This window comes from Muscardinus avellanarius (genome assembly GCF_963383645.1).
Source record: "Muscardinus avellanarius genome assembly, chromosome: 4".
NCBI classification, from domain to species: Eukaryota; Metazoa; Chordata; class Mammalia; order Rodentia; family Gliridae; genus Muscardinus; species Muscardinus avellanarius.
Genome location: NC_137789.1, coordinates 39,355,607 through 39,499,785, shown reverse-complemented (window position 1 = coordinate 39,499,785; position 144,179 = coordinate 39,355,607). Strand labels below are relative to the sequence as shown.

Sequence of the window (144,179 nt, the reverse complement as noted above, 5' to 3'; positions counted from 1 at the left end):
TAATGGGGAATAAATCTGGCAGATACCATCTTGGCCTAACAGTCATGTTGCTATCACCTGCCTCTTGATGTCATCTAATGAGAAGAAACCTTCCCTTCGTCCCCCAAACTCATAACACCAGTTGAATCCTAAGAAAACATTAGACCTAAACTGAGAGACATTCTACCAAATACTGACTGCTACTCTTCACAACTGTCAAGGTCATGAAAAACAGAAGACTGAGAAATGGTCACAGAGTGAGAAGACAGAGACATAGTGACAAAATGCTTTGTGAAGTCCTGAAAGAGGACATTAGCGAGGAGATTGGAAAACTCCGGTTAGAGGCTATAGCTGGGCATTCGTATTGGATTGATCTCTTTGTTTTGGCAATGTTCCATGGAGAGGAAAATCTGGGCAAAGGGTAAACTGGAGCTTTTGGTACTGTCTTTTCAACCTTTCTATGACTCTAAAGCTACTTCAAAAAAAAAAAAGTTGGTAAAAAAATTAATAACAAGCCAGATGTGGTGGCGCACACTTGTAATCCCAGCATTCGGGAGGCTGAGACCTGGAGGATCATGGTTCGCGGACAGCCTCAGCTACTTAGTGAGGTCCTCTGCAACTCAGAGAGACCCGGTTTCAAAATAAAGAATAAAAAATAGGGCAGGGGGTGCAGCTCGGAGGTAGAATACCCCTGGGTTCCATCCCCAGACCTGGGAAAAAAAAAAAGTCCATCTGCATCACCTTCTGTGAGGTGGGGAGGTGAGCAGAGAGGTGAGAGACCAGTGGGCGCCAGAGATCAGAGTCCAACAGCCACAGGTAACATAAAAATAAGGGGCAGAATTGTGTAAACGCCACTGATTTCCCAAAACCCAGTTCTGACCAATTATATAAGAACAGATGGGAAACATCAGGAAGGTTTAAAAGCACACTTCCCAAGAGCTTTGGTGGCTACTCTCTGTCCAGAAGCACCCCACCCCCCAACACACACACACCATGTCAGGGTGTGGGGGCAGCTGCTCTTGTCTTCTATCTTTCCCTGGCTTAAAATAAACTTTCATATTTCTATACCCTTCGCTACTCCTTGGACTCCATTTTTGAAATCCACTGGATAAGAACCCTTATTAGAAGAAATACCCCCATTTCATTAGAATGATACTATTTTGGATATATTGGGTTAAATAAAACATTACTAAAATTAGCCTGGGAGAGTGGCACAAGCCTGTGATCCCAGTATTTGGGAGGCTGAGACAGGAGGATCAAAGATTTGTAGCCAATCTCAGCAACCTCGCGAAGCCCTCCGCAACTTAGTGAGACCCTGAGGCTGAGACAGGAGGATCACGGGTTCTCCGCCAGCCTCAGCTACTTAGTGAGGTTCTCTGCAATTTAGTGAGAGCTTGTTTCAAAATAAAGAATAAAAAAATAGGGCTGGGGGTGGAGCTTGGAGTTAGAATGCCCAAGTTCAATCCCCAGTACCAAAAAAAAAAAAAAAAAAAAAAAAAAGGCCTGAGGGTGTAGCTCTTCAAAGCTATAATGCTCCTTGGTTCAATCCCCAGTGCCATAAACAAAACAAAGCACTACTAAAATTAAGTATAGAAGACCAGTAAGGGGCCAGAGGTCAGACCTGTAGGATGGTTGCAGGTAAACTGTGGGGTACGCTGTAAGAGAAGCCCCATATGCAAAGGGCTTCAGCCAGCACCCCAGTGCTGCAGGATTATTTTGGGTGGAAGACATTTGTCAATCATTTGAAAATCGATAGCTGTGGAAAAGAGAGTTTTTCTAAACTTCTCTTATCTTCTTACAAGCAAAACCTCCTCAAAGAATGTGGCTATCATAAATCCCTTCCCAACCAGAGTGGGGAATCTCACAACCAGACATTGACAGCTTATCACTGAAGTAAACACTTGTGACATCAACTAGATAAGAAATCATCAGAAAGTGGCAGCTGAGCTCTTGCCTAGCACAAGTGAGGCCCTGGGTTCCATCTGCAGCACACACACACACACACACACACACACACACACACAACCCCACAAAACTAAACTAAAAAGAAATCACCTAAACAGACAGTCCCGTAAAACTATCATATTTCCTGGTTATTCTCCTAAGGGCCCATTTATTTTTCCTAAGTCATTTGTCTTCTCAGAAATGTCCCTCTGCCTCTTCCTCCCCTTTGTTAGGATAACATATAAGGCCCAGGTTCTATCTACCTCTTTGAGTCACATTTTTGTGTGTGTGTGTGTGAACTCTTACAAATATACCTATGGGAATAAAACTACTTTTTCTTTTGCCTCTTAAATTTATAAACTCCTAATGACTGAACCTAAGAGGGTGGAGGAAAAGTTCCCTCCTCAATAATAGTCAGGCATGGATGTTGCACATGGGCGGATCTTGTAGGCCCAGCAGAAGGGGCTTGGTGTTCTCAGGACCAAACACAGGGGATTCCAGGAACTGGTGTGGGGTGGGAATAAAAAGCTTTGGGAGTTTCAGGAAAGACCAGCTCTGAGGGCCCAGGGAAAAGGGAGCTGTGACTTCCTGGAGGTGAGGTCCAGGGGCGAGCGACTACCTTCGTCAGAGCCACAAGGTGACAGGGTAGACTAAAGGACAGGGGCTGGGGACCTACCAGGGGCTGGGGACCTACCCGGACTTGGCGCCTGGAAGACACGATGGAAAAGGGTTGGGTTAGGGAGACTTTATCCTATTTACCAAAATTCTGTCATCTTACCATATCTTTTTAAAATGTTATTAAACCCAACATCTTTTGAAGAGCTGCCCCTGGGTCTCAGCCCTCTGCCTTCCCTAGTCTTTCTGGGAGGAGATTGTCCCTTCCTGACTCAGGCCTGAAGATATGGGCTGGGCATTACAGTGGGGACTTCTCATTGAAAACATAATAAACTTAACCACAGTTTCTGCCTTTCTCTCTCACTGTGTTGACAGTTGGGAGAAAACAAAAAGCATTCACAGGAGATTAAAGGCTGTAAGAAATGAACAGGACAAAACAAAAATGTTACTTTGAATTTGTTTTAGCAGCAACTCAGAAATGCAGGCCAACCATTTCAGAGGAAAGTAGGCGTGGCTGTGCTGGTGGCTCCAGGGATAGATTCTGGGCTGGGGACACTTAGGATGAAAAACAGGGAAAACAGTGAGCAAGGAGGCCAGCTCACTGCCTGGCCAAGGAGAGGCCGCTCTAGGAGGAAGGAACGCTCCCCATCTTGCTAGAGCTAGGCACACACACAGCTGCTGGGAGAGGCAGGCAGCTCTGCCTGGCGGTGGGTGCAGTGTTGGGCCCAGCCTGGGGTGGGAGGGCTCTTCCTCCACCCCGAAGCCATTGTCCACCCCAGTGAGCTTTCATCAGCTACAAACTGTATTTATGGCTTTGCGGAATTTTCCGAATGAAGTAACCTCTTTCCCCAGACCATTTTCTTCACAACTGAAATCGGATCCCCACTGTCCTTGGAGACAAACAAAACAACATGACATCACCCGCCTGGGAGCTGTCATTTCAGACACATTGCAGCTTTTTGTTTCAGATCGAGGGGATGTGATTTGCCTGGTGGAGATGGCATCCTGCCCGGGGAAGAGGAGGAACTGGGAAGGGAGCAGGTGGCAGGTGCCAGGCCACCTGCAAGGCAGGACTGCACAGGAAGGTCCGTCTGCTTCCTCTCTAACTGCGGAGCTCTGGGACGACACCTCCTGACCCAAGTGGTGACGGTGACAGCCTTGCCCCCTGCAGGACACTGACGTCTGTGTCCCTCTCCTGGCCTTGAGGCTCAGGTGAGAGCAGCCAGGTGCAGAGAGCACTGACCTGGAGTTTGGACGGCCTGATTCAGCTTCTGTCAGGTCTTGCTAAACTTCCAAGCCTCAGTTTTCTTCTCTGTAAAGACGGGGAAGAAATCACAGATCTGCTCTTCTGCAGAGATGTGCCAGGACCAGAAAAGAAGACAAATAAACAGAACTAGAAAGCACAGGCTTGCTGATCTTCTTACCCTCGGCTCTCTCTGGATGCCCATCAGGGAAGGGTTCTGGAACTCCTCACATGTCTTTGGCTTCCTGAAAACAAAATTCAGGAAGATTGGCAGGAACTGTGTTCAGTGTCCTCTAAGAATTATGATGTTATTTAATAGAAACTCCAAGAAGAGCTAAAGCCATCTGGGAGCCCAATCAGCCAGGATCTCTGGGGCTGACCAATTATAGGAGAACAGAATTTATCTAGTCCTTCTGCAAATAAATGTTTCTTAATGTAGCACGGGGCCCAGCAGAGTTCTAGGTAGCAGTTGTTCAAAAGGGGAAGCGATCAGATAATTACATAAATAATTGAGGGTTACTGCATACCAAGCCCTGCGTTGAACACTTTACAAACTGTATCACACTTGATACTCTGGTTGGAACTGCTATTTCCATTAGTCAGATAATGAATCTGAGGTCAGGGGAGAAGACAGTGGCCACCTGCCCAAGGCCACTCCATTATACTTGGAGGCTTGGGGCCCAAGTCCAGGCCTGTCTGGCCTCAAGGCCAGCGCTCAGTCACCGAGCTCTTCTGTCTCCCAGACACAGCAGTAGAGTGCGTGACAAGGTATGCCTTGTGCACTTTGTTTTCACATGAATCCTGTATAGTAAGGACGAGAGATCGAGGTGTGTGTGTGTGTGTGTGTGTGTGTGTGTGTGTGTGTGTGTGTTGTGGGGAGCTGAAGGTTAGCATCTTATCGCATTCTTTTCTATTCTTGTAACTCAGAGCACTATGTGGACCCTCTGTTACAACTAATTTTATCCAAATTCAATGATCAAGAAAAACCACATACATTTTAAAAGGCTAACAGTGAAACTGACTGTGAATTTATTCCACAGCTGGGAGTGACGTTTGAGCAGTTGTAAGCCAAAGAACTAAAGTTAGGCTGTCTGAGTCATTAGGACTCCACTACAGACAGTGAAAAATTTTAATCAGCAGGAGAAATTTTAATCAGCTACATAACCCGGCAGTGGAATTACCTCTTTCTTATAAGCATATGCCTTTTAATGGAAGCTGCATTCTGTGACAGGTCAGGTAATTTAGTCTGTAAAAGGGTATGATAATTTCCAGGAATAGGGAGCTCCAGGGCCCTTCTGTTTATCGCATTCTCTGAGACAGGGGCAGGGACTAAGGTAGCTGCTCACCTTCCAAGTCTCTTCTAACTCTAACTCAAGGACAGGGCAGGGCAGGCCTTGGAAAAGGGTAGACAAAAATAAGATAGGAGTTCCTGAGAAGTGGGGCCTGAGGCTGCCACTTACCAGGATGGGGAATTCCAGAATGGTGTCCTGACAATGGCTTTCAGCCGGTTGATTGAGATGGAGTCAATTTCACATGACCAACACCTACTTCTTGAAGATCACGAGATGTATGGCGGGCGTCTAAGCTCATTTACTAAAACATTCTTGTAATTAGGTAAGATGATGTCATCACAGCTCTGGGATCTTATGGTGCAACATTATCCAAATAGAAAACTCATGAGCCAATAGCTGCATGCTTCCTAAACAGAAAAGCTCAAAAACAAAGAAAATACATGTCCCTAAAAGTAGTCCCATTATCTTTGTAGCAAACTTGGCTACCAATATCTGAATATTTTCTTATAGAACTCAATCAAAATCATCCTCTTGAGTGTTATGGGGTACACATTTAGCATTTGGAAGCTTCAAACTGATTAAAAACAAACAAACAAACAAACACGGATATGCTTCCTCACTCAATGTTAACCTGAGATCACCCAGTCCTGGGCACTTTCCTTCTCCTGACACTGGGGGGACCTCTAAGCTTCATTCACGATTAAGAGGTTCCTTTATGGAGGAGAGGATGAGAGAGTTAATAAAATGATGCCTGGAAGGTTCTGTGGGCTCTTATAAAGCCATTGCTATGAAAAACCATGGACAGGGTTTACAAATAATAAAGCAGTTAAGTTATTCAAACTTCTTCAAAAAATTGGAAATTTTGTGATACTATGTGAATCTATTAAGCATAAAATGCTTGACTTCACTCAATAAGAAACCTAATCTGTTCTGCCAAGGCAGGGAGAAATTCACACATTTCATCTCTATAAAGTGCCAGGTACCTTTAGATGTGATGTCTGACACAACAGAAGTAGGATGGATGGTGTAAGAGTTAAGCACAAAAGCACCAGTAAGTTGAAAAATGACTATTCTGTGACTTTAGAAGACATAGTGCTTTGTGTGTATGTGGTACTCAAGATTGAAGCTGGGAAGTTCAACCTCCAAGCTACACCCCTAGCCTTTTCTTAATTTTTATTTCGAAACAGGGTCTTATGAGGTTGCTGAGAGTCTCACTACATCCCTGAGGCTGTCTTTGAACTTGTGATCCTCTGTCTCTGTCTCTGCCTCCAAGTACTGGAATTACAGGCATGTACCACCACACCTGGCCATCTGGCCATACTTAAACTTTTTAAGCCTCATTTTTTCTTTTCTTTCTTTCTTTCTTTCTTTCTTTCTTTCTTTCTTTCTTTCTTTCTTTCTTTCTTTTTTTTGGTGGTACTGGGAGTGGAACCCAGGGGCTTTTCTATATCAGGGCTACACTCCCAGACCTATTTTATACTTTATTTGGAAACAGGGTCTCACTAAGTTGCTGAGAGCCTCACTAAGTAGCTGAGGCTGGCTTTGAACCTGTGCTATCCTCCTGTCTCAGCCTCTCACACGCAGGGATTACAAGCTTGTGCCACCACGCCCGGCAAGCCTCATTTTCTTGATGGGCATAATAGCAGTCTCAATCTTTCAAAGAGCCTGGTACACACATCAACACTGAAAATGAGGTAGCTATTATTTTATTAATTATAATTAAACTGTGAGATCACTATTACTTGTTGTACACAGAAAAACACATGTTCAAAAACTTAAAATATTAGATCAAGGACAGTTCATATTAGGTAGAGCTGGGAACTGTCAGCACCAAATCTACATGCTTTCCAGCATAGCCGCAGCCTCTACTGGTTGATCCAAAATCAGAACTTACTTAAAATAGCAAATAAGAATGGCTTTTTCAAGAAGGTGAAATATAGAACTGGTATCTGGCTAAATATGCCTCTTCTCTCAACTCAGGAGAGCTACTAAAATAAAGGAGAATCATCTAAGCCTAAGCTTACAGAGTGAGGATGCAAAACGGCTTTTGGGATAAGGTGACACTTGGGGATCCCTTCATTTTATTTTCTCTTAAACTTGAAACACAGTCTGAAAGAACAGCCTGAGCTTGTGGAATTGTACTAAGTCGGGCTATCCAAAATTAAGTTATAGTTGTTGTTTTTTTTTTGCCAGTTTTCTGTGCCAGTGACCTAGAAACTCAAAACTTATTTTATTTTGAGGGGCTGAAATTTCAGTAAAACACAGTTCAAACAACACTGACCCAGAGTCTCCAAATTCAGAAATTAATCTACACCCCCAGAAAAGAATGATTTTTGCATCAGAGAATAGCCTTCTCATAGACCATTTATAGGAGAGAATAAGTAATGTTGCAATGCCATAAATACCTGCAATTTCAAGTACAAAGATATGAGAAAATTAGGTCAGCAATTATTCTTGAATCTCCAAAAAGGAATTCAGCCTATGGACTACACACAAACACTATGTGTGCTATAGAGTTAATGTTACATATCATGAAATTTTAAGCATACATAGCCAGGTATGGTGGTACACACCTACAGTCCCCATACTTGGGAGGCAGTGACAGAAGGATTGCAGATTTGATGTTAGTACCTGGTAACTTAACGAGACCCTGGTTTTAAAATAATGAAAAAATGTACTAGTATTAGGAAGAGGTTTTAAATGTATTAATGTATTGTAATTAATGTAATGTAATGTATTGGGAAATATTTCCAATTTTAAAAATATATCGTTTGTACTAGAAAAACCAGGACGGGCAGAAAGGAGGGACTTGTAATTTACATTTCTAAAGAGAAGGAAAGAAAGCTGGAGCTAGGGATGGGAGGAAATCCCAGATCCTGGAGAAACAATTTCACACATCTTAGGGGATGGAACAAGAGGTGTAGAGGGCTGCTGTGTTTGGAGGCAGGACAGCCCCGCCTTCCGAGAAAAATCCAGCTGGAGACAGCAGAGACTGGGCTAGAGGTAGGGCTAGAGATATTTACAGATCAAAGGACCTGCCGCAGAATTGGTCTGGATAAAAACACTCAGTATACTGGAGTTCTTCGGTATTTTCATTCGAATTGCCCCCCTGTGCGTCTCTCTTGGGCACAGGGCTGTAACTATCTCCTGTATTTCTATCTGTTAGGTTCTGACGCAGTAACAGGTGTTCATTTGACCAGACAAACCTATACCCACTCAGGGAGTTGCTGCTATTTGTAACTCTGGTCAAATAGAAGCTGCTGAAGGGGCAGAAGACGTTCTCCTCAGGAAAACGCTGCTATTTAAAATAATAGATCTAGTGACAATCTACCTCATAGTTAAAAGGGCTCCCAGGATCTGCTCTCACAATTTTTCTTTCTTTCTTTAATAGCACCTTGCCTGTTAACCAAGGTAACCTCCAGCTCTCGCTGCGGCCACACCCACCTGCCCCCGCCCCTCCGGGGGATTGGATCCTGACTCCCGGCCTGGGGCCCCTGACTACGCCCCCTCTGACAGCAGGAAGTAGTTCGAATAGAGTCATCGCCCCTATGACCAAAAAGGCTGGGATGTTAGGTTCTGGATCCCCCCATACGGGGCAGGGGCGGGGCTGACCCGCCTCCTTACCCTGCAAGGTCCAGGATTTTCCCACGTAAAGCCACTCCCCTTTGAAAAAAAGGGGGACAGAGCGATCTAGAAGAGGAAGAAGCTTGCGAGACAGAGAGATTCCTACACTCGTGGAAGGCTCTCTTCCACACATCTCCCCCACCCCCACCCCGCACCCGTGACACGGGGGTGGGGGAGGGAGCTGCCCAATAAAGACTTATGGCACCTGCATGGATGATCTCGCATGTCTGTGGAACTTGCAAACCTTATACTATCTTTTTAATAAACTTCTTTAAATCTTCAGCCACTGTCCAAGCTATGCATATTTATTCTTACTTAGGACAAAAATCCACGGTTTTTCTGTTTTTCTGTTTGTGTGGTTGTGGTGGGGGAATTACTTCTCCCCTCACACACTGAACACATTTCACCAAAACATAAAATAGGGCTGGGATTGTAGCTTGTCCCTGGACTTAATCCCCAACATCAGAAAAAAAAGAAAAGAAATTTTACATACTACATTTTCTAAAATATATCTATAAAACAGTACATGCACACATTAATTTGTAATTATTCTAGTAAATGATCTATCTTTAAAACATCTCAGGGGACATATATCATTGTGTATTTCAAGTCAGAATTTCCCTAGGTCGGGGCTTATTTTTAAATCCATATTAAAAAAAGAAAAAGCCGGGTGTGGTGGCACACGCTTGTAATCCCCACCCTTGGGAGGCTGAGACAGGATCGTGCAGGTTTGAAGACAGCCTCAGCTGGTTTAAGAGACCCTGCTTCCAAATAAAATATAAAATAGGTCTGGGAATATACCCCAGAGGTAGAAGGCCCCTGGGTTCCATCCCCAGTACCACCAAAATAATAATAATAATAATAATAATAATAATAATAATAATAATAATATTTAAAAGAAAAAGACTAGTTTAACAACAAAAATATAAAATATTTACTAAAAAAGGATAAGAACTTATTGAATACCCCCGAATAAGTGATTTCTAAGCAGATACAAAGAGTTTTAACCTAAATGTGGGTGGTTCACCTATCTCACCTTGTATCTGTGCTTTTTTCAGAGATACTTGCAAAGATATGAGGAAGAACACAAAGAAAAACATAAGGAAGGGCTCAGTTAATACCTGCAGGGCATCTCTGGTCTGCTGGAGGTACAGACAATGAATGGTATTTTTTTTTTTTTTTTTTTTTTTTTTTGCGGTTCTGGGGATGGAACCCAGGGGCATTTGACCTCCGGGCTACACCCCCTGCCCTATTTTTTATTCTTTATTTTGAAACTGGGTCTCACTGAGTTGCAGAGGGCCTCACTAAGTAGCTGAGGCTGTCCGCGAACCGCGATCCTCCAGGTCTCAGCCTCCCGAATGCTGGGATTACAAGCGTGCGCCACCACGCCCGGCAATGAATGGTATTTTTTTTTTTTTTTTCATATTTATTTTTAATTGGTGCACTGTATTCATACATCATAGTGGGATACATACTTTTGTAGACATATATGCACACATTGCCCAGTCAGCCCCCACCCGATCCCCACCCCGTTCTCTCCTTATCCCCCCCTCCTATGCTTGGCTTAGTAGTTGACATCTAGTATTATAGCAATTTATCCAAAATTAAAAATGATAATTTCTCATAACAGTTTCATTTGTCTGATACCAAGCTTTTGATGACTTAAAGATAACATTTCAATATTTCTTTTTGCTTTCTTTCTTACCAGAGAATCTATTTTTTTCTATTTTTTAGGTGAAACTATCATATATTTATATATTTATTTTTCAGAAAAAAAAATCTATCCTAATATGGAATATGGACTCTAGGTACCCACATCGATCTTGAAAAAGAACAAAGCTAGAAGATATATATTTTCTGATTTCAAACCATATAAAGCTACAATAATTGAAACAGTGTAGTACTATTCTAAAGGCAGATATATAAACCATTGGAGTTAAATAAAAGCCTAGAGCTAAATTCTTCCCTATATTGTCAAGTTATTTTTGACAAGGTTTCCACGAACATTTGGTGGTGGAAATAATAATCTTTTAACTAAATATTGTTGAAACATAGTAATTACATGGAAAAGAATAAAATTGGACCCTTACCTAATCCCATATACAAGTATTAACTCAAAATAGATAAAAGACCTAAATATAAATCTTAAGACTATAAACTTTTAGGAGAAAATCTGGGTCATAAAACCTCACAACATTGAAATTGGCAGTGATTTCTTGGTTATGATTTCAATGGCACAGGCAACAGAAGAGTATACAAACTCCCTAAAAAATAAAAAACATATTGTATATCCAAAGACAATGTAAACAGAGTTAAGAGTTACTAATAGAATGGGATAAAATATTTCCAAATGCTATATCTGAAGGTATATTAATATTCCAACTAGAAATCCTAAAAATTAACAACAATAAAGGCAAACAATACCCTTTAGAGATAGGTAACAGACTAACATAAATAATGAATCTCCACAGATAACCAGTCTTAGTTGTCTGTTGGATGGGAAATCTTGTTTCTCTGGTTCTGGTGTGTGTTACCTATTTCTTCTTTGTAGTTAATCTCTTTGAGTATTTTCTCTAGTGCTGGTTTTGAAGACATAAATTCCTTCAGTTTCTGTTTGTCATGGAAGCTTCTTATTTCTCCATCTAATTTGATAGAAAGTTTTGCTGGGTAGGAAATTTTTGGCTGGAAGTTGTTTTCTTTCAAAATTGGGAATATGTTACTCCAAGCCCTTCTGGCTCTCATGACTTGGTTTGGGAAGTCTGGAGTGATTCTAATTGGTTTGCCTCTGAATGTCACTTGGCCCTTTGCTTTTGTTGCCTTTAAGATTCTCTGCTTGGCTTCCACATTGGTCATTTTGACAATTATGTGGTGTGGGGATCCTCTTCTCCGATCCTGTCTAAAGGGAGTTCTATAAGTTTCCTGGACCTGCGTATCGACCTCTTGCTCTATGTCTGGAAAATTTTCTGCTATTACTTCCTTGAAGAGATTGTTGATCCCTTTAGTTTCACTTTCTTTTCCCTCCTCTATTCCAATTATTCTTAGGTTAGCTCTCTTAAAATGGGCCCATATTTCTTCAATATCAGATTCCTGCTGTCGGATATTTTTTCCTAGATTAGAAACTATGCGTTCATTTTTGAAATGATCATCTTCTAAGAGCGAGATTCTGTTCTCCATGTGTTCTAATCGGTTGTTTGTGCTTTGAATTGAGGCCTTTACTTCATTAATTGCATCCTTTATCTCTTTTTGGCTCTCTCTGAGTTCTTTTCGAAGCACCTCTATTATTTCTACAGTTATTTTCCTGATTTGATCTTCTAGAAATCTCTGATTTTCTGTTTTATCGGGTTCTGATGTTGTGGAGTTGTGAGCATTAATTGCTCCAGTATTATTCCTCTTTCCCATGATTTCGGAAGTTTGTGCCTTCTCTGGGTTCTTCCCTTGGGTCACTATGACTTCACTTAAGGTGCTCTGGATCTCGAGTCAGTAGTATCTCAGACCCCACTACTCCTTTACTGGGTTTTATCACAGAGTCTCCGACCCAGAGAGTCGATAGAGGCTGCTTTAGACCGTGGGGGGTGCCAGGTTGCACGTTCTCCTATGGTGTGATATCACTGCCACCGCCCCTCTCCCACTGGGTCAAGTCCCAGTGAGTACAGTACTGGGATTTCTCCGCTGTGGCCCGCAATTTGACTCACTGTTCTTGAGTACGCAGATGTAGCTGTAGTGAGTTCCGTGCTGCTGCCGCCGGTGGCAATATGGCGCCGCTGCTACGCCCTCGGCTGTTGGGCTGGCTTTTTTTTTTTTTTTTTTCCTGGTTTTGATTTCCACTCTGAATCCCTGCAGCGTGTGCTGAGCTCAGATACTGGGAGCTTTAGATGTCCTCTGCGCCGAGAAATCCCGCCTGGCTGTTCCGCAGCGGCTCCCCTCGGCTTGCTGTGGCCGTCCCGTGAATTCGCCGGCAGTATGGCGCTGCTGCCGCGTCTGCCGCGTCCTCTGGCGTGAGGATCTCCTCTGTGGCTCTGTTCTCAGTCCGCTTCCTCTCTGGAGCCTGGTGATTTTTTGTTTCTCTGGTGATGTTGTTTTCTGGCTTTGAAAGGCGCTGATTTTGTGGTAATGGATATTTGTTGTTAGCGGGGCTCTTAAGCCCCGCTTTTCTCGGTCGCCATCTTCCCGGAAGTCCAATGAATGGTATTTTTAAGCACCATCAAACAAGACATTTTATAATCCTAGGTTTTAAGTTTACACATGTCCCTGAAACCAGTGATCTCCAGAGTCAAATCAAAAGTATGCTGCCCACAATGAGCTTGAGGAAATAGTTGCTCTTATAATAAAAAAGTATGGTTCCCCGGGAAAGTTCGGGCCACGTCACAGGGCCCTGGGCCCCCGAGCGGGGGTCGAGGGGGCAAACCTGGCCCCCGGAAGGACCCGGCCAGGCCGCAGGGCCCATGGGCCTCCCGGGCAGGGGTCCACTGGGGCACGCCTGGCCCCTGGAAGGACCAGACCAGCCGCAGGGCCCTGAGCCCCGGGGCGGGGGTCAAGCAGGGCACGCCTGCCCCCCCCCAAGGCCCTGGGCCCCAGGTGGGGTCCAGTGGGGCATGCCTGCCCCTGTAAGGTCCAGAGGTTCAGGCCGCAAGGCCCTGGGACCCGGGCGGGGGACGGGCGGCCCGGCCTACCCCCAAGAAGGCATGGTGTTGGGCAGGAGGCCAAGCCCAAGTTCCGGGAGGCCCGGTACCAAACAGGAGACCTAACCGCGGGTACAGAGGAATCCAGCTCTGCTGTGCTACACCAGGCCGTGGTGCACTTAGAACAGCAGAATCTGCTCTGCACGGTGAGACTGTTGAACTCCGCTTTTGGAAGCGAGGAAAGAAAAAAAATTCATTGCTACCTAGTGCCTGATAGCCACAACTTCCTCAAACCACACATACTGTCTTCTCTTATTTAAAAAAAAAAAAGGAAAGAAAAAAGAAAAGAAAAATATTGGAGAGGGGTCAAGATGGCCGCGACGGCAGCCAGGATACTGGAAATGCAGATGAAGTATATCCAACTGACTAGAACTTTTGGAAAAAATCCCCACGAAAGAGGACTGTGTCTCCTTTACATCCTTAAGAATCCTGGACATCACCTGTAAGGAGAGAGTTTAGCTGAGACCTAGGAGGAAGGCAGTGTGGGCAGCAGTGGCCGCAATGGCGGTGGAGGCTTGAATTTGGGAGAGGCAGAGATCGGATCCAACCCACCCTGATCTTCTGAAGAAATTACCCCAAAGGGGGAATGCTACCATCGCACATGCTTAGGAACACTGGACAACATGCAGTGTGGGAAAATAGCTTGGGAAAGATTTGAAATGGTGGAGGCAGCACCAATAGCAGCGGACAGTACTTAGGGGAGGCAGAGTTCTGATGCAATACACCTGAAACTTTTGAAGAAACAACCTCAGAGGCAGAATGCCACTACCACGCACCCTCGGGAAAGTGGGACAACTTGCTGAGCAAAGAGGGTGCTCGGATCGGAGCCTGCCAAGGGGTGAGGCCGGTGATGGGGACAGCAAAGCCAGGATTGAAGCCTGCCATGAGGCAAGGCTGGTGCTGGGGCCTCTGAGACCTGGATTGGAGCCTCCCGATGGGTTAGGTTGGTTCTGGAGCCAGTGAGGCCGGGATTGGAGCCTGCCATGAGGCAAGGCCGGTTCTGGGGCCTCCAAGGCTGGGATCGGAGCCTGCCATGAGGAAAGGCTGGTACTGGAGCTTCTGAGGCCTGGATTGGAGCCTCCCGATGGGTTAGGTCGGTTCTGGAGCCAGTGAGGCCGGGATTGGAGCCTGCCACAAGGCAAGGCCAGTGCTGGGGTCTCAGAGGCTGGGATTGGAGTCTACCGAGGAGAAAGGCCGGTGCCGGGGCCAGTGAGCCCGGGATCGTAGCCTGCCGAGGGGTTAGGCCAGTGCCAGAGTCAGCAAGGCTGGGATCGGAGCCTGCCGTGAGGCAAGGCCACTACTGAGGCCTCCGAGGCTGGGATTGGAGCCTGCCAAAAGTTTAGGCTGGTGCTGGGGCCAGTGAGGCCGGGATTGGAGCCTGCCATGAGGCAAGGCCAGTGCTGGGGCCTTCGAGGTCTGGATTGGAGCCTGCTAATGGGTTAGGCCTGTTCTGGGGCTAGCGAGGCTGGGATCGGAGCCTACCGAGGGGAAAGGCCGGTGCTAGGGCAGCGAGCCCGGGAGCGGAGCCTGCCGTGAGGAAAGGCCGGTACTGGGGCCTCCGAGGCCAGGATAGGAGCCTGCTGAGGGTTTAGGCCAGTGCCAGAGTCAGCGAGGCAGGGATCAGAGCCTGCTGTGAGGCAAGGCCACTACTGAGGCCTCTGAGGCCAGGATTGGAGCCTGCCGAGGGGTTAGGCCAGTGCTGGGGCCAGCGAGGCCGGGATCGGAGCCTGCCACGAGGCAAGGCTGGTGCTGGGGCCTCCGAGGCCTGTATCGGAGCCTGCTGAGGCGTTAGGCCGGTGTTGTGACCAGTGAGGCCGGGACCAGGGCCTACCATGAGGCAAGGCTGGTGCTGGGGCCTCCGAGGCCGGAATCAGAGCCTGCTAAGGGGTGAGGCTAGTGCTGGGGCCAGCCTGGTCGGGACTGGGGCCTGCCAGCACAAGGGGCAAGGCTGGTGCTGGGGCCTCCAAGGCCGCAGTTTCTGGGGCCTCCGAGGCTGGGACTGGAGCCTGCCGAGGGGTGAGGCTGGTGCCAGGGCCAGAGAGGCCAGGATTGGAGTCTGCCGTGAGGCAAGGCCAGTGCTGGGGCCTTCGAGGTCTGGATTGGAGCCTGCCGATGGGTTAGGCCTGTGTCGGGGCCAGTGAGGCCAGGATCGGAGCCTGCCATGAGGCAAGGCTGGTGCTGGGGCCTCCGAGGCCTGGATTCGAGCCTGCCAAGGGGTTAGGCTGGTGCCGGGGTCAGTGAGGCCGAGATCGGAGCAAGCCGTGAGGCAAGGCCAGTGCTGGGCCTCCGAGGCCGGGATCAGAGCCAGCCAAGGGGTTAAACTGGTGTGGGGGCCAGGATTGGGACCTCCCATGAGGCAAGGCCGGTGCTGGAGCCAGCAAGGTTGGGATCAGAGTCCTCCGGGTGGCCAGGCCACTACTAGGGATGTCAAGAGTGGAATTGGAACTTGAAATGCAGCATGCACAGAGAAATATCACAGAAAGTAAAAACCAGATGCTTCCCCTAACTAGCAAAATCTAGGAGGAAAGGGTGAACAGGAGGAGGTCGAGTTACAGAAAGGGCCCTATAGAGAAGCAATTAAGGTGACCAATCAGAGGGGATGGGATGGGGGAGGATAGAACCTTTTTAAAACTCAGGAGGTACGTAAACAAATGTATCAAAAATAATCACCAATAAAACATGGGATCGAAGGAAGGGGAGGGAATGGGATGGGGATTGGATGAAGGCAAATTGGATGATGTGTGCTTCTATATCCTCTCAAATCTTGTATTCCAATGTCATGTATGATTACAATGCACCAATAAAAAAAAATTTTTTTTTAAAAGAAGGGAAAAAGAACAAAAATCCAGCACTACAACTACTTCTCAAGTGTGCCCTGGCACAGGGCTACACCAATCTGGAAGGAGGGAAGGCTATTTCTAATACTGATAGGCATTAAATGGACCATGAGAGGTTCTAGAGAGCAGCATGTCATGTCAACCCCGAGCATGAGCTGTGTTACTTCCCAAAATAACACAGCTTGCCTGCTCTGCCCAACACTGGAGGGACTCGCCTTGCTCCATTTACAATGGCTGGATTGAAGAGCCTGGAACTGCCGTAATGTTTCATAAATGGCTCTGAAAGGAAGTCCACCCTCAATTGAGTGAGTGACTTGGAGTGAGTACAGTACACATTGTACCAATGATTGGGTCCCTCTAATTTCAATATCTAAAAGGGTATCAGTCAGGCTTTTTAACTGCAAGCACCAAAGACCAACTCTGACAGATTTAGCAGAAAGGAATATAGCAAGTAGCTCACAGAATCACTGGGCAGGCTGGAAAAAGTACACTCAAAATACAGGCAAGGAAAGTGCAGGTTCTGCACTACCCAGAATCAGAACCAAAAGCACACAAAGAACCAACCCGGTAAAGACACACTGGGGCATCCACGGCACACTGCACACGGCAATTGCCATGACCTGCCCTGCCATGATTTCTCCACTATTGAGTGCAAACCCTGGGCAGATTGAGGAAAGGTACCCTCATTGTCAGCACCTTACTGGGAGGTGGGCACTGTTTCCCACCTCGCCTGAAAGATGGGAGGTTCCTCAAGCTCACACATGGGATTCAAGTTTGGATAGTCAAAAAAAAAATGTTCATTCTGTGATAAAAAATAAGAAAAGTATTGTGATTAACCAGTGGAAACCAGCTATTAAGACTCTGCAGTCACCTGGGTAGCATCCTCAAATCATTTCCATGATGGCAGGTGCCTTAAGAGAAAGGGACACGGTGGATAAAGGAATGGAGACTGGATTACAAAAATCACATCCTTGGCTTACAGGTTATCAGCTTGACCAAAAGGTCATCAAGGCTATTAAAGTACAGAGAACACCGTGGCAAGAAAGTCTGTCTTTATTAGCTACTGGGGATTCTAAGCAGGAGGATCACAAGTTCAAGGCTGGCCTGGGCTACATGGTAAGACCCTTTTTCAAAAAACAAAACATAGCCAGGCATGGTGGCACACACTTGGATTACAGGAGAATTGTCAGGCTGGGACAGGAGAATTGTAGGTTCAAGGTCAGACTCAGCAATTTGGTGAGGTCTTCTGCAACTGAGACCCTGTTTCAAAATAAAAAATAAATTAAGGCTGGTGGTGTAGTTTAGAGGCAGAATGCCCTTAGGTTCAATCCCAGTACCACAGGCAAATTAACCAACTAAAAAAGCCTATCTTTACATATCTAACAGCAGATATTGTATTTTAAGATAATATTTAGAACAGCATATTGGAGCAGGTGATGATGGAGACACGGAAGGGGCAGGATGGAAGTGTGTGAGCAATGAGCGCATCCGGAGTCCAGTGAGGTTTCTGCTCCTCTCCTAACCGTGGGATCAGCCATCCTTCCTTCTTGGGTCCCCCACCCTCGAATGCATGACTTCTAATTTCCCTCTAGCTCTAAAATTCCATGTTTACGGTAACTTTTTAATGTCCATTTTCCAGCCTTTACTCAAATGACTCATTAGAAGGCTAGAATACAACAACCTAGGGCATTTGATTCCTATGGTTTAAAATACCTGCTTATTCAGCTGAACCTAAATCCCTTTTTGGAACAAAGAAAGACACATAAATAAGGTTAACTGACACTTGCAGGTATGCCAGGAACCATAAGTGCATTCTGAATAGGAGGCAACAAAGCACTGTTTCCAACTGCAAAAGGTCAATATGTTTTCTCTTGTTAGGTTCCAGAAAAAAGCTGGCAGTTTTGTGGTAATCCTATTCATTTATACTAAAAAGAATACACACCTATTATCTATTCCCATCATGATCTAAAAATGATTTAAGGGGGGGGGGGTTTACAAAGAATAGCATGTAACCTGTAACCAATGATCTCCTAACTCAAATCAAAAGTATGCTGACCACAATGAGGTTGAGGAAACAGTTGTTCTTTTAAAAGAAAAGTACTGTGATTAACCAGTGGAAGCCATAAATTGTTATAATCAGATGTAGAATGTCCTTTCAAGAGCTCATGTTATTAATGTTCAGAGTTGTTATAATTAAAACATGAGGGTTGTGATCTCATCAGTGGAAAAATTCATTGTAATGGACTTACTAAGTAGAAACCAGGCAGGTGGTTGTGGCTGGAGAAGTTGGGTCCCTGGGGTACGGCCTACAAGACTGTGCTCTTTGAATCCCATTGTTTGCATGCGCTCTGTTGCTTTCAGCCTCATGATGTGAGAGCAGAGCCCTTGCTCTCACGCTCTCTCTGCTTCCTGCCCCCAGGTCCTGAGCTCTGCAGACCCTGGCCTCACATGGACTGAAACACTAAGATCTCCAAAAAAACTACGAGCAAAGAAATCTTCCTTTTTCTAAGCTGTTTTGTATTACAGCAGTGAAAATATTGAAAAACATAAATATATTACCATAATGACCTATTGCTTCTGAGGGAACCTGTTGCTTTTGCAGAAGTTAAAATTTGGCATTAAGCTTTGAGGCATCCAGTGTGAAAAAGGAATCACACAGTTTTTAGAGAATATCAGGTGAAAGCAAAGCAACCACTCAGCATAAATACAGTTGCCTGTGGATGTAAGAAGCCAAAGCTCCTTCTCAGGGATCTGCAGGGTTGTACCAATAGTGACATTCCTTAGAATAGATTCAGTGGTGACATTCCTTAGAATAGATTCAGCGGTTAGGTCCACAGGCTCAGAGACAATTTTCACTTCAGGATGATGACATCTCAACTAAGAAGCATCATCACAGCACAGCAGTGAAGAGACCCCATCACAGACGGCCTGAGCGCAAATCCCTGCTCTGATACTCACTGGCTGTGTGACCTTGGATGATATTTAAACCTGCCTCCAGCCCTTGGTTTCCCTGTGATAGAAGGACAATAATTGAGCATAGGCCCTCTACAGCTTATCACTTATTAATGAAGAGCTCTGGAAACGCAATCGGGGTGGACATGGCCATTGTGCAGTTCAAGCACTAGCGCTACACTGATCAGCTACTTAGTGAGGCCCTTTGTAACTCAGTGAGATGCTGTTTCAAAATAAAGAATAAAAAAAAATAGGGCTGGGGATGTAGCTTGGAGGTAGAATGCCCCTGGGTTCCATCCCCAGTACCGCAAAAAAAAAAAAAAAAAAGAACTTTATACAAACATATAAATGCTATTTGTGCTGTCCAATACAATGGCTAATGTAACTAATGACCATGAGAAATGTGGCTATTATTAATAAAAACCTGAATTTCTAATTTAATTTAAATGGCAAAAGGTGGCAAGTAACACTGACAGTTGACTGCTGCAGAGATACAGAAAATTACTATCATGCAATTTGGTCATTGCTAATCCAAAACATTTTCTAAGTAACATCTCTAAATACCGTTACTGAAGAGAATTAGGTACCGAGGAGCTCCAGACTGTAGTTCTTGACATGTACCTCAAGTATAGCCAAATTTCTGTTCCCAGATGAACGTCCACCCTGATGCCTGGGGCTGTAGAGTAGCCTGGTTGTGATGTGAAAAGTCCAAGGGTGACCAACTCAACAGCCTGCCACCGACATGCTTTAGGGAAGCCAGGAGGGTACCCACAGCAAGGCAAGATCCTCTCTAGAAAATTGTCTGAATTCCACTTGTGAGTACAAAGAAATATGCATCACCCTAAACAATTTTAAAAGGTGGTTTAATCAGCTACTGGCAAGATAAAGGGAAAATAATTAATAATAAAATGTGTATTTCAGCCTGGGCCCCCGACCCTGGGCGGGTGGGCAGGCGCTGGCGGGGTGCCCCGAGGCGACCCCCTCTCCACCTGGAAGGACCCCGTGGTCCGGGCCCCTGGCCGGGTGGGCAGGCGCTGGCGGGGCGCCCCTAGGTGAACCCCCTCTCCACCCGGAAGGACCCCATGGTCCGGGCCCCTGGGCCCCCGACCCTGGGCAGGTGGGCAGGCGCTGGCGGGGCGCCCCTAGGTGACCTTCCTCTCCACCCAGAAGGACCCTGTAAAAAAGGAAAATATAAAAGGAAAATATCGGAGAGGAGTCAAGGAGGTGGTGGATGCTAGGATACTGGAGATGCAGACAAAACTTATCCAAATGAACTGGAATTATTGGAAAAATTCCCCGCCAAGGAGGACTGCTTCTTCTCTACATTGTTAAGAATCTTGGACATCACCTGCAAGGAGAGAGACTTTAGCGGAGACCAAGGAGAAAGGCGGTGCTAAAAGCGGTATCCGCGTTGGTGGCAGAGAATTGTATTCAGGAGAAGCAGAAATCGGAGCCTACCAACCTTTTTTTTTTTTTTGGAGAAATTACACCAAAGGTTGAATGCTACCGTCGCGCATGCTTAGGAAGACTGGACAACATTCAGAGTGGAAAAAGAGCTTGGGAAAGATTTGAAATGGTGGAGGCAGTGGCAATGGCAGTGGCCAGTACTCAGGGGAGGCAGAGATCTGATACATTATACCTGGAACCTTTGAAGTAATGACCCCAGAGGCAGAATGCTACCACCACCACCCACCCTCAAGAACGTGGGACAAATAGTTGGGAGAAGAGGGTGCTCAGATTAGAGCCTACCGAGGGGTGAGGCCGGCGATGGACACAGCAAAGCTGGGATCGGAGCCTTCCGTGAGGCAAGGCCGCTATTGAGGCCTCTAAGGCCGGGATTGGATCCTGCCGAGGGGTTAGGCTGATGCTGGGGCCAGCGAGGCCGGGATCGGAGCCTGCCGCAAGGCAAGGCCGGTGCTGGGGCCTCCGAGGCCAGGATCAGAGCCTGCCAAGGGGTTAGGCCGGTGCCGGGGCCACTGGCCGGCATCGGAGCCTTCTGTGAGGCAAGGCCGCTACTGAGGCCTTCGAGGCCTGGATCGGAGCCTGCCGAGGGGTTAGGCCGATGCCGGGGCCATCGGCTAACATTGGAGCCTGCCGTGAGGAAGGCCGGTGCTGGGGCCTCCGAGGCTGGGATCGGAGCCAGCTGAGGGGTTGGGCCAGCGAGGCCAGAACCGAGGCCTCCCATGAGGCAACGCCACTGCTTGAGCCAGCGAGGTCTGGATCAGTCCTCTGGGTAGCCAGGCCACAACTGGGGCCGTCAAGAGTGGGATCGGTATTTGCAACGCGGCATGCACAGAGAAATATCGCAGAAAATTAAAACCAGATGCTTCCCCTAATCAGCAATAACTAGGAGGAAAGGAGCAACAGGAAGTGGTAGAGCTATAGAAAGGGCCCTATAGTGAAGCAATTAAGGTGACCAATCAGAGGGTATGGAATAGGGGAGGATGGAGCCTCTTTAAAAAGCAGGAGGTACATAAACAAATGTATCAAAGTTAATCACCAAACAAGCATGGGATGGAGGGAGGGGGAGGGAATGGGATGGGGACTGGATGAGGGCTAATTGGATGATGTGTGCTTTTATATCCTCTCAAGTCTTAAATTCCAATGTGATGTATGATTACAATGCACCAATAAAAATAAATTTAAAAAATGTGTATTTCAATATGTAAATGATCAGGCAAACTACATTAGAAGAAACAATCAATACCTGTAATATGGTTATGTTAGCACTGTGTTGAATAAAATGAAGTGGAATCTTCCCTTAATTTTATGGTGGTTGTATTCTTGGAAAATTCACGGTACATTAAAACTATATAAAAAATAACTTGTTTTAAAAGTAAAATGGAGATGGGGTTTAGTCTCAGGTAACTCTAGTAGGTTTTATTTTTGTTTTAACACATGAATGTTCTGAAGAACACTCAAGAATCATGTGGTACGTAGAACAATTCTTTGTTGTGTCAAACTGTACTTTGTACTATGTGATATAAAACATTTATGAACCCTGCCCACTAATTGCCAACAGTGGCCCCAATCATTTCTAAAGTCATATAACTGGTCTAAGCCAATTACATGAATTCTACCAACCCTATGACTATAAATGACTAGTTCACAATCCAGGCCTAGGTCAACCAAAGGTTGGTTGGTGTAGGAATAGGGCACCTAATGTAATGTCAGCTATGAAACAGAGGAAGTTTATTAGGGGCTTTGCAGCAAAGTCTCCTAGGAGAAAGTACAGGAAAAATGGTTTCTTCTCCACATGGCTATCAATGCATGATGCCTAAAAATTCTGTCCACAGCTCACACCAACTGGGGGATGTAGCCAACAGGAAGGTAGGGCCCAAAGCACAAGGGCACTATGCTAAGACTCCAGATATGTCACCCTGTGGTGTACCCGACTGCTGGACTTCCCATGACATAAACCAACACAATTCATACATACAACTCGTTAAGGAAAACATGTGAAAGCAAAAACTAATCAAAAGCAAAATAAATAGTGACATACAAAAAAGTAATGCTATCAGTAATTGTGTACAAAGAGCTCTACAGGATGCACCATGGACAGGCAGGGATATAAAAATAGATAAAAGCCCTATCTAAAAGCATCTTTTATGAAACACACACACACACACACACACACACACACACACCCCACACATATACATTTACAGAGGAATAGACCAAAAAAAAAGCAAAATAAACATAATCACATGGAATGGGGTAAATGGTGAGAACTGACAGATGGAAGAGGAGGCAGTCCATGGTTAACTATGGGAGGTTTTCTGAAAATGCCCGGTGTGAGCTTGAGTTTTAAGATTATAACATTGGGAGGATGCATAAAAACAGTGCATCATAAGGGGAACAGAAATGGAAACTTAGTAATGCCCTGTGGAGAGGGCAGCAGGAGAGGCTCTGGATAAACACGGTACTGTTGCCAGTTTCGTGACAAGACAGCGGGCTGAGAGGAAAGAGCCAACTTTTAATGGGGGAAGAGAGCCTCAATCTGGAGTCCTAGCTCCACCCCGGCCTGGCTGAATGACCTTGGGCGACGGGAGTTACTGAACTTTCTCCTATGTCAGTTTTCTCATCTTTTAAAATAGGGACATGTTGGGCCCAGAGGGAGTAGGGATGAATAAGATGAGGCATGCTTAACCATAGTGGTCACTAGCACTCTTAAATCCACAGATAATTTACACTGATTAGTTTCAGAGCATTAATAAGGCAAACATATATAAAAGTCTATGGATCTACTGCATAAGATTTGAAAAAAGCTTTGTTTTTTAAATAGCTAGTTATCCATTACAAAATTCTGAAATTAAAAAAACAAACGTGATATACTAAGAAACCAGATCATAATTAAGCATACATTTATTGATGATATTACTGAATAATGAATGCAGAGAACAAAACGTCAAAAAATCAACATTTAAAATGAAACATTAATCTTTAAAAATGCAATATATTTACATATATTGACCAGTTTTACATATCTGGTTAGATTTACAAGCACATGTAGAGTTAATTCCAAAGCTTTTGTTCTAAATTTACTCTGATTTCAAGTTCTAATATTCTCCATCCTAAAACTAGCTGTTTTTTGCTATAGTTATATAATGTGATTAATTCTGTTTGTATCTAATCTAAAAGCAAGACTCTGCAAGCTGATCCTGAAGCAGCCAGTTAATTAGGAATTTAAAAACAGCTCTTTAAGAAGAGTATAAATCACATGAAAGAAAAGTGCCTCAATGCCAGACACATAAAAAAGAGAGAATATCAAGAAGCAAAGGAATCACAGAAGTACCAGTTCTATTCTAACAGTAATTTCTAATTCTAGCAACAATTCAATTAGCAGTTGCTTACATGCCACTGGAATAGAAAATAAAACCATTAGGTCTTTCATTACAATTTTCAGACTTCACTCAATGCACAATTAAGCCTTCATATTCTTTTGTAATAACCTAAGAAATGATTTATATATTACAGAATCATTAACAAAAGAGGCCTTCAAGTGCACTGCTAAAAGCTGTAATATAGTTTGGGGGTCATATTTCAATTTACATAATGCTACCAGTCATAAAGAGCTCATGACATCCGATACAGTAAGGATGAGGACCCTTAACTCAGGAGCACTCCATTCCTTCCTGCAGTAGTTACTCGTGTGGATGGGGATTGTTACAAACAGTCTGATAGGCCTCTAAACAGGGCTGCTGCCCATTAAATAATTATGATACAACTGTGATAACACGTCTAGCTTACAGAACTGAGTTTTCACCGTATTAGCACTACAGAATTCTAGTGAAAGTTAACTCTCAGGATTATGTTTCCTTAACTTTTCAATAGAAAAAGGGTTTTCTGACTGCATTTTTAATAGGATATCTCTAAAATAAACACAGAGAAGCTGAGCGTGGTGGCACACCCCTGTTGTCCCAGTACTTGGGAGGCTGAGACAGGATGACTGCAAGTTCACAGCAAGCCTCAGCTACTTTGTGAGGCCCTTCACAAATTAGTGAGACCCTGTTTCAAAATAAAGAATAAAACTGGGCTGGGGGTGTAGCCTAGAGGTAAAATGTCCCTGGGTTCCATCCTAGTTCTAAAAAAATAAAAATAAAAAACTCACAAAGGAAACTTGGGAAGTAAATGAAGTGAACTCAAGATAATTTTTTTTTCCTTCAGTACTGGGGATGAAATGCACAGGCATTCTACCTCTGAGCTACACCTCCAGCCCTATTTTTTATTCTTTATTTTGAAACAGGGTCCCACTAAGTTGCAAAGGGCCTCACTAAGTAGCTGAAGCTGGCCACGAACCGTGATCCTCTAGTCTCAGCCTCCAGAACGCTGGGCTGACAAGCATGAGCCATGAAGCCTGGCTTTCAAGATGATTTTTCACAGATACAAACAAAAAAAGCAGTTTGCAATAAATCAGAATTACCCTAAAACAAATATAACATTAAAATCAATCAGTTTTGAAGAAAATGGCTCACTTTCAAAAGTTCTGTTTGGCTTGTGACTAGACTTGAAAATGTTAAGATAAGCCAAACGATCCTAACAACCATACTGGATTTGAAAAAAAACAACCAAAAACCAAAAAAAAAAAAAAAACCACTTTAAGTTTCAAGCTGAAAGGTTTCACTCTTTCCCCCAGAGTATGTTAAATAATAAAGGGGCTCTTGCAAAAAATAAAAACAAAACTACCACCAAAACCAAAACGTCTAAGTTACATTCTTTTTTCTTTTGGGGTACTTCAATTGGTCCTACATGACAGAAAGATTTTCCTTTTCTTTCTTTCTTTTCTTTTCTTTTTTTTTTTTTTTTTTTTTTTTGGTGGTACTGGAGATGGAACCCTTCTACCTCCAGGCTACACTCCCAGACCTATTTTTTTTATTTGGAAACAGGGTCTCTTAAGCCAGCAAGGCTGGCTTTGAACCTGCGCGATCCTCCTATCTCGGCCTCCCAAGTACGGGGATTACAAGCGTGCACCACCACGCCCGGCCAAGGAAAGGTTTTTATCTCACAGACTTCCCAGACTCTTCCTTTAGTTTCCATTTGCTAGTTGTTTCCATGTTTTTATCAACCAAGGCCATGCGTAGGTTTTCTTAAGAAGTCAGGCTGAGTCAGAGGTAGTGTTAGGGTGCACTGTACTTGACTATAGTATGAAGTTCAACTGAAAACACCACTGTAAAAGGATTACAGTAAGTAAAAGTGCATGAAGACAAATGTACACTCCTCACTGCCTTGCGCCAAGAAACATTCTGAGAGACCGAGAACCAATACTGGGAGCCAAGACATAGGCGTTCGCCTCATCGCCCACGAGCTCCTTAGTGCACCAGTTCGGGCTGGTTTTCCACGAAGGGCAGCACCCCACTCACGTAGTAGGCAATGCCAAGAGACAGCAGAGCAATGACAAAGAGCAAGAGCAAGACCCTCCAGAAGCCCAGGTCCTCCACGAACTCCTGCCACGTGGTGCGAAAGCTGGAAAGGACTCCTTCGCCTTGCTGAAGGTTGGGATTGAGGAGAGAATGGCTTTCCATGGCGCTGTGAAAGAGAGGGGGGCATGAAACAATACACTTCAAAAACAAAATAAGAGGAGCTATATTAATTAGAAAATATAACAAAAGAAAACAAGAAAAAATTGACTTATATATACATGCTCTATGTGCTGAATTACATCTCCATAGATACCTGGACAATCTACCTTAAAGTATAAATTGGTAAACTGTAATGATTATGTTTCTTGATTTAGTATCTAGCAGAGTCAAATAAAAAATCTGAATTAAGAAGTCCCAAGCAGAAGTCTTAAAACAGAGTAAATGGGTTTTTCCCATCAAGATATAAACCAAAGCATAATTTTAGTGGTACTGGGGATGGAACCCTTCTACCTCCAGGCTACACTCCCAGACCTATTTTTATTTTTTTTTTTATTTGGAAACAGTGCCTCTTAAGCCAGCACGGCTGGCTTAGAACCTGCGCGATCCTCCTGTCTCCACCTCCCAAGCGCGGGGATTACAAGCGTCCACCACCACGCCCAGCCAAAACATAATTTTAAATTTAGAAGATTAAAGATGAAAATTCAGGTTGGGTGTGGTGGTACACACTTGTTAATCCCAGCATTTGGGAGGCTGAGACAGGAGGATTGTGATTCATGGACAGCCTCAGCTACTTAGTGAGGCCCTTTGCACCTCAGTGAGATTCTGTTTCAGAATACAGAATAAAAAATAGGACTGGGGGTATAGCTCGGAGATAGAATGCTACTGGGTTCCATCCCCAGTACCGCAAAACAAAACAAAACAAAACAAAGAAAATTAAGTTTGAGAATTCATGTTACCAAGAACAAACAAAAATAGGTAAATTTGCCAGGTATGGTGGTTTATGCTTGTACTCCCAGCATTTGGGAGGCTGAGACAGGAGGATTGTGGTTCGCGGCCAGCCTCAGCTACTTAGTGAGGCCCTTTGCAACTCAGTGAGATCCTGTTTCAAAATAAATAATAAAAAATAGGTTTAGGGCTGTAACTCAGAGGTAGAATGCTCCTGGGATCCATCCCCAGTACTGCAAAAAATAAATAAGTAAAATTAAAAAATAGGTAAATTATAAAAAAATATATGTAGTATGTGAATGTTAAAAGGGAATTTTAATTTAGTTCACAATCTGACTAATGATGGAATTCCTTTTTCAAAGGCAAACTTCTAATAATGCAAACTTATTTCTCCGTCTGTTATACATACAGACTGGTCTGTTCGTTAGGAATTTGTATAAAGTTTCTTCAGCTGGGTGTGGTGGCACATGTCTGTAATCCCAGTATTTGGGAGGCTGAGATAAGAAGATAACGGGGTTCGAAGTCAGCCCTGGCAACTTAGTGATTCCTTCAGCAATTTAGTGAGACCCTTTTTCAAAATAAAAAATAAAATAGGGCTGGGAGTGTAGCTTAGAGATAAAATGTCTCTGGTTCTAATCTCCAGTGTATAAAAAAATAAAAAAATAGTTTCTATTGGGTTTATCCTGCACAATAATACAGAATAAATTTATTTCTCTTTTGCAAAAAGGCTGAGTCTACATGAAAATAAGGCACAGCAAATACTATAATAAAAACATTCTCAACTGTAGAACATTCTTAATGAGAAGCATGATTACCACAGAAAGAAAACAGGATCTCTACCTTCTGTATTCGGAAGGATGCACCATGAGAAACTGAAAGCTTTAAGGGATTAGCGCTCAGAGTTATGTCACAACATAAAGGCCCAGTGACAGGGTGTCATTTAGATTAAAGCCATAAACACCTTATCAAGTACCTACTGGTTACAAAATTTAATATCCTTCCTAGGCCTTCTTTTTAATATTCTTTTAATCATGTTAGCACAAAACAATGAAAACAGCATGAAACAATGTCCTAAGAGTTTGTTAACACGAACTATTAATAAGCACATGAAAAACTGGCAGTTTTTTTAATCCTAAAACTTTATTTGCTTCTTGGCACTGACAACCAGACAACTTTAGCCTTTACCAGTATTAGGTATTTTCTAGTCACACCATCTAACTTCCTAATGGGCCAGTCTGTTCACATTCAAGCTCTGTTTCTTTTAATAGTGTTTATTCTCTGAACAAAAGAAGTCATTTTCGGTAGCAATCTACACCAATACAGAAATTTATGAAATCTCAGAGTTCCAAAAGAAGATTAGAATGCTGAGAGGGCCTAAACAAGTATAATCATAAAGTCAAAACAGGGTTAGTTTGACCTGTGTAAAATGTATTGACTATGTGTGAACTGGATACATTCTCATACTCAAAGATATTGGGTATCAAATGAGAATTCAATCAGTACTTTCTAGGTGCTCATGAAGTCCTGCCAATCAGATTTTTCTTTTTCTTTTTTTTTTTTGGGGGGGTGGTATTGGGGTTCCTGGAAGCCCTTCTACCTCCAGGCTACACTCACAGACCTATTTTTATATTTTATTTGGAAACAGGGTCTCTTAAGCCAGTGCGGCTGGCTTCGAACCTGCGCGATCCTCCTGTCTCCGCCTCCCAAGTGCGGGGATTACAAGCATGCGCCACCACGCCTGGCCCCAATCAGAATTTTTGATAGAGACTGTCCAATGAAATGCTTTCTACTGTCCAGGAAGCACCTAACTCTGGCATAATGGTGTGTGTATGTGTGTGCACTTCCTCTTCAGACACATGCTATCTACATTGTCTTTGTCATCTCATATCTACATAATGCAAAGGAACTAAACTCTTAATACTTAAGAGTTGAGAAGTATTTTCAACTTCATTTATAGGCCTTTACCCAGAAGTTATAATTCTGAGAACCCTAAGGTGTTAAATCCATTTAAAATCTTATTTTATCTTCTCTGCTAGAAAAAGTTATCATATAGCTAAGTCTTAAATAATGTCTTATATAATACTTTTTAATTAAGATATGATTCATATCTTTTTAAACTTTGCAGTCCAGTGGCTTTAGTTATTCAGAAAGCTGTAAACCACCTGCACTATCTTATTCCAATGCACTTTCTTCCCCTGTTTAAGAAACTGTGCCCATCAGTCAGTTTCACTGCTCTTTCCCTAGCTCCTTGTAATCACAAGTTTACTTTCTGTTTCAGAGTAGGATTCACCTACTCTGGACATAAGTAGAACTGTAACATGTAGTCTTCTGTGCCTGGTTTCTCCTATATAGCATGTTTTCAACATTTCCCCATGTTGTAGCATGTACCAATATTTTATTACTTTTTATGGTGGAATAATATTCCAGAATATTATTATTATATAAAGATGATATTTATTTGCTCTTTCATCAGTTGGTAGAATTTAGGGTGGTTTTCTTGCTTTGGCTATTATGAATAATGCTGCTATGAACATTCCTACTAGGCTTTTTTGTGTGGACATATGATTTTAAATTTCTTTGGTATGCACCTAGCAGTGGAATTCCTGGGTCATATGGCAACTCTATGTGTTATGTTTTGAGGAACTGCCAGGCTGTTTTGCAAAGTGGTGCAATCGTTTACATTCCTTCCAGCAATGTATAAGGGTTCCAATTTCTCCATATCCTCCATAACATACTATCTGTCTTTTGGATATGGTCATCCTAGTAGCTGTGAAGTAGTATTCCACTGTGGTTCTGATTTGCATCTTCCTAATGACAATGCCCTAAACTTAATTTAATCCTCAACCATAACACTTCTACCATGATACTAAGGGGCAATAAGAAAAACTAGATAATAAAAGTATTCGTAATTAATTTTTTTGTGTGGTACTGGGGATGGAACCCAGGGTCATTCTACCTCTGAGTGACACCCCCAGCCCTATTTTTTAGTCTTTTATTTTTATTTTATTTTTTGCGGTACTAGGGATGGAACCCAGGGGCATTCTACCTCCAAACTACACACTCAGCCCTATTTTTTATCCTTTATTTGGAAACAGGTCTCACTGATTAATAGAGGGCCTCACTAAGTAGCTGAGGCTGAGAACCCATGATCTTCCCATTTCTGGCTCCCAAATGCTGGGATTACAAGCATGTGCCACTACGCTGCCCGGCTTAGTCTTTTATTTTTGGTACAGAGTCTCACTAAGTTGCAGAGGGCCTCACTAAGTACCTGAGGCTGTCCGCGAACTGTGATCCTCTGGTCTCCACCTCCCGAATGCTAGGATTACAAACATGGGCCACCACGCCTGGCTCATAATTTAATTTTTTTTTTTTTTTTTTTTGGTGGTACTGGGGTTCCTGGAAGCCCTTCTACCCCTGGGCTACACTCCTAGACCTTTTTTTTTTTTTTACTTTTTTAAATTTGGAAACAGGGTCTCTTAAGCCAGCGCGGCTGGCTTCGAACCTACGCGATCCTCCTGTCTCTGCCTCCCAAGCGTAGGGATTACAAGCGTGTGCCACCACGCTCGGCTCGTAATTTAATTTTTGAAAATTGTTTTATATAGAGCTGTAAATAAGACAAATTCTTGTGCTGAAGTAAATGACAGGTATGTGAAAAAAAGCAGAAGTAAATATTTGATACTAAGGCTGCTCAAACAACTAATCACTTCTTAGTTAATAAATAATCACAACCGAGCCAAATTAAAGCTAAAAGTGTATTTCTGATCAGTAGGGGTCTAGAAACTGGCTATTAGCAAAATAAAGGAACCCAAAATACAGCAAGCGAAAACATTCTTGGACATTTTTCAAATTAAAGAAGCTTAAAATAATTTAAGATTACCATACAGAAAGATGAAAATAATTTAAAGTTGTTTTGAAAGAACACTAACAAAGAATAGTCAACTGGGCACCTTTAAAGTGCTAATGACATTCTGACTGTTGATTCATAGTGTACAGATAAGAAAAAAGGGCTTGTAAATGTATTTTCAATTTTTTATTTGTCAGATTTTGGTAGTAACCTTAGAAGCATGCACCCTTTTGTAAATCTAACTCTTAATTTCTTCAGGATAATAAGTGCTTAAAAGTATCTAAATGAAATAGACCTAAGCTTGAGAAGAACATTTAATAGTCTTCAGGAATAGGTCAGCCATCACATGAAGGAGGAAGGCAACTGTGGGTATAAAGGAATCAGATGAAGGGTGATCTATGAAGAGTATTTCATTTAGAACTTACAGAAACAGTGATCCCAGTGACCTAAGTGTCTGTGTGATCCTAAATCCTATCCTGGTCATAAATACTATGTCTACAGCTGACATGGGTTCTTTTGTTCCATCTATATTCTATTGCAAAATTTGGGAACAGGCTATGGTAAGCTCTTCATCCTTCTCATCTCACTGTTTAATCTAGAGGCTAAAACTCCATGGCAGTCCACCAACCTAGATGTTACTAAAGACTAGATCGGGCCTACTGACTTTACCTGTTGAGCCAGTAGGGCCAGCAGAAAAGACGGTTTGCCACCTTTTCAGAACACACTGAACTATGTTCTCCACTGCCTCTAGATGAAAAGGGCAGAGATATTAGGACTGTGTCAGTCACTACCTCTTAGCTTCAGTTACTTAGAGGAGTCCAATTTCATTAGTTCCAACTTATGTGCAAGGCCAGTTTCAATGACTGAATTGTGAATGTGTTAAATCTTGTCTTACTTTCCTTATTTATTTCCCAGCATTCCACTTCCATATCCTTGAAACTACTGTTTAGATCTTTCTAACACTGTCCAAGTGTTCAGGCTTATGTTCTCCTGCTTTTCTGAAATGTCTTCTGTTTTTCTGATCTATACTTAAACATTTAAAACTCCTGTTTCCTCCCCTCAGATTCAGCTCTTCACTACCTCTTTCCCCAGTGCTGCCAACGCAGCAGGTGGCTCACTGAACATTACGTGCATGTGGGCACATAGTTCCTTCTGTTAATAACTTCTCAACTGAAACCTGAAATCATAAAGACCTACATATAGTTCAAAGGCAATATCAAAATTCTGCACTTGAGAGCAAAGGAATATAAAGTCACAAATAACATTATCACAAAAGATCCAGGTGATAAGTTAAATGCCCCTTAAAAACTGTATCTCAAGTACCTTTCACTCTCAGCTGTCTGCATTGTCTCCAGTTTCGAGTGGGTTCCTCTGTTAAATCCTTTTACCTCCTGCTCTTCCAAAGATTCCAGCAATCGGATGACATCTTTATTCACTCCCCTGCGCTTTGCGAGAACTAAAGGCGTAGCACCTTGATGATTGCTTAAAAAAAAGTTTGTAAAAATAGAAGCCATTAAACAGTTATAGTATCTTGTTAGTAGTATCTTGTGTAGCTCTCAGTGAAAAAAAAAGATGAGACCAATTAACTCAAAATTCAAACCTGGAGCAGAGTCAAAGTTCAAGCCAAAAGCTGATGTTCGAATTAACCTTTTTTCCTTCTAGGAAAAAGAGGTAATACAAGCCAAGGGTGGGGGTGTCACAGTAAGTAAAAGAAAAAAAGAAAACAACTTCTTGGAGATTAATTATAAAGTCTAGTTCTAGACTCACTTTTACTGGACGCTTGAAGATTTTATGCGAAGAGTATATATTTAAAAAGTATTAATTTTTTTAAAAGCTACTTTGGTTCACTCAGCTATTTAACAGTAATATCAGGATAGAACCCAAATCACAATGGACCCCACAGTCATAACATTCTGGCCTACAGCAATGCAACCATTCACTGTCTTGCTCAGATTTAAGTTTATTACAAAACCAATTATCTAGGGCAGCAAATAAGTATAATTTAACGCTCAAGGTCAGTTTCAGAGGTGATCTTACATCTTTCCCATTCAAGACACAGGGTATCACTAATTCAAAACATGACTAATCAAACCACGATTGCCTCAAACCATTCAGTCTAAAAAGGACTTTGAGCCCCAAAGATTATGACGCTGGTACATTGTGTGACAGAAGGCAAACGAGCTTTGGAGTTAGTGGAATGAAGTTCAAATTCCAGCTATGTCTCTTGTAAGCTGTGCGACCTTTTGTCTCAACTATCTCATATGCAAAATGAAGGTAACAGACTACTGAAGAGCGATTCATTTTGAGGATGAAACGAGCCAATGTAAGTAAACACAGCTCAACTCACAGTAGATTTCAACAAATGTTAGTTCTTTCCTCCTTTACCCTTTGTCTTACACTACACAATTACCTAGTAGAAATAGGCCAATATATTCGTAGAAAAAATAAATCTAGAAGTTAACCTCATTGCCTCACTCACCTAACAAAATTTCACTGCTTTCGATTCTTTTCTGAACTTATCATTACAAGTGATCAGTGAAGAAACATAGTCAATAGACTCTGAGATTAGACCCCTGGTTTAAAGACTGGTGGAAAATGGCTAACCTTCAAAAACCACAAAGAACTTACCAAATATCAATTTTGAGTCCATTGGAAACTAAGAATTGGATGGTATCCACATGGCCACAGAGGTGAAGAGCTGTGTTTCCTTGATAATCTGTGGCCAGCAGATCAGCACCGAATTTATGCAACAGCTGGCAGATGTCTACATTCCCTCGGGCTGCTGCAAGATGAAGGCCTGTCCTGCCCCTGCTGTCACGGATATTTGGGTCAAAGCCACTTTCCAAAAGCCGTTTGGAATAGTTAAAGTCTCCATCAATACAGGCTTGTAGCAAAGGCACATTAGTCTGAGAAGAATCATTTACAAAAACGTAGGACATTGCTCTGATGTGGTGGATGGAATATGCCTGTAATAAAATAAGAAGTGGGTGAGATTTGATAAAGTCAAACTAAATCAAGAGAATGAAGTCAGCCAGGCGTGGTGGCACACGCTTGTAATCCCCGCGCTTGGGAGGCGGAGACAGACAGGAGGATCGCACAGGTTCGAAGCCAGCCGTGCTGGCTTAAGAGACCCTGTTTCCAAATAAAATATAAAATAGGTTTGGGAGTGTAGCCGGAGGTAGAAGGGTTCCATCCCCAGTACCACCAAAAAAAAAAAAAAAAAGATAATGAAGTCAATCAGAAAAAGCACTATTTCTTATCCTTTCTGGCCTCTTGGCTTTAATAAATTACCTTACCAAACAGAAATAATAGCAAGGTTATCAACTACATTATTTTCTATTAAATATTTTATTTTCTTCACATCTGCTGGATAAAAGTTACAATTAAATTACTATAAACCCCAGTTTTGCTTTTCACCATGTAAAAAGTTAATGAGATAATTTTAGCCAGGCATGGTGGCACACGGTTGTAATCCCAGCATGTAGGAGGCTGAGACAGGAGGATCATAGTTCGAGGACAACCTCAGCTACTTAGTGAGGCTCTTCTCTGCAATTCAGTGAGACCCTGTTTCAAAATAAAGAATAAAAAATAGGGCTGGGGGTGTAGCTCAGAGGCACATGCCCCTGGGTTCCATCTCCAGTACTGAAAAAAAAAGACATAGTTTTAAAATTAAGAGAGATATAATTGCTTAGATTTATGTTTTGTTACACTGTCAGAAGACATAGATAATGTGATCTTTAAACTTCAAAAACCTACATTATCTATATATATGCTACTGCAGGTAGACATTCTGATTTTACTACAAAGTAACTCATATTTGCTTTATATATAAGATGTCCTTTATATATAAGATGTAAAACAACAACAATGCAATTCTATGCACTCAATAAGGATCTGCTAGAAGGCTGTGCTCATGGCACAAACTTCAAGTTTTCACAGAAAACAAAAGCTAAGAAAAGCCAGGCATGGTGACGCATGCCTGCAATCCCAGTACTTAGGAGGCTGAGACAAGAGGATTGCAGGTTCGAGGATAGTCTCAGCAAGTAGGGAGACTCTCATAACCCTGTGAGACCCTCTTCCCAAATAAGAAATAAAATGAGGCTGGGGGTATAGCTTGAAGTACCAAAAATTTGTAAATTTCTTTGGTACCCATTACCAAAAATTACATAAATGAATAATGATGATGATGATGATAACAACAATAAAAGGAAAGTGGCAAACTGGATTTTAAAAGTATCATGAAATCAAAATATTCTCCTTCTTTTTTAGTATCAACCCTATTCTGCTATGTTCTGTGATCATCTCGATATAAGTTTTTGCCAAACTCACAATGTATAGAAAAGATGGGGAAAGTAGGTCTTCTAGGAATAGAGGTAGGAAAACATCAGAAAACAGCAGCAGTCCCCACCACGTGCACTGTAATAGTCCACCTCGCCGACTAAGCCAGCTCACCTGCTCACCCACACCGCTTTCACTGATATGCTCCTGCCCGCTGGTGTGCCTGAGCCTCAGGAATTCTCCTTACCAGAGTGCAAGCAAGATCTAATCAATCTCAATCTCAATCTCCCTCTCCATGCCCACCTTGGTTCATTTAAAGGAAAAGTTAAACACCTGTCAAAAGAAACTTTACTAGGAAACTGAAAAGAAAAAAAAAAAAAAAAAAAAAAAAACAAAGCAAGAAAATAGGAAAGCAGAGACCAAGGCATTCAGAGAGAAATCTCTCTTACTCTGAGGTTACTAAAGGTTGGTCACAGATGGGCTCCGCTTGTACAGTTCTTGAGGTGAAGTCTTTCTTTTTTGAAACACTAAAGGACTTGGGTGTGAGACCACTGACCCTTGTGCACTCAGAAGACAGAAGGCATGCTGCACAGCCCGCGGAATTGTTGGCTCCTCCTCCTTTCAGTGCAGTTTGCGGCAGAGCCACCATCCCTCCAGTCCCGGCTGCCTACTCCAGAGCTCTGTTGCCAGGCTTCCCTTCGTGGAGGCAGTAACAATGTGCTGAGGAGCCGCTCGAGATAGGTCTCAACAAGGGGTTTCAATGATGTTTACCCATCTTCCTGACACTCCATGGTAAGGTTTATTAACCTTGAGTTTCAGGGAGAGCCACTGTAAGATTTTAAGCCAAGGAAATGGCACGGTCTTATTCTTTCAGAAAGATGACTTGGATGGCAACACGGAGGAGTTGGATTGGAGAGAAAAAGACCAAAGGCAGGGAGATTGCCCAGTAGGTCAGTACAGCAACCTGAGTGGGAAATGAGGAGAGCCTGGCCTGAGGCAGTGGCAGAGAGGCAGGGGCATCCCGGAGAGGAATGGAGAGCTCAATGCCAGGGCTCAGTGGGCGTGAAGGGAAAGTAGGAGCTGGTGAGGACAATTCCAAAACAGGGACATCTGCTGATGACTAAGGATGACAGGGGTCGACGTAAAATATGCTTGAGGCTACAATACTAAATAATAACTTCATTCATTTGGTTTATTTAACCCTTTATGTTATTTACTTTTAAATAATTATTTAATTTTGTAAGAATAGATACTCAAATGAATCTATCTGGTGTTTTGATTCAAACATAATAAGAATTCTTGTGGTCTGCAGACTGGGATTCTTCTGTTGGCTCAGTAAGAATATAAGCCTTTCTTGTCTATTCTTTGGGTAAGAATAAGTAAAGTGAGTTTGCCAGTTTCTTTGTCCTTGAGAAACTTGCTAACCTCACGCCCACATTTAATAGGCTCGATGACAGGTGAACAATGCTCTTCATCTTGTACACAGAACTGAATCTGCCCTAACACAAGGTTGCAGACCACTAAGGTTTCATATACTGCAAAGGAGTCCACAGCAGAAAGTACTCACGTTAGCTCTAAGACTTCTTCCAGTGGTCACTCAGCAGTTTCTCTGAATTCTTAACAAGGTTCAACAAAAATATCCAGTAATGTGCCAGCAAGGTTCTACAATTAAAAAAAAATTAAGTTACAACAAGGTGTGCTGTGAAAAAGAAAAGTGCTTTTCTATTCCATACAGAAAGACTGGTGGGGGCTGGAGAAGTTCTCCAGAAAACCTGTGGTGAGGCAGTGACTCGTCAGGCTAGTGAAGTAACTGACCAGTAATAAAGCTGTGAAGAGAAAGCAAGGGCTCACGTGGAGCTGCATTGTTGCCCATAAACAAGAAAGCAGGGACAGGAAGAAGAAAAAGAATCAAGATACATATACACACACACCAGCGGTAGAGAAGATAGGCTCTCAAAATTCATTCTCAGTCACTGTTTGGAATTCAGAATGCGTATTTCCACTGTGTAAATGGAGCCTATCTCCCAAATTAGTCCACAAAAGCATTATTTCATTTTTTAAATTCCTTTTAAGGTGCTGGAGATCAAATCCATTGCCTTGCACATAGTAGGTAAGCATCTACCACTGAGCTACATCACACACCCTTACAAAGGCATTTTTAGAAATAAAATACTGCTCATAATGGGAGAAAAAAAGATTAAAAGTAGCCAATATTTATATATAAACCAACAGGGTACATTTAAGAAAAATACACCTAATCTAATCTGCCTTGAATGCTAATAAACTTAAGTTGCTTCCTGGGATTGTCCTTCCTCTTCTTTTCAGTGTGAAAGAGAATCTGGTCCACACCCAGCTGCAGCCTTCTCAGCACTGCTGGGCCTTGCTCTCACTCTGTGTGGCACCCTGCCTCATGCTTCCACTGGGGCTGGCCTCAGATCCCCTCTGTCCACTGAGAGACTCTGAGAGGACCCTGTCTGCCCAATCAACTCTTCTCTGGAGGAATCATGGAAGCAGGGTCATGAACGGGCAGAATGAACCATAAAAAAAAAAAAAAGAAGCAGTATTAATCCATTATATAGACATGTACTAGCCACAGGCATGGTACACCCTTATAATCCCAGCATTTGGGAGACTGAGATATGAGGAACACGGTTCGCGGACAGCCTTAGCTACTACTTAGTGAGGTCCTTTACAACTCAGTGAGACCTTGTTTCAAAAATAAAAAAATAAGCTGGGCGTGGTGGCGCACGCTGGTAATCCCAGCATTCATTCATTCGGGAGGCTGAGACAGGAGGATCACAGTTCGAGGACAGCCTCAGCTACTTAGTGAGGCCCTCTGCAACTCAGTGAGACCGTTTCAAAATAAAGAATAAAAAATTGGGCAGGGGGAGTACCTCAGAGGTCAAATGCCTCTGGGTTCCATCCCCAAATCCGCAAAAAAAAAAAAAAGAAAGAAAATATAGGGTTGGGGTGTAGCTCGGAGGGAGAATGCCCCAGGGTTCTATCCCTAGTACCCGCCCCCCAAAGACATTTACTATGTGCTGAAATGTGTCATGCTAAGCAGTGGGATATAAAGCCTAAATCTTAAATTCAAGTTCAGGCTGAAACTTATGTTATCTTTTTACTGATTATTCACGCTCACTGTTACCAAATATCTTCAAATAAACTTATATAGGGAATAATAAATGGTGTTTTATGAAGCTCCGTTTACAATAGTATATCAGGTTGTAACATACATTTAAAGGCTATTAGAGCCAAGCTGGACCTGGTGACAATGGCTGACAAAGTGGTTGTGAGAAGCGCTCCCAGAACAGTGGCACCAATATCATAAAGAAAATAATCGTGGCCACGCTTGGAATTCCAGTACTTGGGAGGATGAGACAGGAGGATCGCGGCTGGAGGCTGGCCTCAGCTACTTAGTGGAGCCTTCCTCAATTTAGTAGGACCCTGTTTCAAAATAAAGAATAAAAGATCGGTCTGGGGGTGTAGCTTGAAGGTAGAATGCCCCTGGGTTCAATCCCAGCACCACAAAAAAAAAAAAAAAAAAGAAGAAGAAAAAGAAAAGATGAGGCTGGAGGTATAACTCTGAGGTAGAATGCCCCTGGGTTCAATCTCTAGTACCACAAAAAATAAAAAGAAATTAAAAAAAAATAGTATCTACCTTTAATTGTTGCCTAGTTTTTGGTGATACGGATTCATAATATCAATTCAGACCAAATTCATACTCCTGAACCACTTAATTTAGTTTTCTTGAAGAAGTATCCTGAATTCATCCAAAGCCTAGAACTTTCCCTCTCATCCTGGCCCCTGGAGTAGAGCCTTCACAACCTTTCTCTAACAGAGGACTAATGTTAAAATGGTGCAAGGTCTTTCTGAATGTAACTGAGTCCACAATAGACAACGTTTTGCTTTTCACTGGAAGGTAAATCTGTAGACCATATAATTATACCCCCAAATAATCCTAATACTTCCTTAATCCACAAGAAAGGTGATGCTTCTGGTACTTTCCTTTGATATGCCAAGGCCTGATAATACATTTGATCCAATTACGTTTATGTGATTCTATTTTTAATACTAGACAAATACATTAGACTAAATTACTAGAAACCAGACAAGAAAACTCTGACACCCTCAGTTAGATCTTAATCACTAGAATCTATGAACGGCTTTCCATAAGAAGTCATAAAGTGAATTAAAATCAGAACATGTGTTCACTATTATCCAAGAGCTGAAGAAGGACTAAAGATTTTTTAATTAAACTTTTTGAAATAATTGTAGATTCACATGTAGGAAACAACGGAAAGGTCCTGTGCACTCTTTACCCAGTTTCCCCAAGTGGTAACATCTTGCAAATTTATAGTACACCACGAGGACCAAGATATTGACACTAATGTAATCAGGATACAGACCATTTCCATCATCACAGGATTCCTCAAGTTGCCCTTGTATAGTTAAGCCCTTTCCCTCCCACTCCTACCTCTCCATAACTCCTGGAAACCACTGCTCAGTCTTCCATTTCCAAGATGCTTTCATTTCAAGAATGCTGTATAAATGGAACCACACAATACCATGCTCAGAACCTTCTGGGATTGGCTTTTTTTACTCAGCACAAATCTCTGGAGACTCATCAACGTTGCGTGTATCAACAGTGTGTTCCTGTTTTGTTGCTGAATAGTGTTCCATGGTAAGGATGAGTCACCACTGGTTCAACAGTTCACCTACTGGAGGATATCTGGTTGTCTCCAGTTTTTGGCTATTATGCCAAAGCTTCTACCAACATTTGTACACTGGATTTTATGGTTTAATGTGAACCTAAGTCTTCATTTCTCTGGGAAGCAGTTAGGAGTATGACTGCTGGGTTGTATGAAGGTCTAAAGATTTTGAGTAGGACTATTGAGCCTGAAGGTACCTACCTTCTCCGATGCAACAAAGAATGTAAGGACATCCTTGGGGTCATCTGTCTGGGCACAGATGGGCGCCCTAGAATTCACCAAAGGGAGTGTTTAATGAGAACCACCCATTAAGTAAAATTAGGGGCACTAGTAAGAGTGTGAACAGTAAACTAGTATCATTAAAAATTCACTGAGAACTGATCAGTTTCCCTGTGAGTAGGTAAAAAGCCTAAGCATAATGAAGGCTCCTTTTAGAGGTGGGAAAGAAGTAGGGACAGAGATGTGATAGAGTCTGTATTTCCTGACTCCTCATAGGACCGTACAAGAGAGAGGCAGTGTTCCTGCTGATGGAGGCTGGTGAGAGCTTGCCTAGAATCAAGGACTCTGGTTCCTAAGGCATGAGGTCCATACGGGGTAGTGTCCAAGAACTAGTTCAGAGGCAGACACACTGGGATTAAACAGTACTGGGGTGGGGTAGGTCTGATTCGCTTCTGAGGCAGGGCTGATACACTAGATTCTGACGCTCCTCAGTGCACGCTCTGTGGTACTGCCTGTCGGCCTTCATCAAGTCCGTCACCCTTGGGAATGAAGGGGCCCCAGACCTTAGCACAGGTGCTCCTAATGCCAAGCAACCTTGTCGGAACCCAAATAAACCAACAAGGATGTCTGGGTGGAAGCCTGGGAGTCACTGACTTAAAAGATTTATTTAGCATTTTTTTCTTTTATATCTCAAATTCTGGATCCACAATCTTAGGTCAATCTATAAAACTTTAAGATCATATTCTTGATGGCTCAGAGCTAACAAAGAGAAGATACTATCAAATTACTTCATAACTAAAACTTCATTAACTGTAAAGGAGGTTAATTTGAGATGTATAAATTACTGAGTGGTGTGTGTGTGTGTGTGTGTGTGTGTGTGTGTGTGTGTGTGTGTTACTAGGGATTAGACCTAGGAGCATCCTATCTCTGAGCTACACCCTTAGCCCTTTAAAAAAAAATCTTGTCTCACTAGGTTGTTGAGAGTCTTGCTACATTGCTGAAGCTGTCCTAGAACCTGCAATCCTCCTCTCTCAGCCTCCCAAGTACTAGGAGACATCACATTCAGATCTACGTGATACTTTTTCAAAGGCAGTAAACTAGGTTCATATGCTAATCAAAACTAGGTTAATCAGGAATTACTAAGTAGATGTTCTTAAGGAACTAAGCTTAAAAACAAGAGAAATATTTTTTGTTTGTATGTCTGCTATTACTATGTGAACATTTGCTTATAACATTTGTGATACACAGTATTTGAGATTTATTAAATTATTTTATTCCAGGCACTTTTTCTCCTGTAATAAATGATTTAATCCTTACAGAAAGACCTAAAAAGTATGTACTGTCATCATCTTCATTGTATGAGTGAAAAAAAACAAGTTATAATGTTTGTTATATGAGATCTTTAATATAATGAATTAGTTTAGCACACCTTTTTGTCAGATTACATAAGAGGAAACATTAGCCTAGCAGACACATTTTAAATTAACTCCTTACAATCACTTCATTCAAAGTGAACTTCTTTTGAAACTATAGGAAAACTGGAATGCTTCTTACTTTACAGGACAACCTAGCATACATTTTAAAGTAACTATTTGTAATAATTTCATATAAAGTAGGCTTTTTAAAGTGTGGAAAAACAACTATAAAATATTTGGAAATCTCTTCTACTTTACAGGAAGTGATTCATTATTCTCATATATTTCTTACTGGTTGGGATAACAAGAAAAGCCTTACATAATTTTTTTCTTTCTCCATCAGAAAAATCAAACACCACCAACCAAGGATTTCTGATATATTTCTGGCAATATTTATATTGCTTAACTATTATTTACTTGAATTACTAAAATTAGTTACTATTCAATTTTTAGAGACAATATTAGCTTAAAATTAAAAAAAAAACTGGTTGTTCCAAGTGAAACTGATTACTTTGGCTATTTTGTTTTCTTCTAATACTTTTCAGTATTTTCCAGGACTTCTACTATGTAATTTTCCCATGGAATTGCAAGGAATTTCCTCCCTAGAAAGTTTAAGCACTGGGAGATCCACCTGCATATGTATTACTGCTGCATGAAGTTATTTGATTTTTAAAATCTTTTAAGATTAAAAAAAAGTTACTGGCACATAATTCTACTTAAAGTGGACTTCACCGTTATCATTTGCACATGCACATACGTAACCTGGTCAACTGCATTCCCCAGTGACCCCTTTCACTTCCTTCCTCCCCCTGGTCCCCTTTTCCTACTTTACTGGTTTCCCTTCTGACTTCATGAGATCCCTCCCCCCTTTCCCTCTTCTGTCGAGCTTCCACATTTGAGAAAATATACACAACCCTTAACTTTTTGAGTCTGGCTTATTTTGCTTAACATAACACTTAAGTTCTACCCATTTTCCTGCAAATTACGTAATTTCAAATTTTTTCATGGCTGAGTATAACTCCACCGAGTGTGTGTATTGTTTGACTCTCTATTGTAAATTGCACTACTATAAACATGTTTTTTTGTTGTGCTGCTGTCTTTTTGGCAGTACTGGGGATTGAATACAGGGGTGCTCTACCACTGAGCTACATCCCTAGCCCTTTCCTTAAATTTTACATTTTGAAACAGGGTCTCACTAAGCTGCAAGGCTGGCTGTGAGGGTCTGGGTCTGCAAGGTCCCCCCAAAGCGCATGTGTAGAGAGCGCAGTCCTCGGTGCAGCAAGGTTGTGCAGTAGGGCACATGGAAGAGGAGGGTCTCTGGGGCGTGGCCTTAAGGACCACACCTGCCCCAGGCCTTCCTCCTCTCTCCCTCTGCTTCCTGGCTGCCATTAGCTGCGCAGTTCCTCTGCCAGGTGCCAGTGCCTTGTTTTGCCTTGGAGCCAGCCAGACTACACCAGACCGTGAGCCTGGTTTCCTTTTCCAAGCTGTTCTTGTCAGGTACTCTGGTCAGAGGCAAAAGAGCGAACACACTGGCCTCAGGCTTGCAATCCTCCTGCCTCAGTCTCCCAAATCGCGGGATTACAAATGTGTGCCGCCACACCCAGCAGTTATTTGGGTTTTTGTGTTTTGTTTTGTTGTTTTTATTTTATTTACTTACTTATTTATTTTTGTGGTGCTGGGGATTTGTTGTGTTTTAAATCCGTTTTTTTCTACTTACGCTTTATTAAATGGCCTAACAGTGCCACCTTGTGGCCTATCCAGTCTTCAACTTCAGCATCTGGTACCAGAATAAAGGCGTGGGGAGCGTCCCTGTAGTTTTTGTTTCATTCTAATTCTCGCTATTTGTAAATTTGTAAAAATTCAGATTTGAAATGAAGTCCAATTTTCCTTTTAAAAATGTTTACCAAGAAAATTAATAGCTATTGTGATTCTATGACTATTCTGAAATCCAAACTTCATTAAGCACACTTTATCTATTTAATGTATACCAAGTACTTGCTAATGACATTCTTACTCATTTACTCAGAGTTGTTCCAAAATATAGAAAGTGTTCTAAATAGTTCACAAAATTTAAAGCAGCCTTCATTCATCTTCAACAGTTTGAAGGCATGACATTGTGTTCTTACAAGAAACCTAACTCTATTTCTAAGATATCTGTCACACCTGGGTCACCCAGGATCATCTAACGCAATCTCTTCATTTTACAAATAAAGATACTGAGAACCAGTGAGCCAAAATCGTATGTGCTACTGTACCCGCTATTCCTCACCCTCAAGGTCCTAACTCTGCTTGATTCGTAGTAGAAATATACCACCTTCAATGCGACTTTTCACTTAATTGTAGTCTGTCTCCTTCCACACCCTAAAGCCGTGGTACATGGTCCTGTGTCCCGCGTGTGCACTGTATCCTGAGTGCAGCGTTCTAGCAACATAGGATGAGCTGGGCCCTCCTTCCAGCTGTACACCCGAGGATCCAGTGCGCTTCTCTGATGTGTGGTCTGACTGTGTGCAGAGTTACACCCATCACTCTAGTCTTCACTGCATTTATGGCCTAGGCAGACCAGTAAAGTTTAGGAACTCCTATATTCTTACCACATCTATATCCTACCTTATCCTGTAGGGGTCCTTGTAAATATGCAGGACAAAACAACAGCTACTACACCTAAGAGTGGGCTAAGGAACCAACTTAGCCAAATGGCCTTTAAAAATAGCATGTAATGCCCAAATGACCAAAATGACCAAGGACTCGTAGACTGACTCACTCTCTGGGATATTAGTATTTCCTCTCTCTCCACTATAGAAGGTACACTTTATTTTATTTTAGTGTGTGGTACCAGGGATCGAACCCAGGAAAGTTCTGCCTCTGAGTCATACCCCCAGCCCTATTTTATTTTTTAGTTTGGAACAGGGTCTTGCTACATTGTTGAGGCTGTCCTCTAACCTGCAATCCTCCTGCCTCAGCCTCCCAAGGCCTGGGATTACAAGCATGCGCCACAACCACTCCTGCTAAGGGTATAGTTTAAAATCAGAACTTTGGCAGGAAGGGAATAAATTGTTTAATACTTAAGACTTGAAGAATGCCTGAGGCTTTAAAGAGAACCTCTGGTTCTTTTGGCTAGGGGCATTCTATTTTGGGAAGGCATCCTTAGGTGCCCAGAAAAAAATTAGCAGGAATATCTGCTTAGAGATTGCTCTAGGTTCAAAAAAGAAAATAGACAATCTCCCACCCAGGTTTCCTAGCTCAGATTATGGGGGAAAAATAAGTAAAAGATTACAGGCAAAAAGTATATCTTTTGGCTAGAGTTATTCTCGTGCTGTCAGTTAGGAACCTAAGTGGTGGGGCAAAAAGTAGGAAATTCAGATATTCCAAGAGAGAGCTGAATTAGTAGCTCCAATAGCTTCTTTAATACTTTTTCATTTTTATTTTTTATTTTTTGTGGTACTAGGGATGGAGCCCAAGGTCCTTCTACCTCTGGGCTACACTCCCAGACCTATTTTATATTTTATTCGAAAACAAGGTCTCTGAAGCCAGCTGAGGCTGGCTTCGAACTTGTGCGATCCTCCTGTCTCAGCCTCCCAAGTGCAGGGGGGCGGTTTACAAGCACGCACCACCACGCCTGGCTCTTTAATGCTTTTTAAAATAACACTTTAATACTTTTTTAATAATACTTTAAAAAAATAATACTAATAATGCTTTTTTTCTTGTGGTACTAGGAGTGGAACCCAGGGGCTTTTTTACCTCGAGGCTATATTCCAAGACCTATTTTATACTTTATTTGGAAACAGGGTCTCACTAAGTTGCTGAGAGCCTCACTAAGTAGCTGAGGCTGGCTTCGAACCTGCACGATCCTCCTGTCTCAGCCTCCCAAGCGCTGGGATGACAAGTGTGCCCCACCATGCCTGGCCTGCAATAGTACTTTTGAGCGAAAGAGCAATGAATTACAGCAGTTTGATTGAGCCTCCCTCCCAAACCCCGTAGCCTCTCCTGTTTAATGGCAGATCTCCGAGTTGGCTTAGTTTACATCCATATACCCAAGAGTTCTGGGGAATCTTTCAGAGATGGGAAAAAGGCTGACAAATCCCTCCATCAGTTTCTCATGGAACTATTTTTACCAACTGGCTCAGAGACTCCACTGTGCCAATGTGGGAAAGAAAGAGTGGTCAATGGCTAAGCATCTTGGTTTTAACAGCTACATGACTCTTCCAGGCTTGCTGTTTTTCAGGAAATGTCTTTTCAATAAACAGTGTCCTGTGTTTTTGAATACTGTCAATAAACATTGCTTGCTAGATTCGACAAATATAACCTCTTTCCTTTAGTTCTTTTTACTTTTTCAAAACTAACATTTTTGCCATTTGCTCTTTGATAAATACTAAGAATAGGCTGGGAATAATATGGTAAATGTCATCTTCTTTTTTTTAATGTTCTATATGACCTGCAGTTAAAGGCATGAAAAACTAAAACTTGAGTATTATTTTTAAGTTGGATGATTGCTACTTTCAATTTTTGTTCTGACAGTCAAGAGAACTGCATTGTTAAAATAATTATGATAGGAAACTGTTCTTTAAGATGCTTTAAAAAGACTTTTTGGTCTTCAAAAATAGACAGTAGAATAAGTTTTTAATTTTTAAATAAATGGACAAACTGTATTCTCAGAATTAACAAGTTTTGGATAAGGAATAATCTGTAATGATCAAAATGATCTATAATATGAAAGGTTTAGTACCTTAAACCTAAGTTCTGAAGAAGTATAAGAACGAGCAGTCAAAAAAACAAAGAAAAACTTAAAGGTTCAAAGTAACTGTTAAATTTATCACTGACTTTTTAGCATGTCTCCTTCAAGCAATAATCCAAACCGATCTAAAATATTATAATATGTTAATTTTTAATTATACTGTTGGATGATTTTAGGTATGTAACTTATCAATTTATTCAGATAAACCGAGAGTTCCTCAAACTACTTATCGACAAACACTTTTACCCCTATTTCACTTCAGTTGACCTTGGATTTTGTATACTTGGAAATTAGTCTCACCGCCCACATCTTGGTCAACAACTACCTCAGGATCTTCCAGGGGAGCTTCATGTATGAAGGGGAGCTGTCTTGCTCTTTGGTCTTCCTTTGGACAATCTTTTCTTTGACGATTATTGAGAGTTGGCTTAATAAGCCTACATAATTATTACTCTTTTCTACTTATTGCCCTTTTCTTTGTTCCTATTTTTATCTTCCACTTTTTATACCTTTTGTGGTTTTGAGAATTTTTAAATTTTCATTTTCTTTCCTTTCTTAGCATATGAGTTATTTAAAAAAAAAAACTTTTGTGAGCATGATTTTGTACAAATTTTTTTCAGTTGCTTGAAAAAAAAAACTCTCAATATTAACTGGAGGCAACATACTGGTGTTTTAATCCACATCTTCTGGGTCCTTCAGAACTTCAAATGTTCTATCTTTTCTTTGAGACTTCCCGCTCATTACTTTTTCACAGAAACTGAAACCTTGTTGGTATTGAACTTTAGCTTTTGCGTCAAAGAAAAAAATACCCAACTTTTTTTTTTTTTTTTTTTTTTTTTTTTGCGGGTCTGGGGATGGAACCCAGGGGCATTCAACCTCCAAGCTACACCCCCTGCCCCATTTTTTATTCTTTATTTTGAAACAGAGTCTCACTGAGTTGCAAAGGGCTTCACTAAGTAGCTGAGGCTGGCCGCAAAGCACGATCCTCCTGTCTCAGCCTCCCGAATGCTGGGATTACAAGTGTGCACCACCACGCCCGACTATAAATTTTATTCTAAAATAAACTATTGCTTTTATTTCTGCTATGATTGTCTTATAATCTTCACTTGGCTATCACTAATACTAGGAATGAAATGAATGCAAGTATGTAATTGCACATCAGCAACCTGTTGAACTCTCATGAGCTCTATAGCTTCTCTTGAATTTCCCATGAAATAATATCATTACATTAAGTATATACGGGGCTTTAAAATATGCCCATAAATTCTTTAATACATCTCCATTGAAGAGGTAGAACTTAAATCTCCTTCCTGTTTGTAATGAATGGGTTTACGAACTCACATCTACCAAACAGAATATGGCGAGAATAGCTTCCAATCTTTGTTGGTCACTTTTACATGCCTAGTGTTTAGAACTGTACCTGTTCATGGAAGGTTGTGGGTATTTACTTGTGAGAATGCTGAATAGCTGAATATGCAAACTTCTTTTTGTGTGTGTGGTACTGGGGATTGAGCCCATTGGCATTCTACCTCCAAACTACATCCCCAGCCCTATTTTTTTATTCTTTATTTTGAAACGGCCTAAGTTGCAGAGAGCCTTACTAAGTAGCTGAGGCTGTATGCTAACCTGGGATCCTCCAGTTTCAGCCTCGCCAGCTTGAATATGCAAACTCTTAAATCCCAGAAGGCTGAGAGAGACTTGAGACACTCTAATGTCCCACCCACCTCTTTCCACAATGGAAAATACAATTTCCATCCTAACAATGATAGGAACTGTGAAAATCCCTCCATAGTAAGTAATCCAATTTTCTTTATTTGACATGCCCCAAATCTACATCCTATAAAACATTAACTTGCTGACATTAAAAAAATCTTAGATTTTTTTCTGATATTGCTAACATAATATTGCAAAGACAAAATGAAGTCACTAAAACTGGTATGAAAATACAAATAATAAAGCCTGTTTACAGAAAATAGACTCGTGTCTATGTCAAGTCAAATTGTACTGAAGTAGTGAGGAATCCAACATGATTACCTTTATTATCACTATGATCCTAAATTAGCAAACATTTCTCTCTCTTTTTTTTTTATTTTTTATTTTTTTGTGTGTGGGTCTGGGGATGGAACCCAGGGGCATTCAACCTCCGAGCTACACCCCTGCCCTATTTTTTATTCTTTATTTTGAAACAGGGTCTCACTAAGTTGCAAAGGGCCTCACTAAGTAGCTGAGGCTGTCCACAAACAAGCGTGCGCCACTATGCCCGGCAACATTTTTCTCTTTAAAGAGTTGGTACAAGCCGGACGTGGTGGCGCATGCTTGTAATCCCCGTGCTTGGGAGGCGAGGCAGGAGGATCGCACAGGTTCAAAGCCAGCCGCGCTGGCTTAAGAGACCCTGTTTAGGAAGATGGCGACCGAGAAAAGCGGGGCTTAAGAGCCCCGCTAACAACCAATCTCCATTACAACAAAATCAGCGCCTTTCATAGCCAGAAAACACCATCACCAGAGAAACAAAAAAATCACCAGGCTCCAGAGAGAAAGCGGACTGAGAACAGAGCTCAGAGCCACAGAGGAGATACACCGGCCTCACACCCGAGGACGCAGCAGCAGCGCCATACTGCCGGTGGCGGTGGTGAGTTCACCGAACGGCTACAGCAAGCCGAGGTGAGCCGCTGCGGAACAGCCAGGCGGGATCTTTCAGCGCAGGGAGCATCTAAAGCTCCCAGTGGCTGAGCTCAGCACACGCTGCAGGGACTGAGTGGAACTCAAAACAAGAGAAGAAAAAATACGCCAGCCTCACGGCCGAGGGCGTGGCAACAGCGCCATATTGCCACCAGAGGCAGCAGCAGTGAATTCACTGAGTCCAGTACAGCTACAACTGCGTACTCAAGAACAGTGAGTCAAATTGCGGGCCACAGAGGAGAAATCCCAGTACTGTACTCCCTGGGACTTGACCCAGTGGGGGAGTGGCGGTGGCAGAGATATCACACCATAGGAGAACATGCAACCTGGAACCCCCCATAGTTTAAAGCAGCCTCTATCGACTCCCTGGGTCGGAGACTCTGTGATACAACCCAGTAAAGGAGTAGTGGGGTCTGAGATACTACTGACTCGAGATCCAGAGCACCTTAAGTGAAGTCATAGTGACCCAAGGGAAGAACCTAGAGAAGGCACAAACTTCCTAAATCATGGGAAAGAGGAATAACACTGGAGCAATGAATGCCCACAACCCCACAACATCAGAACCCGATAAAACAGAAAATCAGAGATTGCTAGAAGATCAAATCAAGAAAATAACTGTAGAAATAATAGAGGTGCTTCGAAAAGAAATCAGAGAGAGCCAAAAAGAGATAAAGGATGCAATTAATGAAGTAAAGGCCTCAATTCAAAGCATGAACAACCGATTAGAACACATGGAGAACAGAATCTCGCTCTTAGAAGATGATCATTCTAAAAATGAACGCATAGTTTCTAATCTAGAAAAAAATATCCAACAGCAGGAATCTGACATTGAAGAAATATGGGCCCATTTTAAGAGAGCTAACCTAAGAATAATTGGAATAGAGGAGGGAAAAGAAAGTGAAACCAAAGGGATCAACAATCTCTTCAAGGAAGTAATAGCAGAAAATTTTCCAAACTTAGAGCAAGAGGTCGATACACAGGTCCAGGAAACTTATAGAACTCCCTTTAGACAGGATCGGACAAGAGGATCCCCACACAACATAATTGTCAAAATGACCAATGTGGAAGCCAAGCAGAGAATCTTAAAGGCAACAAAAACAAAGGGCCAAGTGACATTCAGAGGCAAACCAATTAGAATCACTCCAGACTTCCCAAACCAAGTCATGAGAGCCAGAAGGGCTTGGAGTAACATATTCCAAACTCTGAAAGAAAACAACTTTCAGCCAAAACTTTCCTACCCAGAAAAACTTTCTATCAAATTAGATGGAGAAATAAGAAGCTTCCATGACAAACAGAAACTGAAGGAATTTATGTCTTCAAAACCAGCGCTAGAGAAAATACTCAAAGAGATTAACTACAAAGAAGAAATAGGTAACACACACCAGAACCAGAGAAACAAGATTTTCCATCCAACAGACAACTAAGATTGGTTATCTGTGGAGATTCATTATTTATGTTAGTTTTTTACCTATCTCTAAATCGTATTGTTTGCTTTTATTGTTGTTAATTTTTAGTATTTCTAGTTGGAATATTAATATACCTTCAGATATAGCATTTGGAAATATTTTATCCCATTCTATCAGTAACTTTTAACTCTGTTTACATTGTCTTTGGATATACAATTTTTTTTTTTTAGGGAGTTTGTATACTCTTCTGTTGCCTGTGCCATTGAAATCATATCCAAGAAATCACTGCCAATTTCAATGTTGTGAGGTTTTATGACCCAGATTTTCTTCTAAAAGTTTATAGTCTTAAGATTTATATTTAGGTCTTTTATCTATTTTGAGCTAATATTTGTATATGGGATTAGGTAAGGGTCCAATTTCATTCTTTTCCATGTAAGTATTATTTTTCAACAATATTTAGTTAAAAGATTATTATTTCCACCACCAAATGTTCGCGGAAACCTTGTCAAAAATAACTTGACAATATAGGGAAGAATTTAGCTCTAGGCTTTTATTTAACTCCAGTGGTTTATATATCTGCCTTTAGAACAGTACTACACTGTTTCAATTATTGTAGCTTTAAATGGTCTGAAATAAGAAAATATATATCTTCTAGCTTTGTTCTTTTTCAAAATCGTTTTGGGTATCTAGAGTCCATATTCCATATTAGGATAGATTTTTTTTCTGAAAAATAAATATATAAATATATGATAGTTTCACCTAAAAAAAATAGAAAAAAAATATTCTCTGGTAAGAAAGAAAGCAAAAAGAAATATTGAAATGTTATCTTTAAGTCATCAAAAGCTTGGTTATCAGACAAATGAAACTGTTATGTGAGATTATCATTTTTAATTTTGGATAAATTGCTATAATACTAGATGTCAACCACTAAGCCAAGCATGGGAAGGAGGGATGGGGAGAGAATGGGGTGGGGATCAGGTGGGGGCTGACTGGGTGATGTGTGCATGTATGTCTACAAAAGTTTGTATCCCACTATAATGTATGAATACAGTGCACCAATAAAAAAAAAAATCATGTCAAAAAAAAAAAAAAAAGAGACCCTGTTTAAAAAAAACAAAAAAGTATAAAATAGGTCTGGGAGTATAGCCCGTAGTTAGAAGGGCTTCCAGGAACCACAGTATATCACACACACACACACACACACACACACACACACACAAAGAGTTGGTACAAGATTATTGCTTATAGCCATGAACATTAAGCCTGAGAGATATCTGTTTGGCCTACAAATAAAACTGGTTAAAAAACAACAACAACAAAATTTTTCTGAGACATTACCATGTTTGGATAGCTAACAGAGAAGCCAATACACGAATGAGAGAAGACTCCAGGGGAGTGACTGAGGGGGTCCAGGGATGGGAGATGAAGTCATAAAATACAATTGTAGTAGAAAAAAAAAATGCTATGAATGTATACAAAGCTACCAATTCCAATTTCAAAGACATGCGTGGGGGGGGGGGTTGGTTCTGGTGGGGAGGAGACCAAGAGCTCCGCACAGGCATCTGCCTGACACTCTATATCCCAGTATGATGTAAAGTTTACCAAAAAAGCATAAAGGAGATGAAGGTCAACCCTGCTTATCTTTTGCCAGCTAACTTTTGACAAGAGATTCTCTGTGCTTCCTTATCTGCAATTTGGAAATAGTACCTGATATGGTAGCTATAAACATTAAACACAGTAGTATTTAAAGCACCTGGCACAATGTCCACACAAAATAAGCACAGTTATTACTGTAAAATAAAAACCATCCCCACAACACTGATAGTGCAGCTCTTCAAATCAAGAACCTCCTAGATATCCGTTATTTTTTGAGAAGTGTTACTAACCAATGCTATATTTTTACATCATTACGTCCGGCTGCCAATTCTGAACCCCGTGAAACATTCTAAAGAATAAATGCCTTTTTCTCGAGGCAGTGTTGAAAAACAGGGATAAAAAGATCTGCTTCTTAGCATTGCATGTTAATTATGAGCAGAAGTTTGTGATTCCCCTGAGGCCTAAATGGAAGGTGTGGGGATCGTGTCTGTGGTGTGTGTGTGTGTGTGTGTGTGTGTGTGTGTGTGTGCGCGCGCTGCTGGGGATCATGTGTGTGTGTGTTGCTGGTGATCCTCTGTGTGTGTGTGTGTGTGTGTGTGTGTTTTGTTGGGGATCCTGTGTGTGTGTGTGTATGTGTGTGTGTGTTGCTGGGGATCCTGTGTGTGTATGTGTGTTGCTGGGGATCGTGTGTGTGTGTGTGTGTGTGTGTGTGTGTGTGTGTGTGTTTTGCTGGGGAGCCTGTGTGTGTGTGTGTGTTTTGCTGGGGATCGTGTGTGTGTGTGTGTGTGTGTGTGTATGTGTGTTTTGCTGGAGAGCCTGTGTGTGTGTGTGTGTTTTGCTGGGGATCCTGTGTGTGTGTGTGTGTGTGTGTGTGTGTATGTGTGTTTTGCTGGGGAGCGTGTGTGTGTGTGTGTGTGTGTTTTGCTGGGGATCCTGTGTGTGTATGTGTGTTGCTGGGGATCCTGTGTGTCTGTGTGTGTGTGTTGCTGGAGACAGAACCCAAGGGCCCGGTACCTCCGAGCTACACCCCCAGTCCAATGTATCTATCTGATTTATTTATTCTGAAACAAGGTCCGGGCAGGCTGCTGGCGTCTCGGGATCTCGGGGCCGGCTCGCAGTACTGGGACCACACGCGAGTCCCGTCTCAGCGGGGCGCCCGGCGTCACTCCCCCTGCCCCGCGGGCCGCGGCCTGGCCCCCGCCGCCTCGCCTCCGCCCTCGGCCCCCGGCCCCGACCCGCTCTGCGGGCCAGCGGGGAGGCTCAGGGACCCCGTCCCGGTGCTGCCCGAGGCCCCGGCCCAGGTACCTGCGAGTCGCACAGCTGCAGAGGCCGCAGGACTCCCGGCGGCGGCGGCGGCGGGCGGAGGGCTCCCAGCCACAGAGGCGGGCGGAGTCCGCGCTGGCCCAGAGCGGCCCGGCGCTGCGGCGGCACGAGCGCCCCCTGCAGCCCGGAGTCCGCGCAGCCGCTCGGCGCGCTCTCAATTAGCAAAGGACCTGCGGAGAAGAGAAAGACCATCTAACAGGTTTAACTGATGGGTTGGTGCCTGAGAGCATTTTGCCCTTTCACCTCCTCTTCTGTATAAGCGTCTCACCCCCTCCGCTAAATGGCGATTTCAAAGGCAAGGACGGTTTATTGGGTGGCATAAGCATCAATGAATAATTGCTGGCTCCTAGGCAGATTTTATAGAGCCCAGAAAGACATGTTAGCAATAGCAGCAAATGACTAAGTGCTTTTATTCTAAACTATGACTCTGGTGGTGGTGGGTTTTTTTTTGTTTTCCAAAAAAGGATTAAATGTTTTCACCCCACTTTGTAGGATTCCTCAATTTACTGCAACATGTATACAGCCTAAACTAATAGTGTGGCAGGAAGTTCATTCACTGAAACATTCTTTCATGCAAAACTATTTTTTCTGTCTTTTTTAGTTTACCAATTCTAGTCTTACAGCCAAGATGGCTTTCCCATACAGTGACTGCTTCTCCTTTGAATTCTGACACCACTCGCACAGCCAAGCCACCCTGTAGAATGTCTCAGGTCCGTGTATTCAAGGACCTTGGACACAAGTCTAAGTTTGTTCTTAAAACATCATGTAAATGTTAAGGATTATTGTCAAATTTCAGAAGACTGCTATCAAATTCCTTTCATACAAGAATTTTAAGATTTCAGAGCATTTCATGTTTTCTTATGAGATGACTCATAATAGATATTGCTCTTCGAATTGAGGGCACAGTTACTGCTGTCCTCCTTGTAGTCAGGTCTTGAGTCTATATTCATTGATGTGTCAGATCAACAAAGTAATTTAAGCCTTTCTGCAATGTGTTCATATAATTCCCTCGGCTTCATTAATTGTTTAATCAGTCTGAGAGCCTAGCCATTACTTATATTCAATTTTATCTCTTCCTTTTCATGAATTACAGCTTTGATTCAATCATAAAACATATAGAGATTGTGACGATAGCTTATTTTTCCTCTGATGAGATTAAGGAAATGAGCTGCAAGCTGCACATACTTTATGTCACTGCCCCAGGGGACTTAACACAGTGGGTACTAAGAGTGTCCTTGGAAGCTATTCTTACACTCTGGCAATAACTTACTGCTGCATGGAAGTGACCACGAACCAGAAGACTATCCCACTGGATCAAAGCGTCCCTAACTGCTTTTCTGCTGAGCCACAGCCCCCACCTGTCTGCAGTTGCCCAGTGGTGCTCAGCCAGAGGAGAGGAACGGCTTGGGAAGTCTGAGTGCAAAGAGACAGCAGCCCTGATCAAGTGTAGTGACAATACTTTAACTCTGCAAATTTTACAGAACCATAAGGCCATGTGAAGATACTTCCAGAATCCCTTCCAGGGTCTCAGAAAGGTCCTGAACAAGAGAGGATTGTGTATTAGTTTCCTGTTGTCATTGTAACAAATTATCACCAACTGAATGACTTAAAAAAAATCATTATTTATTTTATAGGTCAGTAGATTGGAAGCCCAAAATTAGTTTCTCTGGACTAAAATTTCAGTGAGGGCAGTGCCATACTCCTTTCTTTTTCTAGCTCCTAGGGGCCACCTCCATTCTCCAGCTCCTGGCCCCTTCACTCACACTCAAAGCCAGCAACATAGCCTCTTTTTGTCTCTCTGGATTCTGATTCCATTCCTACATCCTCCCTAACCTTGACTCTCCTTCCTTATAAGGCCCTTTATGCTTACAAAAAGTGCATACATTGGGCACACTGGGATATTTTTTAAAAATCTCTGCATTTTTAAGATTTTAAATCACATCCTCAGAGACTCTTTTAGCATGCAAGGTAACTTTCATAGGTTCTGCAGATCAGGACATGGGCATGAACCTGGCAGGACATTACAGTCACCACAGGTATTTAAAAGTACCAGAGTCCAGCAAAGACCAATTTAGAATTGTTTAGAGACAGGGCCCAGGTGTGCGTGTGTGTGTGTGTGTGTGTGTGTGTGTGTGTGTGTGTGTGTATTTTTGCAGAGCTGAGGATTGAACCCAGAACCTTATGAATGCTAGTGAAGTGCTCTATCTATCAAAGAGCTACATCCCTAGCCCAACCTCTGTGGTTTTATTTATTTATTTATTTACTTATTTATTTATTTTATTTTTGGTGGTACTGGGGTTCCTGGAAACCCTTCTATCTCCAGGTTACACTCCCAGACCTATTTTCATATATATTTTTTATTTGGAAACAGGGTCTCTTAAGCCAGCAAGGCAGACTTCGAACCTGCTCAATCCTCCTGTCCCCGCCTCCCAAGCACGGGGATTACAAGCATGCCCAACCATGCCCGGCAACCTCTGTGGTTTTAAAAGTTGCTCAAGAAATTCTAATGTGAAGCCAGGGCTGGGTTGAGAATCGTTGTATTAGATACAACCAAGTTGAGTAAATGAGCAGAGAAAAATGAAACAATTGCTCAGGACAGAATTTTTATTTGGTAAACTTTCTTCTTTTTTCTTCTTCTTTTTTTTTTTTTTTTTTTTTGGTGGTACTGGGGTTCCTGGAAACCCTTCTAACTCTGGGATACACTCCCAGACCTATTTTATATTTTATTTGGAAACAGGGTCTCTTAAGTCAGCCAGGCAGGCTTCGAACCTGCTCAATCCTCCTGTCTCTGCCTCCCAAGCGCGGGGATTACAAGTGTGCACCACCACGCCCGGCAACTTTCTTCTTCTTAAGGAAAAGAAAGCTTTTGGCTGTACTGAATGTATGCTTCTATACAGTTTGGAAAATGCATACGAATTTCAAAAACATTGCAACTGTACACTTACCAGAAGAGACTGGAAACCATCTATCAACAATCCCAGTGTAACCAGTTGTCTTTGCAGAAAAGAGATGTGTTTTTAAAAAAAGACATATGTTCAGAATGGGAAGGTGTTTTTAAAAATACACTGCACCTGCAAAGTAACATGCATTTCTTGTTTTTGAGCTTTGCTTCCATGTTCTAGAAATGCATTTTGTTTCCTCGTAGTTCTAAGGAGTGGCCATGAGAGGGAGGCATGCTCCTGGGAAGTGTGGCTTTTACAGCTCTCCCTCCTCCAAGCTAGCATGAATCAGGTGTTTAGACAACCCTGAGAGTTTTCAGGGTTAGCCACTGAGCACTGGGTATTGGACTAGTAGCACAAACTTGTCTACTCGAGTTAGATTTAATTCTGTTCTCAGTTTTACATATTTAAACCAGAAGAAAAAAATAAAGCATGTTTGTGTGCCAGACACTGTCTTTGTGAAACTGAGGAAAATTTTGTTTTGCTCTAATGGAGATGGAATGCAGGGACATTCTACCTCTGAGCTACACCCCCAACCCTATTTTTTACTTTTTATTTTGAAACAGGGTCTCACTGAGTTGCAGAGGGCCTAAGTAACTGAGGCTGTCCGCTAACCACGATCCTCCTGTCTCAGCCACTCCAAGGCAGGGATTACAAGCGTGTGCCACCACGCCCGACTTGAGGAAAATTTTGAAGCCCAGAAGAGTAATATTTTCCTCCAGCCACCAGCATGACTAGAAAGGGACCAAATGAAGCTTCCAGAACGGGAGCTCTATGCCTTTGCTAATCGTAAAGTAAGCATCTAAGGTCTTGAATTGCGGGAGCTGCAAAGGTAACAGCTGGAACACTGGAAATAGGAAAGAGCATGGCTCCTTGTTACAGCTCTCATTTGTTGTTCTCCTTTGCCTGTCCACACATGCCAGAAACACCTAGGCCACACCAGGCCGAAACGATACATTCAACAGGAGCATGCACAGTGCCTCGCCCAATTAACCTGCCCTTCCAGGAGGTAAATGACTGATCACTAGAAAGGAATCTCTCTTGTAAATGTTTAAGAAAATGCTGTGCAAATCATATTTATTTACTTATTTATTTATTTATTGGAACTGGGGATTGAACCCAGGGGCATTCTACCTCTGGGTTACATCCCCAGACTGATTTTATTCTTCTTTCTTTTTTTCTCTTCTCCTCTTCCCTCCTCCCCTCCCCCTCCACTTCCTTCCTCCTCCTCTTCCCCCCTCCTCCTCCTCCTCTTCCCCCCTCCTCCCTCCCCCTCCTCCCTCCCCCTCCTCCTTCCCCTTCTCCTCCCTCCCCCTCCTCCTCCCTCCTCCCCCTCCCCCCTCCTCCTCCCTCCTTTTCCTCCTCCCTCCTCCCCCTCCCCCCTCCTCCTCCCTCCTTTTCCTCCTCCCTCCTCCTCTTCCCCTCCCCCCCTCCTCCTCCCCCTCCCTCCTCCTCCTTCTTCTTTGTTTGCAGTACTGGAGATAGAACCCAGGGGCATTCTACCTCTAAGCTACATCCCAGCCTTATTTTTTATTCTTTCTTGAAACAAGGTCTCACTAAGCCGCTGAAAGCCCCACTAAGTAGCTGAGGCTGTCAGTGAACTGAGATCCTCTTGTCTCAGCCTCCCAAGTACTGGGATTACAAGCGTGCATCAACACACCTGGCTGTGTGCTAAGCCTTTAAAGGTGACTGGTGAAATGTTGGGCTCAGTCAAAGGGGCTGAATAATTGTGCTTGTTAAGGGATAACAGATTTGTTAGAAGAATTCTACCTTATGCAATTGTGACAGGAGTTCAGAAAATTAAGGCTTAGAAGCAAGTGTTGGAGGATCAGATAAGAAGTCATGAATAGTCTCTGTGGGAAATTCTGGGAAGCCAAGCATGGCATGGGCCTCACTGCAGTGGGAGCGGTTTCTTCTGTAGCTATCGCTTTGAGAGTCCTCAGCCAAGGGTCTGTGGTGGACCTGGGGCCCTGGTGGCCAGCAGGGCTGGTAGTCAAGAAGAGCTGGATATGAGGTAGAGGGGGTCAAGGACAAGCTGGAAACTGCCTGGCACCTCTGCCTCTGCATACCACTATCTGATTGCGAAAAGACTCTCAGGGAGTAGCGGCCCCTCCCATACTCTGTCTCCCAGCTTTCATGCAAGGTCGTCTTTGGGCCAGTTCTAAACTGGAACCAATCAAGAGAGAGGATTCTGGGGAAACTTGATTCCCAACATAGCCAAGTTGATAGAACGGAGGAGCAGCAAACAATGCAGGACACATACAGGTTCTTACAACTAACTTTGCAGAAGAGAAAAATGAGGCTATTGAAGTCAGGTAAGTTGCCTAAACTCACCTTGACGACTAGAGGCAGAAGGGAGCTCAGGATTCTGGTCAGGAGGAAACAAAGGAAGAGGGATCAACTTCCACCTCACTGCCAGGCCTCTCACCTCTGCAGAACTTGACTCCATTCCAAGCAGAAACTGTAGAAGTGGTCCGTGCATCACTTCTGAGTTCCCTTCCTAGGCCAAGAGCCCGTGAGTAGTCTGAAGATGGTCACTACTCATAATCTAGACCACCTTGATTCTGTAATCTCTGGACCCCTGAATTATGGAGGGTTTTGGTAAGAAACCATGAGCTATGAGCTACTAGGTGTTTGAAAGTAGAATTTTACTTGACATGAAGAATATGTGAGAACTTGGATTCCAAAGCTCCTTAGAAATGATTTCCCAAACAGTACTGTTGCATGAAATAAAAAATGTCAATAGGGCCAGGCGTGGGGGTGCACATTTGTAATCCCAGCATTTGGGAGTCTGAGACAGGAGGATCTCGGTTTGTGGACAGCCTCAGCTACTACTTAGTGAGGCCCTTTGCAACTCAGTGAGACCCTGTTTCAAAATAAAGAATAAAAAATAGGGCTTGGGTGTAGCTGTAGCTTAGAGGTAGAATGCCCTTGGGTTCCATCCCTAATACCACACACACACAAAAAAAAAAGGTCAATAGATACTCTCCTCTCCTAAGTGCACAAGAAATGATAAATGTCAGCCAGGCGTGGTGGCGCATGCTTGTAATCCCAGCATTCAGGAGGCTGAGACAGGAGGATTGCGGTTCGCGGCAATTAGGGTTAGGGTTAGGGGTTAGGGTTAGGGTTAGGGTTAGTGAGGCCCTCTGCAACTTAGTGAGACCCTGTTTCAAAATAAAGAATACAAAAATAGGGCTGGGGGGTTAGCTTGGAGGTTGAATGCCCCTGGGTTCCATCCCCACACCCACACACAAAAAAGAAAGAAATGATGTCCATATGTTTCACCATTTATTTTATACTTCAAAAGATGCCCGAGAAACCCTGGGAGTCAATAGGCTTATATGTTTCCTCAGAAGCAGGCAAGAAATGGCAATAGGAGATAAGATCAGAAAAGCTCCCAGGCCAGGCTACTCTTCTTGTCTTTTCTCTATTTCTCTCTAGCCCCAAATTTCTTCTTTAACCCATAATCCCCTTCCTTTTCCATAATCCCCCTCCTTAGAACTATACTAGTTCAGGGCTCGTTAAGTCTGGGCACAGGAAAAGCTAAGGGTTCCTGCTGGTCCCCAAAAGCCTCAGGATGTCTGCTCTGTCCAGATAATGAGCAGCTTAGAAGATCCCAGTCGTTTGTGTTAAGGGGTTCACTTCAACCCTAGGACCAAAGTTTAGCTCACTCCAGGGACTCAAACTGAACTGAAAATTTAGGCTTAGAGGAATCTTAACCCTCATCGTGACTGCAAAACAAACTCCCAGTGATCACTGAGACGGAAGCCAAAGCACATTTTGTTCCCGAGTGAGACCTTGCCTCAGTTCTGCCCACCCTCTCTCCGAACACTGATCCTGCTTTACAGGTTGGCAGTGCCAATGTTGGGGCACAGCCCTGGGCCATGCTGCTCTGACGGCTGAGGACGAAGCCAACTCTGACCACTATTTTTTGCAACTATTTCTGGATTAATGCATCTTTTGTTCCTGGCCAACAAGAAAGGGAACTTTTGACACCTCTCTCTCTCTCTCTCTCTCTCTCTCTCTCTCTCTCTCTCCCTCCCTCCCTCCCTCCCTCCCTCCCTCCCTCCCTCCCTTCATGTATATATATACATATATATACACATATATATACATATATAAGTATATATATATAAGTATATATATACACATACACATATATGGAGAAGCAATGAAAACTGCTCTTAGCTTGTTTATTTGTTTTAAGGCAAAGAGAGTGAAAAAGATTAACTATAAATACTTTCTATTTTTTTTTTAAAGAACTGAAAAACGAGCCAGGCATGTTGGCAAATGCCTTTAATCCCAGTACATGACAGACCGAGACAATAGGATTGCAGGTTCGAGATCAGCCTCAGTGACACAGCAACACCCTGTTTCAAAATAAAATAGGGCTGTGGGTGCAATTTGGAGGTAGAATGCCCCTGGGCTCATTCTCCAGTAATGCATGTACATGTATGTGTGCGCGTGCACACACACACACACACACACACACACACACACACACACATGCACACACACTGAATAGAATTCATTGCTGCTATGAGCTTGAGTGTGACCACCAAAATTCATATGTTGGAACTTAATTGCCAGTGTGACAGTATGGAGAGGTGGGACCTTTAGGGAGTGATTCAGTGATGAAGGCAGAGTCCTCCTGGATGGGATTATCACCTTAAGAAGGACGTGAGGAGGTGAATCCATTTCTTGTCTCTTAGGCCATGTGAGGATGCAGCAAGAGCGCACCCTCTTGGAAGCAGAAAGAGTCCTCACCAGACACTGAGCCTGCCAGCACCTTGGTCTTGGATTTCTCAGCCTCTAGGACTTTGAAAAACAATTATTCATTTTTGTTGTTTATAAATTTCCCAGTCTTGGGGCTTTTATTTGATGCCAAGGATTGAACGTAGGCCTTTGCACATGCTAGGCAAGTGCTCTGCCACTGAGCTTATTTTCAGCCTCCAGTTTCAGGTATTTTGTTATAGTAGCACACACAGGGTGAGACATTTGCCTTTGGTGTTTGTTTTTATTTTGCTAATCATCCAACAGGATTTTTCTTTAAAGTCTCAGATAAGGTAATTTGCAATAGGACAGTAAGGTTTTAGGATTTTCCTATAGTTAATTCACTGCTTAAGATCTATCTGCATTGTGAATCCCAAGATTGCACATCTCTGTTTTAATCTTAATTAACAAAAAGAGAAAAGAGATGAGGGGGAAAAAAAGGAGAAAAAACATTCATAACACAAACAACCCACAGTTAATTGCAAAATAATTTAATTAATAAGTTAATTTAATTAATTTAATTTTAATAAGTTAATTGCAAAATAAATTACAGGACATAATTGACATAAATACAGTTACTTGTAAGAATCTTGCTGGGCATGGTGGCGCACACTTGTAATCCCAGCATTTGGGAGGCTGAGACCGGAAGATTGTGGTTCGCGGACAGCCTCAGCTACTACTTAGTGAGGCCCTCTGCAACTTAGTGAGACCCTGTCTCAAAATAAAGAATAAAAAATAGGGCAGGGGGTGTAGCTCGGAGGTCGAATGCCCCTGGGTTCCATCTCCAGACCCGCAAAATTAAAAAAAATAAGAATCTTATGTTTTACCACTGTGATATATATTCAGTCAATACATTAAAATGAACCTTGATCTACAGTCTTACTATTTTCTTTCTTTCTTTCTTTCTTTCTTTCTTTTTTTTTTTTTTTTTTTTTTTGGTGGTACTGGGGGTGGAACCCAGAGGCTTTCTACCCAGACCTTTTTAATATTTTATTTGGAAACAGGGTCTCACTGAGTTGCTGAGAGCCTCACTAAGTAGCTGAGGCTGGCTTCGAACCCGTTCGATCCTCCTGTCTCAGCCTCCCAAGCGCGAGGATTACAAGCATGCACCACCACGCCCGGCTCTACAGTCTTACTATTTCCTTACCTAACATGTTGCTATACAAACCATGGACGTGTAACCCTTTTCCTTTGTGCACAGTAGGTATACTTGTTGGCATATGTGCCTCTGGAAACTGATGCTCAACAGCAAATGTGAGGCAGTGTCTAGCATCAACCTAATAGTTGACTTTTTAAAAGAACTTGTCTCCAGAAAGTTGACTTTCACAATATATAAAAAAAGTTTAATAATTGCCCTTTGACTTCTTTTACTTGTTTTTGTTCTTTTTTTGTTCTGTCGGAGGTCAAGTTCTAAACTTCCCTTAATTGGAAACAAGATATAGTGGATTTCTAACGTTTCTTCCTCTGTACACTAGACCCCATTACAAAAGGGAGCCTCCCAGAAATTCTACTGGGAGCAGTTTCCAGCAGGAGTAAGAGCAGGCACGTCCATAGCAAAGCTGGCTCACACTTACCTGCTCCAGCTTGCTGCTCCAGAGCCTCCACCCAGACAACTGCTGCAACTCAGAACCCATCAAGTATGTGTTCATGTGGACAGATGAAAAGCCCATTAGGAGGTACAGCCAATTCTGTGTTCCCACATTGCTGGGAAAGAAACCACATTCAGTCAATGCAGAGCAGTACAAAATCACTAGTGTCAGCACCATTATTAATCCAAATGACTAACCTCTTTAAAGATATCACCAAGCAAAGCCATCTGCTTAGCTAAAGACTTAGCCCTACAGCAAAGTACCAAAGATCCAAGCCCACCACCAACATCATGTACTTTCTATAACTCTGATTTTTCTCATCCAGAAAACTGTCATACAAACAACTTCATAGGACTACAACTATTAGCTACTTAAAAAGATACTTATAAGCAAAGTACAAGTAATAACTCCATAAATTAAGGAAAATGACAATGATAAGGCTTAAAAGTGATCTTGTAAGGAATGGTTGGTTAGCCATGCTTTCTCTAAGTTAACTCAGCGTGTCTTATTTTTGTGTGACAGCAAAATGTACCTACCTTTTACGGAAGGGCATTTTTCTCATCACTGATGACAGGACTAAGACCATCCATGCATAAAGGTATTTTCCACTCCATCTCCCACAATTTTGGGTCCCCCACCTCCTGTTTGGTGGACCACTGTTACGCACATCACATGGGAGGAGGAGGAGCTGAAAAGTGGCTGAGGGAGTAGAGATGCCTCTGTATCTGTCTTCTCTTTTGTATTTCTCTTGTTTTGTGTGGTAATTTGGGTCATTGTTTTCCCACCAAAGTTGGAATCTCTTTGGTTTTCCACAAATTTGATCACTCAGCTCTTCTCAGATTTGCTTTGGGAGTGATCCTAAAGTCATTTCTCTCTTTTTCTTCCTCTTCCTCCTCCTCCTCCTCCTCCTCCTCCTCCTCCTCCTCCTCCTCCTCCTCCTCCTCCTCCTCCTCCTCCTCTTCTTCTTCTTCTTCTTCTTCTTCTTCTTCTTCTTCTTCTTCTTCTTCTTCTTCTTCTTCTTCTTCTTCTTCTTCTTCTTTTTACAGTACTTAGGTTGGAACCCAGGGGCATTCTACCTCTGAGCTATACCCCCAGCCCTATTTTTTAATTATTTATTAGTCTCACTTTATTACTCTCTCATTCTTTATTTATTCTCACTGAGTTGCAAAGAGCCTCACTAAGTAGCTGATGCTGTCTATGAACTGTGATCCTCCTGTCTCAGCCTCTCAAATGCAGGGATTATAAGCATGCACCACCATGCCCGGCTCTAAAGTCATTTCTAACTGATATGTGTAACATAAAATTTTCTTAGTTTTTGTTATCATTTGGATCTAGAATGCCCCAAGCTCACATGTTGAAGGCTTGGTCCCCAGTCCAGCACTGTTCAGAGAAGGAGCCCTGGAAATGATAGTATCATGGGGTCCTTTGACCTCATCGATAGATTATCCATTGAAGGATTCATCATTTGATGGTTATGTGGAGGTAGAAGAAAATGCAGGAGGTGGGACCTGGCTGAAGGGAGTGTGTCCTTGAGGACATACCTTGGGGACTATCTCATCCCTGGCAGGCTCCTCCTCTCTCTGTGCTCCCTGGCTGACAGGAGCTGAGCAGCTTTCCCCCAACCCCCTTTAGCAATGATGCTCTTCCTTACCATAAACACAAAGCAACGGAATCAGCTGCCATGGACTGACACCTCAGAAGCTGAGCCCAAGTAAGTGTTTCCTCCTTTAAGTTATTTTTCTCAGGTATTTTGGCACAATGATAAAAAGCTGGCTAACCCAGATGTCCATGCGGGGGTGGGGGGGGACTGTAAACTCACCACTCACTGATACAGACCGAGGCCCAGCCTGGGGAGGCCTGGACTCTGAAAGCAAAGGCTGTACATGCTTCCCTCCATGGGGGCTGCTGCCTCTCTCAACACAATTTAGTCAGCTCTGCCTCTTTTGCTCATTATGATTTTTATGATGTTCTCAAATTCAAATGTGTTTGCCTGCGGACAAATTGCTTATGCTAGTTATTTTGGAATATAAACAGCAGTAAAAACATGCATGTCTAGTTTCTTTCTTTCTTTCTTTCTTTCTTTTTTTTTTTTGTGGTACTGAGGATGGAACCTTTCTACCTCCGGGCTACACTCCCAAACCTATTTTTTTTTTTTTTGAAACAGGGTCTCTTAAGCAAGTGCGGCTGGCTTCGAACCTGCGCGATCCTCCTGTCTCCGCCTCCCAAGCACGGGGATTACAAGTGTGCACCACCACGCCCAGCGATGTCTAGTTTCTTGAAGTGATGTTGGTGAATGTAGGTGTATCAGGAGAAAATACGGCAGACTGGGGACCATTCTTACAGGCCCAGGTGTCCCTTGGAATCTGTTCCAGGATTCCCCGTGGATACTAAAATCCATGGATACCCAAGTCCTTTATATAAAATGGTGTAGTATTTGCAGGTAACCTACACACACACACACACACACACACACACAGGATCTGGCTAAGTTGCTAAGGGTTTGCCTAAGTTGCTCAGACTGGCCTCAAACCTGTGCTCCTCCTGTCTCAGCCTCCTAAATACTGAGATTGCCAGCTTGTGCCACTGTAACCAGCCTAACTACATTTCTGATTCATGGTTGGTTGAATCCACAGGTGCAAAACCCACAGAGAGAAGGCCAGCTGTGTAGGAGGAGTGAAGCTCACAGATGAAAGTATGTCCTGGTCATTTCCAAAGTCACGCCACACCTGGTAAGAGCAAGCAGTTTGAGGCTACTCACAGTGGCCTACCTTACAAAGGCCACCTGCCGGCTGATGTCTTCTCCAGGGCCAGGGTGGCTTGCTGGTGGTGGTTACCTCCAGGATTCTCCCAGGCCTACAGCTGCAGGCCGCTCTGGCAGCTGGAGTTCAGACTTTTACCTGACAACTGAGTGTGTCAATACAGAAGCTATTCAAACTCCTAAACTCCTTCTAGATTAAAACAAAACAAAACAGAAAAACAGGCCCAGAAATCCCAACATGTGCAAATGACACCGTCTTCACTCACATATCTACCAAGAGGTATGTGTGTCATTTTACAAATTGAGCTGTGAATCTGGTTTTCTGCTATCCCAGTTCCTTCATTCTTCCTGGCACACACTGTGGAATGCCTCTCATTACTTACGTTTTCTTCCTCATATTCTGATATAGATGATAATGTCACTGCTCTGAGAAATGCTTCTGCTCTTGCCATCCTCAATCCTCAAAGGGATAAACAGCTCTCTCACATTACTGGGACTCTGCCTTGGGACATGCGTGCATGCTAATCCCTCTTCTCATGGCTCTGACTGCCCCCTGAACCAGAGGCCACCAGCACAGAGCAGGTCCACTCATTCTTTCTAAACACCACTCTTCCTCTCCCACCCAGTCTATCCTTCCATTTTCTAGTCTGTCCCCCACACCACTCACATCTCCCTCTTTCTTCAGTCTCTCTTCCCCTTGGGGCTTTTCCAGTGGTCCCCAACTTCCTTGACACACAGGTCCACACTGTTCTTTTGACACAGACCACACATTGTCTGCGGTTACTCTTCTCATTTGTCAAGTTGAAACATATGAAATGGACATTAAATGATTTTGTTTTTACCTACAAAGATAGCAGTTGCGTACGGTTCAATCTATTATATGTAGTTTTGTTTGTTTGTTTGATTGATTGTTTTGGCACTGCTGGGAATCACACCCAGGGACTCGTGCATGCTAGTGAAGAACTCTACCACTCAACTACATTCTAGCACTATATGCATCTCCTTAACCCACTACAACTTCTCTTCATGTTCCTAGTATCTACAATAGCCCCTTATACTGGGTAGGTGTTTGCTACTAAAAAGTGATACACTTTGACTATACCTTTGGTTTTTTTTCACTGAAAATTGAACCCAGGGGCATTCTACTGCCAAGATACACCCCTAGCCCTTCTTAGTTTTCATTTTGAAACAGTATTTTGCTAAATTTCTGAGGCTGACCTCACCTGAGAACCTCCTGTCTCAGCCTCCTCAGTACTAGATTACATGTGTGAAATCTGACACCTAGCTGACTTTAACTATTCTTTTTTTTTTTTTTTTTTTTTTTTTTGGTGGTACTGGGGTTCCTGGAAGCCCTTCTACCTCTGGGCTATACTCCCAGACCTATTTTATATTTTTATTTGGAAACAGGGTCTCTTAAACCAGCGCACGTGGCTGGCTCCGAACCAGCACGATCCTCCTGTCTCTGCCTCCCAAGCGCAGGGATTACAAGTGTGCACCACCACGCCCGGCTAACTATTCTTAAATTGGCAAAATAGTAGATAAACTTCCAGTTTAATCTGAAAATAATCCTAATCCATTAATACACTCACCATGGTTGATTTGGGATGTGTGTGATTCCCTTTGCAAAAATATCCTACTACAGCCTAAAAGTTTTAAGGTCCTGGAAGCTGTGACTTTAGGCATTGATTTATCATTATAAATACTGCAGAGTTTTAATAGATTTTACATTTCAAAGCCAGGCGTGGTGGGCACGCTTGTAATCCCCACGCTTGGGAGGCGGAGACAGGAGGATCGCGCTGGTTGGAAGCCAGACACGCTGGCTTAAGAGACCCTGTTTCCAAATAAAAATATAAAATAGGTCTGGGAGTGTAGCCCGGAGGTAGAAGGGTTTCTGGGAACCCCAGTACTACCAAAATAAATAAATAAATAAATAAATAAATAAATAAATAAATAGAGTTTACATTTTGAAAGGATTATCCAAAGAATTTTCATCAGTACATTCTGTATTCAATATATTTCATATTTATCATATCAGTATACAGCCCAGTTAGAAAAATACATTAGAATATAGTACTTTTTCTAATTACATTGTATAGATTTCTCTGTTCCTCTTTTTTGTGGTCTTAATTCTATTAATTACAAAAAGATAACTGAAACTGGATAAATAAAAATCTAGTGAGAAAAAATATATAGATATTTTAAAGCTAAGAGACATAGGTATTTGATATCAAGTACAGGACCTTATTGCTGCCCAAAATAAAAGCATTCAGAATAGCAGAATATTTGTTGAACTGAACTCTATATTCTAAGAGCGGCATGCAACTATACCAGTGAGGAAACCAGATTGGCCTATTACTTTGAGGTCATGTATATTGGTAGGCCCGTATATAAGGAACAATTGGCCCTCCACCTCTAGCTATGTGGAGGCCAGAGGCCAGAGGCGTCTGGATTTCTTTTGCAATAATTTCACTTCTCAGAGCCATATTTTCCTCAACTGATTAATCACATTCTCAGAACAATGGCCCCAAATACATGTGTAACATTTTAGAACAAGCCTTTCTGGCGTGTAATATCAGCACATACAGAAGATTTAATGAAACCAGTTAAACATCTATTTTAGGGGGAAAAACAATAAATTTCATATAAGTGGATTTGAACATGCCATTTGTCATCTAGGAGCCTTTCAAAATAAACACTCTAACTGTATTTTCTATATCTTTTTAAATTTGAGATTTGCAGAGTGCTGGAGTAGTCCTGATGAATACAGTCTATCTGAATGTCAGAAAAAGTGGGAAGAAGTCAAGCAATGTCCTGATGCTAGGAAGCCCATTTTCACCCCCAATCTCTTTCATTGTCTTGAGACAGGATTAAAAGACATCTTAAAAGGTCAGATTTCTCTTCAAAGATCTTCTTCTTTTATGGTTCCAAAAACACAGTCACCTTCTGGTCTCTTAATCTTGTTTTTTCTTGGTAAAAAACTAGAATAGTTTCTCTGTTGCAAAGTAAACAGAAAGGGCAGAAATGTAAATGAGAGGAAATAATTTCTATAATAACAGTAACAAAAACTTCAAGGAAGTTAAAACAATATTAAAAGGGGGACAGAAAATTTACATGTGTTTAAGGAATGGTTATTTTAAATGGTTTTGACCTTCAGAAGCTTTATTTGCAGGTAGGGACATCACCCTTGCTAGATGCTGAGATGGCCATGTCCTGAACAGGCCTGTCACCCCGGCAACACTCAACTAGGCCTGTCTTGTCCCTCATCCCTCTTTTAAAGTCTTGTGAGTCAATTATTAACTTCTTTTCAAATCTTTAGTGCATCGCACAAACTTTTGAAAAGCATTATGCTAGCTGGGCGTGGTGATGCATGCCTATAATCCTGGTACTTGAGAGGCTGAGACAGGAGGACTGCAGGTTCAAAGCCAGCCTGAGCAATTTAGTGAGGCTCTTAGCAAATTAGTAAGACCCTGTTTCCAAATAAAAATATATAATTGGGCTGGTGGTATAGATTGGAGGTAGAACTCTCCTGGACTCGTTCCCCAGCAACACACACACACACACACACACACACACACACACACACACACACCATTATGCTTATTTTCAAGTGTTTTAAGTGGTCATGCTCACCATAAACCTTTAGTAAGTGTGTAGTTGGATTTCAGCAAAGGAGAGAGGGCTCTGGTCTTGTGGGAAAAAAATGTGGAATACCCTACCTCATAAAGCAGATGGGCTAATTTATTTTTTCTATGAGAGATTTGCCTGGACAGACAGGCCCTGTGGCAGAGTGATTAAAGGAACAAATTTTATCTGTTAACAAATAAAGACTGCTTGGAATCAAGCAGTCTTAGAACTGGCTCTAGCTTTGTGACCTTGAGAGAGTAACTTAATTTTTCCATGTTTTAATCCCTAGGTGGTAAACCAAAGATAACAACAACAACAAAAAAGTAAAGCCAGGTGTGGTGGCGCACGCTTGTAATCCCCACGCTTGGGAGGCGGAGACAGGAGGATTGCTCAGGTCCGAAGCCAGCCTCGCTGGCTTAAGAGACCCTGTTTCCAAATAAAAATATAAAATAGGTCTGGGAGTGTAGCCCGTAGGTAGAAGGGTTTCCAGGAACCCCAGTACCACACACACAAAAAAAGTACTTGGTTGTTATGAAGATTAAATAAATTTTACAGTCGAATTTCTGTATCCATGTGTTCTGTACCCACGATCCAATCAACTATGAATAGAAAATATTTTCAAAATTTGCATCTGTACTGAACGTGTACAGACTTTCTTCATTTATTTCCTAAACAATTCAATATTAGATAAATCTAGAGATGATTAAAAGTATACAGGGGGATGTATATAGATTATGGGTAAATATATTTTATTTATAGAAGAGACCTGAGCATTAGATTTCAGAATTCCTCTCAGATACCCAGGGACAAATGGATATGGAGATTATAATGGTGCCTGGCTCAGGAGAGACTCTATATGAAGGTTTGCTCAATATTGGAATTCACAGCCGGGCATGGTGGCACACACTTGTAATCCCAGCATTTGGGATGCTGAGACAGGAGGATCCTGGCCTCAGCTACTTAGCTACTTACTCTCTGCAACTCAGTAAGACTGTTTCACAATAAAGAATAAAAAATAGGGCTGGGGGTGTTGCTTAGAGGTAGAATGCCCCTGGGTTTCATCCCCAGTACCACATAAATAAGCAATAAATAAATAAATAACTTGGAATTCACTATATTGGGACACCAGGCCCCCTCTGACCTGCTGACCCTGTTCAGAGCATGACAGCATCTGCCTGTTGCCGCTCACATGAGAGGACAGCTGGGTCAGCATCCCTGTTTCAGCTGTGCTGTGTGCCATGCTGTCTGCTGTTCTGGGGCAGTGGCTCTGGCCTGTGCATCTCCTGAGGGCTTGGCAGACAGTCCCTGGGCTCTTCCTTACTGATCCCAGTCCAGTAGGTATGGGGCCTAAGGATTTGAATTCAGATGATGCTGACGCCGCTGGGCTAGGGACCACACTTTGTGAACCTCTGTTCTAAGACAGTGTTTTTCATCCTGGTTGTTAGAATCCCTTAGAAAACTTTTAAAATTCCATTGTCCAGGCCCTCAGACCAATTAAGTCAGAACCTCTAAGGCCAGAGCCAGCCATCCTCAGGTCATAGAGCTATGCACGTGATTCTGATGTGCAGACACAGCTGAGAACTGCCGTTTGTCCCTAGCTGTTATACTGCTGAGATAGATGAATTTAAGAAACTGGAGCTTGGTGCAGTGTTTCACTGTGGGCTGTTTGTTACAAATGCTGATTTCCAAGGTGCTCTCATCCCCATCTATTGCATCTAGTGCTTAGAATAGTAGCTGTCACCAATGAATGTTTAAAAATGTTATTTGTGATGGTTCTTTCTATTATGGGTTTCTACCCCAAACTAAAGGCTCAAAGAAGTACTTTATAAACTTAAAAATTGTTTTATACAGAGTAAACTGCTAGAAACTAAAACATGCTATGTATACTAAAATATACAAGCTAAAAAGAGGATTTTTAAAAAAAAAAGAAAGAAAGGAAGGAAGAAGAAAGAGGGAAAGAGAGAGAGAGAGAGAGAGAGAGAGAGAGAGAGAGAGAGAGAGAGAGAGAGAGCACATGGGGTATAGGGAAAAAAATTTACTAAGGAATTTTGTGTTCCTCTGGGAACTTTTAATGTGAAAATTCCCTTAGCCCTTCTGGATGCTAAAACAAAATTGGTCCAACCTGCACAGAAGAGGTTCTGAGGAACTTTTGCTTATTCTTGGGAGTAGAATGACTTTGGGTAAAACAGGAGAAGGGGTAGAGTGATCTAAATTATAATATATCAATTAAATAATTTTACTCACAGACCTGGCTTTGTTGAACGTGGCATTTTTTACTCTTGCCTTGTTCCAGAACTTCAATCTGCTAAATAGATTAGTAAAATGTCAGTCAGCACAGCCCAGAGAAGCAAGCACACAAATAATCTATTTAACTAGCACATTTCCCCTTCCACAATAATCCTCTTAATGGTCCCCAAGGCTGCCTGTCACCAGGCACACATGCTTGTCGCTGATGCATTCCCTCCTGTCTGCCAGGGTCTAAATGTTAACAAAAACCAAGGCCCCCAAAGTGAGGCGAAGCCCCGTGTTTAACACCAGTGGCTGTCTCTGGATTTTGTGATTTGACGCAGCGTTTAAAAGAACTTCACACGAAATGAAATGTGCTTCCAAATCCTGAGATAATCCACAGAGCTCCAATCCATATGTTGAATCAAAGCCAAATGGAGCTTTGCTTAATCAAAGGGCACCATTAATCAAATGAAGAATCAAACTTAAGTTCAAAGACACTTCACTGTACCTCCTGTACCTGAGGTAAACTTAATACACCCGTCAGGAAACAGATGGTGCACCCCTGGGGAGACGAGCAGGGTTTTAAGCAGGAGCTACTTAGCATTTAATGGAGGTGTGGGCAGGATTAAAGCGAATCAGTGGGGTGATTCTTACACCTCTGGGCCAGCAGGGGTCAGGGGGACCGACAGCTGTTCCTGGAACCAGAGTGGCTCTGGCTGCAGAGGAGGGCTGCCTGACAGGAGCCTTCCAGAGGAACGTGAAACTGTGGACTCCGGAGGGACAGAGCTGGGGAAATAGCAGCCCACCCTTGGACCTCCTGCTGGGATTCTACTGGGTGGCCCCACAGAAAGCAAGGCCTCCGTACCCCTGGGTCTTGGGCATGGAGCAGGGAGGGGACAGTGAATCTGGAGGGACAGACAAGTGCCTGGCATATGAGTCATGTTCTCGCCAGGGTTGGGGAACCGAGTCCTTAGCCTTTTCCCCGGGGAAGGAAAAGGAATGTTAAACAAAGATATGTTCTCTGAGCCTCTCCCCAGCAAGGCGTGGGTGTGTCCCTCTCTATACTAATGCCTTTCTCTTCTAGCTCGTAATGCCCTTGACACCGGGTCCTTGATATCCAGACATTGCATGGTAAACACAGGTGTAATGACAAAGTCGGAGTAAGTAACTGTTCTTTTTTTTGGGCGGTACTGGGGATGGAACCCAGGGGCATTCTTCCTCCCAACAATGTCCCCAGCCCTATTTTTGATTGGTTGTTTTTTTTTTTTTTTTTTTTTGGGTGGAACCCAGGGGCTTTCTACCTCCGGACTATACTCCCAGACCTATTTTTATATTTTATTTGGAAACAGAGTCTCACTAAATTGCTGAGAATCTCAGTAGCTGAGGCTGGCTCCGAACCTGTGTGATCCTCCTGCCTCAGCCTCCCAAGCGTGGGGATTACAAGTGTGCGCCACCACGCTCGGCTTGACTCAAATTTTAATAGTCTCTTCATAAGCAGTTCAAGTCTTAGTTTTGACCTAAAGGTAACCCAGCCAATTAAGTTAGTACTAAATTTCTTCTTCCCCTCATTCCATCTTAATAGGAAAACCCAGTACTATTTAATCTGCTTTGAGGGACCATCTATGTTACTTATGGGGCTCATTTGGTTATAGTTTCTTCAATGTCTCTCCCACCCCAGATCTTTCAATATTATCAAAATCTTGAATCCAGAGCCTGATTTGTAAAATAGAGACCTCTGCATCCCAGACCTACAGCCTGCTAAATGCATCAGACTGTGTGTTTGCCTAGAAAACAGCTGAACATTCCAGTCTTACAGAGCTACTTTAAACCACAAATGACTTTAGTCCCCTGACCTTGGGGAGGAGGCTTGGCTTAGTGTGTTCAAAGGACCCACTTCTCTATTCTGTCTACCTTCCAGAATATCTCACCAACACCCTCTTGAAACTCCAGTTCTCTAGAGGAAGGGTCCTAACTTTTCTTTCCAAGAATCAAAATGAGTAAAAGAATGAAGAGTTTGTGGAAATAAAGCTTGTGGAATATTTGGATAAAGCTATACAAGAGCACTGAATAATGTGCTTTCGGGGCTCTTAGTTGCAGGGGTAGATTTCAATTCATGTGCAAATGGAAAGCTTGTAATGGGTTGTTTTTACTTAAGAACTTTAAATAGATTATTCTCTATTTTATTGAGTGAACTCTCTAGCTATTCATTGTTCAAGTATTTCCTGCACCGAGTAGTTCACATTGTATTCAACCATATTGAGGGTACTTCTCCCTTCTAACTAGGCTCCTTCAGTTAATTACTTTTCTCTTCCTTCTTTTTTTATATATGTAATAATCAAAGCCTAGGAGGGTCCATCCTGCCTAAGAGGCTGGATTTTTATTACTCTTTTACAAAGAATCTCCTTCATTTACCACTCTTTAGTACATTTTGAATTGTTCAATCAGCAAGAGGCAGTGAATTTCCTTTCCCTAGAAGGTATTTTCAGTTCTAGAAGAGAAATAAGTGTAAAATGCAATTATTTTCTTAGGAAAAAAGCTATAAAGTGAAATAAAGATTAATGTTTAACTAAAGATGTCATCCATTTCTTATAAAGAACTAAATTTCAATAACAACATTAGGGAAAGTTTCTGAACATTTTATGTAGCAAAAGAAGTAGGTTTATAAATGTCAACCAGGCATTAGCATTTGTAATTTTTTTTTTTTTTTTTTTTTTTTTTTTTTTTTTTGGTACTGGGTATTGAACTCAGGGGCATTCTACCTCCAAGCTATACCTCCCAGCCCTTTTTTTAAAAACAGGGTTTCACTAGGTTGCTAAATTGCTGAGGCTGATCTTGGACTTGCAATCCTCCCTGATAGCAAGTGCCATCATACCCAGCTATTTGTAATCATTTTAAAAAAGTAATCTGTTTTTAAAAGTTAAAAAAAAAAATACCCAAATCAGATGGGTTACCATTATGAAGATAATGACAATTTGACAATTTCTTTCTAAATCTAAGTAATTTTTTTTTTACTTTATAGCCACAATCCTTTCAGAGCATTACTAGGCCTTTAACAAATAAATGTGGACTTTTAAATAAAGATAGATTACTTAGTTATTCATTTACTTGTGGTATTGGAGATCAAACCCAGGGTCTTGTGTATGTTAGGCAAGTGCCCTGCCACTGAACTATATCCTCAGTTCTGCTTTATTTTTTTATTTTGAGACAGGATCTCTCTAACTTGCCCAGGTGGGCCTCAAACTTGTGATCCTCTTGCCTTAGCCCCCCCCCCCCGAGTTGCTGGGATTAAAGGTGTACACCATCATAATATATATATATATATATATATATATATATATATATATATATATAATCTTTGAGAGTTTCTTACATAACATGGCTTCTGCCAAAGGTTAAAGGTATTTCCATTCGGCACAATGGAAATATCAAGAGGTTCTGGATTCTTTCTAAAGAAAACTCTGGAGCTTACTTAAGATCAAGCCTGCTCTTTTGGAGATGCCCTCAAGATCCTGACTTTATGGCGTGGCTTGTAGGACAAACCTAAAAGCCTCCTTTTAGGGGAAAGCAGAAATAAAATGACACAGAGTAAATAGTTATAGAGTTCTCAGTAATCCAAAGAGGACTTCTCACTGGGAATACAGTTTGAATTCTAAAGACAGACTTCCTCCCACCCTGCCATCCTTGAGGAAGAAGAAATTAAAAAAAAAAAAAAATAGAAAGGAGACATAAAGGAAGGAAGAGGAAATATAACTTTACTATAAAAGCATTGTGCTAAGGTTCTTCATACCCTCACTCCCAAAGCCAGTTCTCCCTCCCAGGCCTGTCTCTTCCAAATTTCTGGGAAATCAACAAATCTTCATTCACAATCTTAAAGTTACTGAAAATTCACTCACTGATAATTACCTTGTGTGTGGTTAATTATTCTACCAATAATAGTTTAAGTAAGAAAGATCTGATATAGATTAAGAAATCTATAATTTAGGGGACTTTCCAGTTTAACTATTGATCAAACAGTAAAGATCATAATCTGCCTAAGGATGCAGAAAATGACCAGACCACCATGAACTGTCCTGTGATCATGGGCTGATGTCACCTTTATGGACCTTCCCATACCCACCCCTTGCCCAAGTTTCCTTTACAAGAAGAGCTGTAAACCCCCAGAAGGCATTTCTTTCCACAGATGGCCCATATTCCCCTTGAATATGTACCCCTTGCTTTCCTAAATAAACCTCTGGCTATGCCTCTGACTGGCTTGTGCTGAAATTCTTTTCCATCAGGTATGCCAAGGACCCCACTGGGCCTGAGCTGAGTTATGGACTTTCTTAATCTCCCTCTCCCTCTCCCTCTCCCTCTCCCTCTCCCTCTCCCTCTCCCTCTCCCTCTCCCTCTCCCTCTTCCTGTCCCTCCCTCTCTCTCCCTCTCCTTCCCTCTCTCCTCCTCTTCCTCCTCCTCCTCCTCCTCCTTCGTCTTCTTCTTTCTCCCTCCCCTCCCCTCCCCTCCCCTCTCCTCCCCTCCCCTCCCCCCTCCTCCCCTCCCCTCCCTTCCTCCTCCTCCTCCTCCTCCTCCTCCTCCTCCTCCTCCTCCTCCTCCTTCTTCTTCTTCTTCTTCTTCTTTTTCTTCTTTCTCTCTCTCTCTCTCTCTCTCTCTCTCTCTCTCTCTCTCTCTCTTCCACAAATCCTTCTTCTGAGCAGGGATTCCTCCCTGGAAAACCAGACCTGCTACCCTGGGAATTCAGGAGTGTAGTTTATCATCTCTAAGTACTGGCCAACAGTGGGAGCTTTAAGAGGACAACTTACACCGATCAGAGCTCTTACCATTTCTGGGTTCTCAGCAGCTAGCTTCACCATCTTCTCTGATATCATCTTTTTCAAGCAGCTACTCAGCAAAAAAGCCTACAAAATCCAGAAATAAAGAACACTAGATTAAAGAGATTTTTATTTTCTTCCTTCCCTCCTCCTGCCACAGAACAAATTTTGAGTTCTGTTTAAAAAACCATAGCATGCTTTCAAGAATTTAGATTTCTCCTTTAACTTTTAGAATTCTACATAAAATGCAATTAGCAAGAAAACATAAATATTCTCAAATACATGGACATATTTACAGTCAACTTTAAAGACAAGTAAAAAATGGCCAGAATCTCATTACTAATCTTTTTCCTCTTAAAACTTTCCCCTTACATCTCATATTTTCTATTATCTTATAAGCAGTCATATTTATGAGCAATAAATAGCACAAACTATTATTATAATCATGTAAGCTGAGGATAGTGAATCTTGTATTTAATTATTTATATAATTATCAAGAGACCTACTATTAGGCATAAATGATAACCTGTTTGAAAGAATATATTAGCACTTTACTGCTTTTGCTGAGATTATTTTAACTAGTTGTTTTTCTTCTCTTTCTTATTTTCCCAATATCTTTTTTCACTCACTTGCAAGATGGAAAACTTCACCCAGCATCACCTGGAGCCTTGTCCTCATCATCAGGACAATCCCAGCCACACATCCTGCTACACAAAGGCAGGGGCTTTAATTCCCTATGATTTTCCCACTTCTTCCTTTTCCACTAATACTTTTTTTTTCCCCTTACCCTGCTCTTATTTATTGGCTTGCTGGGTTTTTGTTTGTTTGTTTGTTGTTTTTTACTATAATAGGTTTGGACAACTGAAGCTTAAAATGTAAGGTTCTAGGGCTTTAATAGAGGTGTGTTTGGGGATGGTCAACTATGCTGGAGAGGAGAGGACTGGAGAGAAGGAGAGAAATCAGGCAAGTGTGGTAGGTAAAGTGGAAATCTCTTAGAGGGTAGACACACAGATAGCACAACTGAGAGACAATGGTTGACATATACCACACCGTCCCGCAGGGATAGAGAGTATTTTAAGAATGACATTTATTGAAGGGGAAAGGAGGGAAAAGAGAAAAAGTGGTATCGCCAATAGGAAAAGAATATATATATAGTGTATATATCCAAAATTTGATTTGCTAGCTTTGCTAAGAATTAGCACTGTGTGTGTGTGTGTGTGTGTGTGTGTGTGTGTGTGTGTGTATTTGTGTGGGATTATATATATCCCACACAAATCCAGAGCATGAAATAGTTCCACAGTAAAACCCTTAGCTGATGCAGTGAGGAATGATTTTTAATAACATTGTGTAAGATGTGGACCAATTTCATTTTCCCATGCTACATATACATATAAATAGGTTAGGACTCTGCTGTAAGCTCAGATTTTGTTAGGTACTGTGTACACCTCTAGTCCCAGCTACTTGGGGGGAGGTAAGGCAGGAGGATTGAAAGTTCTAGCCAACCTGGGAAACTTGAGATAAATAAAAAGGGCTGGGGATGTAGGTCAGTGGTAGAATGTTTGCCTAGTATGTGCAAAGGAAAAAAGGAAGAGAGGGAGGGAGGGAGGGAAGGAGGGAGGGAAATGTAACTGAGCTTTCATTAAAGAGAAAAGATTTGGGCCCAAGCCTTCATTTGTATTTGCAAGGCACACAAGTAACATTTCTGGCTTTTGCAGAAGTAGCCCTTGGGTACGGATCAATAAAACTCACACTCCAAGGAAATAAGATCTTACTAGGAATCCTTTAAAAGATGTTTATTGCACCTCTCTGTAGTGGCTCAAACTCATTTGCTACTGTTTAGATTAAAAGGCCATAATAAAATTGAGTCGCACTTAGCATTCTGAGGGGGTTAGAGAGAAGGGTGGTCTCACTGCCCAAAATCTCTCTGTCTCTGCATGTGACTGCAAATATTACCTCAGCAACCATCCTACCATTTCCCAAGGGATGTTTCATGTGTAAATGAACCTGAGAACCCATTTCTTTACTAGGACTGTAGTTTAGTACTTCATGTTTTCAAAGGACTTTGATATCATGACCATAACTGTACTGGAAGTAGAACTGAAACGGTGCTTCATTACCTGAAACCAAAATGGTCTATGGAACTTGGTGGGACTTGAGTTGAGTATAATATCAATGCAAATATTACTTTAGTATTTTTACCCCACTTTAGAACACCTGCAGTATTTTATTTCAATTTGAAATAACTTGTTAATTCAGTAAAAATAACTCTTCAATTGGTTTAGGTGTTTAAAAATCTGTGTGTATATGTGTGCTTCTATTCCAATTTTAGTTGTAAGTCTATGGTAGACATAAGATAGTTACCCAAAAGTCACTGCTTTTTATTCTCTCCTGAGAGACTCTGATTTTGTTTGGAATAATAAGTGTTCAGTCCCAGGCAATGATCTATGCTTTTCCTAAGTCTATTGTGAATCCTGTTCCTCTGCCTAGTGGTTGATTTCCAGACTCCCTTGCAGCTAACGGTGGTTGTATGGCCCAGTTCTGACCAAGAAAAGAAATGAAGATTCTACTGAAAGAATGTGGAGCAAAATGTTTGCTTTCCAGATAAAAGAGACAGCTTTTTATCTGCTTAGAGAAGACCAAGGGAATGAAAGCGATGCTAATCATCTATTATTATTAAGAGAGATAATGAAAATCTGTATTGTATAAGCCTGGAGTCAGAAAACAGAATCTAGCCTACCACCTGTGTTTTATAACTAAAGTCCCACTGGAATACAGCCAGGCCCATTTATTTATGTATTGTCTATGGCTCTGTTAACAGAGTTCAGTAGGTGTAACAGAGACTGTGTGGAACTAAAATCATAAAATATTCACCATCTGTGAATATTTTAATAAGAAGTGTGCTGATCTAAGCCAGTTAGTTGAGCTTCTATTAATTGTTATGATTTGGATCTTAAATGTCTCCCAAATGCTCATGTGTTCAGGGCTTGGTCCACAGCTGATGGCCTTATAAGGAGGTGGAAGAAACTTTAGGCAGTAGGTCCTAGCTAAAGGAAATTAGGTCTTTGGGAGTATGCCCTTGCCGAGTATGTTGAGACCCCAGCCTCATCTTCTCTTTCTCATTTTGTTGCTTGGTCACCGTCAGGTGAACAGCTCCACCATGAGCTCCCTGCTATGATCTTCTGCCTCCCTCCAGGCCCAAAGCAACAGAGACAAGAGACCACAGACTAAAACCTCTGTAACAATGAGCCAAAATGAGCCTTTTTTCTTCCTCCTTCTGTGTGTGTGTGTGTGTGTGTGTGTGTGTGTGTGTGTGTGTTGGGGGATGATACTGGTAATAGGGGTTGAACTCAGGGGCATTCTACCTGTTAGCTTCCCCCAGCCCTTTATTTGTTTGTTTGTTTGTTTGTTTGTTTGTTTTGAAACAGGGTCTCACTAGGTTGCTGAGAGTCTTGCTACTTGCTGAAGCTGTCCTCAACCCGACAATCCTCTTGTCTCACCTCTCAAATATTGGGGTCATAGATGTGCAACACCATACCCAGCTGCCTTTCTTACTTTAAGTGGATTTATCCCAAGTATTTTGTCACAGTGATGGAACGCTAACATAGTAATTAAATTCATTTCAAATTGATACGAAGTTCATGTTGACTAGTGAAATACTGCAAAAGTAAAAAAAAGAGAGAAAGAGAAAGAGAGTAAAAGTTATTTTAGTCCCAAAAAAGTATGCATGACACACTCTAGTGCCCTGCTTTAGGGTGGTTAAGGTAATGTGCTCTGTCTACTCTAGCCAGTAAGACAAGCATTTCAGCACAAAGGGTGTCCATGCTCTACCTGGAGAACTCACCTGCTTGGTATAAACAACGAACCATTGCCAGTGACTATCCTCACTGTATTGAAATCTGAGCTCTAAGTTCTGGTTGAGAGTTCGCTGGGGCCCATCTGTATCCAGCAGAGTCCCCTAGGGTGAAAAAGATACTATTTGATATTCAATAAAAATGGAAGTTTCTATTAATTTGCTGGGCAAAATATCAAAATGAGTAAGACTGTTCCTTTACCCATGAGGCTATGAGTTCGGTCCATGAAAAAGTCATGAAAGTAGATCACACTGTGTGATACAATAACTGTTGTAAAGGAAGCAAACATGGGTCTGAAGGAGGAAATACACTGGGCACACAGCCCAGGCTGGGAGGGTAAAGGAAACTTCCGGAGGGAGTGTGTGTGAACAAAGATAGAAGCCATCCAGGTTTGTGGTGGTGGTTTTGTTCTTAGAGAGGAAAGTGAGAGATGACTCCTAGCAAAAGACATAGCAAGTGCAAATCACTGAGACCCGAAAGAGCCTGAAATGTTGGAGACACTGTGAGAGATAAGGCAGCTGCAGCACCGGCTCTGAATCATGGAGCCTACAGAGATAGGGTGGACCAGATCCTGAAAGCCTAGTGGGGAAGGGCTATGACTTTTGCTATACAGCATCTATCCCTCTTTCTCCTAGTAACAGAGTCTCAAATTCCCTTGGGAAAAACCATCCCTCTTCAACTAAAGGATATCTATATAGGAATTTCAGAGAATGAAAAGTCAGAGTGTGCTATAGAATCTATGTGTAGACTGACTGGACAACTATGCTCTGTGCCCCTCATTTGATCTTAAAGTCAAGAGCCCCAAGGAGCAGTTCTTGGTAGAATTCCTGTTTCCTAGAGCTGCTTTGTTTCCTGAATTCCTTGAACCTCTGACTAAGCTTTTTTTTTTTTTTTTTTTTTTTTTAATCTTTAGGTTATTCTAGATCCTTCCAATGAGTCCCTTTTTTCACTGGAGTTCAATCCTTCCCAACAAAAAGATTTATAAGCTAAGTTAGGAACCCTAGACTTTAACTTGAGGGAAATGGACATTCATTAGGAGATTTTAAAAGCTGAAAAATAACATTAGATTTGTTGTTTTAGAAATATTGGTCTGATAGCATCAGCATAAAAAAGAAATTAAGCTACAATTGTTTCAAACATTGAGCAGCAGATAATGCCAGAGAGAAGGAAAGCAAATGGGTGAGCCCCATGATTATCCCAGCTCACTCCTGGAGGTATTTCCAGGACACAGCACAAGGAGAGGGGACCCAAACAAAGCACAGAGGCCTTGCTAAGCCGAGGAGAAAGACAGATGTTTGAAGAAGTTGAGGTTAGAATTTATAGGGCAGAAGACCATGAGCCCCGGAGAGCTTCTCTCAGACTTTCAGCTGAGTAATGATCTGCTGCGTATGTGGAGCAAAACTCTTTGAGGCTAAGGAAAGAACCACTGAAAATCAGTAAGTTGAACAACTCCAGAAGCTTGCAAACAAGAATGCAAAGAGTTTATGTTTCCATCTGCCAGAGCAAGAGGGCAAGCTATTGGGTAGGGTTATAAGCAAGGTAGCCAATGAGTAAAGAGCTCAACTAGCCCTAAGCTAAAATCTGCTCTGGACCTATTCTAAGAAAGCTTAACAGCAAGCCTCCAAAGAGTAAAACCAATACCAAATAACTCAACTGTATGCTAGAACAAAGATTAATACTCTCTAAGGGACTATAATAAAATCCAATAGCAGCCGGGCATGGTGGCACATGCTTGTGGTCTCAGTACTTGGGAGGCTGAGAGAGGAAGATTGTGTAGGTTCAAAGCCAGCCTCAGCTACTTAGTGAGGCTCTCAGCAACTTAGTGAGACTCTGTTTCCAAATAAAATAGAAAATAGGTCTGGGAGTGTAACCTGAAGGTAGAAAAGCCCTGAGTTCCACCCCCAGTACCACACACACACACACACACACACACACACACACACACATACTCCAGCAGCATTCAACAGTGTGAACTTCACAGTGTTTAGCATGCCACAAAATGTTACCTGGCGTACAAGGGAGGAGGAAATATGTTCCAAATAGAAAGGAAAAAAATCAACGATAGAAACAGGCTCAAAAGTGGCACAAATGATGAAATTAGTAGGCAAAAGTATTAAAACAGGTACAGTCAGGTGTTCCTTAATGATGGAACTGTGTTCTAAGCAATGTGTTGTAAGGCAGTTCTATCACTGTAAACGTCATGGAGTGTATGCACACAGACCCAGGTGGTATAGGTAATCACTTGACATGAGGGGTTTTTATAGGAGATGTGCTGGGGATTTAACTCAGGGCCTTGTGTATGCTACGCACATGCTCTATGTGCTGCACCCCTACTTCCCATGTCCATCACTTGCCATGTTCTCTTGTTGCAATCAGGAGATGCAGTAAACAGAAGATGTATGAGGCTGCTGCTGGTGTAACAGGGCACACTGTGTAACAGTAAAGGTTTTTTGTTTGTTTGTTTTGTTTTTTTAATAAAGAGAAGGAATGCCAGGCGTGGTGGCACAAGCTTATAATCCCCGAGCTTTGGAGGCGGAGACAGGAGGATCTCATAGGTTCAAAGCCAGCCTGCTGGCGTAAGAGACCCTGTTTCCAAAAATAAAATAGGTCTGGGAGTATAGCCCAGAGGTAGAAGGGCTTCCAGGAACCCCAGTACCAAAATCAAGAGAGAGAGACAGAGATAGAGATGAGAGAGAGAGAGAGAGAGAGAGAGAGAGAGAGAGAGAAAGAGAGAGAGAGAAGGAATATTCCCTAATAATAAAAAGTATAATATATAAGATGGGCATGGCGGCACATACCTGTAATTCCAGTACTTGGGTCGGGGGAGCTAAGACAGAAGGATTGCAAGTTTGAGGCCAGCCTCAACAACTTAACAAGATCCCATTTCAACATAAAAAATAAAAATAAAAGGGCTGGAGGTATAGCTCAGAGGTTGAATGACCTGATTTAATCTCCAGTAAAAAAACAAGTACAATAAATACAATAAATAAGCCAGTACTATAGTCACTTATTAATATTACTATCAAGTATTATACACTATACATAATTGTATATATTATATTTTTATATACCTGGCAGTACAGCAGGTTTATTTAAACCAACATCACCACAAACATGTGAGTAATGCATTGCACTGTGTTGCTGTGATGGCTACAGCATCACTAGGCAACAGGAATCTTTTAGCTCCACGAGTCATACAGGACCACTACTGTACATGCAATCTGTCATTGACCAAATCGTCATTATAGAGTACATGGATGCATTTAGAATATCTTTCAAACACTAGATAATTTAGAGAAAAACATAAGCATAATGAGGAAAATGTAGACATAAAAAAACAAAATTTCTAGAGATAAAAATATAATATTAAAGGTAAAAACACATTGGATGGGATAAATAGCATGTTAAGACACTACAGAAGAAAAGCCCAATGATCTTGAAACTATAGCAATAGTGAGTACCCAAGATAAAGCACCAAGAGAAAAAAGACTAAAAGGAAAACAGCAATGAAATGCCACTTCGTAACCATTTGGTTGAGGATGACTTTAAAAATAAGATAACGTAATAGCCAAAATATGGAACCAACCCAGATCTCCATCAACAGATGAATGGATAGCAAAACTTTGGGAAATACACACAATGGAATTCTATTCAGCCATAAAGAAGAACAAAATTATATCATTTGCAAGAAGATGGAAAGCCCTGGAGAACATTATGTTAAGTGAGATCAGCCAAGCACAGAAGGAGAAGGTACATATGTTTCCTCTAATATGCCCAGACTAGGAAACACAGAGGATACCAGTGAGACTCCAGATAATGGAGGGGAAATATCAGCAAAGTTTGAATGGAAAGATAGGAGAGGAGGAAGGCTGATCTTGATTAATGAGGGTCTACATCTGAACATGTGTAAAATTATGAATAAGACATGGTTAACCTGGACAACCACTGGTGGGAGGGGGGAAAGGATAATGGGGGCGGGGGGGAGAGGGCACCAAATATAGTTTAAATGTATACCATTTATGTTCAATTAAAAAAATTGTTTAAAAAAATAAGATAATAATAAGTATTGACAATGAATATGGAGAAACTAGAACCCTCAACCACTACTAGTGGAACCTAAAGTGGTATAGCCAATTTAGAAAACAAGCTGGCAGCTCCTCTAAAAGTTAAACACAGAATTACCATTTGATCCAGTCATCCCTCTCCTACGTATATACCCAAGAGAAATGAAAACATTTGCTTACCCAAAGTTTGTACACAAATGTTCATAGCAGCAGAATTCACCATAGTAAAAGGGAAGAAACAACCCAAATGTCCACCAATAGATGGAGGGATAAATAAAATGTGGTATATCCATACAGTAGAATATAATTTGGTCACAAATAAAAGAATAAGGTGCTAATAAATACTATGATGAGGATGAACCTTGGAAACATTATGCTAAATAAGAAGCTTGTCACCACGTATTATGATACCATCAACATGACACGTCCAGAATCAGCAAATATAATCTGTGGAGACAGAATGTAGATTAGGGGTTTCTTAGGGCTGGTTAGGATGAGGGGTAGGGTGCTGGAGAGTCTGAGGTGATGGAAGTGTACTAAAGTTGGTAGTGCTGATGCTGCATAACTCTATGAGTGCACCAACTACCACTGAATTGCCCATTATTTATATGGGTGAATCATAATGATATAAAAATGATCTCTCAAGGAAACTGTCAAAAAGAAAGAAAATGTGTGTTGTAATAGAGGAAATATAACATAGATGTGTTGGTGGAGGAGCAGACACAGACATGGCAAAGTGCAAAAGTGACATGTGCATGTGACAAAGTGCAAAAGCAGCTCAACTGAGAAAAGGCCGCCTCTTCAAGAGGTGGTGCTGGAGCATCTGAACTTCCCGGGTGCAAAAAGAGAATCTGAGCCTTCATTTCATACCCCATGTAAAAATGAACTCATAATGGATCAGAGACTTACATAAAAAAAAAACCTATAACTGTAAAACTTTTAGGAAAAAAATCTTCATGATCTAGAGTTTGGCTAAGAGTTCTGGAACTTAACACCAAAAGCAAAATCCATAAAAGAAAAAAAATCGATGAATTATATTTCACTAAAATTTAAAAAGTTTGTCCTGCCAAAGACCCCATTAAGAAGATGGAAAACTACAGAGAAAAACAATATTTGCAAACCAGATGGCCAAGAGAAGACTAGCATCTAAAATACATAAGAAATTTATAAAACTCCACCGTTAAAAAAAGAAAGAAGGCCGGATGTGGTGGCGCACGCTTGTAATCCCTGCGCTTGGGAGGTGGAGACAGGAGGATCGCGCAGGTTCGAAGCCAGCCGCGCTGGCTTAAGAGACCCTGTTTCCAAATAAAATATAAAATAGGTCTGGGAGTGTAGCCCAGAGGTAGAAGGGCTTCTGGGAAACCCAGTACCACCAAAAAAAGAAGAAGGAAGGAAAGAAAGAAGGAAAGAAAGAAAGAAAGAAAGAAAGAGAGAGAGAAAGAAAGAAAGAAGCAAACAATATTGAACTTGAAATGTAGCCCAGTGGTAGAACACTTGCCTAGCATGTGTGAAGCCCTGAGTTCAATCCCCAGCAGGAGAGGAGACTAACAATCTAATTTTTATTTTTTTAACAATCTAATTTTAAAAATGAACAAAATAAATCAAGAGATATTTCACTAAAGAAGATACACAGATTGCAAATAAGCACAAGAAAAGATGTCCAACATCATTAGCCATGAGGGAAATACAAACTTTTAAAAAAAATGAGATACTATTACACAGCAATCAGAATGACTAAAACAAAAATAATGACAACACAAGATGCTGGTGAGGATGCAAAAAGACCAGATTACTCATACATTGCTGGTGGAAATATAAAATAACATAGCTACTCTCAAAGACATCTGGTAGCTTCATATAAAAAAAAAAAAATCCAAGCCGGGCATGGTGGTGCACACTTGTAATCCCAGCATTTGGGAGGCTGAGACAGGAGGATTGCGGTTTGTGGACAGCCTCAGCTACTTAGTGAGGCCCTTTGCAACTCAGTGAGACCCTGTCTCAAAATAAAGAATAAAAAAAAAAAATAGGGCTGGAGGTGTAGCTCAGAGTTAAAATGTCCCTGGGTTCCATCCCCAGTACTGAGGGAAAAAAACAAAACAAAACAAAACAAAAAAAACACCAAAAACCAAAACCAAAACAAACAAAAAAGAAACATGCAATTACCATACAGGCCAACAATTGCACTCCTGGGCATTTATCCCAGAGGAAGGAAGACTTCTGCTCAGATAAAAGCCAGTGCGTGAATATTTAGAGCAGCTATATTCATAATAGCTAAAAACTGAAAACATCCAGATGTCCTTCAATGAATGAATAGTTAAACTTCAGTATGTCCATACTATGGGTTACTGCTCAGCCATCCCAAGATACAAACTACTGATATCTAAGTAATCCAGAAGAATGTCAAAAGATGTGTGCTGGGTGCCACTTATGAGTATAGAACATGCAACACACCACCCACCAGCAGAACATTTTCTCTTTTAATTTATTCATTTTTTTAGTACTGGGGATTGAATCCAGGCACATTCTACGTCCAAGCTACACCCTCAGTGTGTGTGTGTGTGTGTGTGTGTGTGTGTGTGTGTGTGTGTGTGTGTGTGGTACTGGGGTTCCTGGAAACCCTTCTACCTCCGGGCTACACTCCCAGATGTATTTTTATACTTTTTATTTGGAAACAGGGGCTCTTAAACCAGCGTGGCTGGCTTCAGACCTGCACGATCCTCCTGTTTCTGCCTCCCAAGCACGGGGATTACAAGCGTGTGCCACCATGCCCAGCTACCCTCAGCCTTTTTTATTCCTTATTTTGAAACAGGGTTGAGCTAGCCTTGAATCTGCAATCTTCCTATCTCAGTTTCCCAAGCCTTGGCATTACAGGTGTGTGCCACCATGCCTGGCTAGAAAACACTCTTTTTAAGTGCACGAGGAACATTTACCAAGATAGATCAAATGTGGGGCCACAAAAGCAGTTGCCATTGTTTAAATGGACTGAAATCATACATGCATTTTCTTTGACTCTAAAGGGGAAAGAGAGGGAGCAGGAGAAGGATTGGGAGGCTGTCTGATCTGTCCATGTAGGGGATGTTGAGACCAAGCTGTGAACCTGGAGAGAAAGGGACACCGTTAGGGGCTAGGGAGGTGGTGGCTGATGACAGGCCTCCAGGAGCAATGAAGTATGTCGGTGGGAGAGAAGAGTCAAGGGATTTCAGTATGTCTGACTTGGCAGTCAGGGGTATGTCCACTTGCCAAGACAGAGAAGTCGGGAGGAAGAGGCCCAGGATGGTCCTGAGAGGGAAGGATGAGCCGGCTGGGGGAAAGGCTGCGTTTGCGATGTCCAAGAGGGACCGGGGAAAGTGTTTGGAGGCAACAGGAGACACTGGGCCTTTGAGTGGGAACTGAGGAATTGGTTTTAGTGACTCTGCAAAAGGAAAATGCTAGAAATGCAATCCCAGGAAACATCCGCATTTCAGAAAGGTTCAGAGGAAGCAGGGGCCCCACGGAAACAGAGGAGGAAGGAAAGGGAGTTTTAAAACGGAGGAAATGCTGATGGCATCAAGTGCTCCAGAGAGGGCAAGTGACAGGCTCCTAAACCATCCCCAGGGTCCCATGGATTTAAAATTAGGTATCACCAACGCTCTTGGAGCTTGTCTCTCTCCTGTGTAGAGGAGAGTCATCATTAGCCCACTGACTACTTTCAGAATTTAGTTAAATATCAGAAGTAGCAGTGGCCAGCACGGCACCTGGCACAAAGTAGGCATCAATAAACCTGAATAAAGGTTTGTCTTGCAGCCAGGTATGGTGGTGCATGCTTATAATCCCAGTACTTGGGAGGCTGAAACAGGAGGATTGCCAGTTTGAGACCAGTTTTAGCAACTTAGTGAGGCCCTCTGCAACTCAGTGAGACCCTATTCTACAACAAGTAGCTCAGAGGTAGGCATGCCCCTAGGTTCAATCCCCAATGCCACCAAATAATTTTTTTTTGTGTGGTACTGGGAATAGAACCCAGGGGCATTCTACTTCCACCAAATAATTTTTTTGTGTGTGGTACTGGGAATAGAACCCAGGGGCATTCTACTTCTGAGCTATATCCCCAGCCCTATTTTTTGTTCTTTATTTTGAAACAGGGTCTCACTGAGTTGTAAAGGGCCTCACTAAGTAGCTGAGGCTGTCTGGGAACTGCGATCCTCCTATCTCAGCCTCCCAAATGCTGGGATTGCACACATTTTTAATAAATTTTAAAAAGTGTGTCTTGCAAGGAGATAGCAATGGCATGGTGCCTGGGCTCCTTCAGAGGGGCTCCCTGGTCAGCATCATTTTCTAGTCAGCATAGAGCATACAGTAAGTGCTTAATAAATGGTAGCTTTTATTATTGTTTGCTGTTATTACTTTAGCTTCCCTTCCAGAGGCAGGGAAGCCTGCTGCCTGTTGCCAGAAAGATTGGTGTGTATTACTCTGGATGTGGAAATCTGTACGGGCTATAAACTAGGTAACGCTTAACATGGTTTAGATGCCTTTCCACTCGAAGTATGGATTCAAGTGGCAGGTCTGTCTCCCCAGCACCAACTCCATCATCTCAGACAGAAAGAATTTTAAAAATCGTGGGAAAGCAAGGTGCCCAGATACTCACAAGGAAAGTCACCTGCCAGCACTTCACCCTGTCCATCTGGAATGTGACGTCCTGGGTCTGGCTATCTGGCAGGGTTATGCAGCAGCTGATCTCGTTATTGCCGACAGAAAGAAGAACCCCGCAGCCTGGTTCTGGGTGGTCACAGGTGCAGGGATCCAGCTGCATGCACCCATAGTGCGGCACCTCCCGGCACAGCTCCAAAAACTGCTCCGAGGCCAGGGGTGAAGGGAGGGAGGGAGCAAAAGACCACTTGAAGCAGATGCAAGCCTCGCAGGACACCGTAATTGCCACCCCAGCCATTTCACCCTTGTTCTGGCCCCCAGGAATGCAGTCAGCCAGCCCCCGGGGAAGTGTGTGTCCTGCCAGGGCAGGGGCTGGCCCTGCCTCCCTCCCCAGCTCCCCACGGGGTCCCTGCTCACATAGCAGGCCTTGGTACAGGTTGAGTGTAGAAGCATTGGCTGAGTGAACAAAGGAGACAGCAGAGTGGAGTGAAAGGAAGGGGTAGATATGACTTGACCTCAGTAGATCCTAACAGCTATCCAAAGAGAACAGCATGCCTGTGACATGTTTTTAAACAAGGAAACTGAGATCTAAGTGGGAGGGAAAGGCGCTCAATTTTCCAAGATCCTCTGTGTGATGGCGGTATTGACTGACAGACAGACAGACAGACAGACAGACAGACAGACAGACAGACAGACAGGAGAGAGAGAGAGAGAGAGAGAGAGAGAGAGAGAGAGAGAGAGAGAGAGAGAGAGAAAGAAGAGAAGGGAAGAGAAGAGAAGAGAAGAGAGAGAGATGGGGGGGGCAGGGTTAGACGGGGCAACAGAATGAGACAAGAGTGGGTCTGTGTCCTAAGCAGAGTCGCAGACAGCTCCCAAACATAAGCATTTGCTACTTGTAACATTACGTTTTTCCTTCTGCTTAAGAACTGAGGCTCAAGCTTAAGGTCCTGGCTTCCTGTCCCATTAACGTCTATCCAGGATTTGTGTATGTGGGGGCAAAGAGAGTACTGAGGATTGAACCCAGGGATGTTCTACCTGTCAGCTACACATACCCTCAGCCATTTATTTTTTATTTTTTGGTACTGGGATGGAACCCAGGGGCTTTCTACCTCTGGGATATACTCCCAGATCTATTTTACATTTTATTTGGAAACAGGGTCTCACTAAATTGCTGAGAGCCTCACTAAGTAGCGGAGGCTGGCTTTGAACCTGCACGATCCTCCTGTTTCAGACTCCCAAGCTTGGGGATTATAAGTATGCACCACCACACCCGGCTCTATAGCAACTTCTCTCTACTGCTGCAGCACAAAAGCAACCGTAGACAGTACCTAAGTGAGTAAACATGGCTGTGTGCCAATAAAACTTTATTTACAAAGGCCATGTTAACCTTCTCTAATTCACAACTGATGAATTTTTTTTTTTTTTTTTGAGGGTCTGAGGATGGAACCCAGGGGCATTCAACCTCTGAGCTACACCTCCTGCCCTATTTTTTTATTTTTTATTTTTTATTCTGAAACCAGGTCTCACTGAGTTGCAGAGGGCCTCACTAAGTAGCTGAGGCTGTCCGCGAACCGAGATCCTCCAGTCTCAGCCTCCTGAATGCTGGGATTACAAGCATGCGCCACCACGCCCAGCCAGATGACTCTTTTCTAAATTTATTCACTTTGCGCATGTTTACATGCGCAAAGAAGTAGTGGTTATGATGTTTACTCCATTAGCAGAAGAACTTTACCAACACTTACTGGTTATGGGTCAGCAGTGAGAGGAAATAAATCAATTTCAACAGTGACTTGGTTTTTAAAAACTAACTCATGTATTCAGAGTAAAGTTTTTAAAACAATAATCACAAATTACATGACAAACTCAGGTAAAATGTGTCTAATAAAAGATAAAACTTGTTTTGTGGAAACATACAAACACATGTTTTAGCAGAGCACAACAGCATGGTCAAAACGTTATTTTTTATAAATCAAGGAGTTAAGGTAGACATGTACTTGGAACTGGCTGTGGTTTACACAGTTTGTAACGGTGTCCAAAGGAGTAGGGCTAGTCTAACCATCAGAATAGGTGCTGTACTTTTCAAGATTTATAGACACACAGAAAAACTGAACCCCAATATTTTTGTGACAAAACTAAGGTGGAAAACCAAGGGGTAGACATTAAATTGTGGCAGTATGTGCCTTCTCCCTTGGCTTCCTTTTTCTTTTTTCTGTTTTATTTTGTTCAGAGTTTGGGCCTTTGAAGAGTTACTTTCAATACCAACCTAGGCATAAATGACTCTTCTAAATTTTGGTCACATTTTGTTCAAAACCAATGCTGTATTTACAAGCACTGGCAAAGTCTAAAGAATACAACAAGACAGCACAACAAAGCAAAGGCTGTTTCTGTACCAGTATTAGAAAATGGCCTAAAAATATTTGAAAAAGAAGTTTGGGTACTAATATATATATCAAAAATAGGTTTATAAAAAAATGTAGTTCAAATCTGTAAAAAGAAAAGCAGTTAGGGCCTGATTACTGCCAGGCACTCAGGTAGCTGTTATAATGCAAAGTATCCTCACTAAAAGTAATTAGCAAGTGGATAGAGGAGTTGGGACTTAGGACTTTCACATTCTAAAAACAGGTTTGCATAATAAATGATATCTAGCAGGAAGCTATGACTGCCCCAAGAGTGTGTAGGAGGAGAGTACTGACCTTTGTGAAAGGGGAGCAGATACCCCACGGCCCCTGACCTTGTAGATCATTCTGGTCCTAACAAAGAAACCTAGGCTTACTTTGCCTAGGTTATGGGGCCAGAAATCCCCATAATTATAACAAAAGGGACCTGAACAGAGTTAAGGAGTGAGTGGACTTACACCTAGGTCAAAAGATTACATGGTAGAGCAAGATGGGGGACTATGTATCTATAAAAGCTGTTTTGTATTTTGAACTCCAGTGACTTCTTTTCAAGCCACCCTCCTATACCAGGATAGTGTAGGGTTGTATTAAAACTATCTTCTATATTTTTGTTTTGTAATAATAAATTCATTTAAGCTTTCAGCAAGAGTCCAGTGTTTTATCTATACCTAATTCAGAACAAGAACCCATGGCTTCTGGAACAGTTTCTGGGAGCCTAAAAAGGTCCCCTGAAACAGTTCCCCCAAACCATAACAATTTCTTCTGTTAAAATATGTCTTGTCTGACACAGACTCATAAATGTCACTTAAGGGCAGTAGGGGCAGGAGGTGTGTGAGTTGGTACCACCTTTATGAAAGTTTTAAAAATGGATATTTGAAAATCTATCCTAAAGACTAGCAGAACACATACTTAAAGATGGAGACACTGGCTACAGTGTTCTGGGACCTTCACCAGGACCTGTACCAGGTGCTGAGAATACACAGAGTATGTATAAATTAGACACAGCCCTGGGCCTCACAGCACTCGCTGCCAAAATGATTTATAACAGCAAAAGCTGGAAGCAACCTGACTTCTAATAATAGGAAGCTGGCTAGCTAAATGATAACATAACCATACAGTGAAATACCCTAGAGTCATTAAAAATAATGTGGAGAATCCATATTAATTAACTTGGCAAAGGACTCACAACATACTGTCTGTAATTTTTAGAATCTTTATACAATAACCTTTTATTCTTTAATCAGAAAAATCAATGGAGGTATTCTCATTTTTAAAGAGAGCCTCCTGTAAAGTGGGGGCAGGGCCGAGAGCTAGGAGGTGGAGCCTGCGATTCCGGGGACCTCCCGGCCCGGAAGAAGAGAGTTCAGAGCAGAGTTCAGAGAGGACCGGGAGAGGAAGGGAGCCACTCTCTCCCGCCGGCCACCGGCCCCCGCGGCCACGCGGGGGCTGGGGGTTGACCCCCCACGAATAAAGCCTCTCGTAACTTATTATGGATCTCGGCGTGTCTCTATGCTAATGGGGCACACCCCGAATTCACTTAATCTTACATTTTGGTGCCGAAATTCGTACCGGACTTTTGGGACCTGGCTTGGACCTGCGCTTACTGGACTCGGACTTTCCATCCCCTCTCTGCGCGCCCGCCCACCCGGCCCGCGGACTTCTGCAAACTGCTGAAAAAAGGTACCCGGCACCGCCTCCGCTGGGATGGGCCGGGGCGCCCGCCCGCCCGCGGCTTGAGCCCCTTCTGCTGTAATGGGCGCCCACGCCGCCCGCCCGCCCCGCGCCTGCGGCCCCGAGCCGCCAGCCGCCCGCCCGCACGGCGTCCGCGGACCCCACCGGACTGTGCCACTTGGCGCGCCTTGGCTTTCTCTGCACCTGGCGCCGCGCCCACCGCGCCGCTGCGCCCGCGGACCCAGGATGGGGCCGCACTGCCGGCGCGCACGCTCCCATCACCGGGGCAGGCCCGCGGCCCCGCGGACCTCTCTCCCACCGGCCCGCCAAGTCCAGCCTGTGCCGTACTTGCCTTCTCTGCGCCTGGCGTGCTTAGACCTGCCCGCCCCTGCAGGCCCCTGCGCCGGCTCTCTGCTGATTGCGCCCTTCACCCTCTGCCCGCCCACCCCTCTGCCCAGGCCCGGCCATTTCGGTAAGCACCCACAGGGCATCACTGTGGGGGGGAGGCCCGCCATCTTTGGCCCATGTGTAATCACTGAGGAGCCGCCATGTTTCTTTAACCCCTCCCCCCTCACGGCCTCGCTGGAGGTTCGCCATGTTTCTTTAACCCCTCCCCCCTCATGGCCTCACTGGAGGCCCCGCCATATTTGACCCCTCCCACCTCATGGCCTCGCTGGAGGCCCCGCCATCTTTATTCCCGCCCACTTTCCATTCCTAACCAATCCTAGGAGTCGGCGGCCATTTTTAAAAAAAACTTTTCGCAGCCATCTTCAGGCCAGATCTCCACAGCAGCCTCTCTCAGCGGTAAGCTTCCTCTTAAGGGAATAAGTGGGTTCCGCCTAACTCGGAGGATTCTGACTGACTGACTGCTGTAATATCCGGTATACCGGTATCCTCCAGTTCTCCAATCGTCCAGGACGATTGCGAGGTGTGAAAAAGAGACAAAGAGACGTCTTTGCTCAGTCACACCTACTCTATACCAAACTAGGCAGGGCCCTGGGACGCTGGAGTTTCCTGCCTTTGTTCTCGCTCGCCCACTTACAACTCATGGGGGGAAGTCAGCCATCTAAGATTGAGATCGATTCTCAATCCCCGCTGGGCCATGTGTTATCTAATCTGCAGGCTCTGGGATTCTCAGGGGAACAGTCCCCAGAGAGACTTATTTCTCTTTGTACTAAGATCTGGCCGACATATAATTTAGCCAATGACATTCGATGGCCTGCCATGGGCACGCTAGACTCTAGGATGCTGATGGCTCTCAGTGAATATTGCACCCGGTCAGCAAAATGGTCTGACCTGTTATATTTACAGCCCTTCTGGCGGCTGCATTTCCTGTTTTCTCCCTCTACCGGCTCTACTGCTGCCCAGGGCATGCTGGCTGGAGTATCCAGCCAGCCACAGCCGCCATCTTGGACACCACGTGGCAACTCACAGGCGCCACCTGGTGGCCATTCTGGGTCACAGGCTTACAATTCTGCGGACCCACAGCAGCCATCATGCGATAAAACATGGGGGCCGGGGTCTGACCCAGCTGGGTTACAAGCCCCATCTTCCTCTCTCCTGGCCCCACTTCGCGAAGTGGCTGGGGCTGAAGGGATGATTCGGGTCCATGTTCCTTTTTCCCTTCCTGACCTCACTCAACTGGAAAAGAGACTGGGGTCCTTTTCTTCCAATCCTTCTGGTTTTATCAAGGAATTCCAGCATATTGTGCAGGCATATGATCTAACTTGGCGGGATTTGCATGTCATTCTAACCTCTTCTCTAACTCCAGACGAACGTGATCAGATCCTGAAGGCAGCCAGAGAGAGGGCTGACCAGAGTCATTTAACAGATCCAGGGCTTCCTATTGGTACAGCTGCAATTCCATCTGAGGAGCCCCATTGGAATTATAATGTAAAGGAGGGAATAGAAATGAGAAATTATATGATACAATGTCTTCTTGATGGTATGCGAGATGCTTCCCATAAGGCGGTTAATTATGATAAGCTCAGGGAAATCACCCAGGGTCCAAATGAAAACCCAGCAGTTTTTCTTAATCGGTTGCAAGAGGCTCTTACACGCTATACCCGTCTAGATCCATCCTCTGAGGCAGGCTCGATCATATTGGCCACCCATTTCATTGGGCAAGCGGCTCCTGATATAAGAAAAAAGCTAAAGAAAGTTGAGGATGGCCCACAGACTCCTATTCGAGACTTGATGAACATGGCATTTAAAGTCTTTAATTCCAGAGAGGAACAGGCCGAAGCAGAGCGTACTCTCCATCTTCGTCAGATGGTGGACTTACAGTCCCAGGCCCTGATTGCAGCCCTGAGGCCGGAGGAGGAAGGTCAGCCCTCCGGGTGGCAAGCGCCACCCAGGAGAGGACGACAGTAAAAACAACCACCTCCAGGAGCCTGTTTCAGGTGTGGAGTATATGGCCATGGAAAGGCGAATGTCCTTTAAAAAGCGGTGGACCTCAGGTACCTCACTACAGGGGGTCTACCCTTCTGGACAAGGACCCGCCACTGGCCCTATCTGGTCTGACCAAGGACTGACAGCTCCTGGAATCCCTCGTCCTCCTTCCTCCATCTTCCTTGCTGGCCCAGGGTAACTGCAGGTACAGGGTAAGCCAGTTTCCTCTTTGGTGGCCTGCTCGATCTTTCAGGCCTTAGTTTCCTTCTCAAGTCTCGGTTCAGGATGATGAGGCAACCCCTCCAGCCTCTGCCCACAGCTTAGGCCATATCTAAAAGGGCTCTGTTACAACAGCTCCAGGGACAAATTCTCTTACACGGTGTTGGGATCCATTAAACTTTGTTTCTTTTAACATAACTCTCTTTGATGTTTATATTTTAGCAGGTCCACTTGTTTACGTACTATGGTGCTCTCCCTCCTCAGATGCCAAATTGCCTAAGTATTAAACTTCTAAAATGGGTAACCGATGCTCCCAAGGCAGTGACAGGTGTTTAACCAGACATATACATACTCACTCAATGCTAAAAAGAGTGGTGTGGGTCTGCTTCGGGAGTTGCTGCTATTAATAACTCTGATCTAATAAAAAAAACTGCTAAAGGGGCGATAGACGTTCTCCTCAGGAAAATGTTGCTATTTTAGTTAGTAGATCTAGTGACTGCCTTGTGTCTAAAAGGGCTTCTGCCCAGCCTGGGTTCCGTTCTCACAATTTTCTTTTTCTTTAATAGCACCTTGCCTGTTAGTCTCCTCAAAGCAAACCAGTCACCGAGCTCTCCAGGGTAACCTCCAACTCTCCAACCACAGCCACCTGCTCCCTTCCGGCGGCTCAAATTCCGACTTCTCCCGACCTGGGGCCTTTGACTGGGGCCCTTGATTGACGTCGCCCAGTATCAGCATGAAGCCGCTAGATGAGCAAAAACCACGCCCTTCTGCACCCCTTAGTCAAAGCCCTTCTGCACCCCTGAGTCAAAGAGGTCGGAATGTAAAGTGGGGGCAGGGCCGAGAGCTAGGAGGTGGAGCCTGCGATTCCGGGGACCTCCCGGCCCGGAAGAAGAGAGTTCAGAGCAGAGTTCAGAGAGGACCGGGAGAGGGAGGGAGCCACTCTCTCCCGCCGGCCACCGGCCCCCGCGGCCACGCGGGGGCTGGGGTTGACCCCCCACGAATAAAGCCTCTCGTAACTTATTATGGATCTCGGCGTGTCTCTATGCTAATGGGGCACACCCCGAATTCACTTAATCTTACACCTCCCTTTCAGAGCTTGATGGGTTTAGAAATTATGGAAGCCACTCAATTCTAATATGTTTCTGGAACATACTTCCAAGGATGTCTCCTGGTACAATATTTGACTTACCTGCACTGGATTGTATTCTTCCTGGAGAGCCTCTAATTTCTGTCTCTGTGCCTGTGTGGGTTTGGCCCATTCTTTTTCAATGTCCTGTACTGCCTTAAAACAACATAAATTATACAATTAGTGACCTTAGCAGAAACAAATTGATTTGACAAAAACATACTCAGGTATGAAGGACTATAAAAAGAGACCCAAGTGGATCTATGTAAGGATTCAGAGTGTTAGAAAGGTTACTTTTAAATTAGTGGATAGGAAGAGATTGTTCAATAATGTGGGACAATTGACAACATTTGGCAAAGAAAATATGTGAGCTCTGTGTGGTCTGGCAATGAAGCCTGGCCAGAGGAGGTGGAAAACAAAGAACTCCAGCAGAGCAGGAAAACCACCCTAACCATCCCCCAGCCCACAAGCCTACCTGTTGGGCTTCCGGTCAAGACCTCCAAGGGAAAATCCATGACTGTGTAACTATCCCTCCCTTCTAATGCCCCATAAAAAGCCCCTAGTCTGTAAGACAAAGGCCCTGCTGGTTCTCTTTCCTGGTCAGGTGCCTCCTCCCATATTTATCCCCAAATAAATCTGTTCCTGCTGTCGGATGTGTATTCCTTGTCCTGATATTTACTAACATATGATATTTACCAACAAAATACGATTAGTTCTTTTTCCATATCACCTAACTAACTTACTTTCAGAGAGATTAAAGAGCTAAGTGTAAGGGAAAAATAAAAAAGGGTATTAAAGTTTATCTGATCCTGAGTAGAAACTATCTTTTTAAGATATAGAGACAAAAAATATCGTGAATGAACAATTGTATATAATTACATAAAATATAAATTTCCATCTGTCAAGACTAAGAAGTAAATGATAAGCCAGGGAAAATGACCATATTGTATATGGAGAAGAGTTAATGTTTGTAGAAAGCAATAGGAAAACTGGAAACATCTCCAACAGGAAAATAGACAAAAGATACATATTGGCAGTTGACCAAAAGGAATTCCAAATGACAATATTCAGCCTCACTTCTAATCAAAGAATATTTTGCTGCCCAATCTGGGAAAAACTAAAGCCTATATAATTAGAATCAACAAAGGGTTTATAAGCAGGACATTCTATATAGCAATGATTAATTTAATTGGTACAACTTTCAGGAGCAGATTTGGCAATACAAATCCAAAATCACCTATAAGAGTCATGAACATAGATGTGGAAAAAATATATTGATAAAGCTAGTACTGCCACTGTTTGTAATAATAAAAACTTTTTTCATAGTGGCAAATACACACACAGTCTGCCCTTTATATCCATAGGTTTCACAGTCATGGATTAAACCAATTGTGGATCATACATATTCAGGGGGAAAAAAATAACATCAGTACTGAAAATGTACTTTTTTTTCCTTCTCACTATTTGTTAAGTGAGAAAATATAACATATAACAACTATTTAAATAAAATTTTCATTGTACTAGGTATTATAAGTAATCTGGAGATTATTTAAAGTATACAGATTATTTAAAGTATGCATGTAGATTATATTAAAAAAAACCTACAACATTTTATATAAGAAATTCAAGCAACCTTAGATTTTGGCTTCAATGGGGGGTTCTGGAACCAATCCCTTGTGTGTACTGAGGGATGACTGTATAGTCCTTATTATGTATCAGAAAATGCTCTAATTACTCTAAAACAAAAGCTAATCCTCAGAGCTACCCAGTGAGATATAGCAGTTATGAAACGCCACAAAATAGGCAATTGAGTTTACATATAATCAAATAATAGGCTACGCTATCATTACAAGTTATATAGAATATTTAACAGCATGAAGAAAATCTGTAAGGTATTGGTGCATGAAAAGAATATCAAGTTACAAAGTAAGAGTACTGTAGTAGATCCCAATTTTTATAAAACAACACAAATAAATAAAACAACAAAACAAACCTTTTATGCATACTAATTAAATCAAGGAAATGGATGTGATAAATTTTAAATATAAATGAAATGAGCACATCAAAAATTTAACTCCTGAAGTGTGTAGCTATTTAAGGATTGGTACAGCGTTTACTTTTCCCATTCAGTCTTCCATATGTGCAAAATTCTTATAGGATGAAGACAAATTTTATGTCAAAAAATTAAAATGGAATATATTGCTGGGCCCTCTCTGCTCAGTGATGGGTAACTGCCATCAGCAAATGTTTCCAAAGTCCAGATCCCCCGTGGGTTTCCTAACGAAGACAACTAAGAACAACACTGGGCTCAAAAGCAAAATTCTCCTACAGGACAACTGCCCCTGAAGAAGCTCCACGGGACTGCTGTGACAGAGATGAAAACAAGCCTGCTGGCTACAGCCTGCTCCAGGGCCCTCCTTGTCGCCCAGCTCCCTTCCCCTTGAGCGATCCTGGCCAGGGGATGCTCTGTGGTGAGGCTTGCACCGTGCCAGCCAGATACATCTCCTTAGCCTGTGCCACTTGGATTTCTTCTCATTGAAAAGCATTTGTCATTATTCCTTGCTATCATTCCCTCAAGGAAAGTCCTTGTGCCCCTCACTGTGGTATATTTTTCCCAGTGTCCAGCATACACAATGATTTTTTTTTTGGGGGGGGGGCAATTACCAGGTGCTTGTTTATACCTTAGTCTGAACATAAGGCTATGCTGTGTCCCTTGGTGATGCTGGCAGGGTATACCTTATCTCCAAGAGAATGACAAGCTGAATATACTTTGGACATTGCTCTTTGGGTTGTGAGGAAAGGTAAAAAAAATTTAGAAGAAGAAAAATAATAGAATTGAGAATTTTTTTAGATATGTTTTTTTCATTAACTTTTTCCAACTATTATATTGGTTAAGAATAATTATCACAATTGTACAGATGGATAAATTGAGATCCAGAGAGGTTATGCTGTTCCAGATGACCCAGCAAGTAAATGGCAGGAGTTGTGGGATTTAGGGAGAAGAAAAATAACAATATTTGTTGAGAGTCTGCTTTAGATAGGCTTTCCATTTGATTTTTTTTCCCATTTCCCCATTGATTCAACAGGGTAGGAATTATTATCACCATCTTACAGATGAATAGATTGAGCTTCAGAGGAGTTATGCTGTTCAAGATGACCCAGCAAGTAATGGCAGGATTTAGATCAAACCTAGGCCGGGCCACTACACCAAACTCACTATGCAGCTGCTAAGTGCCGATAGAGCAGGCAGCTGCCCATCCCAGGTTCCTTCTTGTCACCAGCAGCTCTCAAATGTGAACCTACATACCATACCAGTTTGGAATCTGCCTGACCTGAAGAACTAAACACCTTTTTCCTTTCCTGAATTTCATCTGATGTTAGAGACCCTAAAGACAGTGAGCACAGTACTACACAGTCAGAGAGGAGTCATGGCGAAATAATGAAAATAAACTGCAGCCACAGCAGTGAGTATTGACCGAAGACGTATTTATCATTTGGGCGCTTGGGAGTCTCAAACACTGAGATTGCAATGTCCTACAGAAGAAATAACAACATAACTGGAGTTGTATGGCTACCTTTGAAGAGTTGATTCTGATTGTAGATTCTCAGGTCATCACTCAAATTCATTATATATGGGACCTTACTCCAAGATGGTGGGGCTACACTCCCAGACCTATTTTATATTTTTTATTTGGAAACAGGGTCTCTTAACCCAGTGAGGCTGGCTCCGAACCAGCGCGATCCTCCTGTCTCCGCCTCCCAAGCGCGGGGATTACAAGCGTGAGCCACCACGCCCGGCGGTCTTTGATATTTTTGAAAAAAAAAAAAAAAAAAAAAACAAACTAGAGATTTATACTTTTATACGCAATCTTTCATTTTGTTAAGGCCACTCAAGTTTAAAAGGAAGAGAAGAAATAGGTTGTGGACACATGGTTGTTCAGACAGCATCAGGCACATCTGTTTCAGAAAACTCCAACAGGTATCCCTGGCTAGTTCAGTGGGAACTCCATCATTTATCAGGGCTCATAAGATCTTGTACTCACTTTTAAAAGGATGACTACTGCTCGCTTGTTCATCTAGGATAAGCACCTAGGACACAGGAGGAAGGAGACCCTGCTGGCAACACTGGGGAGAAACGCCATGGTAAGGATAGAAGCTAATACTACGGGAGCAGAGAGGAAGCGAGGCAAGCTTTGGTTGTTTTTGGTTTTTGGTGGAAGCCAAGGAAGGCTTTCCAAAGGAGGCAGCGGATTGTGATCCTGACTCTCCTGTTGGCCTGGGCCCACCTTCTGACTTCTTAGTACCTCTACTTGGATCCAGGGAATAATCATGATGATGATGACAATGATAAAGATGATTATGACATCAACTACAATTTTGGGAAGACTTTTCCAGTGCCATGTGCAAAGGGTTGAATGACAGTTTATGAAAGCTGAACAAAAACTTAGAGATTATTAATTCAACCTCATTGCTGAATAGGGACACACTAGTTCAGAAGATGAAGTGGCTGGCCCAAGACCAGAGAGAGAGACAGGGAGACAGAGAGACAGAGAGACAGACAAAGAGGGAGAATGAAAAAACAAGGCATAGAATTCATTCTGAAATCACAGTTCAGTGTGTTTCCCATAAAGCCATTTTTTCCAGCTATGAGCAAAAGAAACAGCATCATCCATTTTCCTCTGGTTTACAACTGCTAATGAAGACAGATAAAAATTGTGTCATGGCGTCGGCATTTCTGATCTCTCATAACAATGATGACTGGTAGCCATGCCACACAGTCTTATATTTCTCACTGGAACAAAATTAGAATTAGGTGATGCATTTTCAACCAAGGATGTGCTATCAAATAAACCAGATGGAGGTGTAGCTCAGAGGTAGAATGTCCCTGGGTTCTATCCCCAGTACTGCAAAAATAAATAAACGAAGAAACAAACAAACAAATAAATAAATAAACAAACCAGACACAACCAATAGTATATCCAAAGGATATAATGTAATGAGTTCTAGAAAACATTTGAAATGGTGGGTTCTGCTCCAACCCATAGAATATGTATATAAATACACTGAACATGAGTCCACATGGGTCAAAGTCTAATAGAAACTGAACTCAGAGCTATCATCTAGCCATAAAATATGATAGTGAATATTAAACATTAGTGTATGATACTTCAATTTGCTTCCCTAGAATTCAGAAGAACTTTGTGGAGGTGATTTATTAGAGGTCTTGCGCTCTACCAGGTCACCAAAGAAATATGTGCTTGGGTTCTTTCCTTCCTCTGCCCTCCACTACATGAAGCTTCAGAGTCTGCCCACTGACTCTGTGCTCTAGCCACAGTACCACGGTGGGTCTGATGGGTGTTTCCTCATCCCCTTGAAGAGCTCACAAAAGTGAGACTGATCCAACATTTCTCCCCTCTCTTCTGTTCTACTGACTTTATGAAAAGGTCCAAGTGCAGCAGCTTGGAGTTACACTGTTAAGTCCATCCGTTCAAGTCAGTGTTGCTAACTTCCTCTTGCACGTCCTCTAGTACTCCATCCTTTGTCAACAACCTTCTAAAAACGTGGATGGTACCTACTGCCTCAGTATTATTATTCAGCTTAGGTGACACAATGCACTTCAAACAATGAAAACAATGTGGGACCCACCATGAGGCTTAGAGCCTACCTCGTACCAGGAACAGTTCTAGTTTCTGGGCGCAGCAATGAGCACATAGACACCTGCTTTCGTGGAGAAGGAGACAGCAAACGCCCCCACACATGCACTGTCAAATGGCGAAGACGTGAGGGAGGAAGCATGAGCAGAGCCCTGGCTGGGCTGGGTAGAGCAGGTTGGAAAGCCCTGGCAGAGTGGATGGACAGGGATCTGCCCACCTGCTGCCTGAGAAGAGACTGTGCCATGCTCTCAGGAAATGCCTTAAAAGAAGATTCGCACGTCAGGCCTCTGAAGACATGGACTGGGTGAGAGGGAAAACTTAGGGACAGCCAGCAAATGAAAATGTGGATGCCCTTGTTCAAAAATTATGAAGAATTTCAAGAGGGCAAGAGTGAAAGATCAAAGAAGCCTTCTGAGCGCAGGCCCCAGGCCCCATGTTCACACAGCCCGCCCAGGGGCCTCGGTGCTGCTTGCTGGCTCAGGAAAAAGCAGGCTGTGCTGAAGTGAGATTTAGGGAATACCGTGACCTTCTATCATCAAGATAATTCTTTATTCTTTATTATTCTTTAGGCTTATCTAATTAGCCTAGAGGACAGTATCACCTGCAAATTCACAGAGCGATGTTAAAATCTGTACCTCTATTATAATTTTTTTCTAAAATTTTTATATAAATAGAAATTTTATATGTTAAAATTATTTTCATTTATCTAAAGATAATTGTAGAATTATCATTACATTTATTATTTCCTTTCCTTAAGCTCTACTTTTTTATTTTTATTTTTTAAATTGTGATCCGATATATACAATATAACACATCACTTTAACCATTCATAAGCGTACAATTCAGTGGTAGTTCATCCATTTACAATGTTCTATAATCACCACCACTATCTATACCAAAACCTTTTCATTATCCCCCAACAAAAATTCTGTACCCACTAGACAATAATTTTCCCTTCTCCTTTCTCCTAGTCCCTGATCACCTCTATTCTAGCTTCTGTCTCTATGAATCTGCCAATTCTAGGCATGGGGACAGAATTCTTAACTATTATAAAAGTTCCTACTGATTCCCATCCACATGGCCTACAGCGCCTGGTTCTCTCACCTGCATATACAGCAGATCTACGGCTGCTTTGCAGTCCATCAGCATGGAGTCAAGGGCTGGATCCATGTACCTGCACGGTTCAGGGGTGACGCGTGAATTCATGTGACCTGGCCACTGTACATCCAGAGCGGGGATTGGGGGTCAGTGCACTTGGAAAGAGTGGCCCAGAGTTCTCCCACAAGGTCACAGCCTATTTCTCCACCCTAGTCTTGCCTCCACTTTCATCCCAGCTTCTTCTGTTTCCTATTTTCTTTATGTTGCAAGCTCTTACCTGGTGAGTAAAGATGCAAAATAATAATAAAATAACGCTCTAGGGGAGAGTCTGCCTTCCTGTTCAGTCTTGGCTCACTCTTGGCCACCACATCCTGGATTCCCTTTCCCCGCCCCACAACACCAAGCACGGCCAACTGTCCCCACAGGCCCCCACATCCATGCTCACCATCCCGTCCTGGCCGCCCTCGCCTCTCACTTGAGCTGCCCAGGGAGCCTCCCTCCCGCTTCCACCCTCACACTCTACACACCAATGGGAGTCTTCACTGAGTGAACCCCAGACTCTGGGAGCTGCAGGAGCGGAGTCTTTTCTCCTGGTCACTCCAAGGCCCTTTGTGGGACCACCCTGCTTCACTTCCGCTCATCTCTATCCACCCCCATGCCTGCTCTATGCTCTGACCCTGCTTTCTCTTATCTCCTCCTGCCCAGAGACCACGATCACTGCCCTCCTCCCCGGACTTAGCTGCCTTTCTCAGTGACTCCCCCCGCCTCTGGCCCCTGCTCCCCAATGCTGTGTTAGCAACCCATCCTCAGTACATCCCCAGCACCCTGACTATCCTGACTCAGTTCTGATCAAGTTTTCCTGACCCCAGATGCAGAGCCCCAAGCTCTGGTTAGCGATGTCCCACTGGGCCAGACTCAGAATCACCAGTCTGGGCTGAAGTTCATTCCTGTGTAAGCACAGCAGCAGGCTAAGAATGACAGAGACCAACCAGACTGATGGAGAAAGGACAAAAGTGCAGCTTGAAGGTCAACATCCTTTGGGAGATGAGACGCAACCGAAACATTCCTACTGGCATTCCCTTTATTCCCCACAGGCCCCAGAGGCCCCTGGCTGGGAGAGGCTGGGAAATGGAGGAACAGAGGACCTCAGGCCCACCCCAGGCTGGGGCTCCGAGGGCCACAGCAGGCACCCTCTGGTCTAGAAGGGACCATATTATCATTGAAGAGATGCACTTAGAGAAGGCATGGACAGAGAAAACCTCTTAAAACTCTGACTAGGCTCTGCTGAGAGGCCTCACTGCAAGAATCCTGCGGCTCTTAGAGCTGGCCTCCCTGATCCCACCCGCTGAGACCTCCTCTGCATGAGGGCGAGGCATCAGGGTGCTATGATGCACTGTGGCCATCCAGAGACCTGACCCTCAGCTCCAGCAACACAAGTCACCTCTCTCCTTCCAGTCCCATGAGCAAAGGCAATCTGCCAGGATGGAGATGCAGGCAGGTGTTTTATCTTGCACTTAGCTTCTAGAAATTACCTATTGAATGAAGACATAGACAAAGCCCAATTTTTAATTCCAGCTTCAAGGTGAGAGACAGAGTTCTTGTCTCTCCTTTGATCTCAAGTTCTCAGGAGAGTACATAAGTGAAAAGCCGAAGCCCCAGGGCTTTTTTTCCCTTTGGGTGACTGTAATCATCATTATCATCAATATGACAATAAAAATACGACCAAACTTTTTGAGCATATGGTATTACTCAACAATAATCTAGGAAGTAGATGCTGTTATTGTTTTTCTTATCTTACAGATAAAGAAGCTGATGCTTAAAGTTTAAATAGAGCCGGGCGTGGTGACACACACTTGTAATCCCCGTGCTGGGGAGGCTGAGACAGGAGGATCGCGCAGGTTCGAAACCAGCCTCAGCTACTTAGTGAGGCTCTCAGCAACTTAGTGAGACCCTGTTTCTAAATAAAATATAAAAGAGGTCTGGGAGTATAGCCTGGGGGTAGAAAGCCTCTGGGTTCCACACCCAGTACCACCAAAAAAAAAAAAAAAGCACCAAGAGTGTGAGCATGTATGTCATTGTCAACATGATTTACATTATGATGTGAGGCTATAATGTACCAATAAAAATACACAGAAAAAATTGCCTAAGGGTGTGTGTGGGGGGGGGGTCTGGAGATGGAACCCAGGGGCATTCTACCTCTGAGCAACACCCTTAACCCTATTTTTTATTCTTTATTTTGAAACAGGGTCTCACTGAGTTGCAAAGGGCATCACTAAGTAGCTGAGGCTGTCCACGAATCACGATCCTCCAGTCTCAGCCTCCCAAATGCTGGGATTACAAGCATGTGCCACCACGCCCTACTTGCCTAAGGTTTTGAGGCTAAGACCTGAGAGAGCTGGGACTTGGATTTATGCACTGTGATCCAGGAGCAACCGTGCCTAGCACTCTGAAGAAAGCGGCTTCCTGCACAATTATTCTCTAGACCCTTAGGTGGGCCCGAGGCCTCTCCCCTCCTCAGGGTTTTTGCCACAAGATTTTGACCATTTCTCAGAATACTTCTGAGGAGTGAACTTCTCGCCTTGCTGGGGTGATCCTTTCAAAATTCAAAGCCACAAACTGGGGTTCTAGCAAAACATCACTTGATCAAGTGAATGACCATTCCTAGATTTCAAAATGTCTTTCTTTAAAGCCTCTGTACTCAAATTAAAGAATAACAGTACTGGGAGAGGGCAATCCTAAGTAGCAATTTAGTACAGTACCATGGCAATGAGTGCCAGGTACTTCAGAATATAGGCTTGGGGGTGGATAATTGTCCTGCTTCTCACTGTAATTTTCTGTTTTATGTTCTCCAGGGGACCCCCTGTTGCTAGGAAAATAATAGTACTTTCTGCAGAGGGACTCTTGTGTCCTATCAATCTAGGAATGAGTGGTCCTGGTTCATATGACCCAGGTACTTATCCTTTAAGAATGGAAGTTGAATAGCCAATTGGCTGAGCTCACCTTTGCCTTCAAGGAATACCACAGTGCAACAGACCTGCTTGTAATTATCAACAAACCCTTTAATTGATGCAGACAGTAATCCATTCCCAATCAACGCATGGCCTGTGATCTCCCCATTACCTGCTTCAACCCACCACTCCACCTGTCTCTTTGTGTGTGTGTGTGTGTGTGTGTGTGTGTGTGTGTGTGTGTGTGGTACTGGGGATGGAACTCAGGGTCATGCTCCCTCCAAGCTGCACCCCCAGCCCTATTTTTTATTCTTTACTTTGAAACAGAGTCTCACTGAGTTGCAAAGGGCCTCACTAAGTAGCGAAGGCTGTCCTCGAACCTCGATCCTCTGTCTCAGCCTCTGGAATGCTGGATTACAAGAGTGCACCACCACGCCCAGCTTTCCACCCATCTCTTAAGCCTTCCCTTCATGTCTACCTCTCAGCAGAGATGCAAATGAGAGGTCCCCATACTTAATGTGCTTGAAATCAGTGAAAGTCATCCTTCAGGTCTCCTCCTTCTCCCCCCTCCTTATTTATGTATTTATTTATGTATATATTTATTTATTTATTTTGTATTGGGGTTTAAAACCAGGGGCATTCTACCGCCTAGCCACACTCTCTTCCCTTTTATTTTGAAACAGAGTCTTTCCAGGGTATGAAGCTGGCCTCGAACCTGCGATCCTCCTGTCTCAGACTCCCAAGTACTGGGATTCCAGTGGTGTGCCACAATGCCCGGCTCTCAACATCCTAGCCCTTAGAACAAATACTCTTCTTCCTTGTTGCCCTCCTGCTAACCCACTCCCTGTTTCTGGTCTATCTGCAGTGACTGGTGTGTAGGTGGGGTGCACTGAAACTCAGTCCCCATCAGCAATAGTTTCTGTCACTTATAGATTCCCAAATTGAGCAATGCCGCCCTCGGGGGCCCACAGGACTGACCCAGGAAGTGGTAATAGCCTCTGGTCTCTGGTACAATCGGGAGGTGTCACACAGAATAAGGGGACAGTAGCAGCTTAGAGTGCTGAGCCTTTTTTTTTTTTTTAAGGAGGTGGTAAGTAGCAAGTTTGGGAAGCTATGCAAGTATTTACTCACCACTTTCTGAGTTCAACCTTACAGTTTTCCACTTCAGAGCTTCGAAGACTCACATAAGGGAGTTCAAAGTCCACCAACTTCTTTACAACTAGAGAAAAGGGAAAGGAGGTCTTGCTGGGTAAAACAACACACAGAATTCACACACACAGCCACTTTCAAATGAAAAAAAAAAAAACACAATAAGGATATTCTCTTGTCTGTAATTTTTAACTTTCTGAAGTTCATTCAAAAAATAAATATTGGGGCCAGGCGTGGTGGTGCACGCTTGTAATCTCCACGCTTGGGAGGTGGAGACAGGAGGATCGCGCAGGTTCGAAGCCAGCCGTGCTGGCTTAAGAGACCCTGTTTCCAAATAAAAATATAAAAGATAGGTCTGGGAGTGTAGCCCTGAGGTAGAAGGGCTTCCAGGAACCCCAGTACCACCTAAATAAATAAATAAATAAATATTATTTGATTCTCATCATATCCCGGCCCCTTAGGTAGGATATTTACCCTGGGATACAGATGAAGAGATAAGACCAGAGATGCCCAGCACTAGGGCAGACACCACAGCTCCTAGCCCTCCCACCCCCGCTGCAAAGACCCTGACTTCCAAAGCAAAACTACCTTCTGCTCTTGAGGATATGCACAAACTGCTTTAAGATGATCCATACCGTTTCACAACCTAACAAGCCCTGTTATATTCAGAATGCCCCGAGAGAAAAGCAACGGTCATGGAGGTGGACTGTCATTTTTCATTATCACACTAGAACTCCCACTCTTTCTTTTAAAGGATCTAAGCACTTTTGTACCATCCATATTTTATTTTACTTAGAACCCAGGGGCATTCTACCTCTGAGCTATATCCCTGGCTCTTTAAATTAATTAATTTATTCTATTTCACTAGAATTGCTGAGGCTGGTCATGAATCTGCAACTGCCCTGCCTCAGCCTCCCAAGGACTGGGATTACAAGGGTGTGCCACTGTGCCTGGTTCATCCACAGTCTATTACAATTTATTCCCTGGCAAGAAGACGGGTGGTAGAATGTCCCGATACTCGGAGTCCTGTGCTCCATGCACAAAGAGGTTGTGCATGGCTGGTGTCAGGGGCCAGGCCAGGCCCAGGGATGAAGGGCAGGGCATGGGGACTGGGATGGGGCAGATAGAGAGGAAGCAGTTTCTAGAGCCACCCAAGCTGTGTGCCTGTCGCTGCCTCCAGGGCTGCTTGTATCAGCTCACTCTGAACAAGGACACGACCTGATCCGAAGCTGCAAACAGTGGTCCACGGGCCACAACCTGGGCCCCAGCTGCATCCTTGCATCCCTTGGGCTGAGCCCTGCCCATCCCTGCCCTCCCACCTCCTGGCTGCCCTCATTCCTTCTTACCTGACACCTTGCCCTCCTTGGGAAACCGAGTGAGAAAGAGGCCAAAGTAGCCCAAGAGCTCCCGACACAGTCCAAGCTTGTACGACACCACCTTTAACCAGAGACAAGCAGAAGGAGGAACGTTAAGATGCCAACCACACTTTTGACCTGCGATGTGGAGAATTAAAATGGCCTGGATTTGTCAGTTTTTTTTTTTTTTTTTTTTTTTTTTTGTGGTACTGGGGTTCCTGGAAGCTCTTCTACCTCCAGGCTACACTCCCAGACCTATTTTTTTACATTTTCATTTGGAAACAGGGTCTCCTAAGCCAGCACGCGCGGCTGGCTTCGAACCTGCGCGATCCTCCTGTCTCTGCCTCCCAAGCGCAGGGATTACAAGCGTGCGCCACCACGCCCGGCAGTAACAAGTGATTTCGTGGGCCAGTGGACATTCAAAGAAATCTTTTTGGGACTTAAAAATGGCATCTATTTGTATTAGAAAACTCAGAAATATAAAGATTTAGAGTGAAGAAAAGAAAAGCCTGGCTGTCCTATCTCAGAGGTGGACACATGTCTTGGATTATTTTAGTGTCTATTGTCCCCTTGAGGGCAGCAGCTGTTCTCTGTGATACCTGCCCCTTGGGCCTGCACACCAGTATACCCTCCGAGGGCAGCAGACACTAGGAAAAGGGTACTTGCTTCCACTCAGGTGGCCCACAAAAGCGCTCGTGCTCCCATCCACGCTGACACAGGAGGCCTACTTCTATGTGATGCTGCCTGGGATGGTCAAGGGTAACTTGCTCAGTGGAAGCCTCCAATCTCAGGCACAGGCCGCCCACATTTCAAATTCCTCTTTGACATTTATGTCAATCAATCATTCCATCTTTATCACTGGGTCACTAGGCTGCGACTTCCCAATACTGTACATCTACTCCTCTGCCCGTAGCAAGAACTTTCATACACCGCGGGCCGTCTCCCCGTCCCCACCAGCTGGACACCCACTTTAAGTCTGAGTTTGAAGGTGATTTCCTTCCTTTAACTCCCAGTCGTTTTGTTTTAATTGATACACACACATTATACATATTTATGGGGAGCCAGGTGATTTTTAAATACATGTATACATTGTATGATGTTCAAATCAGGGTAAGCAACTTTATTTTCTCAAAAATTTATCTCTGTGTGTATATGTGTGTATGTGTGTGTGCATACACACGTGTTCATGCATGTGTGTGATCCATATTTTATTTTATTTATTTTATTTAGTATGGGGGATTGAACCCAGAAGCATTCTACCTCTGAGCTATACCCCTGGCTCTTCTATTTATTTTATTTTATTGGTGGTACTGGGGTACCTGGAAGCCCTTCTACCTCCGGGCTACACTCCCAGACCTATTATTTTTTAATATTTTTATTTGGAAACAGGGTCTCTTAAGCCAGCGCAGCTGGCTTTGAACCTGCGCAATCCTCCTGTCTCCGCCTCCCAAGTGCAGGGATTACAAGCGTGCGCCACCACGCCCGGCCCCCTGGCTCTTTTAATTAATTAATTAATTAATTAATTAATTTAAAGCTGATACAAGCATCCCAGGAGGCAGCACTCTTAGGCATAAGACCTTGGGTCACTCTAGTAACTGTTCTTCCTCTTGTATCCAACCTATCTCAGTTCAGATACATTTAAAATCCTCTCTTCCAGCCTTTTTGGAAACATATAGCATGCTATCATTATCTATAGTCACCCCACTGTGCATTAGAGCACCAGAACTTACTCCTAACCATGACCTTGGACTCCATTCTCCAGATCCCTCTACACACTGGAGGACCTGCATACCCAGCACTGCGTGCACACTGATGCTCCGAACATGGCTCAGATGCTGTAGGACAAATACCAGCCTCAAAGAGGGACTTTCCTTATTGGACATCTGTAAATTACCTTGTGAGACAGTCTGATTAAGTGGCTGGCATGAGTGTCCTAGGCATGGCTTATCATTAGACTTGAATCGAATGATCAATATCATTACATCAGGTCAGCATAACTACAGGCTTCACCCTCAAATGAGGCAAAGTGGGCCTGGCCACACTGAGATGGAATTCCCTTCCAGGGGCTGGGAAATTCTCTAGCTTGCATAAAACAGCAATTTAAAATTTGTAATGAAATTCTCTGCATTTTCAAGGATTTGCATTTCTCACAGGCTAGTGTGATCAGATAAGAAAAAGCAGATTTTCCTGAGACCACAAATGTGCCTTATCAAACGTGTGACAGTTTCTAGGGACATTTTAGATTTTTTTCAGAGTTTGGAATATTTACATATATATATATATATATATATATATATATATATATATATACATAACCACACTTTTGACCTGTGATGTGGAGAATTAAAATGGCCTGGATTTGTCAGTAACAAGTGATTTCATGTGCCATATATATATATATATATATATATATATATATATGATATATATATACACACATACACACACACATATATATGTATGTATATATATGTATATATAAGATATTGGGGGATGGGACCCAAGTCTAAGCATGCAAACTTACTTATGGCCATACACACTTTATCACATAGCCTGGAGGTGATTTTATTCACTATTTTTAATACACCTGTGTTTTGACTGAAATTTGTCACATAGGTCAGGTATAGCGTTTTCTACTCGTGGTGTCGTGTTGGCGATCAAAAATTTCAGCTTGTGGAGCATTTCAAATGTGGGGGTCTGAGATGTTCAACCTGCCTTGCAGAGCCCTAGACTTACTGCTTTCCTCAGCACTCTCTAATATCAAGAATAATGCAAATACTGACCAATTACCAGTGTTTATGGAGCATGACTTATCTTATAATTATGTAGACATTAGCTTAAGATGTGAAATAACTGCCCCAAACTCATACAGCTACTATGTGGCCACAGTATAGTTTGAATCCCAGGCTCACCAGGAGATAAGAAATAGGAGACTCTCAAGCAGGTGGGAGACTTCAAAACACCTCACCCTGGCCCAGCTTCAGCTACAGCTATGTCTGGTTTGGTCAGTGAGTCTAGGGTGTGAAAACCACTGCACTTCCCAACTATTTTCAAAATATCTCCCACCCTGAAGCTATACCCTAGTGTCACCTGCTTCACCCTGTTGCATCTGAATTTATGTCCCCCTTTTACTATTTCCACCCTTCTCCACTTATGTGTCTGTCTTCCACCTTGTAGGTCTTGGGAGGGCAATCCAGAGAACTATGGTTTTGAGCTATTTTGGTTTTCAGTACAAATCCCTTCAAGTATCAGGCATCAGGGACCTTTGACATGCTTTTCAAAAAGATCATTCTGGAATTCTGTACAGAAGATTAGCAAAACTAGAAACAGAGAGAAGTGATGGAAGCTGGGACTGTCCCCCAAGGCAATGAAGAAGGGGAAGGGATGCAGGGGCTCAGATAAGAAGGCCTTGGGAGGGGAGGAGGAGCCTAGGAAACCTTCTTGATAGACAGTCTCAGTGGTCTCAGAAAGCGGACTCAAACACAGGTCCAGGCCTCTGCACCCAAAATCAGACCCCATGTAGTGTTGATTGTAGGGGTTATCCAAGTGGAGGAGGAAGGGCCTTTGAGAAATCCCCTGCCATCCTCTGCCAGGACCTGTCACCACCAACCTCAATAAGGTCTGTTCCAGCAGGGAGGGGAGCAGTGCCCTCCTGCCTGCTCCCTGCTCTGGAGCATCCCATAACGAAGCATTTTGCATATTTCCAGGCCACATCCTAGCTAAATTCCAAGAAAGTGACAGCAGCCTCAGAAATTCCTTCAGCCTACAGGGAGGGTTTTACCTCTGAAGGATGGCTATGCGCAGTTTCTTTGGTTAATCGCCTAGGAAATCCCACCACTTCCTACAAATAGGTAGGGAACTTCTGGAAGATAACCATGCCCTAGTTCCTGCTTCTCCCGCAGAGGCATTCCTAAATTCAGCTCTGGAGCTGGAGCTTAAACAAAGTTTACCTCCAAGACTCTTTCTGCAGTATCTGATGTTAGAATGTCCACTTTAATGCTCCTCCCACCAGGCAGAACTATATCCAGAGCAGCTTTCTGGGTAGTGATGTCAAACGTGTTCTGTAAGCGAAAGGAGAGGAGAGTCAGCTTCCACCCTCACCGCGGCGAGGGACCCACCAGGCTGCCTTCTGCGGTGCGCTCCGGCAGGCGTGCCCCAAAGTCCACAGGAGCCCGGTGAGGACATTCAGTGCAGTCCTTTTGAAGGGCAGAGTGGGGGTGGAAAGAGGTGTGTGGAGAGGCGAAGACAAGTGGTAACACAAAACTTGAGTAATTTCAGAACAACAGAGCATCTATTTTGGAGGAAAAAAATGTAATAACGTCATTCACGTCCTTGGTAGTCTCAGAACTAACTCTCACAGTTTTGAATATTTCCAGACATCCCTAAAAGCTCATGCCTCTTCATTGTTTCTTCTAACACTGAATTGTGGGCCCTCTCCTCTCAGCTGGTGAGCCTCCAGTTTTAGACACCAAGTGAGGTCCAACAATTTAATTTAGTTCTGTCATGTTTACCTGACATCAGTTTGAGATCCCACGAGTTTAAGGGTTGACAGTGCCGTCGTCTCCATGGACAATTTCCAGATGGAGGGAGGTAAGTTAAAGGGATCCCCAGCTCTTTGCCATTGGTGGGAGGAGCAAACCGATGGGAGCAGCCCCTCCCTTTCTTTCTCCTGCGGGCTGCCCCACCAGAGGGGATTCTGACTCATTCTATTTCAGCCCTCTCCACTTCCCCCAAGACTCAGCCACACCTTTCCTTCCTCGTTCCCCCCAGTTAATTCCATTTCCTATAAGTAATAGAGAAAACATTCAGATGGAAACTTAAGAGACCTCCACTCACACGCACAGTGCAAACCTTGGAATGTGTCTATGGGCTGGTCTCCATCTCACATCAGTTTAAGTGGTGCCTTTTCTCCTCCTCCTCCTTCTCCTGATTCCAGATGATGCTCAACCTTCCTTTCACAAGGACTTGGAGCCACTGACCATTCTGGCCCTCCTGCCCACTCCCCGCTCCCACTGTCCTCCTGCACTGGCTCCCCCCACACCAAGGCAAACTCACTCAAGTCTCTCTCATCTTTAAAAGCAGAAAGACAGAGGCTCTGGGTAGATCAACCCCAAGAAAGGGAACCTGATCTGTTTGACCATGGGGGAAGATTTGTTTTCAGCACTTTTTTTCCAGTATTGGGGCTGGAACCCAGGGGCATTCTACCTCTGAGCTAAACCCGCAGCCTTATTCTGTATTATTTATTTTGAAACATGTTCTCAATGAATTGCAAAGGGCCTCACTAAGTAGCTGAAGCTGTCCTTGAACCTGGATCCTCCTGTCTCAGCCTCCCAAATGCTGGGATTACAAGGGTGCATCACCACACCAGGCTTTGTTTCCAGCACTTTTAAAGGTAGTCATAGGCTTAAAGACAACCACGCATATTTTTAAGTGATTCAGGAAAAAATAATTGTTATTCAGGAAAGTAAATGTAATCATAGATATTGTTTGACTCTGTAGAAAAAAAAATCTCACTATTACATAACAGTGAACATACTGATTAAGGATTTCTTTTCTTTCTTTCTTTTTTTTTTTGTGTGTGGTACTGGGGATGAAACCCAGGGGCTTCTCTACCTCTGGGCTACACTCCCAGATCTATTTTGTATTTTGTTTGGAAACAGGGTCTCACAAATTTGCTGAGAGCCTCACTAAGTAGCTGAGGCTGGCTTCGAACCTGTGCGATCCTCTTGTCTCAGCCTCCCAAGTGCTGGGATTATAAGCGTGAGCCACAACGCCCGGCTTAAGGATTTATTTTCTAAATTGCAGCATAACAAAACTGGGGATAGGGTAGAAATAAAAGAGGTGATAGAAGAAAGCTGAATCCACATCCCCACTTATCTCAGACTCAATGGAAAGTGAAGATGCCTCCCTGTTTCAAAACAAAATATAAAAAGGACTAGAAATGTCACTCAGAAGTAAAATGGGTTCAATCCTCAATACCTAAATAATAAACAAACAAACAAACAAACAAACACAGTGGTTAATCACTAGGGCCCAGCAGGAAGAGGAGCAGAGTTCTGAGCTGTTTTTCGTCCTCCAGCCCAGGTGCTGTGGGAGCAGGAAGAGAAGGGCAGACATCCACCTTGCTAAAAGCAACTCTCATCATGACTGGGAAGACAAAAAAGGGACCATCATTAGCCAGGGTAGTGACTCAGTGTTAATATTGTGCTGGACGGTATTTAAGTGCTCAAAGGATACTTGATCATTTAATTCTCAAAGCCACCCCAAGGGGCAGGAGCTCTTCTCCCCATTTTACAGATAAACTTCGATACAAAGAGGCTAAATAAATTGCTCCAAGTTTTCACACTCAAAAGTGTGACAGCCAAAATCTGAACTTGGACCATCTCGCTCCTGAGCCTGACCTCTCAATCACCACCGCAGTTCTGATCCGAGTCAACAGAAGGATTTAAGATGTTAGATGAGGACACGAGAGGCTGTAGTTTATGCTTCATTGCTAGACAGACGACTTGAGCCTCATGGTGGAGGAGAATTCATGAGAAAATGCTCAGGAACAACAGGCAGGATCCAGAAACACCAAAGGTCCAAGTGATTCGACTCAAGTTCCTCCACAATGGTGTGCGTCAGCAAATAGCTAGACACAAAGGACAGCGCTTCTCAAGTTGAACGGTGACCTGCAAAGAACTGCCAAGGAGACAAGCGCGGTGGTACGAGCTTATAATCCTACTCCTTGGGAGGCTGAGACAGGAAGATGGTAAGTTCAAAGCCAGCCTCAACCATTTAGCAAGGCTCTCTGCAACTTCGCGAGACGCTGTTTCCAAATAAAAAGTAAAATAGGGTTGAGGGTATAGCTCAGCGGTAGAATATCCCTGGGTCCAATCCACAGCACTACAAACAAAACAAAATAAAAAAGCGTCAAGGGACCCATACAAAAATCCTGCAAGAGAGATGGAAAGAAACCATAGGCAAAAAAAATGTGTGCTTGAAAAATTATACCACTAAGAAAATGAAAATGATGGATGTATTAATAAGAATACAGCATCTCTGGATGAGGATCTCAAAGAGGAGAGAAAGGCCTCTGTGAATAGGTAAGAGAACAAAAGGATAAAAAGAGAGCCGGCAAAGTTCATGGGGAAAATGGAACAGAAAACGAAGCCATTGAAAAGTGAAAACCACCTCAGAAGAAGCGAGAAGAGACGTTGCAAAATGCAGCTGGACACACAAGCTTTTGTATAAAGTTAAAAAAGCAATGTGCTGAGAGAATTAAAATCAGGAAAAGCCTCTGAAATTATCAGAAAAAAAAAACACAGTCAAAACAAAGCTCTACAACATTGATATTCTATGAATGTTTTTTAAAGCATGGAAATTAAAATCTTTATTGTACTCCCCCCAAAGAACTAATGTTAAACTCACTTGTGTATGTCCTGAGTTTGAATGATCTACAAAGATTTCAAGTTTGAAAAATAAGGCCCTAGCCAGGTGTGGTGGTGCACACTTGTAATCCGAGTACTTGGAAGGCTGAGCAGGAGCGTTGCAAGTTCACAGCCAGTTTCAGCAACTTAGGTCCTCGGCAACTCAGTGAGACCCTGTATCAAAATTTAAAAAAAGAAGAAGGCCGGGCGTGGTGGCACATGCTTGTACTCCCAGCATTTGGGAGGCTGAGACTGGAGGATCACGGTTCGAGGACAGCTTCAGCTACTTAGTGAGGCCCTCTGCAACTTAGTGAGACCCTGTTTCAAAATAAAGAATAAAAAAAAGAGGGCAGGGAATATAGCTTGGAGGTCAAATGCCCCTGGGTTCCATCTTCATACCTGCCCCCCCCCCCAAAAAAAGAGTAGGTAAAAACAAACCACTACTCTACCCAATAGAAGGCTCTAGGGGTATCTCTCAGGTTGAGTGGGTCAGTCAGACACCTGGGCTCCTGTCTAAATGAAATTTATTCATTAGTCTTTGCAAATCTGATCCATGTATCATTCCTCCCCTCTCTTGGGACCAATTCAAGTAAATTATTACATAACTTCAATCTTCTCAGAGCTTGTCCAGCTACTCAAATATGTAGACCATCCAAGGAGAGGAAGTTTCTGTACATCAGTCTGTACGGGCTGAATTTTCTCCACTTACTATGACATCAGGAGCCGAGACACCGCAGAACAGCTGACAGGGCCGCCGTCCCGATGTCTTCATCACAGCGCTCTTGAAAATCTCCACTACAGAACTAAGTTCACAGACTCAATACCCCATTAGTCACAGAGCTGTGGTTCTTTCTCTGCATGGGAAGGCTGTCTTCCTGGGGCCAGTTTAAAGATAGACAATACTTAGGCTACAGAAAAAGGTATCTGCTTTTTAAAACAAGCCAAAGGTTGAGCGACACACTTCGTTCTATATCTAGGATCAGGACCTCCCAAACAGGAGCCATCCTCCAATGAACTTGAAATGAATGTTTTACCTAAGTCCGGGCACAGAGAATTCACACATGCTTGACAAAGCTCACTTACCAGCTGCACCACTTTTAAGAACTCAACAAAGACGTCACTTCTCAACACGTCTGGGTCTGAGGTTACTAAAAGACACAAACACAAGCTGTGTTAGCATGGGCTGGCCCGAGCCTTGGCCGTGGACTGCTCTGTCCCCGAGGGGCCCCCATGCCCTGCCAGCCAGAACTGCAGCCTTCCTGAAGGCCACGGAGGTAGTGACCTCTCCAATGCAGGGAAATCCACAAGGCTCTCCTCCTCTGGACACCCTTGGCATTGACCCGAACCCTGTGCGCCAGCCCAGGGAGACTGCGTTCCAAGGAATCTCACTTTACTCATGCAGACCCATACTGCCCTACTGGGGTGCTGATGGGATTAGCATGAAGAAGCAGGGCTGGGCTGAACTGTAAAAGAATAAAAAATAGGGCTGGTGTAGCTCGGAGGTAGACTGCCCCAGTACTGGAAAGCACACACACACACACACACACACACACACACACACACACACACACACTTTTTTCTTTCTTCTTTTTGCTGTTACTATTCTGATTTCATCAAATAACCTTAACCACCATTCAAAACTAGCACTGACTCTATGGGATGTACCCTCTGAAACAATGATATATTTTTTAAAGTAAACTAAAAAAGAGTCTTGGCAACACTAGAAACATTCTTTTTCTTCTTATCTTTCCTTCTCCCTCCCTTCCTTCTTCCTTCCTTCCATACCTCTTTCTTTTCTTTTCTTTCCTTTTTTTTTTTTTTTTTGTTGTTGTTGTGGTACTAGGGATTGACCCTGGGGGCATTGTACCTTCAAGATACACCCCAGCCTGATTTTATTTTTTATTTTGAAACAGGGTCTCACTAAGTTGCTGAGGACCTCACTATATAGCTAAGGCTGGCCTTGAACCTGAGATCCTCCTGTCTCAGCCTCCCTAGTATTGGGATTAAAGGCGTGCGCCACCACGACCAGCTAAGATGGTACTCTGTTCTGAGGGATAGTTTGAAGTAGGTGGAGCTTGCCTTCTTTTCCAGAATAGAGGTGGCAGACAGGCAAACTAACTATGTTCTTTAGCATAGATTCCTATGGATGAGAAAAGCCGTTGAAAAAAATTATTCATCCAACTAGTATGACAATTAAATACCAGTTACTAGGCTAAGCACTTTGCATGTTTTAGCTCATTTAATTAATTCATTCATTTTGTGTGTGAGTGTGTGTGTGTGTGTGTGTGTGTGTGTGTGTGGTGTGTAGGTGGAAAACCAGGGGCCTTCTACCTCTGGCCTATACCCCAGCCCTATTTTATTTTTGATTTGGAAACAGAGTCTCACTAAGTTAGTTGCTCACTCTATCTTCAAACATGTGATGCTCTGTCTCAGCCTCCCAAGTACTAGGATTGCAGGCATGGGCCACCACGCCTGGCTACTTCATTTAATTTTCATGGCAACTATTATGGCCAGTCTACTGATAAAGCCTCTGAGGTTCAGAGGTGAGTATCCTGCTGCAGGTCACGGCCAGTGGGGAGCAGATGCGGGATTTGCCTTTGGATTTGACTCTAAAGCTGGTGCTCTCAGTGCTGACACCCAGCTGCACCGGCTCCTTCTTGACTTGTCATAGAGGAGGCAAGACGTCCTGATGACATGAATGATGGTCAGCCTGGAACAGTGGCCCTTATCTGTGGAAAGGCCAGGTGTTATCAAAGGCATGTTTGGCTAAGACCTGAGAAAAGAAATGACTAGAGAATGAAAATTCAAAAGAGATGCTACTAAGCCTGAAATGGCTTATTCAACAGGTCTAAAAAGAGATTGCATTATGAAAATCAAATGGGAAATAAATGGTTTCCAGAAATTCTATGTTTAAGAAAAACATGTAGTCATGAAAACGATGACATAAATCTATAATAACTCATATAGAATGATATCTAATATATGTTTAAGATTTAAAAAGTCAATATAAAGAAGCAAGCCTTTTTACTTTGCAATGAAGGGCATTCGTGTGGTAGCTGGTGAAATTTAAATACGTTCTCTAGATAACATGGTTGTACCAATGTTGATTTTTTTATTTTGAGAACTGTGTTATATAAAACAGTGTCCTTGATCTGAGGAAAGACACACAAAGCTATTAAGGATAAAATGACTTAGGTGTGTATTGTTCAAGCATTTAAAATACACACACACACACACACACACACACATACACACATAATATGTACATACACACAGGAAAGAGAATGATAAAGCATATGTAAATGTTAACAACTGGGAAATTTGGTAAAAAATATACAAAAATTCTTTGCATTATTGTTGTATTTTTTCTGTAAATTAGACTTTCAGAAGAACGTTTTTAAAAATTGGGTATACAGCTGAATGCCTGCCACGGCCTCCCCTCTGCCTCCACATGAGCCTCTCCAATACATGACTGCGCTGACCTGCTTTCTGTTCCTGGAACATAACAGGCTCCCCCTTTGTCTGTTGTAGAAAAAGCAGTAGAACTGCTGTGGAATATCTGGCACATAGTAGCTAACCAATAAATATACGTCCAATCAATGAATAATCAATTCTTCTGGTTTGTTAGCCCCTCAGAGACCATGTTTGTGTTAGTCCTCATGGAATCCCAGAAGCCAGCACTGTCAAGGGTCAAATGAGCAAATACCAAGTTCACTGCGTGAGTTTCACTTTTGGGACATATTGTTATCCTCATTATTATTATGATAATTCTTAGTTCTCTTTGGAAGATAGAATAATACCATGAACCATCATGGAGTAAAAAAAAGAAAATCTTTGTTGGCATTTGCTTTGTTATCATTGTTGTGTGGCAATTTGACTAATTGTGCTGCTTTAAAAAAATAATAAATAGTAGCAAAAAAAAAATTGGGTACAGAAGCTGGGCGTGATGGCACATGCTTGTAATTCCAGCATTTGGGAGGCTGAAATGGGAGGATAGAGGTTCATGGACAGCCTCAGCTACTACTTAGTGAGACCCTTTGCAACTCAGTGAGACCCTGTTTCGAAATAATGAATAAAAAATAGGGCTGGGGTGTAGCTCGGAAGTAGAAAGCCCCTGAGTTCTATCCTTAGTACCGCAAAAAAAAAAAAAAAAAAAAAAAAAATCAGGTAGAGGAAAGTGTGTAAAGTTGAATTCATGTTGAACAAAGAGATCTATACACACTCTAGAATATTCATAGATCACTTCTGGGAAATAAAAAAGAAACGCACTGGTCATAGTGTTTACTTCTAGCAGCCTTGGGGTAGAAAAGAGACTTTTCATTGTTTACTCATTTGTATACTTTATATATTCAAAAATATTATGTGTATAGGCTGACTTCTAATTTTATTTTTTTTTTAATTTTTAATTGTTTTTTGTGGTACTAAGGGTGGAACCCAGGGGCTTTCCTATCTCTGGGCTATATTCTCAGACCTATTTTTTTTTTTTTTTTTTTTTTTTTTTTTTGTGGGTCTGGGAATGGAATGGAACCCAGGGGCATTCTACCTCTGAGCTACACCCACTGCCCTATTTTTATTCTTTCTTTCTTTTTTTCTTTTTATTTATTTATTTATTTATTTTGGTGGTACTGGGGTTCCTGGAAACCCTTTTCCAAGCTACATTCCCAGACCTATTTTATATTTTTTTTATTTGGAGACAGGGTCTCTTAAGCCAGAGTGGCTGACTTCAAACCTTCATGATCCTCCTGTCTCCACCTCCCAAGCACTGAGATTACAAGCATGCACCACCATGCCCGCATGCCCGGCTTTTATTCTTTATTTTGAGGCTTTTATTCTTTATTTTGAAACAGAGTCTCACTGAGTTGCAAAGAGCCTCGCTAAGTACCTGAGGCTGTCTGAGAACCACGATCCTGGGGTCTCAGCCTCCCAAATGCTGGGATTACAAGCGTGGGCCACCACGCCCGGCTGCCCAGACCTATTTTATACTTACTTAGTTTTGGTTTGTTTGTTTGTTTGTTTGTTTGTTTGTTTGTTTGTTTTGCGGTACTGAGGATGGAACTCAGGGGCTTTCTACTTCTGAGCTACACCCCAGCCCTATTTAGTGAAGTTGCTGAGAACCTCACTAAGTAGCTGAGGCTAACTTTGAACCTGTGTGATCCTCCTGTCTCAGCCTCCCAAGTGATGGGATTACAAGCATGCGCCACCATGCCTGGCTCCTGACTTCTAATTTTAGAAAATTTAAATATTTTAACACCAATTTTGCAATCTCTGGTCTTGCCAACCAGCCTTGCTATACACAGAATTTCAGGACCCATATAACAGGCAAAATCCAAATACATACCATTTTGCAAATATTGTTCCAACTGGTCCCTCCTCTCCTCAGCCATGGATGCAGTCATTGCCAGATAGTACTTTGGTGGGAAGGGTGGCAGGCAATTTCCAAAGACTCGTCTCAGCTGAAAGATCCAGAAAACACAGTCAAGGCAAGCAAACCTTCAACCCAAGGCTACTGAGACCCTAAAGTCTCCTCTAAGAGAAAATCCTAGTACTTTATTTAAACTGACTCTTACTACTAGACAGAAGGAGAAAAAGAGGACACTTTTATTTTCTTAAGAGGGAATATATTTCAGTACATGTTCTTAAGATGTTATATTAGACATATTACAGACTGATTAATCCAGCCTAACTTTGGTAGACTTTAGGTATATTTTTATTTTTTCCATTTGTTTATAAGACTGCCCACCACTCACATCATGTCATATTTTCTTATGATATCACATAATATCTGTGATATCAATTATTACAATTAGGAATTTAACTCTTAGACCCACCTTTATCAGATCTGAACTTGACGGACAAATGTTTACAACTGTGCTGATAACTACCGGACTAGCCACCTGTGGCTATGAACACTTGAAATGCAGGTAGAATGGACTGACATGTGCTACTGGGGCAAAATACAGTCCAAATTTCAAAGACTTAGTGTAAAGCAAAGGAATTGTAAAATATCTCACTATTAGCTTTTGTATTGATACATGTTGAAATAATAATATTTTAGATATATTAAGTGTTACTACAATTAATTCCACCTGTTTATTTTTACTCTTTTAAATATGACTACCAGAAAAATTTTAAGTGACATGTGTGGCTCCTATGATATTTCTATTGTATAATGCTGGCTATGGAATTCCTATAAGGCTGACATATTAACTGCAACAGAAACCCAACCGGGCCCCTCCCTCCCAGACACCCAAAAGGTACATAAAAATAATTTTAAAATTAAGGACCCAAAGTGTGCCTTCCCTGTTTTAGTCCGACACTTGAGCTGGCAGCTTGAAGGTTAGCCTGCATCCATCTCTTTACAACAAGGGAAAAGAAACCAGTAAGCAACTCAGTTGTTGGTGCTTCTGAGGTAGAAAAGCTTAACTGTTACACTTATGTGTGTGGATTAAAGAAAACAAGACAGATGTAAGAGAAATGAGACTGCGAACCATCAAAAATTCACACTATAATTTAATTTCATGCTCCTTTGGCACAATGACAGTGTATATCTGGCAAATACTTACCTTACACAATCCGTAACTTCAAAACACATCATGATTCTGAAAACTCTCTCCTCTCCACCCCCAATGCCACCATGCTGGTCCAAGCCACTGTCATTTGTTTTCTAGATTATTGCAGTAGCCTTCTAAAGGGCTCCTCTGCTTCACCCCTTGGCCTCCTTCAGTCTACTTCTAACATAGCATCTAAAGAGAGACTTCAAAAATGTAAGTCAGATCACTGCACTGCCCTGCTCAAAATCCTCTGCGGCTTCCTCTCTCATTTGAGCAAAAGCCAAAATCTTTTTAGTGGCCTCAAACTGTGCCGTCCACTATGGTGGCCCATTAGCTGCCTGTGTGTGAGTTTAAACTCAATTAAAATTAAATAAAACTTTTAAATTCAGTTCCTCAGTCATACCATAATTCCAAGTGGTGCACTGCCACATGAAAACATGGAAGGCTGCTGTTGAATTGGAAAAAGTAGGTTTAGAGCATTTCCATCAGCACAGAAAAACATCTAGAAAGGTTATTAATTGTCTATGAACAAAATACAGCTCTTTGAAGCATTTTGTTGTTCGATTTTTAGGGAATTTGAATTTGATGCCAACATTTATTTTTCCAGATTTAAAATTTTTAAAATTTATTTCCTGGAGAGAATGCAAATATTAAAACCATTCTGGAAGACACTTTGGTAAATTTTTTTTTTACAAAGCTAAATATCGCCCTGCGATATAATCCAGTTATCAGACTCCTAAGTATTTACCCAGTCAAAAACCTGTATGTGACCATTTATAGCAGTTTGGTTCATAACTTCCTCAAACTGAAAGCAACAAAGATGTTCTTCAATGTGTGAATGGAGAAATTAACTGTGAAATATCCATACAATAGAAGTTTATTCAGCAATAAAAAGAAATGAGCTAGCAAACCACAAAAGACATGAATGAACCTTAAATGTATATTGCTAAGTGAAAGAATCAGTCTAAAAAAGCTACCAACTGGATGATTTCAATTATATGATATACTGGAAGAGGCAAAAATATAGAGACAGTAAAATGATCAACAGTCATGAGGGGCTTGAAGAAAGAGGTATTAAAGAGGTGAAGCATGTGGAATTTGGGGAGGAAATAAAGTTATTTTGTATAATACTATAATTGGGACTATATGACATTATACATTTCTCAAACCCATTGAAAGCCGGGCGTGGTGGCGCACGCTTGTAATCCCCGCGCTTGGGAGGCGGAGACAGGAGGATCGCGCAGGTTCAAAGCCAGCCACCCTGGCTAAGAGACCCTGTTTCCAAATTTAAAAAAGTATAAAAATATGTCGTGGAGTGTAGCCCGGAGGTAGAAGGGTTTCCAGGAACCCCAGTACCACCAAAAAACAAAACAAAACAAACAAAAAAAAAAAAACCCATTGAGCTTTACAGCATGAGCTTAACATATGTAAATATTTTAATAATCACTTATGAAGTTGGGAGAATCTCAGGATGGAACACAGAATACACCAAAAGCACTCTAACTGTTTTACAAATGTATAAAGCATCCTCACCAAAAGAGATGAGAGAAAACAAATACTAACCCAAGGCACTTTGGAAATGAGTGGAGCCTATAAAAATGAATGACACAGAAACTAACTGTTCATAAGCACTGTGCTGGAGATGATCAACTTGTTTCCCGTGGGAGCGTGGGTTAACCTTCCTACTACTGCTCACTGTGTCTACACATTTAGCAAATAAATGGCAGATAGTGGGAGTCAGGTTCTCACTGTTGTGGGAGTTTACAGATAAGAGAAGGAGGCTAACATGACCTGTGTGGTAACACTTTAGAGTCAGAGGCTTTGATATGCACTCATGTTTAGCTTAATATAAATACAGAAGGATACACACAGAAATACTTATAGATAAGCCCACACACATGGGTTACCGCACACCCATCTATTTCCTTGCTTCGCAGGTAAAGAGGCCTAGAAGCAATGACACTGAACACATCCATCACACAGATCTTGGTTTCTAGGGCCATTCTGCGATAAAAGCAGCCAAGGATTCATGGAGAAATGGCAGACTCCAGGACTGAGGCCAGAAACAGGCACCATAAGCTCTGAGCATCTTGTAGCACCAGGAAGTAAGGAAGTACTCAAAACAAAATCAACAACGGGAGTGTGTCAGAGAGTCACGGGCAAACTGAGCAGACACAGGGGCAAACACAGACACAAATTAGCCCAGGCCAAAGCGGGGCAAATTTGTTAAAAAAAAATTAAACCAGTATTGACATATAACCCAAAGTCTAAAGCAAATATTCATCATTCCATTCAGACATAAACAATTGAGTAAACGAATAGGAGAGAATAGAGAAATTTGTGCAGAATAATTCCAGGTAATTATGTAGATCCTCATTATAATGTTGAAATTGAGTTGGGGGGGTTCATGAAGGAGGCAAACACCAGCCAAGTTATTAATGGCATCTTGAATCCATAGCACCTCCAGTCAAGGTCTGCCAACTGTGAAGGAAGGGATTGATGACCGAGCAACAGAGTCATGCAGTCGGCAGAGTCACGCGGCAGAGAGGAAGTGAGGAGATTTACACAGCCTGGGTCTTGGGGTGGGTGGAGCTATTGGCATAGGAATGCTGGTCCTCTCGCGACATCTGGAGTCTCACGACCTCTGGAGTCTGCGCGATGTCGGGAGTCTCTCGGCATCTCTGCTCTGGCTTCTGCGGTTCCACCTCCTGTCCCTGCTGCGGGGTCCGGTGGGGGAAGGGAGGGTTTCAACCTATCACTCATTCCTCATAGTCATTGCTCTATAAGTGTGGGAGTGCACAGTCACTCCCTTTCAAAGAGAACACCACGGAAAGGGAGGAGGTTCTGACCCACACTACCTCTGCCAGGTCATGGCAACGTCAACCTTGGGAAGTCATGTTGACAGGAGGTGGCTTTGACAGGATGTGATTAGAATGGTGCTTCATCTCTGGGGTCTTCACCCCTGAAACCCACAGTCCCACTCCCATCACATGAAAAGCATGGGGTTCCAGTAGAGGGGCATTCCAAAAAAATATCTGACCAGTTCTTCTCAAAACTGTCAGGGTCATCAGAACAAGGAAAGTCAGAGAAACTATCACAGTCAAAGGAGCTTCAGTAAACACCACAGAACTGCCAGGGGACAGTAGGCAGAAACTAAGGAAGTCCGAATAAATTATGGACCACAGCTAATAATAATAATATGTCAATGCTGACTGATTAATTATAATGAAGGTACCTCACTAATGAAGATGTTAGTAATAGAGGAAGCTGGATACATAGTATTGCAGGAATTCTTCATACTATAGTCTCTGTTAACTAGAATTGTTCCCCCCAGAATAGTTTAATTTTTAAAAAGTAGTTAGACTAATTTCTCTTGAAAAAATCATAAAGATAAGGAATCAACAGATTCACATTCTCAGGCAACCATCTGTTAGAAATATAAGCAATTCCCACCACACTCCATCACCTCTCAGGAATTCTCCCCTCATTTAAATATCTTGCATGACCCTGTAGCCATTCAAGTTTGCAACCTTTCATATGACCCTAGTATAAAAAATTATAGTGATAATGGTGTTGAGGAGGTTACTGGAGATTGAATCCAGGGGTATGCAACCTCTGAATCACAACCCTAGCCTTTATTTTCATTTTCAAACAGGATCAAAACTATGGTCAAAACTGCAATTCCCCTTCTCGGCCTCCCAGGAACTGGGATTACATGGATTTGCCACTGGGCCTAATGATAGTGGTGTTTCTTTTAAACTAAAGGAAATGACCCTGCCATGCCAGAGCCTGTCAAACAGCACCCTTGTTGGAACTCCAACCCAGGCAAGACTGTTCAAACAACCTGGACATTTACCCAAGCTCAGCTAGTTCCATTAAATAGAAGCAGAAATTTGTCTTCTTTGCATGCAATTATTTCCTGATTAAGTGATCTTTAAAAGGCAATTGTCTTCTTTGGCATGTGTTCATAAATGCCACAGATGCTCCCAAATTGGTTCTAATCAATGCAGCCTTAAGATAACAGGGCTGCCTGGGTGACTCATCTGTAGGAGGGTGTCTTGGGAAGCCTGGGGCCAAGGGCTGGGGACAAGTCAACAAAGATTAAGTGTCCAATGCCCATCACAGAGCAAAAGACCTCCCAGCAGGTTTGCAACCTGAGATGACTTCTCAATGAATCTTTTCTCCCTCTCCTAGTACTGTCTAAGGAGGAAGGGAAACAGCAAATAGTAGTTAAATCTGCCAAAAGTCAACCATCAACTCCAAGTTCAACTCGGTATACCAACATAGAGCCTTTGAATCGTTTCAGATAGCACATCTGGGTGCTGAAACCGCTAGCTCACTGAGAGTATCTGGTACTCAAGTTCAGCTTAGTCCTCTTGCAAAAACATATTTAAGGAGATCAAAAGGAAAATACATCTCTTCTGCTCTTTTATTCCGAGGCATTTAAGTGTTCTTTTCTTTCTGGTGGACTTAAATCCCAGAATAATTTCCTATACCAACTTCTCCATCATGCTGCCTTTTAACACAATGGGCCTCTGCTGACCCGCACTCCCCGCTCCCATACCTCCCCCAGAGCGGAATCAGAGATGTGAACACTGTTCCTTTATAGTCTCTAGTGTTGAGCATCCGCCTTCCCAGGTTCCAGACTCACCAGGTAAAGGATGCAGCTCAAAGAGGTCTGGGTGATGCATCTAAATGGAAAGTGGCCCAAGAAACAGAGAGGCATTCCGAGCATTCAGGGAGGCTTCCTGGAAGAGGTGGGGCCTAAGGAAGGGCTGGTTCCTGACAGAGTCTTCCCATGCAGGGGAAGTGGGCCAGGCAGAGACAGTGAGGGACAGCCTGTTAAGGAGCAGGGGAGGGCATGTGCTAAAGTCCTAGTCATCACTTAATTAAACACAGTGCACAGCATATAATTGGAAGTTGGTAAATATATATATATGTGTGTGTGTGTGTGGTGCTGGGGATTGAACCCCAGGGTAGTCTACCTCTGAATTACACACCTAGCCCTATTTTTTATTTTTATTTTTTTGTGATACTGGGAATGGAACCCAAGGGCATTTTACTTTTGAGCTACACCCTCAGCCCTATTTTTTATTCTTTATTTTGAAACAGGGTCTCACTGAGTTGCAAAGGGCTTCACTAAGTAACTGAGGGTGTCCGCGAACTGGGATCCTCCAATCCTCCTGTCTCAGCCTCCCAATGCTGGGATTACAAGTGTGCATCACCACGCCCGGCTAAATATTTTTACTATATTGGAAATAAATGTATTTCCTACACACACACACACACACACACACACACACACACACACACACACACGGGCAGGAAGGGGGAGGGGGAGAGAGAGAAAGGGGGAGAGAGATTGGGCCTTCCTACTATTTCTTGTTTTATTGTGCTTTGTATTGAATCAGATTAAGAATGTAGAGCTGTTTCACATCCTACATAGACCAGGAAGAATAAAAACCATCAAGAATCAGCTAGAAAAGTCACTCAAACTTTTAATGCCCGTCTTAGGGTGGCCAATAAAATATAGGATTTCCAATTAAGTATGTCCCAAAGAGTGCATAGGACATTTGTATACTAAAAAATGTATTAGCCTGAAATTCAAATTTAACTGGGAGTTGAGCATGGTGGCTCTGCCTGTAATTCCTAACATGACATAAGGTACCTAACATAACAGACCAGAAGTCCAATTCTTACAGCCAAAATCATATGTGCTGAAGTCCTAGTCATTGGGAAGCTGAGATAGGAGGATCGCAGGTTCGAGGTCAGCCTCAGTAATTTAGTGAGACCCTCAGCAACTTAGCCAGACCCTGTTTCAAAATAAAAAATAAAAAGGGCTGAGGGTATAGCTCAGAGATAGAATGCTCATGGTTCAATCCTCAGTACCAAAAAACAAAAAGATAAAAAAAAGAACTGGGGGTCCTGCATTTCTATTTATTAAAATTGGCAACCCTTTTCAGATCTTTATGAAATGAGAATAATAACGTGGAAGTCCTGCTGTCCTTACAGGGGCTTGCTGAACAGCTCCAACAAGATGCAGGAACTCTGAGGACAGAAAGTAGGTATTGTTGGCCTGGGGACCAGGGTTGGGGGAAGGGGATGAAGGCAGAGAGAAACAAGGGGACTTTTAGAGTGGAGAAACTGTTCTTTATCTTGACTGTGGTGGTGAGACTTGCATACATTTACTGAAATTCATCACACAAACACCTAAAATTGGGAAATATCATTATGTTATTCCAAAAACACAGAAGTCAGATTAAGATTCAATCACAGAATTATTATTATTTATTTTTTGTGTGTGGTACTGTGGTTCCTGGAAACACTTCTAATTCCAGGCTACACTCCCAGACCTATTTTTTATATTTTTTTATTTGGAAACAGGGTCTCCTGAACCAGCGCGGCTGGCTTCCAACCTGAGCAATCCTCCTGTCTCCGCCTCCCAAGCATGGGGATTACAAGCGTGCGCCACCACGCCTGGCTAGAATTATTATTATTTTTTTTTACTGAAACAATTTATTTTGTCAAGTTTGGTAAGAAGCTACATGATGTAATGGGTCAGAGCTGGTTCAGAAAACCAAAACTTGCCGGGCGTGGTGGCGCACGCTTGTAATCCCCGCGCCTGGGAGGCAGAGACAGGAGGATCGCGCAGGTTCGAAGCCAGCCGCGCGCGCTGGCTTAGGAGACCCTGTTTCCGAATAAAAATGTAAAAATAGGTCTGGGAGTGTAGCCCGGAGGTAGAAGGGCTTCCAGGAACCCCAGTACCACCAAAAAAAAAAAAAAAAACAAACAAATCTTGGCACAAATAGTACCTCAGTCTTCATCTATTAATGGGGCTAACTCTAATCCTAGCTTGTCATTCTTTCTGTGGTTAAAATCACTTAAATGAAGCAACTTACATGTAAAGTACTGTCACCAACCTTGGTATAAAGTAATCGCCGAATTACTAGTTATTGCTTTAAATTAATAAATGTCAAGATCCCATTAAAATCTAGTCATTTCTTTAGAGTAAGTTGTTCATAGAGAAAGTGGAAAGTGATAGGGAAAAGGCTAAAGGAAACTGGACAAAGGAATCTCCACTTTAAGGCGTTGAAAAGTCTGGAATAAACACAGAATATTCACTAACATCTACTATATATTTCACCAAGGCACTGAGCTTTGGCAATTCAATATTTCAGGGCACTGAATAGCAAGTAGTTTCTTGCTCTTAACTTTCCAATCAGAAGATGATCCAGAATAGTTTACTTTTATGAGTTTACTCCCCTCAAGTCTTTGCTTGGATTTTGCCTGGAAATAAGCATTCAACTGAGCCTGTTAGTTAAGGAGGGGCCAGATGCAGGAATTCTAGGGGCTCTGCATTGGCAAATGTTTACTAAACATGCATTATGTGTCAGGCACTTTGAGAAACCAACCCCTCAGAGTCACGAGAACCCTGGAAGGTTGACATCCATAACCATGTACTTGCCTCTGGTGAGAAAATTGAAGGTCAGAAAAGAGGTGACCAACCTGGCAGCAAACAGCCCCACACTCTGCTCTGCGGCCTGTGGAGGACACTTCCTCATTCCCAACTCCTTGACAGGGACATCTAAGGGAGGAAAATGGTACCCTGCCCGCCTCCTCCCCACATCTAAAACGCCTATCCCTTCTCTCTATTCCAATTCTCACAAATCCCCTCGCCTGTGTGTATTTTGGTTATTTCTTCTCATCTTTCTTTCAGAATTCTGATCCATGCCCTTCATATAGTCATTTGACAATCATTCCCGAGGACCTACTGGGTGGTAGGTGCTAGTAATAAAAAGATGATCACTCACATAAGCTAGTAATCACGTCATCACTGTTACCTTGTTAATTTCAAAGACAAAGACACTTGATCATACATTTAAAATGGACTTTTCCGATCTGCTAAGACGCATGAACAAGGTTTGCTGCAGTGAGGTTTTCAACAGCAGAAAAATTCAACTGAATTGTCCACCACGAGAAGATGGTTCAATAAAACATGACATTTTATAAACTAGTAACCCAAGGATTCCCCTCCCCCCACCTGCACTGAATGCTAATAGCTGTTGCCTCTGGGAAAGTGTTTTTGTCTTCTCTAGATTTTTTTTTAAACTTGAAGTATGTACTCTTTAAAATCTGAAAAGAAAGAAAAACTAATCGTGGAAAGATGACTTGAACTTTATTTCCAAATTTCCGTTTACTTCCCTAATCCATCCTAAGTCTTACAACACTTCCTTATAAGAACAATAAAATCCACTAGAGCACCCTAATAAATCCATCTGACTCTCAGAGAAAACAGACCGGACACCAGGGTGAGACACTACAGTGGGAAATGACCCTCTGTACAGGTGATTTATGGAGATAAATTTCCTGGGTTCCCAGCTTCCCAGGACTTGAAACCCATGAAAATGGCTATTGGAAACCAAAATAGAGACACACAGGTTTTTTGTTTATTTTGGGCTTTTTGTTTTTAGGTTTTTGTTTGTTTGTTCTGGGGATCAAACCCAGGGGCAGTCTACCTCCAACCTCCACCCCCAATCCTATTTTATTTTGGAACAGGGACTCACTAAATTGCCCAAGGTCTAAATTGCTGAGGTTGGCCTCATATCTGCAATCCTCCTGTCTTGGGCTCCCAAGTACTGTGATTAAGGGTGTGAGCCACCACTTCCCGTGGAGACACATTTTTTTAAAAGAGGGTTAACTGAAAACCACTGGAGGAAAGGAAATGAAATACCCATGTACTAAGATTACACTTTTGTCTTGATTTGATTTGCTCATTTTGAAGGGAGACATGGCTCTGGGACACAGCTGGCACTGAACTGACCCACCACGGATCCAGCACCCTACCAGGTGGGGCTGGTGGGCATCATGGGCAGAAACGGGGTTGGAAAAATCGCCTGCACCTGCAGCTCAGTAGGAGCCTAACAAGTATTCATCTATGTGTGTGTGTGTGTGTGTGTGTGTGTGTGTGTGTGTGTGTGTGAATCAATTCACAACTCAGTTTCAGGGATTAGGAGCCTAAGCCCCCCCCCCCAACAAAGTTCAATGCCTTGTAAGATCACAGGACCAGAGCCCTTCGGGGACCTTTCTCCCCATGCCTCAGGTGTTCGGGCGAGCGCTCACCTGTTCGTTCCAGCGCTGCAGCTGGCTGTAGCGCACCCTGCAGAAGAGGAACCCGTCCAGGAACACGGAGTATAGCTGCAAACACACAGACGCCGGGGCCGCGTCACCGAGGGGCAGGTGAGCACGGCCCCCCTCCCCTAACTGCTCTGCCGGACCCCAGCCCCAGGCGCACCACATAGCGGCCCCCCAGCGCGTCTGGCAGCTGCTGGGACACCGGGATACAGAAGTGCATCTTCATGGCTGCAGCAGCGCGGGGAGCGGTCCCTAAGGCGGTCCTCTGGCCCTCTGGTCCTGGGCTCTGAGCGGGACCCAGCTGGCCTCCTGGGCGGGCCTCGCCTCGGAGGCGGGTCCTGGGCGGGGCCAGCTGGCCGGGCAGTCCGCAGGGGGGCGGGGCGGGCAGCGCCTCCGTGGGTTTGCCGGGGTCCCCCACAGGCGGGGCGCATCTCCATGACCCCCACTTCTACCCTGCCCGGCCCGCGGCGCCCCGCGCCCAAGGCAGGCTTCCCGGGGTCAGGTGGGGATGCAATCAGGTCCGAGAGACCTTGGGGAGCGAGGGGTTCTACCCTGGAGTCTGGACCTTGGAAGGTCCCTTGAGGGGTAAGATGGGAGAATCATCGGGAGACGAATCTCCTGGCGAAACCATCCGGGTGGGTTTCATCAGATTATCAGAGAGTTCCTGAATCCCACAGAAGTCACGAATCGTGGCCCCAGCTGCGTGCACATTCTGTGCAGGTGCCGGAGGAGCCATTCTTCCACCACCCACACCCACCCAGCGCCTGCAGGAGGGGCCACGCTCTCCCAGCCGCCACTCGTCCTTCTCCGAGGGTCCACTCTGGCCGCGCCCATTTCCTCCCCCGAGCCCCCCCGCACGGATCAGGAGGGTGTGTGTGATGGCGGTCAGGCCCCCCTCTGACTGCAGCTGCTGACATTTCCTCCAGTGGGTGCTCTGACGGCCTGCAAAAAGTTTCTGTCCCATTATCCACCTACACTGGCTGCGGTAAACTATGAATTAAGATTTTTTTTTGAATATGTATGAATCCAGTGAGTAGTGCGTATCCTATGACTTACACAATTGCATTGAGCTTCACTTTCTTTAACGTTTACTTTGTTAAACAGCACTTAGGGCGTGCCACAAAATAGTAAACCCACTTTACTGTTGTTTTTAAGCTTTTTCTCCTTAATATTTTAGAAACCTCAAAAAATTAAAAAAAAAAAAAAGGAAGTGGCTTGAACCTTTTTTGGATTCTGGAGAAGCCTTGGTTTCAAACAGGTGCCACACCCTGTTAGCTGGGTTCACATAAATGCTTTGTCCCCTGGTCTGCCCAGCCCAAATTCTTTAAACAGTCTCTCATTTTTAGTTTCTGTGGAAAAGAATCCTCTTAATTCCCCTTTTTTGATTAAGTCGGGATAGAATGCCTCCAGCCTTGCCGGGGTCCTGGTGGCAGAGGGACACCGCTGTGCAGGGCTCTAAGCACACATTGGACTGACCATTATCCTTCCTCATCCTCCTCGCTTCCTCAGCTCCTAAACCTTCTTGGTAAATTTTAGAAATGAAGAGCTGGGAGTGGTGGCTTGTAATCCCAGCATTTGGGAGGCTGAGACAAGAGGATGGAGGTTCTGGGCCAGCCTCAGCTACTTAATGAGGCCCTTGCAACTCAGTGAGCCCCTGTTGCAAAATAAAGAATAAAAACACAGGGACAGCCTCGCCTACTTAGTGAGGCCCTTTGCAACTCCACGAGACCCTGTTTCAAAGTAAAAAATAAAAAAATAGGACTGGGGGTGTGGCTCAGAGGTAGAATGCCCCTGGGTTTCATCCCTAGTTCCCAGAAAGGAAAAAAAAAAAAAAAAAAAAACTTTAGAAATGAAGAGACAGAAGACAGGATGGAGTAGCTTTTCCAGGGTCACAGGACCTTTTCTCTTACATCTGAGTGGTTTACTCCAGGCTTTGGTGACAACCATTCGAAGTCCTTCAAGACGCATGTCGTCCCGGAGGATGGTTGCTGTGGGTATCCAAGACCTACTTACCATCTTCCAGGCCCCGGCCTACATTGTGCCATTGAATTTGCACAAGAACTGTAGCTGGGAACCATCAAAGGATCCAGCTATACAGAGAAGGGAATTGAGACTAAGGGCCGGTAGATGTGGGAAGCATGTAACTCAGTGGTTAAGGAATTGGCAGCAAGGTTCACCTCCCTGCTTTGTGGCTTTTAGTTAAGGAGCCTTGAGCAAGTTAGTGGATTCTGTAAACTACGGTTTCCTCTTCTGCAAACTCGTATTTATACCTGTACTCACTTAAGGGAATTTTCAGACCAGAGTGGAAGGGATTTGGGGCTTTTTCTTGCCTGTGGGTCATCTCTGATCTGCAGCCATCAAGGTCAGAACTGTCCCTTAGTTCCTCCTAGGGCAGAGACCAGTCAGGGAGCCCCTGGGATCTGTCTTCAGGGTACTAAAGCAGAGCACCTTGATTGAACCCAGAAGTGGCCCCGGCCTTCCTGAAACTTTCTTCCACCTGTGGATGGCCTGGGCTCTGGCTCTGCCATCGTCTCTCTCTCTCACTGTGCACACCACCCCCAGGCAGAACTGGAACAGGACAGGCCTCCATGCAAATCCCTGTCCTGCATCCCTGACCTCTGCTCCGACCAATCGGCTCTTCTTCACTCATGCAGTCGGTGGACGCTATGGAGCGCTTCCTGTTTACTGGGGTACAGTACTTGAACCAAGAGTTCAGTACAGTAATGAGCGGACACTTTTCAGCCACTGTTCTAAACACTGTTCTGAAGTCGTTTGGTTCCCACAACTGCCTGAATCTCCAGATGAGGAAACCGAGGCATACGGCAACTAAGGAATTTGCTCCAGATTGCAGAATTTGCAAGTGATGGAGCGGGGATTTGAAGCAAGTGGTCCGACTTTTGGAGAGGCTCCCAAAGTGGGTAACTGTGAAATCCAAGGGATGCTGAAATGCACTAGTGATAAACAAAAGAGCTCAAATGTGTCACTGCACCTTTGAGTTTGTGTGCTTAAAGAAGGTAGATTCCAAATATACATCTTCTAACTTTGTTCTTTTTCGAGATTGTTTTGGGTATCTAGAGTCCATATTACATATTAGGATAGATTTTTTTTCTGAAAAATAAATATATAAATATATGATAGTTTCACCTAAAAAAAAAAAAAAGAAAAAAATATTCTCTGGTAAGAAAGAAAGCAAAAAGAAATATTGAAATGTTATCTTTAAGTTATCAAAAGCTTGGTATCAGACAAATGAAACTGTTATGTGAGAGATTATCATTTTTAATTTTGGATAAATTGCTATAATACTAGATGTCAACCACTAAGCCAAGCATGGGAAGGAGGGACGGGGAGGGAATGGGGTGGGGATTGGGTGGGGGTTGACTGGCGATGTGTGCATTTAAGTCTACAAAAGTTTTTTTTTTGTATCCCACTATGATGTATGAATACAGTGCACCAATAAAAAATTAAAAAAAAAAAGAAGGTAGATTCCAGCCGGGCGTGGTGGTGCACACTTGTAATCCCCGCGCTTGGGAGGTGGAGACAGGAGGATCGCGCAGGTTCGAAGCCAGCCGTGCTGGCTTAAGAGACCCTGTTTCCAAATAAAAATATATTAAAAAAAAAATAGGTCTGGGAGTGTAGCCTGGAGGTAGAAGGGCTTCCAGGAACCCCAGTACCACCAAAAAAAAAAAAAAAAGGTAGATTCCCAGGGAAAGCTGAGGCTTGGGAACCTCTCTAAGTCAATGCCTTGTGAAGGTGCTTTCAAGATGCCTTGTGAAATCTGAACCATGACTGTATAGGCATGCCTTTTACAATGTTTGTCTGTCTGTCTGTTTGTTTTAGATAGAGTCTTACTGTGTTGCCCAGGCTGGTCTTGACCTCCTGGGCACAAGTGATCCTCGAGCCTCAGCCTCTCAAGTAGCTGGGACTACAGGTATGCACCACCCCATCCAGCTTGGTTTTTAATTCTTCTTTTTATTTTTTTCTAGCAATACTTGGGATTGAACCCAGGCATGCTCCATCACTGAGATACAGCCCAAACCCTTCTTTTTTTTAATTTTGAGACAGGGCCTCACTGTTGCCTAAAACTTGAGATTCTCCTGCCTCAGTCTCCTGAGTAGTTGGGAATACAGCTGTGCACTGCTGCACCTGGCTTCAGTTTTTAATTTTTTGTTGTTGTTGTTGGTGGTGATGGTACATGGAACTGAACCCAGGGGGAATTCTACCTCTGTCCTACACTACCAGCCCTACTTTAAGTTTTTTATTTTGATAAGTTGCTAAGGATCTTGTGAAGTTGCTGAGGCTGGTCTCAAACCTACAATCCTCCTGTCTATGCCTCCTGTGTACTGGGATTACAGGTGTGTACCATCATGCCCAGCTTTCAATTTTTAATTCTGTGTGTGTGTGTGTGTGTGTGTGTGTGTGTGTGTGTGTGTGTGTGTAGTGCTGGGGATGGCACCCAGGGCCATTCTATCTCTGAACTACACCCCCCAGCCCTAATTTTTATTCTTTATTTTGAAACAGGGTCTCCCTGATTTGCAAAGGGCCTCACTAAGTAGCAATTTTTAATTCTTAATGAAGGTTGGAATGAATTTTTGTGGTGCTCAATTTCTGAATCAATTCTATATGGTGTTCAAGGACTATTTTAACTTACTCTGTGCCTGGCACATGGTCAGCATTCAGTAAAACTCAACTGTGTGCATTCAGGGAGGACCCGCTGAGCGCCTCTATGGGCCAGGCAGTACAGTGGCATTGGTGGACACGACAGTCTCGGCACCTGACTCTACAGAACCTATGGCCTAGTTTGCAGATGAGAAAGAGGCAATTTCCATATTGTGTCACAGGCACTACAGAGCAAGTACACAATCTCCTGCCTCTGAAGCCTTCTAGGTATTATTTTCATGTAGCTTTTCATCTACTTAGTGTATAATTTTTGCAGTCCTTTGGGGGTGCACTCTTTTGGGGGTGTGGACAGGGAGGTGTGCCTGTCTTGCTATGGAAATCTCTTACCGTCTGGGGTCTCTGGGATGCGCAGCCAGTAGGGTGGTTCCTAATGGCCGGTTCCTCGTGCATGCTGCAGGGGCCTCTCCACCTGCGGCCTGGATATTCTTTGCTCCCTCTTTTCCTATAGCCCAGGATTTGGGTGCATCATACCAATTGTCAAAGCTATGGAGTATATGATTAAAGGGACTCGAGCAAACATAGCAGAGCAAATAGTTGATGGACAATTATTGAGCACACACGCAGGAAGAGGAACTGCAACACTAGGTGCTAGAGGTAAGTGTTCTCACCCCGGGAATCTTTCTTCATCTGCCAGGGTCCCCTTCATTCCCTTGAGGCTCAGAGAGGTGAGTCAAAAAGGTGAGGCTCCCAAACTTGGGCTGCATATCTCTCTTTGTCTTGACTCTACCTGTATTGGGCTGTGTGGCATACTCTAGGATCCAAAGAAATTTGAAGGAATATGAAAAAAAAAAAATAGGATATATAAGAGAGTTACAAAATTGCAGTTCTAAAGGCCCTTGGTTCTGGGATGACCATCTGGTCTGGAGATGGACTGTAGTTGATCGAATAGTGTCCTACAAATATTCATGTCTACTTGGAACCTCATAACATGACTTTATTTATTTATTTTGTGGTACTGGGGATGGAACCCAGGGACATTCTACTTCTGGGCTACAGCCCCAGCCCTATTTGTTATTCTTTATTTTGAAACAGGGTCTCACTAAGTTGCAAAGGCCCTCACTAAGTAGTAGCTGAGGCTGTCCGTGACCTGACATCCTCCTGTCTTAGCCTCCCAAATGCTGGGATTACAAACGTGCGCCACCACACCTGGATAACATGATTTTATTTGGAATTAGAGTTTTTGCAAATATAATTAAAGTAAGACTCAAAATGAGATCCTGTTGAGCTGGGCATGGTGGTGCTAACCTGTAATCTCAGCACTTGGGAGGCTGAGACCAGAGGATCACAGGTTCAAGACTAGCCTCAGCAATTTAGTGAGATTCTGTTTCAAAATTTAAAAAAAAATGGGGTTGGAGGTCTAGTTTAGAGGTAGAATGCCCTTGGGTTCAACCCCCAGTAAGAGAGAGAGAGAGAGAGAGAGAGAGAGAGAGAGAGAGAGAGAGAGAGAGAGAGAGATCCTATTGGATTAGAGTAAGTCTAAAGCCAATAAAGATGTCCTTATAAGACACTGAAAGTCTGGCACATTGGCACACACCTGTAATCCCAGTACTTGGAAAGCTGAGATGAGAGGATTCACAGGTTGGAGGCCAGCATACAGTAATTTAGTGAGATTCTGTTTCAAAACGAAAACTAAAAAGGGCTGGGGGAAGCAAGCAAGCAAGAGGAAGGAAGGAAGGAAGGAAGGAAAAAAGAAAGGGAGAGAGGGAGGAGAAAGAAAGAAAGAAGGAAAGAAAGAAAGGAAAAGAAAAGAAAAGGAGCAAGGCAGACCCTGGAGTTTGGCTCTGCAAGCCAAGGAACATGCTGGGCCACCCAAAGCCAGGAAGAGGCCCCGGGGAGTCTCCCTGAGGACCCTCAGAGAGTGCAGCCCTCTTAGATTCTGTTCTCTTAGATTCAGACCTCCAGCCTCCAGAACTAGGAGGAATTTGTTTCTGTGGTTGTAAGCCACCCAGATTGTGGAACTTTGCCATGGTAGCCACAGGAAGCACCTATACTGACCCTATGGCCACAATCGGCTTAAGCTAGAGTGGAGAGGGCTGAGCTCGGGCCATGTGTGCCTGAGAGGAGTAAGACGGAGAGGGCAGCCCAAAGGAAAGGAGACCTGCCGCTGAGGGAGCAGGCTGGCTCACCCTGTGTGCACCATGGCTGGACACGACTATACACATAAACACTCATAGCTCATTTCATCCTTGCAACAACCACAGGGCCCTGAAGCGACTGGTACTCCTGCTTTACAGATGAAATGAGGCAAAGGGAAATTAACTACAGGCCCAACAACACATCTTGAAAGGAGTCGGGCTTCAGATCCAGGCAGACTGGCTACAAAGTCCTCCTTGCTCCTTTTCACTTCTCTAAGTGAAAGTAAATTTTCAGTCCCTATTTACCAAGGGTCCAAGTCTAGAAAATCAGGGTCCCAGGCATGGGGGGTGATGGCAGGAAGAGATCACGCTGTGGAAGAGAAACTGCAGGGGATGAGCCACTGCAGAAGTGAGCCCTGGAGGGGACTGTGACTGTGCTGAGCTCAGTCCAGTGGAAGGCCTCTGCGCAGACACCGCAGTCAAGGCGGGACTGGAAAGCTTAGGTGGAAGGGGGGGTCTGCCATACTGCCCACTGTCAGCTCATATGCCAGCTGCCAGCTGCTGGTGCCATGGAAAAGTCCTGGACCAAGTGATATCCAGGGTGCCAGGCACCGCCGGGAGGGACATTGATCCTGCCAGCATGGGGGAAGAGGGAGGCAGGAAGGGCTTTCTGGAGAAGGTGATGTTTGATACGGATCCTTCAGGATAAGTAGAACTTAACTGGTAAGAGCATTCCAGAAAGTCAGGACCAAGGATGGTTAAACAAACCCAAACAAGGAGTGTGCTGTTATGGGAAATAGAGGTAAAGCCTGAAGAGGTGGGTGATGAGGCTGGAGGTGGAGGCAGCCTCATAGTTTGAAGGCTGTAGCTGCTGGCTCAAGAAGCTTGGAGCTTGTCTGGTGATTAAAGATTTAAGGGGTGGGCCATGTGTTCTACGTGGATCATCCCGCGAGTGTGCAGAGTGAATGGGGGCCGAGCATAGCTACAGGCATCTACTCAGCAAGGATGCTCACCTCCAAAAGATTTGCAGAATCCAAGTCCTAGAAGGTGCCTCTCAAAAAAGCAGGGTGCCCTGGTGTAGGCAGCCCAGGCACTGCGGCAGTCCTCACGTGGACGTTCACTGAGTGCCTTAGCATAGCAAGGGCTCTGAGTTGAGTTGTCTGCAGCAAAGAAAACTGGACTTCCAGTTTAGGTCATTACATGGGAGATGGTGACCCAGGAAAGCTGTCATTGTGCAGGAGAAGCCTGGGCTGAGGCTGTGCAGAAAGGGGCAGGTTAAAACATACTAGAAGCAAGCCGGGCGTGGCAGCGCACGTTTGTAATCCCAGGATTCGGGAGGCTGAGACTGGAGGATCGTGGTTTGTGGACAGCCTCACTACTTAGTGAGGCCCTTTGCAACTCAGTGAGACCCTGTTTCAAAAATAAAAAGACTAAAAAAAAAATAGCTCTGGGGTGTAGCTCAGAGATACAATGCCCCTGGGTTTCATCCCGTTACCGCAAAAAAAGAAAGAAAGAAAGAAAGAAAGAAAGAAAGAAAGAAAGAAAGAAAGAAAGAAAGAAAAGAAAGAAAGGAGTACCAGAAGCACAGCGGAAGCTCCAGGGTACCTGAGCCTCCTCCCCCAGCCTTGCCGGTTTATTAGCATCTGCTTGTTTTTCAATATTAACACTAGCACACCTGTGATCCACTACTGCTGTGCAAATGCTCACAAGTCCTGGCATTTTGTGCAGGCCTCAGCAAGGCTGCTCAGCTTTGAGGCTCTGTCGGAATCGCCTGGAGAGCTTTAAAAATACCAATGCCTGGGTCCCACCTTCAGGGCTTTTGGTTTAATAGGTTTGGAGAACTCGTGGGCATCCTAATTTTAATACTCCCAGGTGTGAAGTCTACTGGAGAGTGATGAAAGCCCACCATGGCCAGAGCCCCTCGCTGCTCTTAGAACTCTGCAGGCTGAATTCCTGGCTCCAGCCTGCTCCATGGGAGCTGAGGACTAGCCTTGGAAAAACGCTTTGCTTGGGAACTGCATGAGAATTTTAGCCAAGCAGCCCACTGGGACATGACTGAAGTATGTAGACCATCGCCCAGATGTATTCAAAATCTTTTCCAACTGTGCAGTAAAGATTTATTTTATGGACTGCTGGACCCTCATGAGAGGCAGCGAGTGCCTCTGCTCAGCTTCTGAGCAGAGGCATTAATAAAATCAGGCAGTAATAAAAATCATGTAATGTGGTGAGCACCGGCTATGTGCTGGGTACTCCGCAGAGCACTTCATAGTACCAATTCACGTAAATCTCACATCAACCCTGTAAAATAGACACTATTGTATCCATTTGACTGATAAGAAAACCGAGATACAGAGAGACTGACAATCTCCCCCCAAGTTGCACAGCTGGTAAATCCCACAGCTGAGATTAAAAACTCAGTGATATGGGGGACACTAGGAAGGCATGTGGGGGCAGGGGGCAGAGTGGACTTGTGTGAGCCTACAGGATGCTTCTGGGCACTGCCATACTTGTAAGAGGTTCTTATTTATTTATTTATTTATTTATTTATTTATATTTATTTATATGGTACTAGGGATGAAACCCAGGGGCCTTCTACCTCTGGGCTACACTCCCAGACCTATTTTATATTTTATTTGGAAACAAGGTCTCACTAAGTTGCTGAGAGCCTCACTAAGTAGCCGAAGCTGGCTTCGAACCTGTGTGATCCTCCTCCCAAGTACTCAGGCTCCCAAGTACTGGGATGACAAGCCTGCGCCACCTCACCTGGCTAAGAGGTTCTTTTTAATGGGTCACGGTCACAGTTGAGCATGAACCAGTGACAGCTATTTATCTAGCCACTCTTGGTGGGATCTATTCTATACTCACTGTCCATAGGCTTGGGGAAAGTCAACACTGTGGTTTCTCGAGGAGCCATACAGGCAGGAAACATCAACTTAAGAAGAATTTAGATTGCATGAGAGCAGGATCAGGAGTTAAGAACATAAAGAGACTTGGAGGGGCATCACCCTTCCTTTTATTTGGGCATCAAGGGCGTACAACAGGACCCCCCTAAAACTATCCTGGGATGGCGCTCAGTTGCCCATGAAGGCCAGATCTTGGGCCTGAGGCACTTTAATTATTTTCTATTTGTTTACCGCTGATGTTATCTTTGTCAGTTATCAGGAACAGGTGTGTCTTGCTTTTCTGAACAAAGGTAGCAATTCCACATATGTCAGAAATATTTGGGGCTTTAAAAAAAAGATTTTTATTGCAAAAGCAATATCCATACATTTAGATAAAGCTTAGAACCCAGGGCTTGTGGGTACTAAGCAAGCACCTACCACTGACCTACATCCCTAGCCTCACAGAAAGTTTAGAAAATACACATAAGCCAAGAGATGAAAGTGGAAACTTCCCTGGCTCTAAGATGAAGAGAAACTACTATTAATGGTTTGTACCTTTGGTGCAGTTTTGGTACAATTGTGTGTGTGTGTGTGTGTGTGTGTGTGTGTGTGTGTGTGTGTGTGGTACTGGGGTTCCTGGAAACCCTTCTACCTTCAGGCTACACTCCCAGACTTATTTTATACTTTTTTATTTGGAAACAGGGTCTCTTAAGCCAGCAAGGTTGGCTCCGAACCTGTGCAATCCTCCTGTCTCCGCCTCCCAAACGTGGGGATTACAAGCGTGCGACACCACGCCCGGCTTGCAGCCCAATTTTTTATTTCTCATTTGGAAAGAAGGTCTCACTAGGTTGACGAGAGTCTCACTACTTGCTGAGGCTGTCCTCAAACCTGCGATCCTCCTGTTTGAGCCTCCCAAGTACTGGGATTACAGGGGTGCGCCACCACACCCAGTTTTTGGTACAATGTTATGTTGTCTCTATGTTTATAAACTCCCTCCCACCCCTAGATTGGGGTCTTGAATTTAGAGCTTTGTCTTTTGTTTTACTTAAGAATCCTCTGCTGGGCGTGGTGGTATACTCTTGTGATCCCAGCATTCAAGAGGCTGAGACAGGAGGATCGTGGTTTGCAGACAGCCTCAGCTACTTAGTGAGACCCTTTGTAACTCAGTGAGACCCTGTTTTAAAATAAAGCATAAAAAAACAAGACGAAGGGTATAGCTTGGAGGTAGAATGCCCCTGGGTTCCATCCCCAGTACTGCCAAAAAAAAAAAAAAAAAATCCTCTTCCTCTTCTTCTTCCCCATATTCAGAGTTAATAGGTAAAACAAGGCAACCTTTCCGATCTATTGACATCTCAACTTTATAATTTCTCAGTATGATCAAAGAATTAACAATAAGCAATAGACAAAAAAATTGATTTAGTCGGGCATAGTGACATACCTATTATCCCAATACTTGGGATTAAAGTTTCTCTTTACCAGGACAACCAATATCCCTGGAATACTGAGTGTTGACTCAGACCCAGGTGACAACCACCTGGGGACACCATGTTAAGCAGGATGGGGTTAGCCTGGTGTGATGGCACAGGCTTATAATCTTAGAATGTAGGAGGCAGAGAAAGGAGGATCGCAGGTTCACAGCCAGCCTCAGCTACTTAGTGAGGCCCTCCACAACTTAGTGAGACCCTGTTTCAAGATAAAGGATAAAAAATAGGGCTGGAGGTGTAGCTTGGAGGTAGAATGCCCCTGGGTTCAATCCTCAGTACCACAGAAAAAGGATGGGGTTCATAGGAAATAGGAACAGCTAATATTTCATTTTCGTAAGTAGTTATGAAGTTATATTTAGCACAGTGAATTAAACATGGGTAAAGTGTATAGTTTGATTTTGACACCTAGGTACACCTGTGAAACCATCATCGCAATCAAGAGAGTGAACAGCCAGGCGTGGTGGCACACGCTTATAATTCCAGCATTCGGGAGGCTGAGACCGGAGGATCGTGGTTTGCGGACAGCCTCAGCTACTTAGTGAGGCCCTCTGCAACTCAGTGAGACCCGGTTTCAAAATAAAGAATAAAAAATAGGGCAGGGGGTGTAGCTCGGAGGTCAAATGCCCCTGGGTTCCATCCCCAGACCCATAAAAAAAAAAAAGATAGTGAGCATACCCATCATCGCCCGCAAAGCAACTGCCTTCCTCTCTGTCTTCCTTCCCTCGGCCTCCTGCCCCCATCCAAGCAGCCACTCATTTGCCTTCTGCACTACTGACCAGGTTGCATTTTCAGTTCTATAAAATGAAACCACACAATATATAATTTATTATTTATCTTCTTTTTCTCAGCATAGTTATTTTGAAACTCACGCAGACTGTTATGCATAGTTTTTTCCCCCCTTCTTTTTTTTTGTTGAGTAGTATTCCATTTATTTTTAATAGTTTTCATCTCTTTTCATTGCTGAGTAATTGTATGTCTATACTAAAATTTATTTGTTTATCCTATTTATGCCATTGTATATCTGTACCACAATTTATTTATTCACCCATTGAAAGGCATATTTGGTTATATCCATAGTTTGGTATAAGAGTTCATATTTCTCCATATTTACTTTTGATCAAACACTTTTCTAAGAGCACTATAGATGGATACTACTAAACTAAACATGAGTTTATATCCTAATAAACCCATAATAATTTGGTGGTACTGGGGGTGGAACCCAGAAGCTTTCTACCTCCGGGCTATACTCCCAGACCTATATCATATATATATATATATATATATATATATATATATATATATATATATATATTATTTGGAAACAGGGTCTCACTAAGTTGCTGAGAGCCTCACTAAGTAGCTGAGGCTGGCTTCGAACCCACGCGATCCTTCTGTCTCAGCCTCCCAAGCGCGGGGATTACAAGCGTGCGCCACCACGCCTGGCTTAATTATTTGAAAATATAGAGAAACTGAAAGCAGTGGGTAATGCATTGTTCTGTCTTTTGTGGTACTGGGGGTGGAACCCAGGGGCTTTTC

At 43.2% G+C, this 144,179-nt stretch overlaps 2 protein-coding genes across 3 annotated transcripts; both read right to left on the bottom strand.

Moving 5' to 3' along the window:
- Window positions 1-3,802: 3,802 nt before the first annotated feature.
- Window positions 3,803-33,776, bottom strand: ANKRD46 (ankyrin repeat domain 46; the record flags this gene model as incomplete). Of its 2 annotated transcripts, XM_080694375.1 has the most annotated exons (4): window positions 33,443-33,776; window positions 32,138-32,296; window positions 26,026-26,191; window positions 3,803-3,850 (listed from the first exon to the last, which is right to left on the bottom strand). In XM_080694375.1, the coding sequence occupies exons 1-4, from the start codon at window positions 33,751-33,753 to the stop codon at window positions 3,803-3,805; spliced, it is 684 nt and encodes a 227-aa protein (XP_080550501.1). In that variant the 5' UTR covers window positions 33,754-33,776. The 2 variants fall into 2 exon arrangements, with proteins under 2 accessions (XP_080550501.1, XP_080550500.1); XM_080694374.1 differs by lacking the exon at window positions 3,803-3,850 and having other exon boundaries at window positions 25,975-26,191.
- Window positions 33,777-68,129: 34,353 nt separating this feature from the next.
- On the bottom strand, window positions 68,130-131,751 carry SNX31 (sorting nexin 31; the record flags this gene model as incomplete). Its single annotated transcript, XM_080694373.1, has 14 exons — window positions 68,130-68,222; window positions 71,103-71,159; window positions 75,898-75,975; window positions 79,730-79,843; window positions 88,425-88,628; window positions 96,293-96,385; window positions 102,988-103,057; window positions 107,061-107,148; window positions 108,425-108,515; window positions 112,384-112,494; window positions 116,926-116,990; window positions 121,181-121,295; window positions 131,514-131,588; window positions 131,686-131,751. The coding sequence occupies 14 exons, from the start codon at window positions 131,749-131,751 to the stop codon at window positions 68,130-68,132; spliced, it is 1,320 nt and encodes a 439-aa protein (XP_080550499.1).
- Window positions 131,752-144,179: the final 12,428 nt, after the last annotated feature.